Source organism: Lepisosteus oculatus, chromosome 10 (genome assembly GCF_040954835.1).
Source record: "Lepisosteus oculatus isolate fLepOcu1 chromosome 10, fLepOcu1.hap2, whole genome shotgun sequence".
Lineage (NCBI taxonomy): Eukaryota > Metazoa > Chordata > Actinopteri > Semionotiformes > Lepisosteidae > Lepisosteus > Lepisosteus oculatus.
In genome coordinates this window covers 29,602,951-29,747,129 of record NC_090705.1, presented here as the reverse complement: position 1 = coordinate 29,747,129, position 144,179 = coordinate 29,602,951, and the positions used below count along the sequence as shown (strand labels likewise).

General features: G+C 35.3%; 1 protein-coding gene across 6 annotated transcripts; it reads left to right on the top strand.

The window, feature by feature from the left end:
* The first annotated feature begins 46,601 nt into the window (after positions 1-46,601).
* On the top strand, positions 46,602-101,223 carry satb1a (SATB homeobox 1a). Of its 6 annotated transcripts, none has more exons than XM_015357520.2 (13): positions 46,602-46,807; positions 65,242-65,480; positions 67,371-67,547; positions 68,246-68,372; positions 69,160-69,283; positions 72,783-72,894; positions 73,669-73,746; positions 76,274-76,725; positions 81,514-81,726; positions 84,067-84,123; positions 84,783-84,938; positions 97,149-97,352; positions 99,480-101,223. In XM_015357520.2, the coding sequence occupies exons 2-13, from the start codon at positions 65,267-65,269 to the stop codon at positions 99,987-99,989; spliced, it is 2,424 nt and encodes an 807-aa protein (XP_015213006.2). In that variant the 5' UTR covers positions 46,602-46,807; positions 65,242-65,266; the 3' UTR covers positions 99,990-101,223. The 6 variants fall into 6 exon arrangements, with proteins under 6 accessions (XP_015213006.2, XP_015213009.2, XP_015213012.2 ...); XM_015357523.2 differs by lacking the exon at positions 46,602-46,807 and adding an exon at positions 62,003-62,531; XM_015357526.2 differs by lacking the exon at positions 46,602-46,807 and adding an exon at positions 62,003-63,018 and having other exon boundaries at positions 69,160-69,208.
* The last annotated feature ends 42,956 nt before the right edge of the window (positions 101,224-144,179 follow it).

Below are 144,179 nucleotides of genomic sequence, written 5' to 3'. Positions count from 1 at the left end.
GGTATAACATCTTATACCACTAATGGTAATACAGCATATTTTCCTGCACATCTTTTTACTAATAGCTGTTAATGCTTCAGACAAACATTTATGGGAAATCTCCAAATCTTTGTACCCAGTATTGGTACTGTTGGCTCCTGAAGGTGCTAATTTTATATTTCATTTTCAAACTCAAAGCAAGCTACAGAGAGAGAATTGTATGTGATCTTAAGATTTCACAAATTCCAAGAACAACCCCAAACACTGGCAATACTTTTATAGCTGTGTGGTAACATATACATTAATGAATCACACTATGCATTGATTAAAAATCAAATCATATTAAATAACAAGTTAATAACTTTGAGAGGGTCCAGAATTACTAATACATTATTGAAGATTCACATGATTAAATAAAGTCTGTACACTCCAGATTTAACAATTCTAAACTTATTACACAATTAAGATATTTTAAAAGTGTCAATGCAATCCAAAAAAATTTCAGTTTATTACTTAGATGTACAAAATATTTCAAGCAATGATTTTATATCCTATGGAAAAAGGCAACCCACACACATGTAAAAAGAGCCTGTTCTGCACACTCTGATGCTATCTTATCAAGGTTTCACTGTAGTGTTACTTAGCTATATGCATCCATCTTTATAAGCCAGCCCGCAGTATATTTCTCTTCAAGAGAAGAATAGGATTAGATCATCACAAGCTGATCTATTTTTTATCAGAAATCACTTGTCACAGTGGAACAGACTCCAGAGAGGATCATTAGAATTGCACTTTATAACCAGACCTTAGTATGAAAATACAAAATTACAACACAGACATAAGAGCCCAATACAACATACATTCCCTTATAGAATGCAGTTCAGTAAAGCAGAATATAAAAGTAAAATTAAAAATGTGATATGTGAATAAAAAGTAAGAAAGGAAGTTTCACTTTCATTTCAACAGGGTGATTTGCAAAAGTTGTTTCTCCAGTAGCAAAACTAAAGGTGCTAACTTTTCTGTAAATGCAAAAGCTACATATTTAATACATAATAACTACAGAATTAGAGAAGGTAAGCAGAACCCTCCAGAAAGTTGTCTTGATTTTTTTGTAGAGGGATGAAAACATGGTACAGATTTCACACAGGAAAAATTAAATATACAACTTTCTCTCTGTAGAGAACAACTAAACAATGGTCTCTTCATAAAAAATCTTTGGACAGGTTTTTCTAGTTTTCAGCTGTAGCATCACAAAAGATAAGCCTCATAATGTGATGCCACACACCTTTCCTGTGTCAGAATCAACAACTGTGTTACATTTAGTAATGGTTTAAAAACAGACTGAGCAGGGAAATACTCCATCAGGCTATGTTAAATATGACCATCTACTATAATTAAGTTAATAATCTGAATTTAACATAATCATAATTGCTGTTAATAATTCAACTGTTGTATCTCTCAGCCAAACCCATTAATAATGTGCAGCATCCTGAATTGAAAATAGATGTCAGTCTTCCAGAGTGTAGCCTGCCATGCACCAATTGCTTGCTGGGGCAAGCTCCAGCTCCCCCACGACTCTGACTTGGAAGAAACAGTTACAGTAGAAGACGGATGGATATCTTAAGATTTCTTTAAGATTTTTAAAATCCCCAATGTCCAAAATAAGAGCGTAATAGCAAGAACTGATATGACTTTTTTATGGAAAGCCAGGAATACCAAAATACAAGGGGGAAAAACTATATTGCTTACAGGAACCACAGGGTAGAAAACAGTTTGTCATACATTGGGAAGTGAGGCTTTGTATGAACCATCTCCACATGGTTAACAAAAACATCCTGGACAGCTACAGTGTTTGTCTCTACAATGAAGTCTACATTAACACATATTAAGGAGGCAGCATAATCTCATGAAAACCCTATTAAATTCTATGAGAAGCTACATATATTAAAAATGGTTCTGAGAGTCACATTGCTGTAGATTGCCCCCAAAATTTGAAACAAGTAATGTTGTTTAAAAAGAAACAAAAAACAGCACATTTCAAATGATGTCTTCAGCTTGTAACCCTGCATTTGAAAAACTATGTGTGGAACATTTCACACTACCCAGGTTGACTTGTTTCATTTGGCCATCCTGCTCTCATGAGTGATGTTAAAGCCCTCATTGACATGATTTCTCTCTTCCACATTATGTCAAATGACACAACATTTAATCTTGGTGTTTTTACTTATGACTTTTTGTGATTCACAATGTAACTTTGGTTGCAGATCCAGTGTTTCCTGTTGCATTCTTTCTACATGAAAGAAGATTCAAAATATATCATGTAGACTTTAAGGCAGAAAGTTTGCGGCAACTAAATGGTGACAAAATACATGCCATTCCTTTAGTTACAGACAGAGAATGAGGAATACTAGAAAGAATTATCCACAACTTCCAGATGTTTTCTGCTCCAGTCATATACTTTCAGATGTAGGAAATGTAGTCAAAAAGCAAGAATGTGTCAAGGATCACCATTGTGTTTAAATATGATATAAAGCAACTCATCAACAGCTCTTCATTGTTTTCTTTTCAAAAATTGTATGACAGTTTTTCATGGAATATTAACTTTCAACAGAACTTTGACAAACAGCTTAAAAATCAGATAGTTCAACATATTTGTAAAATTTGTTACGAAGAAATTTGTTGACTTCCAAAACAACATAGCAGCTACATATAATATCAGTGACAACGCCCCAAAATCGAAGCATAATGAACTATTGCGGAGTGAACGTTTGGCTTAACCTGCTTGGCTGAGGGCTGACCTCCTGGCCGTAGGACGAGGAGGCCAGGACCCCCCTGCAAGGTAACCAAGGGGGAGCTGCAGAGGTGGACTTGGGGTGGAGGTGGAAATCAAAAGTCACACACGAGGGAGAGAGATATCGCATTTGGTATTTATAGTGTTCAGTGGAGGAAGGATGAAGGGAGTGATTGCTAATCGCTGACGGCTGGGAATGATTGAGCGTGGTTGCTGTCATCCCTCCCGAACTTTAGTTATAGACTCCATAACAACTGGAAGAGCAGACTGTATCTGCTGATAGCATGGTTCTGGCAATGTTTTACATACAGTACAATCATACTGCATCCATGTGTTTAGATGAGCATGGTATAGACATGGAAACTATGAACTGAAAAAGGAGTCGTGTTCATACAGTATGTCTCTTCTAGTATTTCATCCTCTAAAAAAATGTTGAACAAATTAAAAGTAGTACCCTGCCACAGAGGAAAGTGTGGACATAAAGTCAACAGAACGTCACAAACTTCTATTGCAAGGTACAAGGTAGATTCTGGGTATGTTTCACTATGCACACGGATAACCAAGTCAAACTTCTCTGAATGTTATACTTGCTCTTGACCAAATACTGGTAAAATCTACCACGTAATTACTGCTCAAATGGTAACAGGATATAAAGGTGCAGAATATAAGCACACATTTTAACTCTCAATACTATGTAAAAGAAAACGAGAAAGATCTACTTAGTCTCGTAAAAAGAAACCAAAAAAGAAGGAGAGCAATTATGATGTGAAACCAGCTTTCAAAACCTACATAAAAGAGAACTCATTAGAGTGTGGTGTTAGGTGACAGTATTTGTACCAGAAAACTAAGAAAACCAAATATGTCAGAGAAATAGACATACTGTAACACTCTGCTTGAAACATTTGCTGGAAAATAACATAGACCAATGTGATACACTGAATTGTAGTTAAACAGTTGAATGTACAGTACCTTACATTTTACTGATAATAGCATCTTCTGGATTATTCTGGGTACCTAACACCAGAAAAAAAGTTCTACACCAAAGGCAAATAAAAAGAAAATAAGAATCCATGTAACATGCCTAAAATCAAAGGGGGTATCAGACACTTACTCAGATTACATCCAATCATTAGACTGAGGACATTGGCTTGATTCATCAGTGGCTTAAGATCCCATCTCTGTCCTTGTTTGTAATCTGAAGCAAATGAGTATAATATTCCAATATACAACATACGTATATCAGAGTGCAGCAGCTGGAAAACCTGATCATTTCTGTCATTTTTGAAAACAACACTCTCAAAGATACTCTGTGGACTCCATTCAACACTGATGTGCTCGATTATGGATATCACTGATATTTGGATGTAGTAAACTTTGCTACACATGATATAATAATTCTTGGCTCTAAACAAAACAAAATGAGAGCTCAAACACAAAGTCAAGTTTTATTATTCATTGTCACTAATGCAGCCTTCAGATCACTAATGCAGCCACATGTAAATGTGATGTCATGTAGCCATTATATTGGTTTCACTGTCATTTCGTTACAAATTAGCCTGATTTGTTTTAATGTTTTCAAATCAAATGAAGTCCTATTACTGTTTTATTATTTTCTATTTGTTTCTTATTACTAATGTAGATCACCTAACCTTTGGTGAGATTTGGTGTTAAAATTAATTAAATAAATTAAAGAAAAGAAGACATGTGTGTTTTTACTACATAATCAGCTGCTAGGACAGGTTTGTAATAATAAAATTAATAATAATATGAGTATACTTACAATTCTATGTCCAACTAGGAAAAATCAACTATATGTAACTAATATAACATTTTTAACTAAACTGTCTTTATACAATATTTCCTCTAGGATTCACACACATTGTAACTTTGTTTCTCAAACCACGTATATTTACATGCAGAAGAAATAAAACTACCAGGACTATCATTTTTTATTATATATTCTTATTTTCCTTTTAGCCTTATAAATGATTTCACGAGAAAATGACACACACCCAAGAATAAAGCGTCATGGAGGGAAACTGTGGCTTTTCCCGCTTGGCTGAGGCCTGGCCTCCTGGCCATAGGACAACATGCAGGGTGACCAAGGGGCAGCTGCAGAGGTGGAGATGGGGTGGAAGTGGGATGCAAGAGACGTGCAAGAGAGAGATAGGTATCTCATAGGTACTGTATTAATAGCGTTTGGGAGATAAATGGATTGTCAGGACCGATTGCTTATTATTGACAGCTGAGTCCAATTGAGCTTGGTTGTTGTCATCCCTTCCAAACGTTTGTTATAAACTCCAATAAGTCTGTTTTCAGTAATTATTTCTCTGAATATGCTTTTCAGTGGTTCTACAGTATGTCATTTGGTCAAGTTCTTAACAACTACAGGCCTGTCTCAAACATCCCATTACTATCTAAAATTCTTGAGAGAATAGTTCTGGCCAAACTTCAATCGTATCTGGACTCAAATAATATACTTGAGAAATTCCAGTCTGGGGTGCAACCAGGTCACAGCACTGAAACTGCATTAACAAGAGTCGTAAATGATATCCTGTTAGCTACTGACATGGGGAATGCAACAGTGCTTGTGCTTCTAGATCGTAGTGCTGCCTTTGACATGGTTGACCACTCTGTTTTGTTACACAGGCTTGAGTTTGAGGTTGGCTTGTGTGGAACTGTCCTTAAGTGGTTTACTTCATATTTAATTAATTGTTTTCATTATGTTCAAATATCTAAAAATTGTACTGCTTCGTCAATGTCACCAGTTCAATTAGGGGTACCACAGGGATCAGTGCTGGGACCAATACGAAAACAGGATATTACGAAAACATAATATTAACTTTCATTCATATCCTGATGACAATCAAATATACATTTCGTTTACACCTAACAGCTCATCTGTTATCACTTTAGTAAATTGCATTAATGAAGTAAAGACTTGGATGTGTTTGTTACTCAACTCTGATAAAACTGAGGTTCTGTTGTTTGGAGGCAAAAATGCTGATAGGACTACTATAACTTCAGCACTTAACTCAGAAGATTTAAAAATTTGCTTCAAAGACTCAGCATGTAACCTAGGCGTCATATTAGACACAAGGCTCTCGTTTAATTCTCATCTTAAAACAGTATCAAAAACATGATTCCTACCATTAAGAAATATTGCAAAACTACAGTTGTTTCTTTCCACTCAAGATACAGAGAAATTAATACATGCTTTTGTATACAGCAGGTTAGACTACTGCAATGCCCTACTACTTACAGTATAGAACAGTCTTCCACCCCATGTTAGGGATGCCGACTCAATCTCAGTATTCAAGTTCAGACTGAAAACCTATTACTTCAGCCTAGCCTACTCACACCTTACATCATACCCTGCTGCAACAATGGCTGCTGGTGCTGCTGTACATACCATTGTGTGTCTCAGTGTTGGCCCACCAGGTAGATACATCTGTTCTGACCAAACTATCTTATTCTACTCCCCACATGTCTGGATAGCTCCCGGGCTAGGCACCATCTGAGTTGGATGCTGCATCACAACTATAGATCCAAGAGGGACATCATGAATATAGATATCATTTAGGAGGATTTTGCTGGTCTACACGGATCTGCATGGAGTACTGACATACAGAAGACATGATGGATGGATTAATACCCTTATTCATTTATTCTTTTTTTGAATTGTATAATGTTAGCATGCCCAAAGGGGTTGGGCAGCCAGTTGACCCAACTCTTCTCTGTTGTCTTCTGGTCTTTTCTGTTCTGTATTCACAACATGTACTGTATGGTCACTTGCTTTGTTAAGTGCCTTGAGGCAACCTTGTTGTGAAAGGCACTATATAAAAATAAATTGAATTCAATTGAATTGGTCACTTGGTCTAATGCCATATAGAGGAACTATAGCAGTACAAAGTAATATATTGTTCTACAACAGTAATGCATTAATGAAATTTAAATAGCACGTTACTAGCATCAGTATGTGATGTGGATGAATAAGTGTTGTTATGCCATTGTAAATTAAATAAAAGTATATGAAAAAAGTGAATCTACTTTGCCATAATGTTTTTTAGATAATTTTGAAGCATATCTGAGTTACAAAAATTCAACACACCCTCACAGCATTGAGATGTGTGACTCTGAGACCATCTAATTTGCTCATTTTGTAAAACTATTAGAAGGAACATTATACCAAGCCATGCTGTCAAAGCTGATATACCGCCATCTTTCTTTGAACAAAATGAGCTAAATGGCCAAATAGCCTCCTCTCATTTATAATCTGAATTATACTCTTATTATCATTATAATTTTTTGTTAATAGGCAACCCGTTAGTAGAAATGAACAGCACTCACCGTTGTACATTCCAGTATATTCTGAAGTGCTAGTTGGATTATTTGCATATTAGCTTAAAGGGTGTTATCAGTAATAATTAAACAGTGTAAAAGGAAGACTTGATATACCATAGAGACAGACAAAGGTGTTAATATGGGTAATTACCTTGTTACATCTGGTATGTTTGATTATGCAGAAATCATTTTATGTCATCACCTTCAGTTGCATGAGCTGCTGAAAGGGTAGCAAATAATTATTGCTTGATGGTATTTGATATTTTAGTTTAAGTATACATAACAATTCCTTAGACCTCAAGGGGTAAATGTCATGACCACACACTTAAAACTAAAATTACGATGATAAATCTGGAGTAGGAAACAATCAAGAATAGTCATGATATTTATATTTATCCTGTCCAACCAAAATAGTAAAGTAGAGATGTCAAATCCTTTAGTTTTGATGCGTCTGTAGGTTTTCTAGGTTTCTTCAAACCATGTGAAGATTTGGGAGAAATTGTTAAATTTGTCCATGTAAAACAATGAGTTGATTTAAGTCATTGAGTGAATTGGAGTGAAGCCTGATGAGATACCAACTCTTCAACCCTGGATGGAACAACTCTTTATTACAAAATAATTGTACCAGTTGGAGGTGGCACCATGACACAGTGATTAGTATTGTTGCTTTGCAGTCCTGGGGCCCTTGGTTGATTTCCAGATCTGGGGAACTATATGCATAGAATATGTATGTTTTTCCTGTGTTCACATGGGTTTCACCCAGGCAATCTGGTTTCCTCCGACAGTCCAAATACATACTTGTAGGTTAATTGGCCTCTGAGAAAATAGGTCCTGGTGTGAGTGTGTGCTTGACTGTGTATGAGATAAAGTGGTTAGAGAATGGATGGATGTTACAGTAGGTAGGTCCACATTTAACATTTCACAGCATCAGTTCCACAGATACCCATGGAGATAATTCAGTGTTCTTTTTACACAAATGTAAAACCTGCCATCAGTCCCTGTTTTGTTAGTTTGTTGTGTGAATTGTACTTCGTGTTAGGCTTTTTTCATTGTCAGCCATTGGTTGTAGGCCCTAGAGGTTGTGTGAATTTATATAATCGGCATGCCTTCTGTTGTCTTCGTTAATGTGTTCAGATGCTTTTCTACCTTCATCAGAAAAGCCTTGGTCTTCTTCTTCTTCAGGTAGAATGGATTGGATGATTGTCTAATATTTTGGTAGGGCAGTGTTCATATAATGGTAATAAACAAAAAGAAAACTATTTTTTTTATCAGTTTCAGCTGTGTAATTGAAATATATGGTTTAAACTTAATTGAATTCTTCAAAGGCACTGAAAAAGTCATCCCAGCAGATTTCTTCACAATGAACACAGTGAAACACAAACCAGAAAATACATTAAAGTTAATTTAAAACCTGAGAACATTTATGCATTTATTTACATAAAGGGCTGTAGAAGTATGAAATAAGCTAACCAGTGATGTTTTTGAAGCCAATATCCTGGTTTCAGGAAAGGGCTAGTGCCATGCCCAGTACACCTCGGGGGCGCTCTACTTCTGTCCTGTTCCTAATTCCCTGTGTTTATTCATGTCTTTCCAGTGTGTCTCGTTGTATAGCCTATTTACTTCCTCTGTCTGCTCTGCACGTCTCTCAGCATTGAGGGTACGGATGTCCTGAGACCCACCTAGCACCAGGTCACTCCTGTCCACGGCCTGAGGGCATAGGATTCTCTCCGACATCGTCTGACCCCCTGAGCCTGGGCTAACCCCAGTGTTGCCCCTTTCTCAGCTACGCTTAGGGTCTCTACTGCTCTCCTTGTCATTTCACAGCTTGCCCTTCCAACATCTGTGACAGCTAAGAGATCCTAGAATCAAATACTAATTAGCAAACAGGTAGTTTTCTTGTTTTTGCTATGTGTTTATCTGCTTAACTAATGCATGAGCCACACCTGTGTTGAAAGCCTTGCTTGCAATGTAGTTGGTGTCACTTATTTACCCAGTTGATTCCATTTTATGTCAACTACATGAGCATATTTGTACTATTAGTCATAAAACAAAATAGACAAACTGAAAATATGGCAAAGTAACAAAATAATCCCAATCTTTTAAATCAATGGATTTTGTAAATTACAACTTTAAAATTCACTTATCCCTCATTCTGCAGAGGACAGTTTCACTGACATGGAATTTCAGGTTTCAGGTGTGAAGTATCTGAAATGAGATAAGTTGATTTTAAACTTATGCGCTTTAATTCAGTATTTAGAGACAATTTTGAATGATACAGCCACAGCATCATGAGTAATTTCATTCACCATCAGTATCAAAACGTCTTCTCCTTACTCCTCTAGATTTTCAGAAGTAAAATAATTGCATCTAAAATCTTTTTTGCAGAATATCATTTTGATGAAACAGCTACGAGTAAAAGAATAGCGGTGAGCTCATGGAGATTATGTGTTATCTATGTGTTTAGAGCACAAAACAGACATTAATAAAAGTGGAAGGAAAACTTTAGTTGTTGGAATTTCCCCCTTGTTTTAAATACTAAATTCAATATTGTTGATATTCTATACATTATATTCGCACTCTGGGTATTTTTATGAAATATTTCAAATTTCATTTTAAATGCATTGTCTCCAAACCGCAACTGTGTTATCAAAGGTTTGATTCAGTCAAATGGTGTTAGTGCATTGTTAGTCATGGACTAGGAGGCTTTCATCTCTCACTTAATTCAAATCTTTTTCATTCTTACTTGAGTTCAGTACTGAATAATTGTATGAAATAGATACTTAAATGTTTTGATGGATCTGGAATTCATGAAAAAAATTGTAAAGAGAAGGTTTCAGATATTACCATGTGTTTTCTTTAATTTGCTGTTTTTGGTTTTCCCTAGATTGCTATTTATTATACAGAATGTTTCTGCAAAAAGTTTTAGTTTAGCAAGCCTTGTTGATCCTGATAGCCTGGATATTTTCTGGATATTTTAGTTTCAGAATTAGGGACAAGCTTTAATATCTTGTGATTGTCCAGACCACAGAACATCAATTATTATTTTTGTTTTTCTTTACATGAACATTATTAATGGTGGCATTATCCATCCATCTAGTATCAGTAAGACTCTTATCCTGATTACGGTCATGGCAAACCAAAGCCTAATGGTAAGTATAGTGCTCAAGGTATGCTGGAGAGCACACAATATCACATCTTTTGTGCTCTCAAGCACGACTTGAATCATACAGCATACATGTCTACAAGGTTTACAAAAAGAGACTGTGACAGAGTGCTTGTTTTTTCTTTTGATGAATATGAAATACTCCAATATTTTCCTCTACCCTTCTGGTATTTTTGTGAGTCTGTATGTGATACAAATGAAGTATGAATGATACTTACCTTTTTTGTTTCCCTAAAATCACTGCAGTGTTTCCCCCCAGTGGTGTATTGTATTGTGTTGATCAAGTTGGCCACCAGTCACCTTTTCTGTTTGTAATATCCCACAATGCTCCCACAAATGATCTTCAAGGGAAAGGTTACTGGTGCATGTCTCTGTTAAAATGTATACGTTTTTATGGATGGTTCTATACTTTATTTTGATCAAATTGCCCATCTCTGTTAAACTTCTTAAAAAATGTGAGCGAGTCCCATTAAGTGGATGGTCCTCGGAAAGGTGGGGCTATAAAAGGGACTGGGAGAGCTCAGTAGAGAGAGGGTGCCTAAGAGGAAAGGTGTGCAGAGAGTACTCCTGTGAGGGTTTTTTATCCCTATTTTGATGGCAATAAATCCAGTTTTGTTGCATTTGAAGACTGCTGTTTGGGAGTTTCTTTTCTTTTTAGCCAAACCTGGTTGCTTGGCTGGTGACAGAGACACAACTTGGAACAATCAATCAAACCTCGCCAGCATGTCCATGGGAGGTAGAAAGAAAGTGTAACACCTTTTCAAAAACCCTTGTGAACAAAATCCACACAGACTGATGTCAAAAGCCAGGACAAAACTTGGGTCTTTGGTGCTGTGAGGCAATAGCACTGTGGGAGCATTATCTTCCACGTTGCGAGATTGGACCTTTACCTCTGAGGGAGACGGGAAGAAAGTTTTCTGAATTCTGATATTCTAAGGAGAGCTAACAGAACAAAAACAGAAGGAGTGCAGAGGGCCAACATACTGTACATTACATGGTGACTGGAAAAGCCTTGGAGGAGTATGAATGGGTGTTCTATTTATCATACATGTTAAACCATAATTATCCTTATGAAATCTACATAATTTACTCCTCTGCAGAACTCAGCTCTGGAAAAGATTTTGGAAAAGGCATAGGCTATCTTAAGATATTCATAGGTAACTTATTTAATACACACTAATGGAAAAAGGAGTTGCTACTCTGCATAATGAGGAAGAGATGGAAACAATGAACAGCACCATATTTTCCCTGAACCTTCGCAAGTATAATTGCATTGAACTTCTGAGACTTTAAAATGTTGAAACTAATTGAAACCTAAGATATTTTGACCTTTTATATTGTAATTTGTCATGGAATTCTATTTATTTGTAATTCACATTTTAGGCACACATACAGTACCAACAAATGTTGAAAAGTGTGATTTAAAAACTACTCATTTTATTATAAGAAAATATACCCTTATAAACAAGTATGTTTATAAGGGTGTTTAAAAGGAGTTTTTTTCTGATGTTAATATAAGAACTATGAAATTTAGAACTATATATTCAAAATATATTGTGTGAAGAATTGTATTGTGATAGTTTACTTACCGCATTTGTATTATTATTTTGTAAAAAAAAACATTGAATTATTGAATCAAATGTAATTTTAAAGTATATAGTGTCATGGTAATCACCATTTTTATTTAACATTTTCTCATTGATGGTTTTTGATTAAAAGAAAATCCCAATAAAATATTGAAGAAATGTTGAAGACGTACGTGGTACACTGACTTCTGGACTAGAATTTCACAAATTTAAACAAATGTCCCATTATTATGATATTGTGAAAAGGGATACTGTGTTGTAGTAGTTGTCTTACTGATGTTTACTATAGGTCCTTAATACTTGCTCATAGAGCTGATAGCAAGAGCAGATGTGTTAAATTCCACTTTAAGCTTGCACAATGTTTGAATACCTTAAATTTCCTGTTAATTACATTGGCTGCTGTACAGTATGTCAACCAGGTAGGTGCTACAAATCAGTGGTGGATTAATTGAGTACCTTCCTGAATATAAAAGTACTTTGGGGTGCTTAGAGGTGATAAATAGAGTCACATAGAAATTAAGAATAAAAATCTCTGTCAAATTGACAGTGGCAGAATTCAACAAAGAAAATACGAAAAATGTGTGTATGAAAGACTCTAAGAGATGGGTAATTTTATAAATTAACTTAAATATTTACCCATAAAATACTTTTTAAGTATTAGTTTATATCTAGCAGCATCAAAAAGTAAGACATCTTAAGAGTGAATAGCATTGTTATTGACACTTTAATAACATCAGAAACGTTAATACCTGAATGTATTCTTTCGGATGTTTGTGTGCTGGTACAGTATATAGAGCATGCCCATGGACTTCAAAGCACTGATTTTGTGATTGATTTTACAGACTGCTGAACATAATAATAATTATTATTAGTATTAGTAGCAAAAAATAGTGTTAAATGGAAAGTTGGCAATAGCTAGTTATATAACTTCAATTATGTTGAAAAGATTTACAGTAATACATTTACTGCATGTAACAATATTTAAATTTCAATGTCATTCCTGTCTACACTTGGAGTCATAACTGCCACATGCATTATTCTTTTCTGTGATCTTGCCTTTCTCTGTGATATTCTCTGTTTTACTAGTCTATGTGTCGGAACAATACCCTTATCACATTGGTCAAGAATAAACATAATGATGTTAATATCATAGCATTTGAGATTTTTATGATGTTCAGAATTATTGTAGCTAGGCTTCGTCTATTGCAGATGGCAACTAATGCTATGCGGGTTAGAGGGCTTAATACCAAAAAATCAGACCATCAAAGACATTGATTGTTTCACTTAGGCTTGCTCCTCAAATGAGTGGGAGTCGAGTCATTTCCACATGCAAGCCTCCCTCACACAAAAATCTCAGATGGGAATGCAGCCTAACAGTTTCTATATGTTCGCAGCACACATACAGTAACACAATAAATGGATTTACCATGTTCCATACAGCTGTATGCTGCTGTTTCTCATTTAAAAAATAAATTGTAAATTGTTCTATTTTTCTTTGGCTAAGAGAATAACAGGCGATTGTACTCTCTTATAGAAATTTTACAAAAAAGTTAAGCCAGTTTTGGCACTTGTGTAATGCATTTCAAATACAGCAGGATACACTGCAATCACACATATCATGGTGATTGCCTTTCAAACATCTATGCAAGTGACTGATACATGGGAAATGGCCTAGCATTCTTATCGACGCTTATCCAGATGAACAAAAAGACATGCAATCCCAAGATTTCAGGGATACTTGCACCATATCACAGCAATATTAGAAGTCTTTAACTGTGACAGACCTAAGGCAAGGGATCGTGAACTGCCAAAATACAAACAATTAGCTGAATTACCTAAAGCTGCTGGGCCTGCAAATGCACCAACTGTGGTGAGTTGAAGCTGGTCCCAAAGGGAGTCCAGCCAACTGGAATATTTGGCAGGCCTTCAGTGATGGATCCCAGAGCAATGGATGTATATGATATGCTTTCACCAAAGGCTATTTTTGTCATGCTAAATTATAAGGAGAATGAATACATTCGTTTTAGGTGTCTCAACACATTAATGCAAGCTATGGTTTTTGAGGAACATTCCCTTCCAAATATAACATTACATATTGTTACAGATATGTGTTATGAAAATTGTGAATGTCAGATATTACTGGATTAATGAATCAATAAGTTAAATAATGAAAACCTGATTTTGCCGATAATATAGCCGAGCGGTTGGTATAATTAAAGGCACCTGAGTTCTTTGTTTTCTGTTACTGCTTTGGTGAAAAAAATAGTAAGTCAGATACACTGGGTTAAACATGTATTTATTTGTAATGACATAAACACACACTAAACAACACAATATACATCATATAAAACATACAAGTAACTTTATTTACAAACAAGGCATCACCGAGGCCTGTGTACTGACAAACCAGACAACTACCAGGTATTCAGATCTTATATAACACCTAAAGTACACAGGCTATCAAGACAGACAAATCTGTCTACTACAGCAAACAGAATATGACTAACAACTTATCTTTAAATCTGGATGCTACAAAGTATCTATCTGATTGTGCCTTTGTTACTACTACAGTATATATTGATACTATTCTGTATAACATGAAGTGTTTTAGAATGTAAAAGTTTTTTAATATTGTTCAGACACCAATTTGGAATTGCCAATTATTCTTCAAACCAACTTTCTGCAATAATAACCTTGTGAAGACATGGACTGTATACATCGTATTATTCTTAAAAAACATCACCAGTTGACTGACATTGGCCATTTCATTCCTGATATCTGACATCTGTGCTCTACCCTATTTAAATATCTTGTATCTTCTTAGCAGGTGTGTGAAGTAGCTGGGAAAAAGCAAGAAGAGTCTGAGAGAGAGATAGAGAGAGAGAGAAAATGGACCCCAACCGTAAGAGAAAGCTACAAGCATAAGTAAAAAGCCACTCACCAGAGGAAGAGTGGATGAAGACTTTTGTTTTTCTTAAGATCATTTTGGGTTTTTACTGAATTCAAACTACCTCGTGGAGTCATTTTTTGTCTCCAGCCTGTAACAAGTGGGGCCTTATGCTTGGTTTCAGAAAAATTGCTGAAGAATAAGACTGGAGAAAACAGCATTGTAAATCAGTAACTTGTGTTAGCTGCTGTATGTTTTCACACCCAATGTTAGACAATTCTAGAATTCACGAGGAATGACAGCAGCCGAAAGTTTGGGAAAAATTAGAATCGTTTATTGGCATGTGGAGATTTGGCGTAACCCGCTTGGCTGAGGGCCAACCTCCCGGCCGTTGGACGGGGAGGATAGGACCCCCAAGCGACCAATTGGGCAGCTGCAAAGGTGGAGAGGAGGTGGAGGAGGGATGCAGAAAACGAACGGGGAAGAGGAGAGGGTGATGTTTGATATATATGGAGACCGGTTGCTTACGTCAGAATTAGTGGGAATTGCAGCAGCAGTATCAAATGAGCTCGGCTGCCTTCATTCCTCCCGAGCTTTCATTAAAAACTCCATTAGCGTCTGTGACTCTAGAAGGGCGGAGAGACCTGGGGTGGTTGGGGTCAGTTGACAACCCTAAAGCATTCATTGCGATATTCAAGTGGCAGCAGTAGCAGTGGAGTGGCTTGAGGGTAGTTGGCATTTTGACTTGCCCTGCTGTTGCTTGGAGGGGAGCAGGAGGTGGATAATGTCTTACGGACACAGGTGGCCAACAACTACAAAAAGCTGAAGGAGAGCATCATGGATCGGGCGGGGCTGGATGCAGAACGGCACCGCTGAAAGTTCGGGGGTTCAGCTACACCAACATTCCTAGGATGAGTGCCTTTGGCCAGTGTCTACTAGACACCAGAACAGTGCTATGTCTTAAGGAAATTCTACTACAGAAAATGCTGGAAACAGGCATCCTTAAACAGTTCATGGAAGGGCTATGAACCCCACTGGCCCACTTGAAAAGAATGCAGCACGGCATAGGTTCATGTTGGTTATCGTAGACTCAGTGAAATACAGTCCTGTCAGGATTCCCTGTTATCTTAAAAAATGGATACACATAAATTGAAGATGCCCATAGAACTGTATTGTTGCTCAAAGATGGAAGAACAATTAATGAAAAGTAAAAAAAAATGCTAAATGTCTTAGACTTACATAATATAATTTAAAAATTTAAGGTTCAAGTCCTTCCTACAGGCATTTGAATCCTTGTGCCAGGTACCTTATCCGACTTCCACCAGTCTATCTGTAACAGCATTAATATGCTTAATCCCATGATTTTTCCAGGGTAGAGCAAAAGATACTGGGAGACTCTCCCACCTTATGAGCTTCAGGGATCAAATATGGACTTTGTCTATCTTCCTTCTTTTAATCTTTTTCCTTCTGTGCAAGATTTTGTGCTCAATTCGACAAATAAAAAAGAGGAAACCATCTATATAAATACATTAAAAATGTGTTCTTTGTGCTTTAAAGAACTTTGAAATTAAAATGATTTCACACACTTGTATGTTCAGTTGAATGCATTGAAATCACAGCAACAACAATTTGGAAAACAACAAATGCATCAGGCTTGCTATGTTGTTTGAGTTCTAAGATGACTCTGAATTTATATATCACTCTGAAAGATTTATTACTTAAACATAGCAGGGCAATTAATTAGTATATTCTGCAATCAATCAGAATCACTCCATTGTTAAAACACATAAAAGAGTCACTTGAACAACAGAAGTCTCATGTTAACTTAAAGCATTTTAAATACCAGTTTTATTAGGATCATTTTAAATTTTATCCATTCATGTTTAATAATGTGGGATCTTACTGGAGAAAGATTATTGTTTTTCATTTAAATTATGTTTGATGAGGCTTTGTGTACTGGGTAAGCCTTTGAAATGATCATTGACATGCTTATCTATGGAATTCAGGACAATCTCTGACCTGGCCCACTGTTGTCTTGGTATGGTCTTCACCTTTTTGTATTATATGGCAGTCTTGTGTGTGTTATATACTGTACATGCAACTATCATTATAACTATCGTTATACTATGTGCAATGTACAGTAGGTACATGCTCCACTTGTTTAATGTACAGATAGCTAATGTGTCAATCAACTTTAGTAATAAAGTTGTAAACCATGCCTTTGTGAGTGCTGAAGCTTTAATAATGTATTAAGCACATTTGCTTTGTTTGTTGCTTGTGATTAACTTAATACCAATAAATATGTGTTTAATAAACACGTGATATTGTGTGATCACTCACAGTATATCATCTTGTTATATAAGCAAGGCAGGACCTTGTCAGTTTTAGGGCGGGACATCTCCAAAAAAATCCAGGTTCCTGCTGTTAGTGTTCCTGCTGTTAGTGTTGATGGTGGATCAATCCACTCTTTCTTTGTCCACCCATTTTCTAAACTGCCTTATCCAGTACAAGCTCATGCTAGATCCTAGACCAAAACCTGGCAAGCAACCGGCACAAGAGAGGATTCATCCTGGAGGGAACACCGGTACATCTCAGGGACGCACACACAACAGACACAATTTTTAAAGAATCCAATTAACCTACCAGTACTGTGTTTTGGACTGGGAGAAAATTGCAGTATCAGGAGTAAACCCACACAAACAGAGAAAATATACAAACTCCATGCACATAGCATCAATGGAATTGAACCCAGGCCCCCAGTTCTGCAGAGTATTAATGTTAAGCACTGTGCCGCCATACCTCATAAATGCACTCATAATGTAAACCATTTATTATAGGATACACTAAACCAATGCCTTGACTACATGGTCATTCAAGAACCCATGGCACTTTTCCTTAGAGTAACATCCTCAAGTGTCCTGGCTAAAAAGGCCTATTTGGCCTCCCCAAGTTCTTCTATGAATTAAATTGCCAAAGCAATTTCTCCGTTTTCTACCTAATAAGTGGTGTAGTGGGGCTGATGAACCATAATGGATGCTGCATGTTACTCAGGAGGGTGCTGCACTTCAGTGGCAGATGAAAAGGGGTCTCCTTGAATATGTAAAAGTACTTTGGGATCCTTTAGGTTGAAAAGTGATATACTAACTCATTATTAATGATGAATAGTTACTGGCCAGTACTGAGGATCATCTCAAAACCAAGGGCCATAGTCTTCAGAGATCTATCTGAAGAATTAGTGGCAATGCAACTAATTGTTCTTCATATATGTTTCATTTGTTAAATGAGTGTCTAAATGAGACACTGAAGCATGCTGTTCCACACCTAGACTACAAGGCCCTCTAGTTATTAAAGTCAAAAGTCACTTGTAGCCAGTCAATATCTAATTTTCTCCAAAAGGTACTTAATTAATGCCATGTTAGGTCATAAATGTGGGCAGTGATATTGCCAGTTTCTGATATTGTGGCACTCACTAGACATGTGATGATGTGCATTGTCATGATAGAGTGTTTCCATAACTCAATTACACTTTGTCTTTCTATTAACATGGTCTCTAAACATGAGGAAGACATGCTTTCTCCTAAAAGCATGTAATTTCAGTTGTGGACACAATGCAAATGAAGCCTAGCTAAATTAGTATGGTTTGGCTAGGGAAAACCCCCTGACTTTTAGCAGTGCTAATGCAGCCGTTAAATAAGGTGATGACAATAATTTTTAGACAATGCTTCTTTATAGTATTCTATAAATATTTAGCAAAGAATGAACAGAGAACTTAACTTATAAAGGTTTAATGGCTAAAACAACATTTAACATAATGATATATTTCAGTGAGGTGAGTATTCACAGAATTTATTTTTGATAGTTAAGGATGCTCTTTCCAGTTGTAAGGGGTTAAAAAGATTTATTTATGATGTATTACTGTAATTTTTAATTTAGACATGCAAATTTTTTAATTTGCACTGACTGCTTTGCCTTAATGGTTTTGATTAATACTGGGAGGTAGTGTTTGTGAAAGAGATTTATACTGTGATTCATCTGCAAAATAATCAAATCATTACCAGCTAATGACAACACTGTGAAAAATGATATAGATATTGTGTAACTCCCAGCTATTGCAGAGCTTGTAGTGGTATCTGATCCAGCCTGCACATCTGAACCTTGACTAATAATTGCTTCGGAGCCCTTTTCAGATCCACTCTAATTTGGATGAAGAGAAAACGTTGATCTTAATGAAGCTGTCTGATAAAAACGGCAGCAATTACAGCCTCTGCTTTTACCATCATCACTGTAGGCAACAATGGCACTCAGAATCTATCTCTTGAGAACTTGATTCATTCTGACTCACTTTAAGTCTTTCTTCTTTCAATAAACTTTATTATTATTATTATTATTAGTATTATTATTATTATTATTATTATTATTATTATTATTATGATGATGATGATGATGATGATGACTGAAAATTTTAGGAATCTTTGTGCACCATTTAAGCAATTCCTGGTGATGTGTTTTACTAGAGTAAAAGCATTCTAAAACAGAATTCCAGCTTCCTTACTTATGAAAAATCAAGTCTGGGGCTGTGACTTGGGTTTTCTCCTCCTCTAGGGCTTTTCAGTGTATTAATTATCGAGCAAATAGCACTCTAAAATCTAAAGAAGAGCAAAATACCACCTTGTTTTTTGTTGAAATCATTTTTTCTTATATAATTAAGTCTTTTAATTTTGCTTTCCTCTCATTTAACAGATTTTTCCTGTTCAGAATGATACAATCCTGCCAATGTGTCAAGCCCTTCCTCACTAAAATATATGTATGTGTGTACATATATCAGTATATAAAAACTTCAACCTATTAAAAAATGAATTATCTAAATATTTATCCAACTTTGCGTTCACCAGTATTGGGAAAGATCATTAGATTAAGATAATGGACTTGCAATTAGAGATCACTTTTTCACGGAGGACACCATCTGTAGGTGCAGTAGAATACTAATATGAAAGGATCATAAAATTACTGTCACATTCCCTATAATAAAAACAATTAATCTAAGGACAATAAAGGTGGAACAGTGTTATAAGGGCACCACATATGCTCAGTAGAAGTACAATTCTGTACTTTACAATTCATAAAAAGTTACATTAAGGTAACAATAACAGAAAAAAAAACATAATTCAAAGTATAGTACTTGAAAAGTCAAAACAATTGTCCCAAAATTAATTGCAAGAATCATTTAGTTAATTAAGGTGGGTTTCAATTGAAGGAATCAAAACTGATTTGAAATACTCAAATGCAAATGTTACAAAATGCATATAATGAGGGTTTTAGCTTAGCAGAAAATTGAACTTACAGCTCTTACTGTATAAAAATTATAAGAATTTTATGTCAGTTCTGTTTTTTTTTCCATTAATTAATTTAATTCTTGAAAGCACATACACTTTTTAGTGTCAAACATTATTTTTTTATTAAATTGAAACACTGAAAAGTAAAAAAGTATATATATTTGAAATTTATTAAAATGTGGGATAGAATCTGAAAATCTGATATTAGAACAAACAAACCTTATTGTGAGCTCTGGTTCCCTTGGTTAACAATAAAGCAAAATTAAATTAACAAACTGAGGGGAAAAATGAAAGCAATGTATATTTGTGTGAAAGGGTTCTTTTCCAAAACAGAATTGTGTTGCCTTTGAGCTATTAGATATTAGATATAGATATTAAATTCTTTACTTTGAAGAATTGTGATAAACCTAAACAGAATTTAAGGACAAAACATGAAATCTCTTCATGGTAATGCTGGAAAAAGTACAATAAATGCATTTTAATTTTCCTTTATTGAAGATGACAGAAAAAAGATCAAAGGACCATCTGATGGTCATTTTACATCCATTCACAATTTCTAAACAAATATGTTTTCTTAGCTATTTGTTAATTGAATTGAGGCATAAATGCTGATGGAAAGCAGTTTCAAATCTTTGATCAGGCTTATGCTTTGAGAGCAAATTGCAAAGACTGTACTGACTATCCTCAATATCATGTGTAAAGTGAGGGGAAAATAAAGCTTCCATAGTAACAGTATGCTTTCAAGTCTTATTTTTATAATTATATACAAGACCTGGATAAAAACTACTCACAACTGCATATTTGGTTGTTGTTTGTTAATGTTATATGTTGAAGTGCTGAAAGAATTGCTGCATATGCAGTATATAGTTACATTGGTGTTTTCTTATTTTGCAGACTATGTCAGATAGCACAAAATCCATTTTCTTAAAACCGTCTTTCATTTTTTCAATTGTTTTTGATCCAGGCAAGACCAACAGGGCCCTGACAGTTAGGGGTGAGCAGACCATCAATTTGTATTTTAATATTGTTAATCTGGATGAATCGTTACGATGGTGGCACCACCCAGAGGCAATGCAGAATCCAGACACTTACACAACTACAACCACTCACTTTCAGAACAGAGAGAGAATTCCCTAGCTTTCTGCTCTCTTCCTTCCAAGGGTACCAGACACTTTAAACTAAAAGAGAAACATTGTGCATATGGAGATAGTTACAATAAAAGAGCAAAAATTGCAGAAACAGCTGTCTACAGCCAGTTCAGTCCTAAAATGTTCAATCCTGGTCAAGTTCCAGGTCCAGTCAAAAAATATTATAGTGAGAATCCGTAGCATCTTTATTAAAGTCATGCTCACTGTCCACAGTCAATACATCAGACAGGCAATGCTACTGCACTGAGTGTTCAAGCGTCAACTTGAACAATTTTACAAAGATTAACTTAATAATTATTGTCATCTGTGATTACGAAGGTTGGATTACTAATTGTATTTAATGTACTGTATTGTTACGTGAAAAAATAAAAAATATATATCTTTCATTGATGGTTGTTTCTATTAATAACAAAACATTGACTATTTCTTTAGCTTGAAACTAATTTCTAGAGCTAAAGTAAATCACACGTTGTCATAAAATAAATGCTGAGTATATTATGCTGGAACTTCCCAAAATACTTTAATTTAAGTCATTTGTTTTCTATTCTTATTATTTTTTTATCTTAAAGAGCACTTTTACATTTTGTTATGTGGAAATGGGCTATGCAGAGCCAAATTAAATAACAGTAATACATTTTATTTGGTGATGTACAATAAAAATAAACCCCCTTGGAGCCATGTCATAGAGTGCAGAGAAGATATGTTATGAATGAGAGAAGGAAATTCAGCCACTCTAGTCTGTTTGATAGTAGCTAATTGATCGTGGTAAAGAGACTTCTTGGAAGAAGACAGGGTACTCACTTCAGCAATGTGGCTGGGTGGTTTGTTCCACATTCCCACAACCCTTTGTAATAAAATGCCTCTTTTCTATGGTTAAATTGCATAATGCCATAGGTTCTACTTGTATCCTCTGGTTTGTGTTTGTATTAAGTATACATACTGTATGTCCACTGGGTTGACTTACATGTATATTCTGTATACATGTACCAGAAGTGCAAAGAATATTAACTTAACAGCATTTTCAGCAATTACCATAGACAGTGTAAATTGTCACACCATTCATTAGTGAACAAGCAACAGTAGAAAACAGTAAAGTACCTTTAAAGCAAAGCTTGGTACAGAGGATTTGTTGTTGTCTTACTTTACCTCTTCCATCTATCCATTTTCTAACAACTTCTTCCAATTCAGGGTCACATGGGAGCCAGAGCCTATTCTAGGAAGTAATTTTCACAAGCCAGTCCAACAAAGGGCAGACAGACATAAACACACACTATTTTCTCAGAACCCAAATACCTTACCAGAATGTTTTTGGACCGTGGGAGGATCCAAAGCACCTGGAGTAAGCCTATGTGAACATGGGGACAAATATCACCCAAGTTTGGAATTGAACCCAGGGGCCAAACACTGAAAGGCAACAATACTAATCCACTGGACCACCATGATACCCTATTTTTTAACTTTGTTCAATGCTTATTTATTTATCTTTCCTATTTTTTTCTGTAGATGTGTAATGTCTTTTCCAACTGTCTTCATATCTCAGAGAATGACTCTCACTTGTGCTCCAATTAACAATAATAAATCCTGTCCTTATGTCACAGTATGGCCATGGTTCTTGAATTTACACCATCATCTTATTGAGTTTGCTTCTCTTCCCATACTTCTACCCACAGATTTCTGCTTACCCAGCAGATCACATATTTCTTGTTTGAAAACATATGATAGCAACACTTTCAGTCTCTTTTTCATTTCTTTTTTATTGCTGTTGCTTTATTTTAATTCAATCTGAATTAAAGCACACAAGAAGTCCAATCAAAGCAGAAAGATTGTTATTTTTTTCTTCTTGTGTACGTTACATATTTTTCTTCTATCCAACAGATGCTAATGTAATAATGCCTCTTCCCTATGTAATAGATCAAACCCTAGATAGCTTCTACTGTTAGTGGGTTCCCTCTAACACACTGACGTGTTGGACTGTGGATTCATTAGTGTCTACTCATGTTTCTTCATTGACAAACCAGAGCACATTGAAAAATGTAGCCCACAGTTAACACCAGTGAAAAATACTGATAAACAATCAATAACAGTACAAAGACAGGAAACCTCTAATGAGAACCAGGTTGCTGCTGTCAGTTGTGTTGGGTGACCATAGATGACACTCTTCCCTATAGACAGAATGCCCTGAAAAACAGTTCTCCAGGAGCACTATATTGTAGGATGTGCCGTACTTTGTCTGAGGTTATTCTTTAAAGATATAATGGTTTCTGTTTGTAAACGTAGAGGTGTCAACCCAACTGTCTTAGTTAGACTCAACTAGAGGGTTGTGGACAATCTAAAGTTTCCCTTTAAATTGCTGAATACATTTCTCACTTCTGTACATGATCTGCTGTGCAGATCAATGTGTATGGCTGCTTACACACAACAGCTGTCATTTGCTACCCAGATGTGAGCTGTATTAAAGTGGGAGATGAAATGGATCCTGTCCTGTACAGTATGTACAACACTGGAATGAAAATCGTCATATACTGTAGGTTGAATTAATTTAAATTATATTTATTCCTTTTCCACATTGTGTAGATTACAAGAAAAATTATGTCTATTTACTTTAGTAAACACTTACTGTGACATTTTCATAGACAGCTTGTTTTTGTTTTTATTATATATCTGATGTCAAATGGGATTTTATAGGCAAAAATGCCTAAACATGTTCAATGTCTAGTATTTGAGTTACAGTTTCCAAAATGAACCACAATTAACAGCAATTCAAAAGACATGGTAGGAACAGTGATAGATATGACCAGACTCATCTGAAGTAACACACCTTACCTTGTTGCTTTTGGTATGAAGGTGGTCTCTCTGTGAGAGAATTAGAATTTCAGTGTAAGATTTACTGTATTATGCTTCAACAATCGGCACTATTGTAGTTCAGAGAAACCAGAAAACTGGTTCTGTGAGAAACAGTCTTGTTCTGGACTGGTCATGACAATAATTTTTTTACACAATGAGCAAACTACAATGTCTCAGGCACACAAACGTCAATGCTGTGAGTCACTTGAGCACAAATGTGTTAAGACATGTCCATAAAATTAAAAAAAAACAATATGGGAAAGTTTGATTCATTTGTAACCTGCTTTTATTTCATTTGCAATGACATAAACAATACTTATTCATCCACATCACATAATGTTGCTGGGACCTAGTTATTTAAATTCAATGATTGCAGTAGGATCTCCTTATAACATAGTTCTCCTATAGCAGATTTAGGATGTAAATACTTTGGTGAGCTCTGTGAAAACTCAATTCTGGCCCTAGAACTCATCACATATTATGAACAATCAACAGGCCATTGATGGATACAGTAGCTTCAGCATGGTCATTGTGCAGCATCAGAAAACAAAATGACCAAAGAGAAAACTTTAAACTTAACCAAATAATCATCAAGTATACTAATAATATCAAATAACTAATTAAGTGTTTATAAAAGCCTAAACAATAGTTAGACCTGTACTACTGTCTATTTAAATGAGGTCCAGAATCCCTCTGCACTGTAATGATCTATGGTTGAATGAAGCCTTTTGTTCCTAAATTGTTGAGTGGCCTACAATGTTCGGGGCACAAGACCTTCAAGGCCACTCAGATGCAGCTTAGAAGGAAGTCTATCATATTTGCCTGTTCCATCTGCATAATCATGTTCAGATTGCAGTGGTTGGAGAGCTGCAAAATCTAGAACGATTAACAGCATGGGCAGGAGCTCACCATCCCCATGAAAATGATTTTAGAGGCTATTTGGAGAGGAACACTGACAGCTGAGAGATGAAATTTAAATCTTCTGTGGGCCAGAGAACGTGCAATCTGGTTGCAGGGAGAGAGAATTTTACTTATTGGAGAAATATATTGTTTCTTTTTCAGACCTGAAAGAAGACAAAGTGAATGGAGCTGCACAGGAAGAGCTGAGGAACATCTTGTTGCAGTCTGTCCAAAGACTGATCAGGTATCAGTGCTAATAAGATTTTCCAGGGATGATGTGCTTTATACTGATGTTGAATTATTTCTATTTTGAGAGTGTGTCACATTTTAGCTTATAAACTTTCTTTGATCCATAACTGCTTTCACATTTTCTTTTATTTTGTTTTTATGTCAGTCTTTAAAATAATTCTATAAAATATGCATGTTGCTTTTCCTTTGTTTATTGGACTATTTTTAATCCTTAGACTGTCTCTTGAACCACATTGCTCTAGTACACTTGTTCTTGATTTTCTGTACTGTAGTGTACTATTGGGTTTCCTTTCTAGCACTTTGTCTTACATGATTCAGTGCAGGGAGCAAGTTACAGCAGTGATGTCACTGACTTATAAACAGTGTAGGACGCTGTCATGGCAGATGACCTGGTCTTTTGGCGTGATGGAGCTAGTTACTGTGTAAGGAGTAGCATTGTGCATGCTCTGTGAGGCATGCACCTAATGCTAATCATGACTGAAATTGAACATCGGTAGTACACCAGAGATCAAGGTTCTCCCAAACTCAGTTTTTTACCCAAGAGAGGTGATAGAAAGTTACAATATTAAGAATTAAATAGGGAAATATTAGTAGTAAATCTTCATTTGACTCAGGTTCTAAAAGGTGAGCTCTTAAAATTTTGGATGGGCTGCAGTGGTTAGCATTGCTGCCTTGCAGTGCTGGGACCCTAGAGTCAATTCTGAACCTGGGTTGCTATCTGGCTTCCTTCCACTATCCAAAAACATGCTGGCAGGTTAATTGGCTTCTAGAAAAATTGGCTCTGGCGTGACTGATGTGACTGTGTGCTTGTCTGTGTTTTTTTTTGACTGGTGTCCCATCCAGAGTCTACCCTGCCTTGTGCCTGTTGCTTGCCAAATTAGGCTTCAGCTCCCTGCAATGCTGAATTGGATTAAAGTGGAATAAGTGGGTAGAAATCGATGGATCATATTTTGTATTTGAACTGAGAAAAAAATGCTTTGTCATAGTGCCATCAAGCTGGAAGGAAGTAAGGCTTCCCATTATTCCATTTTCTCTTTAATTTCTAAGCAATTGCTAATAACTATTTAATTTTTAACTTGAATTTTTACCTGAAAAAAACATAACTTTGTCTAGTACCACTTTCTACATGAAAACCTATGGGGAATGCCTCATAATAATTCATTTTTCACATTCTTAAATTCATATTTCATGGTAATTAAGATTTTCTTGTGCTGCAGGGATTATAACAAGGCTTACTTTTCCTGCTTTAATTCAAAACCTGGGGATTAATGGTTAACAATTTTGTGTCAGGTTTTAATATGTCACATTCATTTAATTCATAAATAGACATATTATTAACACATCAAATGTCTAGCTCTTTGAGTAGCATGTCTCTTTTTAATAGTTACCTTTAATAATGACTAGTGAAGCGAGACATGCTTTGCTTTGGGCTGGTTTTATAATGGAGATCTAGTCGCACAAATTTTGAGATGAATAATCCTATTTGTCTAATTAGGCAGGGGTAATAGACCACTATGAAAGATGTGATAGCTTGCTGTGACTAGATGGCATTGTTGAGATACATGTCAATAACTGAGGGGTAACTAGTAATTACTAAAGAAATTTATATTTTCATACAGTGCAAAGAACATTTCTGAATACAGCAGATTTTGAGGTTTTATTACTGTCGAGAGAAAAATATTGAAGGAACAAGTTAGTAAATTCTTCATTCGTGGCACTTTTATGCTTGTTGTACATTTTTTATTGCTATTCCAGTGTTCATAAAGAGAAGCAGGTTGAAAAAAGGACTTGTCATGATCATCAAGGAGGCTTTCATCAAAGTATTTTTATGCTGCGCTATTTTATTGCATTAACAAGGCAGGAAGAAGAATGTCTAGTCAGCCCCATATTGATTTATTTAAAATAAGTTTTTAAAAACATTTTTTACTTTCATATAGGTTGTCATTGATGTTTACTTGTTTGATTATGTTTTAAGTTTGATTGAAAATAAAATGAAATGTTTGTTAAGTTCCTGACACATTCATTCTTGACTCACAGTTACATTCCCATGTATAACTAATGACAAATCTTTATTTTCCTGAGTTAAACATTTATTAGTTAAAAAAAACAGCTGGATTTAAAGGCCATTTGTCTGTACGAATGTCTTTCTCTTGACCCTAGGGTCTCATTATATTAATTGTTTCAATTAAATCTTAAACATTTTCATAAACAATAAAGTTGCAATATTCTGTGTTTTATTCATAGGTCTTTAGCAGGCATGCTCTTACACCGAAATGTGTGGGCACAAATCTTCTTCTCTATTAGTTGCTATGTTTATGTAGAGAAGAAAATCTTGGTAATTATGTAAAAGTAATTTAGTACATGAGTTTTTCTATAGACTGATTTCTCATACATTCAAGAAAAGCTTGGAGTGCTGCAAACATGTTGTAGCTGTTACATTTAATTTAAATTAGCAATGTCTTATTAATGTTCCAGCTGTGTATGTACAGTATAGTAATTACATGACACATTCACTGACAGAAATGTATTGGATTTGAAAAGCATGATCCTGTGTCATATAAAAATTGCAATGTTTATTTTAAACTGCATGGGCCTTTTAAATCCCCTGAACTGTCTCCCATGGGTTGAAAAGTGCCAATTAATTAACAATACTTCAAAGAGGTACAGGAAACAATATTAAGGAAATTATCCCCTTATCATTAAAAATGAAAACAGTCTTTCATAGTAATATTGATTTTCTGCAGAAATGTTCATGTTTAATTTATTTTTTAGGTATTATAATTCAGTCTTTTTGATAATAAAATATGTCTACCTACCTATAGAAAGTAGATATCTGACACATTTCTACTATACCTGAACAAAATTAGTATTTCAAGTTCCCATATGCTTAAAAATGAACTAGTCCATTGACATAAGGAAAGTATCTCTTTTTACAGTAAATTCAGTCAAGTTGATTGGTATATCATTAGATATCCTGACAGGCTTGCCTTCGAGAATGATCAATCACACTGAAGCTTATGAGACAGGGTCAATTTATTGCTATATTTTATTCTCGGCTTTAGAATCAGCTATTTGGAATGTATTTCTAATCTCTTCTGACATGGCGCAACATCACACATGAAATGATTAATGGAGATTAACAGTGATTTAACTGTAGTAAGCAGTTGTTTAATATGCCATGACACATCTTGTTAAAAATCAAAATACCGCCTCATAGCCCCGAACATGTTAACATTTATGAAGCACTTACAAAACATACTGGCTGAGGGAAACTATGGGTCTTGTATCTGTTTCTAATGCCACTACTAATCAGTTCTATTGTTGCAGCTAAAGGATATTTGACCTCTGTCAAATCTCAAATATGGACATTCATTGCAATGACAACAAAATGTCATACTATGTTTGGACATATAATGAACTACAATACATATTACTGAGTAGTATAATGGAGGCAGTTTCTGACAGGTGATCTTTTAACCATCATTACAAATGACGGGAATGGTTGAGTTAAGGTACTCTATATTGAAGTTTAAAAATAAAGATACAGATATAGTAAATGCCTCACAATCATGTTTGTAATATATGCTTTTTAACTCCTAGTCATACCCTTCTGTTGAATTTCTATTGATCAGATTTCTAATGAAATATTTTTTTCTTTTCTTTTAAGTCCAGTTATGTGTTATGCAATCTTTAATTAATTTGTGGGAAGCTGAATCATTACTAGAAACTACAGTTTTGTCTCATGAAACTTTAAACATTTTATTACAATCACTTCACTCATTTTATTTGCTCCCAAGGAATGCTGGTCTAGGTTGATGTATTGGAAGTTTCCTTCAAATCTCAAATTCTCAGATGTAGTAGTAGATGGATACTGTAAGGACAGCAGGTTTAGGCAAGATGGCAAAAGGCTGTGGATAATGTCCTTTTACCATCAGTTATCTGACCATGTCCAAACAATAGTCAGGAGATTTAAAAACAGGAACTGGGGGCTTCCTGAGGAGGTGAAAGGAGAAGCACAGCAAGATGGAAGATCAAAGACCCCGTGTGGGACAACTAGTAAGTCAATGTGATGTTAATGTTTTGTGTTTTTGAAGCTGGTAAGCAGCATAGCTGAGGCAACCAGAAGAAGTGGGTTTAGTTAGGAACTCTAAGAATACCTTGACATTTCTTTTGTTTTTGGACATTCGATTTTGTTCCCTGCATTATAAACAAATAATGATGCTTTCCATTTACATTTGAGCCTGTTTTTGTGAGACCCTCTTATAAAAGTATAGTTGTTCTATCACCCTAACCCCCAGGGACACATTACCTTTTGGAATTTAAGCTTCAGTTTTTCATTGATGACCAAGAATACATCAATACAATTACCAAAACAATTTTTGTAAGTCCAAATAATAGTTTCCAGGAATCTTCATTCATCAATCATGAGAAAGGTTCTTATTCCTGGTTAGGGCAAAGGCACTGCAAAGCCCATCATGAAATCAAAGGGAACAGGGTGATACTCTCCCCTACCCCACCCCACCCCCCTCCCCCCGCAGGTGTTGCCAGTCCATCAGAAGTAATACATAGCTTAGATACACCAATTATCAAGGTCAGTTTGTACTTGGAAGTTAGGAGGAAAACAGAGAACCAGGAAAAACATTCACATACATGCCAACAGAACATGCAACTCCAGACAGAAGGTACCTCTGTTAGGAATCAAATTCAAAACATGCGCCCTACAACCATGCCTCAAGTCTGTACATCATCATCTTCACAAGAGTTCAGCTTTCAACCACTATTACTTTTTAGCATTTCAGTCAAATTCTAATTGCAATGAGATGAGAGAACAAATATAATTAGTAGTGCATTTTATATTTTAGTGTTTGCTGTTAACATAACTGGCAGAGGAACTGACTGAAGGTGTGCACAGCAAGTGTTTATACATAAGAGTAAATACAGTATCTCTGTGTATTTATACAAATAAAAAACATTTTTTGTCAAAGACAACAAAATCTAAAGTTATAAAACTCAAAATGTGTTACATTCCCCTGGCAGCATGTGTCAAAAGTCCATTTCCTTTTTCTGTAGCTGAAAGCATTATTTTAATTCCATATCATTTAGCTTCGGGTTTATAATTCATGGGTTTAAAAATGGTGTCTGCATGTTTTAAATTCAGGCTGATCATCTTTATAATTTCAGTTTAAACAGCAACAATCTACAGGCAAAGCAACAAATCCTTCATTTCACAAGTTGAAGCTTGAGGACTAGATAGAGATAAATTCCCCAGATTATGTATAATTTATGTAGAAGAAAAGCAGCAGGATTGTTTAATATAGAAATGTAATTAATTAATATAATATAATGGAAAAAATATTCATTATCATAAGGAAATTTTAATATAACAATATATTCAGGGGGAAACTAACAGCTAACTTGTTTTCACAAATGCCAGATGAATGCTTACACATTGTGTGAAAACACATGTACACAACTTAAATGTAAATACTTAATGGATAAGTAATGAAAATATTTAGATGTGTGGGAAATTACATATAAATCAGAAAAAATAGTTTTTTTTTCAATGAAAAATGTTGGAATTTCAACTTAATTTGAAGCAGGGAAATTGCTTCCATTAGAAACAACGGATTATTGTAGGGATATGGATTTCAAGATTGGATAAGATATTTAACTAATAGCCACCCAAACACACTTAAGTACAGTTACAGTATTAACCTGTTTTATCTAGTATACAGTACGCAACATTATATCAGTTTCTGATTTTAAGGATCTTTAAGTGCATTTTTACTTTTACATGAAATTTAGGTTTTTAGTTGTTTCAAGAGTAATTGAAAACCATCTTCATTACTCAGTGCACAGTTTGATTTGAAAGAAAATCATGAAAAGTGAACAAAACTGCATTTCAAAGAATTCTAAAAGTTTATCATGAACTTATTATAGTCTCATCTCATCAGATGTGAAACGTTAAGCAAAGCTGAATCTGGTCCACAGCTGGGGTAGTGTAATCTTCAAGGAAATCCAAGTGGCTGTTACTAGTGGTTGGTAGACGACTAAGTGGCACTGTTCTCTCTGAGCAAGAATTTCCAAACCAATATCTCATTATCTGCTGTAGAAGGTACTATCCTTTGGATGAGACTTTAAACAGAGATTGGGACCACATGGTCATTAGGTTATTAATGACCTTAAAATAGTAAGGGCATTAATCCCAGTGTTTTAAAGTCAACTCAGGGCTTGTACTGTCTAGAATAAAAGCAAACTATTTCCTGTTAGTTCAATTAATAAAATAATTTCTGACTTCTGTGTCTAATTTTCTGTGTAGTGGGCCTGATGTAACATGATGGCTGCAACCCATCGCCCAGGTTAACGTTGTACTTAGTTGGTGGATGAAGTGGTTCCTTTTCTACAGTATGTATAAAGAGCTTTGGGATACTTTGGGTTGCAAAACCTTATATTAATGTAAGCAACTATTTTATTATTGTTTATTATTGTTTTTGTGTGTGCTGGTGTACCAGGAGATTAACTCCAAACATCAGTATTTCCTATCTTTAAGGCAAAACAATGTGCACTCTTTGAAGTGTTTGGAGGCAGTCTGATTGGAGCCCTATAGATTACCTGAACTGCAGCCAGAACGATCCCATCACCAAGGTAAATGTTGTACTTAAGTGGTGCATGAAGTGGGTCCTTAACTGTCAGAACAGCACCACAAACTGCACTAATCAAAAAGTGGATTGAAATAGATATTGAATGATTTATGCTCAAAGTAGATTTTATTGTACTTAATATAGCATTTATTCATGCTAGGTTCATCCCTGGTTAATGCAATGGCCAGGTTTTAAAATTTCTAAATGTTCAGACAATTGTATTGTGGTCAGCAAGCCAGTATTTTGGGGACAATGCAGTATAAAGATGGAAAGGAACAAGTAAAGGTTTATTCCATGCTGGAAAGAAAAGAGACACAATGTTTCCTTTGCAGCCTACACATGCTGACGCAGCTACCTACTTGAACAGTATAAAGATGGGCCTCATTACTGTATAAATGCAGTTTAGATAGGCTATGTTTAGATGTTACACACCTCTGAAACTCTAACCAAAGAGAAAATACTGTAGCAGCATGAGAGGACCACCAGCTTTACAGATCAGACTACAAAGATCCCTTAAATTTTTGGTAATCTACACTAAGCACAGAAGAGACCAATCTTGAAATTTAGTTATAGCTGTGGTAAATATATTTCCTTTTTGGGGTATCCACAAGGCAAAAAAAATCGCTCTCATGTTATGAAGGAAGGTTCCCCTTTTAGTTAGAATGTGTTTAGGGAGTTATTTTGTCCTGAGTAAGGTCTATCATATTGATATCATATATTGTCCTGCTGGAAAATCAAACCTTCTGGAATGATATACAGTAGAAGGAAAAAACGTTTGTCTTGAGAGTTTCATCAATGACTTTCAGAGTAATACAGCTGTCCTCAAACTCCACCATAGACATTGTTATGATAAAGGGGATTTCCCCCCACAGTGTAGCAGTCGCCATACGATCACCATAATGTCCCCATACACATTGTCTTACATCAGATCTGTTAAAGGCAAAAATCCATTTATCAGTAGATAAAACACACTACTACTCTTTCTGCCAGTGCCTTAGATGTCCTCTGGTGCACAGAAGATGGCGTTTAGCTGTGAACATTACCCTGAATATGCAGGTCTCTGAAAATGCTAAGTCATTTTCATGCAAATGGACTATTCTGGTGATTCAGAAATTATTTTTTCATTGAAGTGTATAGTATTATTCAGTAAGTACTGCTGTCTGAAGATGACTATCTTGAAGATGACTATCAGACAGCAGTCGGTGTCTGAATGATAGTTTAAACAGATGTGACAGGCCCGGGCTGGTGTAGTATCCCTGCCCAGGAAGTGACCTCCCCCACAGTGAATGTTTCTTGATTTCTCTGGACTAGTTTTTAATTGCTGGAGTGGAACATTCAATAACATTATTTTGAAATCACATTCCTTTACATCAGTATTTAGTTATTTCAAGCACCAATACTGTTCATATAATTAAAAAAAAAACATTTTCACTATTTAAAATTTAAATAACATTATGTTTGAGCCCAATGAGCTAATGATGCAAAGCATGGAAGTTTTGCATTTTCATTCTGCATCAAAATAATTTTTCCCAACAAAGGCACTATAAGGATGTTTCCATGGTAACATTTTACTATAATTATGGACTAGTCTTTAGATCTTCAATACAAAAAAAAGTATTTTTTAAGACCATAAAATAGGCTGTCCTATTTTTTCATCTTTTTTCTACTTGACATACTGTAGTAACAAGCATGAGGCTACCTTCAGTATCCTTTTGACCAGTCACCTCTACCTTATCCTGTCCTGGCAAGTTTTCAACAATGGAAAATTCCCCTGGGAACCACAAGTCATTTCAAGCTTGGGAATGAGCAACAGTGTTGAGGTTATGGGACCTATCACATACAGTACTGTACTCAGAGCAAGTGATCTTACCAATAAAACACTAAGACAGGGGCATAGGGAAAACCTTATAAATTGTCAGAATAGCACCATAAAGTACACCAATCCAAAAGTGAACACCTAATGTGATATTGAATGATTTTTGTTCAAAGTATATTTTATTGTACTTTTTATAGCATTTATTCATGCTACATTAATGTCTGTTTATGTTTTAATTACTGAGGTTAATAAAGTGACAACTTAAATGTTTGCATTGTTCTTTATATTCAGAAATACAGTACATCTCTATTGGAATCATTTTTCTAAGAAGGGCAATAAACTCCAAAACAGTTTCACCAGGAAGTAATTAATCTGTTATGTTGGTCTAGAAGACTTAGTGCTTGATAGCAATAACAACAAAATATTTTGGAAAATATATCCTAGAAATGTGGCTGCTTAAGGCACAATTTTCAGACAAATTAGATTTCATATTCCAGTCTGTAATTAAAATTTACCTAAGACAAGAAACCTGACACCTAAGTTATCAATTAAATGTCAAGAAGTATATTCTATATAGTGATTACTGATACCAGTAAACATTAATTCTAAGCTGTCTGTTCTCAGACGTCTATTTCTCCTTCAGTAGTAAAATCAACATCAGCAGACCAAAGTGCTGAAATAATAGTTTTCAGGACCTAACACATATTGGTGAAAAATTACTAGTCTCAGTGACGTTAAAGACTGATCAAGAGCAGTTTCCTTTCAATGTACACCTTTTTTTTTTCATTAGAGGCACCAGAAAAGGGTTCTGTAACAGTTTTGGCAAAAAGAAACCTCTACAGGCTTCTTCACAAGACAGTGTGTGGCAGATTGCTATCAAAAAGATTTACTAAATATCTAAATAAAATATACTGTTAAATTCAAATACAGATGCAAAATAATATCAAATACTAATATTTATTTTTTATATATTATGTTTAATTATTATTATATCTTCTTGAATTATGATCTGTCTCATGGAAAGCGTAATAGGATTTGTGAGAGGAACATTCAGGTAGTGTATATTGTAATATGTTTTCATATGCACTGATATCTTTGGTAAAATAAAAAAAGTTATTAATAAAATCTATTTTCAATTGTGGCATAATTTAACAAATAAATGAGCATACAATGTAATGTAAGGAAATCTTTTTAAAGTTTGTCAGACATTTTTACGTGTATTTCTTATAGTTTTGTCAGTTCTGTCATTTAAATGTTTCTATAAAAATAGAGATTAGGATTAAGAACATACTTCTATATATGCACCATTTGGATTATTTATTTGTTGTTGCTTATGTTGGTCTTTTTGAAATATATCAAAAAATGTAAGAAATCCATGTTATGCACAGTGTACTTTAAACTAAAATTTGAAATGTTAAATTACCATTTTTATTGTTGTTGCTTTTATTGTATATAGCATTTGGAACTGAATGTTGAGCATCTTTTTGAAAGATAAGACTTTGGTATTGTTCCATACCTAAAAAGTCACATAATTTGTTTTTGATGTTATCATTAAGTATTGTGATAGCCTCAAATAGTTTACATTCCCTTGCACACACTTATTATCCCAAAATCAACTGATTACTGTAAAGTAATACTTTCAGAAAAAAGTGTCCCTTGTTGAATGGACAAACAGGCATTTATTACCATTAATGGGTAATTCTATTTTAAAACTAGCAGAGAGGATTAGATTTCATAGGAATTTTTTGCAACTTTCTTCCTTTAGCATTTATAATTATTGCCTGTTGTTTCTGTAATGAGGTCATTAAATCAGAAAGCCATCTTGTGGTATCCTCTGGAATGACATGCATAACTAGGTCTGTACCTTCTATTATCCTTAGTATCATTCATTTAATGTCTGTTACAAAAGGCAGTAGTTTAGTTTATGACCTTACTTCAAGATCAAATTCAGGTCCTGTAACCTTCCCATATCTAATGATTTCTACCTGCAGATAAACATAACAAAACCCATTGTGAGCTTTGCTAAATTATGTTTTTTTGAGTACTGTAATTCTCATACTTGAAAATCAAAAATGTTTTACAAATTCATATATCAAAATGAATATAAACAATTCAAAAAAGACAGTGAATATATTGTTGGTTTCATGGGAATTTTTTTATTTCTGTCAAAGTGACAGAACTATTTTTGCAGAAAACATATTTTTCCTCACTCAAAGTATTCAGGACACTTTGAATACATGGATAGAAGTATTCTAATGTACTAGAGCACAAGTGAAAACAGGAACCATAGTTGTAATGGCATCTTTTACCATTTACCAATGATTTTTCAGTGTTTTTCTTTCTCTTTTACAGTATGATGGCAACATTCAAATATGTGCAAATCAGAGAACAAACCATTTAGAAAATGAGGTATTTAATGGTAAGAATATGACTAAATATGAAACTTTGTGAGCTTTGTGTGGAGTCCCACAACCACAATAAATCTGTACTTTTCGGGGAAAAATTGATTAACTGGCAATTACAAAAACGGAGGCACAGGCCAAGTACATAAGTGGTTTCATTACTCTTCCTATTGCTGTGTTTAAATCTGCATACTTGAGCTAAGTCACACATATTCTTAAAAGGGCACAGAATGCTGATTATCTTGTTATTTTATCTTCAAACTGCACTTTTACCTTGAGTTTCATGATAGCTGTAGGGAACCATAGTGGTTTACTTGAGGATTTCAACAAGAAGTGAAAGGGAGCCTCTTTCATTTAACATTAAATGATAAATAACTCCACAGTGATGGTGTGTCATAAATCACGGAGTAAACTCCATATTTTAGGATTTTTGATTTAGGATTCACAACAAGACCAGAATAGTGTGATCTTATTTGCTGCAACTAAGTACAGGGTGACAGCAGATTAAATAAATAATTAAATGCAAAATGTAATTGGAACTTTGAGAAACTGCTGCTTCACAGCTTTGCTCTTGCTTTACTCTCATTAACTTTGCTGCTGCTTTATTTATACAATTGTGTAAGGGCAATGGGATCGCAGCACTTAGAGTATCAAGGTTGTGCAGGCAAATAGATACTTGGCATCTACAGATTTTGCAAGCAAAACTAAAGTGCAATATCTGATAAGTTCTAAACTGTTGTGGCTTACAGCTTCTAATAAGAACTCATTAGAAGTCTTATGTATCCATATATATAAGTGTGTAGTAATCCACTAGTGTATCTCAGTCTTATCAGTGTAATGTTATAAAAAACATTCTGTGAAGTCATAATACCCTTCTTGACAGGACTGTGGGCAGACCAGCTCTTAGCAAAAGGAGAAGGAATGCATGCTTCCAGGCAACTAGTTGTTAATCCAGGAGTTTGCTGCCAAATCTGCCATTTGCTGAAGTGACGTACAGTATGAGGGCTACTCTGATGGTGACAAAACATTTTATTAAGTATAGAAGAATAAATCAGATTAAAATTTACTTTTATACAGTTCCGTTTGGTACAGGTCCTAGCTCTGAATGTTAAAGTTATTAATGTGGCTCCATTAAATTACTGTATGAAGGGTGCTGTTTATTATTTTAATGACCAAAAAAAGCAAATACTGAAGTTCTGGAAGACTCATGTCAGTCACTTACAGTCATACGGTAAATGAGAGAGGAAGGAGCCTTAAAAGTCAAATGAGGAATAGTAATGACTCATAGTATGAACCACAATGTCCCCCATTCACTAAACTGTTAAATGCAGTTGCTTCTGCATAGTGAGATGAAGATCCTTATGCCAGTCTACCTAATCAAAGCAATGTGGCAGTTGAGAGAGTTGAATTTAGAATTCATTTGAGGACTCACAGTCATTAAACCTGTCTGGATTTAAACTGGCTAACTCTAGGTTATAGTGCTCATTCTATATTATGGTCTAATCCCTTTAAATTATAAATCTTTAGAGAGAACCAGACTTAAAGTATTTTGATTATGAAATATTTTTAATTTCAATGCAGCAGAAAGAATTGTACCAGATGTAACAATGATTATCACAAAGGAGCTTAAGTACACATGGGGACTACATATACCTAATAAAAATTAATTAAGATTTTTTTATATACATAGATTTTATTTTTCAAGCTTTATCTAGAAAAATACTATAAAGATTTGAGATTTGCCTGGGGTTGTAATAAGGAGAAAAGTACAACATTTGGACAAAGTAGAGCTTCGAACTCTGAACTTTCATCACAAGGGCTTTCAATCAGAAAGCATGGAAAATGAACCTCCTGGAGAATATTCTACACACTGTTTTGCCCTAGATATTAGCTTCTGAATAATCTTTAATTTTAATAAAACGGTTTCTCTGAACAGGACGAATTGCAGATTTTAAGGAGCACAAATGTCAGTTCAGCTTCAGCTTTTGCTAAAAAAATTCAAAACTGCACCCCTCAGATTACTTGGTTTCAGTTTGAAAAAGGCAACAGGGGTGCAAATTACAGGAACTATGGGAATGACTTGCATTACACCTCCATTACGTGTGTCATAAACCTTTTGACCTAGCAGACCTACACTTCTAATAATCATTCATTAACTACTAAAACACTAGAAAGTAATAATCTCTTTTAAAAAAAACTGTGGCCTCATACATTATAACAAGGCTCACCATCTAAAGTCTTCTCATGGTATACATTTTTTTTTCATACTGCTGTTTGTAATTTTGGGAAATGTCTAAATTACACTTTTACACATAGCTTGTTATTGTAACTTTGAGACATTTTTATTTTGTTTCAGTTATGAAAAAGCAGTTTAGGAGAAAAAGGTCTGATATAAATGTACTTGAAAACTAACGTTGCAGAAACCATTGCAAAGATGAAGAAGAAGTACTTAACCTCTTGTGGAAATGTATCTGAGGGTTTTGTGGAGGTCACGGACTTCAGATTGGATTGTAAAACAATACAATTCCTGTAATACTATTTTCCTGATTGGTGAGAAAAGACAAAAGTTAACAATAGCTCTATTGTTTGTTTCTTTAACTCTAGCCATCAGGCGTGGTTGGAATTTCAAGACATATTCTACATGCATTTTATTGTGGAAGTGTGTTGTCTGAATACTGGAAGATAATAATAATAATAATAATTGCTTACACTTATATAGCGCTTTTCTGGACACTCCACTCAAAGCGCTTTACAGGTAATGGGGATTCCCCTCCACCACCACCAATGTGCAGCATCCACCTGTATGATGCGACGGCAGCCATAGTGCGCCAGAACGCTCACAAAACATCAGCTATCAATGGGGAGGAGAGCAGAGTAATGAAGTCAATTCATAGATGGGGATTATTAGGAGGCCATAATGGGTAAGGGCCAATGGGAAATTTGGCCAGGACGCCAGGGTTACACCCATACTCTTTTCGAGAAACGCCTTGGGATTTTTAATGACCACAGAGAGTCAGGACCTCGGTTTTACATCTCATCCGAAGGACCGCGCCTGTTTACAGTATAGTGTCCCACATATATCCTAATATAGGGCATTAGGACCCACATGGATCACAGGGTGAGCACCCCCTGCTGGCCCAACTAACACCTCTTCCAGCAGCAACCTTAATTTTTCCCAGGAGGTTTCCCATCCAGGTACTGACCAGTCTCACACCTGCTTAACTTCAGTGGGCTGCCAGTTGTGAGTTGCAGGGTGATATGGCTGCTTGTACTGTAGATGGACATTCTTGTGTCTTGGAAGGTAGTTTGTGCAGTAAGAACTATGCGTTAGTCCTTCTACCTGGAAGGATTTGATTATGTTACTGTTTTTTCTGCAACAGGAACCTGCACAACAAATTCATAACTGTTTAGTTTAAAATAACCCACTATGTCCAAAAATCTGTTTATAGAAGTATACAGTATACTGTGCATAGATATAAATATATTTTTGTGATTTTAAAATATTTACTTTTTATGTGTCTCTGGCATGCATCTTTGATGTGAAAGACGTTTTTGACGCCCACTTCCACTGGACAAAGGGTCATGCATCTTTTCAGTAGAAACCATAGTAACTAGAAGCAATTTGAAGTGTCGACAAATTGGCATCTAATCCATTCAGTTTCCTTCTAAACTTATCTAAACTGCCTATAAAACAATTTGTGGGAAATGACTGATGGTAATGTATAGAAAACAAAGCATTATTTATAAAAAAAATTCTAGCAAGCTTCCTGCAAGCTGAAACATTAAATGATTGATACTGTATATGAAAGGATAATTTGGATTTTTAGCCGAAATACTTTTTTTTTTACTTTTTTTGTTACTGTGGTCGTTCTTACTATAAAACAATAATCGTGCATTGAAAAACCATATGCTTCATATGTCATAAATGTGGATTCTTTTTATTTCAAATCTTAAAACAAATGAACTGATAATTAGCAGAATTAGATTTTTGGAACTATATTATTGAAATACGCCAGGGTGTCAGTTTCTTCAATTTGGCTGAATAGTTTGTTCTTCACTCCTACAACTGCTTGTGGAAAAAAATTGAACACAAGACAAACACACAGTCTCCACACAGATACATTCCAGTTATGGAATTAAACCCAGGCCCTCAGTGCTGTAAGGCAACATCTTCTAACCACTGTACCACTATACTGACTATACACTATACACTATACTATACCACTATGCCAGCAGCCACATCACTCTGCAGCTCACAACTGGCAGCCCACTGAAGTTAAGCAGGTGTGAACCTGGTCAGTACCTGGATGGGAGGCCTCCTGGGAAAAACTAAGGTGGCTGCTGGAAGAGGTGTTAGTGGAGCCAGTAGGGGGCGCTCACCCTGTGATCCATGTGGGTCCTAATGCCCCAGTATAGTGACGGGGACACTATACTGTAAACAGGCGCCGTCCTTCAGATGAGATGTAAAACTGAGGTCCTGATTTTCTGTGGTCATTAAAAATCCCAGGGTTACACCACCTACTCTCGAAAAGAGTAGGTGGTGTAACCCCGGCGTCCTGGCCAAATTTCCCATTGGCCCTTACCAATCATGGCCTCCTAATAATCCCCATCTATGAATTGGCTACATTACTCTGCTCTCCTCCCCACTGATAGCTGATGTGTGGTGAGCGTTCTGGCACACTATGGCTGCCGTCGCATCATCCAGGTGGGTGCTGCACATTGGTGGTGGTGGAGGGGAGTCCCCACTACCTGTAAAGCGCTTTGAGTGGAGTGTCCAGAAAAGCGCTATATAAGTGTAAGCAATTATTATTATACTGCCTGTCACTGTGCTACCATGCCGCCCAAATCAACACTTATATTTTTATATTCTGTTTACCTTTTAACCTCTTTTCCACATTATCTTGAAAATGAACATCATTAACCAAAATGTATTTTCTTATATATTAATTCTTTGCATCCAGTGTTTCCCAGCTTATGTCTTTGCTTAATATTATTTTGCTAGCTGAATGTAACCCATTTCTAGTTCACTAACTAGAAGAGAAAATAGATTATGGACATAGACATGGAAGATCCTAAAACAGACACATGTGGTACTCCAATAAGTATACAATTCTGTGAAAAAGTATTTTCCCCTTTCAGATTCTCTGTATATTAGCATTTTTGTTATTTGTTGAGCTTCATGTGGGCCGTAGTGATACTGTATATAAAGAAATTCTTAGTGAACAAATAATACCAATGTTTGTTGACTGTTTCATTTATTTCATATACTGTATGTAGTCATCCAACATCCAATGTCTCCATGCAAATAAGTAATGGTACCCTAGTGCAATCAATTCAATTAAAAAGATAACAAGAGCCAGCTGTGTGAGTACTTTATTTTTGAGCCAGGCCTGCACTATATAAAACTTACAACATTTGGCTCTCATGAGCAGAGTGATCCAATGGCTACAAGGGATACACCCTCTATTGGATTCCAGGGCACACACAGACAAACATACATACACACAGTCACACCAGGGCCAGTTTTCCCAGACTCCATAGCCTACCAGTATGTATTTGTATTGTGGGAGGAAACCAGAGCATCCGTTGGAAACCCATATGAACAATGAGAGATCATTAAAAATCCACACAGACAGCAATGAAAAAAGAACTGAACCCAAGAATGGTATCATTCCACATTAATTTGGCCCCAGTGTCCTGGCCAATTTTCCCCCTGGCCTTTATCAATAATATCCTCCTAATAATCCCCATCTATGAATTAGCTTTATTACTCTAATAGCTGACAACTGATGTGTGATGAGTGTACTGACACACTTTGGTTACAATTGCATCATCCAGGTGGATGCTGCACATAAGTGGTGTTGGAGGGGAGTCCCCATTACCTGTAAAGCACTTTAAGTGGAATGTCCAGAAAATCACTACATACTGTAAGTGTAATAATAATAACCTACAGGTCAGAAAATGTTTAGACAACCACAGTATATAAAGTAGTCAAGCCCTTGAAACTCCTATAGTCCATAGTTTTTCCTCTCTAATTTGGCTTACCAGCTCTCTGTTTATATATCTATCTGAAGTATTATTTATGAAAGCTATATTGTGACATCTCAGTCATTCATACTTTCAGGATGTTGTTTTTTACTCTGATCTACTATTGTAATTTTCCCCAAATGCACATACTATTTCTTATTTTTTAGTCTTTTTGTGCTCTATCTTTTAGAATAAATAAAAACTAGCTTTGGGTGGTTATTACAAAAATTATTTAATTGCTTTTAAACACACTTACTGGCTAATTACCTTTTTTGTGTTTATTCCTTATATTGAACTTCATTTTGTAAGTAATTATATTCCTTAATGTTTACATTTTAACAAACTTTAGTATGATCCCCTTGTAAATGTCTTTCATAAATGGATTTTTATTATCATTTAAAGGTTTAATAAATATAGTTTTAAAAAGTACTTTTTTAAAATCGTTGAACTAGTATCCTTCTCCCTTATATTTACAGACACTATAGTTTTCCACTTATTATACCACCTCAATAGAAAATGTCACCCCTTGTCTATAATTTGTGTTAACTATCTACTGTAACTAGTTTGTAATCCAAATATGCACATTATCATTCATCATTGCTTACACTTATATAGCACTTTTCTGGACACTCCACTCAAGTCGCTTTACAGGTAATGGAGACTCCCCTCCACCACCACCAATGTGCAGCATCCACCTGCAGCCATAGTGTGCCAGAACGCTCACCACACATTAGCTATCGGCGGGGAGGAGAGCAGAGTAATGAAGCCAATTCATAGATGGGGCCAATGGGAAATTTGGCCAGGACGGAGGGGTTACACCCCTACTCTTTTCAAGAAACACCCTGGGACATTTCATGACCACAGAGAGTCAGGAACTCAGTTTTACATCTCATCCGAAGGATGTTTACAGTATAGTGTCCCCATCACTATATTGGGGCATTAGGACCCACATGGACTGCAGGGTTAGCGCCCCCTGCTGGCCCCACTAACACCTCTTTTAGCAGCAACGTTAGTTTTTTCCCCAGGAGGTCTCACATCCAGGTACTGATCAGGCTCACACCTGCTTAGCTCCAGTGGGTTGCCAGTTGTGAGTTGCAGAGCGATATAGCTGCTGGCTTTTACCTTAAATGTCTGTTTTCTTCAATTTGGAAAACATATTTAAATTCTTCAATCCTGCCAGGTTTCATTCCAATTTAGCATATTGGCTTAACTGGGCTAGTTTAACAACTTTTCTCAGGTCCAGGTCAAGGATCAGTGACCATTATACTAAAGTGTAAAGCATATACAGTAGATGTTCCTGTGAGTTAGAAAATAAAACATAGTATAAGACTAAAGGTGTGGAAAAGGATTTTTGTTGCTGTTGCACTTAATTTGCTTTATAATGGTGCAAGTGTGCATAAGAGCAAATCATAACAGCACATGCAATCTGTATTTTAGTAATCCCACGGCTGAGAAAATACATGATAAAGTGGACAACATTAAGGTTGTACTGTATGTATTGTTTCTGAAAACTGTAAAAGAATTCACTCTAAATAACAGCTGCTTTCTGGCTTAAAAAGCCTTAAGCATTCATTGTCTAATCATTGAATGAGGCTTTTTCCTAGTTCTTGAAGAAAGCTGTTCACTATCATTTTTTTTCTAAACCCTTTTGACTTTTACCATTTATATTTCATCTAACATCACTGCTAAGATCATCTTGATACCATCTTCAACACATTCTTCCATTTCACAGACCTCATTTAAACATGAAACAACCTACACTATCATATCAGTAGAGGATTCAAACATTAAAGTATTTGCTGCCACCTACATGTATATACGATATCTTCTTCACAAATAGTAGTGCCTGCATGCACAAAGGGGATTATAAAGTAACTGCTTGATTTAACAAGTGTTCATTCCCCCTATACTGTAAACCAGAGGAAAATAGATAACATACAGTGGTAATCCTGTGCGCAATAAAAATAGGCTGCTGTTATGCTTATTGTGCCACAACTCTAATTGAGAGTTCTCTTGTCTAAAGCACATAGGTTTCAGCTTTGGGAAAATCCTCTAATCCACTTGTTAGGAACATGGCCTTTGTTTGGGGATTTGTAGGTGACATGTATGTAATGTGTGATACTGGTTAAACAAAAGAGTGGTTTTGAAAGTCTGAGCCTATACAAATCATAATTTGCACAGCTTCACTTGAGAACTGCTTATCTATTGAGATCTCATAACAAATTTCGCGTTTTTCAGCTGAAATAATTTAAAATTCTGCATAGGAAAAGCCTGATACCAATGCAAAATAAATTGACTATACAGAATTTTAGGTTTTCTCTCAATGATTTGGGAAAAAATGGCAAAAAAGTGCAGAATTTTTGAAAAGACAAAAATTCAAATCAAAGATGATTACTGAGTTGGTCTGATATTATTTCAGGACAGTCCTTACATTTTTGTGAAGCATTAATTATGGATTTTAACTTTATTTAATACTGAAATTGAAAAACGACGGTTCCGGCGACATTATTACACTGATTTTTATAAAGTAGTGTACTGTATGTGAGATGAAATGGAAAGACTTTAGGGAGAGAGGGTCATAGATACGGTATAAGCGTTATCATATCACGTAATTCAAAACATCGCTCTCTGATGTTTTATGTTAGGAAGAGAGGAAACTCACAGGTTTAACGCCAGTATCTGTCCATAAAGAAAAAACAAAACTTAAATAATCACCATGCGTTATCCTACTGAAGTAGTGTGTATAGCAAATAATTTGTCTCATTTGTCATATAGCTGCATTTTAACTGTGTAGTGTCACATCAATCTGCGGGTCACCAGATGTTTAGTAGAAGTCTAAATTGATAGGAATTCTTAGTTATATGAGATTAAATATACCAGGCTCAAAGAAAAAACGTCTTCGACATACTTAGTAATGGGAAGCATACTATACACTTCCTATACTTAATTAAAAGTTAAAAATAAACTTAAAATATTATCTCTACATTGAATGGAATTACAGTAAAACACATTATCTTTACAAGAACAGTAGAGCACGGTGTACTTTATATACAGTATACATATTGCTGTGAACAACGTGCTTTTTAAAATGATACACGCTACTCTAATCTGAATTATATAGAACTATTAACTATACATTAACGATGCTATATATAAAACATGACAGTATTTTGTTTTGAAATGGTTAAAAGACATACCTTTGTCCAAAAGTTTGATTTTCATTTGAAATAAAATTGGTCACATTACAGGTATTAAAAGAATATGTATCGATAAAATAATGTATTCATAGCTTTTATTATTACTTATTAGCTACTTCTTCGCAGCTGGTAATCACAGAAAATGAATCCATAAAATCTTCAGAATAAAAGTTTTACCAAAGGTACGATGCATTATTGATTCATTTTTGACCATTTTTGCGATCGCTTTCCCTTGTCTCTTCTCCGTTTTATTGTTTTGGATTTTCCGGACACTGAAATTATAAAGAAAATAAAATGCAAAATTTAGAAATGCCACGAAGAACATTTAAATATATAAAAAATACAAATACATTACATTATTTCAAAGTTAGGCAGAGTTTTGCAACGTTTTTGTTTTCCTGGTGCTCAATATTTGAAAACACCTCGCATCGAGTGTTTATCAATGATACTTACTGTAAATATAATAAGAAATAAAACTTTTTAAAGAGTCTCTTCTGGACTGATGGTGATGATGATGATCATTATCATCATCATTCCAACTCTACTACTAAAAATATAGAATTCAGGATATTTTAGGGGTTTTGAAGTTCTTCAACTATTAAGAAACACTGCTAATAATTTCGCTCGTCTTGTCTGAGTTTAGGAGGGGAAAGGTTTTATTAGGATGGTAAAGGATGTCTATGTTATTGCAATACAGTATCTGAAAATGAAACATTTTGTGGTGGCACTACGCGATACGCCTGTTTTATGGTTAACCAGGAATTAATATTTAATTCCGAAGTCTAGATGCGCTGTTTAATCTGCGTGATAATTCAAGGCACGTATAGGTTATTCTCATTTGACTTTGTTCATATTACCTTACATTTTTCATAGCAAAATTATGCATTTTCTATTAATGTAGACAATTTTATTTTTTAGACACGAAAGTACAACAAAAACAATGTGTGTTTTTCTTTAGAAATAAACCACATAAAAAAGTCCAAAATATTATTAATGTATTTTAATAATATTCAGTTTCTTGTCAAGTAAGCATGTGGGGTACAAACATGAACACAGATAAGTGAGACAGGGGGCAAAAACATCCTCGCAGTCTTCACTTCTCCCCGGTTACTGTGAAGCTGTCTCCCCAGGGAGCCAGCTTTGAAAACCGCTATAAAACAGCTCAAGGCTTCAGAAATGCTACGCCACAGCTGGCAAATCACCGATTTGAACATCAGAAACTGGGAGGGGTCGAGTCGTTTACCTGACTTCCTTTCGGAAAACCCTCCTCCCCTTACTCTACCCCATTCCTTAACCCGCGCTGATCTCACTTGCATTCATTCGATTGACTCAAAACTGCAGCGGAGGAACAGTAGCACAGAAACACTGTCGCTGCAAGCTTTGATCTGAGGACTTTTTCTTTATTGGATCTCTCAGGCGGGGAACAACTCAACTGACTTCGTAACTTTTGATGGAAAACGGGAAATTTGACATCGTCTGCTAACTTTGGCATCTTTAAAGGTATCGTTTTTTATTTTCCCAACTACGGTTACTAACACCTGCTATGATCTGCCTATGTGCGTTCTCTATCAAACCCAAAAGTTTACCTTTGCTCTTATCTCATTTACTTTTACTAGAACTCTTACTAGTTATATTTAGAAAAAATAATTGACGATCTGTGAAGAGCTAAATTACGTAATGTTGATATAGTCAGTTTAAAGTTATTTTTCTTAAATAATATTTAATTTAATAATCATTGTATATATGATTTATGATTACAGAGAAAGTAAGGTGATGGAAATATGTCTCTATATACTTTTGCCCAACCCATACGTTGTTTTTCCTTATAAAATAAAGCCACAAACGTGTTTTGGAAACGGGAAGCTGGGACGATGATAGGCAAGAAACACCGACTACGTACAGTGCAATAATTTCGTTTAGCTTTAGTAATTTGCTCTGTGATTTCGGGGAGGGGTGAGAGGGACAAGGGGGAGACTACAGTAGGATTTCACAACTATAACGGTGACTGCCATTACCAGTCATTTTAGAAGGGTTTTAGGTGGATTACAAATCCCCGTACTGAAGAGATTGTAAAGCACTGTTAAAGTTTTGTTTTGCATCTAATTAACTATGATGAAAGTAGAGACCCATTCAGTGAATCTGAATTGCACCGCTGCGACTTTCACCTACAGTACAGCGCACCTGAAGTACATACTGTAGATAATGTAGTTGACGTTAAGGGAAGGATGTAGTGTAACGTAATGGATACTGTCTTGTACCGTTTAGAGAGACTAGTACTGTCTTAAATCTATAAGTTTAGTGACTTATGTGGTCTGTAAAAAAAACAGACTTTTAATCTGAAGTAAGGGTGTAAATATAATTCCCGTGAAAATAAGATTACATAAAAACATGAATAGAATATACGATGAATTAATTCCGTTACGAGATCGTAAATAATTTAAATTAAGACGTTGACACTCAATGTACTGTCAAACAGCTTCAGATGCTTCTTGGAATTTATGAGGAGTACCTGAGATGCATAATTAATTGCATTTTTTCATTATTTGTTTTTTAATTAAAAAACTTTTCTCTTCGTCGTTACATTTTCTAAGATTGCTCTGTCTTTACTATTTGAAATATTGCTCCATCATATATAAGGTAAATCTGGTGGAAAACGCAGGATTGCTTGAGGAAGTGAGGAAGATGTCATCATTCAAAAAGCTCTCTAAATCCGTGAGTTATCTAATGAGTACCTTTCATCACTAGAGTTTATTTTAATGGAAAAGATTGTTCCCATCCATACATTTATTACTGTAAGTTTATATTATCACTACATTTTACTTTCCATCGGTAAATGATAGGCTGTTTAGCAGTTTCCTAAACCTTGGCACATAGTATTCATGTGCTTGAGTTGTCTGGCTAAGTTTGCACCAGATATTTCATTTTAGACTGTAATCTTTCCTGAAATACAGGTAGAGGCTTTTAAGACTCCTTTTATAAAACGGCAGTTACCAAGGATACTGGCGTTAAGTATAAAATTTGGATAAAATTAAAAAAAACTTTTATCCCCAGTGGATCAAATTTACATGAAATTGGCAAATGTATGTCTGTTGAGTACTTAGTGGTAATAAATGTAGTTGATCTGTAAAAAAAAATAACTGAATTGCATACCGAAGCTTAAAATGCTTCTGGTTACAGGAAAAAAAGAACATCTTACCAGACAAGATAATCAGAAGTATCTTTGAAAGCTTTAGTGCAATTATAGTTTGTACCTTATATTTTGAAAACTGACCCAGAAGTTATCTGAAGTTGTGAAAAGTGGCAAATGTATACGGTATCTGTTGATTACTTTGTGGTTATAAATGTAGTTGATCTGCAAAGAAATAACTGAATCACCTTTTCTCTTATACAATTTTTACATTGTATGCCAAATTATACTCATACCTGTCAGAGAAGAATTGGTATGACCTCGGCTTAATTTCCACTAGGTACAGTAATCCATTAATTAGACTTACAGTTATGCATCTTTTAAAAAAGTCATTTTGCAATTAAAGGCCAGGCTTTTGAGTTTGAAGTGTATATATTTGAAAATAAACACTTTAAGTCCTTTGGAATCTAATGAAATTACCAGATGGGCTTGGTTAATTGGGGTGCAAAGGTGAATTTTGAAACACTGCGAGTGGCTGACTCTAAAATGTATAAATCTGTAACACTTTTCTCAGGAAGTGAAAAGCAGCATATCTGCTTAAAGAAAAAAAAAATATTTGGTTGAGTACCTCAACACCCTTTCCAACTGGGAATGGAGATTTTTGCATGTGTGAGGTCAAAATTAATTATGAGCCTTTTCTGTGGTTTTGCTGTTGATGCATGATATTTTGACGTAAACGAATTGTTTTTTGAGTAAGAATGGTAAATGCATATGAGATCACTAATGGGAAGTTGTACTGTATCATTCAAGCAGTGCGTGGGTGTCTGTAAATTAGCTCCATTGTATTTTTTAGCTTTATGGTCCATTGTTGCACACTGAAGTTCACATCAGCAAAATTTTGTTTTTTAATCTTCGTTCTGTCATCTGTTCTAACAACTTTAATAGTGGAAAAATATTGTAAAACAAATTACCTCAAAAATATTTCTTCTACAGTATAATCCGCTGCAACTATTTAACATGCATGTCGTGACAATCATGTTGATAAAACTGACATACTTTTGTTTTGCATCATTAAAATAGACCCATTTAGTCAAAAATACACTTAAAGTGTAGATTGATCTTAATTTAAAAATTTCCATGGAAAAACACTTTGTATTGCAGACACAAACAGAAATGTATGTAAACTTTTCAGTATAATGGAGAGAGGTCCTCTATAATGTATTTACTCAGCACTGGGAAAGAATTGATTATTAAAATGGATTTTAATTTAGCTCCTTCTAGCTTTATATTATTCTTCAAGACTCCATTTTCATTTTGTTTATGGATTTTGGATCCTTTTAATAAAATATGTTATGAATCAATGTTTTCAGGGTTTGGAATTACTCCTCAGTAGAACTATCTACTAGGTTTAAGCACTGTGCATCACCATTATTTGCAATGTTATTGACATACATTTGGAAGTAGCAAAAACAAGTCAGCTTCTGTGGAAATCCAGTGAAGATATATTTGTTTATTATCTACACAGTTGTTATTGATAAAAATAATAGAAATACATACAGTACAAATAATGTAAACCTTATTCATTCTTCTATAAAGATAATATACAATTAAAAGGGGGATAAATTATTAGAGTGGGTCCTGGACATCATGCACAAATAAGCTATAGCCTTGTGCTAGAGTTGTTAGAAATCATGTCAATTCTTGTAAGTCCTTTTAGACTTCTAAGGCAATTTATAAATTGTGAACGTTATTAGCAACATTCTCAGTCTTACTGTATACTTTCATAGATGACTAAAAAGTGTATTATGCATTCAGCAGGTGTGCAAGTGTTGAGCACTCTTCTGATCTTTATGCGAATGTGTTAACCCCGCTTGTTGGCATGACATAACTTCATTACATACTGTAAGCTCTGAGAAATTGTGCCGATAAAGAGATCCTTAAACCATAACCTGATATAGATTAAATGCAGATGCAGAACTGTACGCTCCTTAAGTACTATACTAATGCTCTAGGGAAATGCTGTTTATCAACTGTCAGTGTTTTGTTATTAATAAAAAACACAATTTACTTTTCACTTCTTAGGTTTCCCTCTTCTTTGATAAAAACAAAACACGTTCAGACATTGTGATAAAATGGTGTTACAGCAGAACCAAAAATATGTGATTTCTTTAGAAAAGAAACGTTTCCATTAAGTGTCTGGTTTGAAGAATACAAAAGGGGCTGCTAGTGATACTGGAAATTCAATATATTCTTTAAACTAGGACAGTCTCCTTATGAAGTATTTAATGGATGGCTTGTAAAATTAATCATTTTTTCAGTCAATTTTTCCCAGGACAAGAAATCTAGCAAATACGGTATGCGTTCTTTTAAGAATTTCAGAATGATGAAGTATGTATTGTTTGCTACCAGCACTGGCAGGAAGTCATACCATTTTTGTTTTCTGGTTTTTGTGTTGTGATATGAACCCTGATGATCCCTGCCCAGATTCAGCTTGGCCTGAAGTTTACATCATATTCAGAGCTAATTGGTACTTAATTTGTCAGTTTTATCTCAGAGGAGGTAAGGGGGAAACACATTGTGAATGTGATCTTGATATAGTAATGTTTTTTTCTCACACATAGAAGGTTGGTGAATGTCATTGTTCAAAACAAGACATTGTAAATTTGAATGAGGTTTTATGGCTTAATTGAAAAAGGTTTGAAATGTGTATGCAGAAATATATGTTTTACAAAGAAGAAAACAACATTCTCCTGCACTGAACCTCTGAGACCAATTAGTCTATACATCAATTATTTTATGTGAAAGAGCTCAGTGAAGTGAAATGCTGCGAGATACAGGAAAACAGATATGTGTTTGTGTGTGATTTCTCCTGAATTTACTTGCATGCTTTCTATGACAAAGTAAAATCTCATAAAATAATCCATCTTTTCGTAGTCTGATATTTTAAAGACAATTCTAAAAAACACAAAATGGTTTGCAACGTTTTGCATTTTCAACTGCTTACCATTTTAAGAGATTATATTGTTAGTCGATCACTGGAGGCTGTGATGTCACCAAACAACATAAACTGGGATTGAAGAAATCTTCTTCCAAATCTGGTTTCCAAATGCTTACTTTCGAGACACTGGTTCAAAATGTGTTCACAAAATTCGAACAAAGGTTGTTAAAAATCCAAAACCAATGTATAATTACAAGAATGGATATAAACCCCTATAGTATGATAAGCAGCAAGCTGTATTGTTTATGTGTATTTCATTATTTTTATTTATGAAAAGTATTTATTAGACTTATATAAAATCTGCTAGTCAAGAGAGTCACAAGAGATTTAAAACCTTAATAATTTCTATTAAAGGGCTGAGAAGGGGTTTACACAAAAGAACCCCCCCACCTCACCCCCTCACTGGTATAGTGAATGGCAGAGGACTGCTACTTTGGCTATTGTGGGTTTCTGTAATCTGTCCCACTTAAGGGATGAGGCCTGATTTCCCACCTGAGACGATTAACACCCCCCCAGCTCACACCCCCCCTCCCTATGTAATTAACAATGTAGTGAAATAACAGCTCAGCAAACAGAGGGAAATTATACCTGCGGTAACAGGAGAGTAAATACCTGTTTAGCTGCCAGTGCATGTATTTATTTTCCTGTCGCCAGTAAATAAGGGCTCTGTCTCTCTTTTAATGTGTAGCTGTGTTGTGACTCCTCCTTGTTTGAAAGGCCTCTGTTATGGTTCCAAATGAGGGGAAAAAACAAAAACTTAACAATGATTCAGATACTTTTTGTGGCAAGCAACAACCTGGATTTAAAGAGGCAGTATCTTTACATGGATTGTTTCTGAATTCCTTGGAACTGAGGCAAAAATGTAACTAAAAATTACGCACATACCTAAGAACATACATATTCATAACAACTGCAGACAGTTTTATTAGAGCTAATTTATGTTTTTAATTAGGAAACAATTTTGTAAGCACTTCTTGCTTCACAATGCAAGTATCTTACAATTCATCCAGGGGAGCAGAATATGAAGTGTGTTTGTTACCTTAGCGTAATCTTAAATCTTTTAAGAACAATGGCGTAGCCTCATTTTCTGTTTATTAAGTTCTTCTCTTGTTTTCAAAAAGAGTTGTAAATGCTGAAACTATATAATGTTAATTGTGCCATGGTTAATCACCAGTGCAGCTGTATAGCATTTGAAAACAAAACATATGGAGGGTTTTGAGGACTACCAATGTTTTACCGTATTTATTGAAGCTTTTAACTTAGGTTTTTCATCTCTTTTTAAGACTATACATTTTTATTTCTTTATTTTTTATGCTTGTCAATATCAGATCTGCGTGGGTTTCCCAAATTCTTTGTTCTTGTACTGCAACAAATGTAAAATACCGTGCAATGGATGAAGCCAAAAATGACATCCTGGATTTTACGTTGTAAGGAAGCAGTTGTAATTCCCACCCACAGACCCCAATAAAATGATTTAAAACAGCATTTGATTCTGTTGTTCGTAGTGTGACAATGATATTCTATGTCCGTCATAGCTGGGTGCCAAACCTGAACACCTCACTAAAAGTGGGTGACCAACAATAAGCACTGGTACAGAACACACACATGCACAAAAACAATGTTTTATTAAGGAGGTGTTGTACTTTATAACAAATATTTCCTACACCATTTTGTTTCTAAAATTTATTGGGATTATACAAGAAAACAATAATCAGTTACATCCCTGATAATGTGAACAGCACTCAATTTAAAACCCTTAAAGGTTTCTTAATGGCAGTGTACCAGTATATTCTTTGGGGAGGTGAGTGCAATTGTTAGCAGTAGTTCTGTATCTAAAATAAAGAACAGTTCAATGTTTGCAGTGCTATAAAACTAATTTTATCATTAACTGTATGTCAGATATAATATTCCCTTGTTTGATTAATCTATGTGAATTCAGAATGGCAAAGACTAAGGAACACTCTGTAGAAAGGAATTGCATATCTTTAGAACCTTACCGTATGTCCATCTATACATTTAGATATACAACATATGTTTTTTGGTTAAGAATCATTGCAAAATATTTTTTTACTAAAGATAACCTTGACTACATATTCAGATTTTCTTTATGTGCATATAAAAATGTAAAAAAAACAGCTATACTGTGTATATTAGGGACATATTTATATTGTTACATAATATACAGGGAGCAAACTATTTGACAACTGTCTTAGCACTAACAGAATAAACAATTGTTTGTAACAGCTTTTCATGACAGATGAGGCTTTAATTAAGGTGTATTAAGTTGCACTTAAATACATATGGTTAACTACTTTTCAGGTAAATTGTTGGTCATTCTTGTAGATGATCATATATAAGAAGTCAGTGAGTGAATTATTATTACTAATTTTGCAAAACATCCTTTAGCTCCTTTATCTTATAGATTAGCAGTTTTTGTATGATGCAAAAAAGTATTTTTGACCTGAAAACTAGTAGTTACCAATACAACAACCTATATTATCTTTAGTTGATTTTCTATTATTTATTACACTGTCATACACCATAATCGTATATACATATCATCTCATATGCTCACATCAATTATTACCATATTGCTATTTTCAGCAGTTATGCACAATCAAGATTAGAAGCCCAGGAACTTCTAAAATTCAAACAGTTCACTGAAAACATCTGATGACAAAGTGATTTATATGCAGTTCTTACAGATTCCATTCCTGACATTAAACCTTGCAGTCAGGGAGCTAAAAAATGCTGTAGATTTCATGCATTCTGCAAGACGGCTGGACACATCAGTACCGTGAGAACAGTGCTCGACTCACATTTTACATAGAAAAAAGATCGTAGCACCCCCTACTGTAACTACACCCTCCATTCGGTATACGCGTTATTACTATTGTATGTAAGATGTATCTTGCTATTTTCTAGTTTTGTAGGCCAATTTTTAACATTCATAAATTGATATCCCGGCCTGCAGAAAAAAATTGGAAAGAGTCACACAAAGTTACACTAAGGGATAATTTAAACATTTAGGTGGTTTTGAACAATAAAATATTTAAAACATTGTCATATAGTATATGGAATTTAAATAGCTGATTTTTAAAAACTCTAAATCTGTGTTTCTCCACCTTTTTAATACCAGTGACCAGCTACCAAAGGATCTCCTTGTTAAAGGACCGCTTAAACTAAAAACAAAACAATAGAAGAAAAATATTGAATTCATCCATTACAACTGTGTCTCTCTGGCTCTGTAATTTCCCAGCAGAGATAGGTCAGCATTGCTCCAGGGACTGGTGCCAGTCCACGGGATGAAGGCTTGGGAAATTTATTCTAAAACATTTCTGTTATTTAATCCAGCACTTTCAGATTTTCATAAGAATCAGCACAGCAGAAGCAATGTATCTCTTTTCTATTTCCTTTTTAATTTTTATGGTTCTTAGAATCTGATGGTTCTTATGCGTCTTAGAATCTCATTGACTTTTTAAAGTGCATTTATCGTAGTAGTCGGAATACTATCTTTGTATTACTTTTTGAAACTCAAAATTCCTGTGTTGTTAGATCATCCCAACGTGCTGGACAATAGCGAGATTATTCATTTTTGCCCTCATTAGAATAACGCTTAAGGAGTATATTTTTTCCCTGGCAGTGTCATTTGTTGCCAAAGTATTTCATCACTGCAGGATCAGAAGAGTATCATTTCCCAATATTTACAGATCTCCTACCTTTAAAAAAAAACAAAAACCCTGTTTCACCATTCATCAGGAATACAGAGCCCTGTCTCTTTAACATATCTTGTTTAACTCTATTAATTGTTGATATGTTGCAATCCACGAGGCAAAAATTAGACCTCTAATTATTTAATCATGTGATGCTCCTCTGTACCAGTGACAGAAAAGTAATTTTCAGGGCCCTCAAACTGAGATGTTTGTTGATTGTTATATGACTAATATATTTTATAATTTAATAAAAGCTGGAGGAATAAACAACCAGGCAAGCTGATAAAGAATATTCTCAACACAACAAACCACATCTGTGATGAAATAATTGGTTTTAAATCATTAATACTGCACTTACACTGAGGGTTAGCTAAAAATGAATGCCGAGCGTCTCTCTCCTAACCAGTTAATTGGAATATTTTTTACAAGGTTTATGGATTTTGTGAAGTACGAGGCTGAGGAAAAAGCCTAGAAAACTTGGAGGAAAATAAAGTATTCGGATTACCTTTTAGAAATGCATTGCTTCAGTGTTCAGGCTTGAATAAACCGCAGAAGTCTGCTCTTATGCGTAACATTCATCTGCTGACAGTCACTGTCAGGATCCGTTGTTTAAAAAAATACCCACAGTAACATGCATCTGCAAACCGACCCTTCGTGTTTCCGTCTTGTGTTTTGGTCACATTCTTGCAACGTGCAACAAAATGTGTTAGAAGAGAACTCTTTTTCCAAAAACTAAATTGTTGTCAAGATGTTACAGATTTATGGTCATTGCATGTACTCCAGTTTTATTTTCTTTTTTTTTTTCCCACAAAAAAGTTATTTTAATATTGCAATTCACACAAAGTACATTACTTCTACCGTCTTGAAATGTAATTCATTCTTTATGTACCAAGAGAGTCATGAAATGATTGAGATGAAGTTTTGAAATGTTCAAGGAAATTTTTATTTCTAAATGTTTAAGGAATTTTAAGTCATAATCAGATCACATTGCCTGATGGGTAAGTCACAGAAACTTGTGCTGTTTCAATTGTATATCACTCAGGATTCTAATGAAACATAGAGATGACAGTTCAAAAGAGAAAATATTTGAGGCTTAGGGAAACAGCAGGATTAAAATAATGAGGAAAATAAGTAAAATAATGACTTACAACTAACAGGATTCCAGCAATTGTATAGACTTGAAACATATAGGACAGCATTGCATTTTTCAGATAATGTACTATAAAATCATCACTAGCTGTAAACTGTAATGCTACTGTATGTATATTGTAATTGACTTTCAAACCAGTTATTGTACAGCATGATACTTTGTTCTGGTATCTTATGTCTATGGAACAGTAGGTTGAACAATTATGTATGTTTAGATGATGTTTCAGTTTTTTTAACCAGATTAGTTAATTAAGTATTCTCTTGGGGTCTATATGTTCTGTGTATGAGAAAATTGGTGTCTCAAATTGATATTTCATACAGAATCCAAATTGACACATAGACTTTTTTTAGAGTTCATATTTGAAACCCCTCAAGCAATCTGTCCTTTTACTTGACTTATATTCTAAAACGACAAGATACTGTAATTGCAACCATTACAACATTTCAGTGGTTTTGCTGAGTTTTTTGAGAAATAAGATTTATGTTGTTTTACAGCTCAGGATACAAACGTTCAGAAAAAAATTCTTTTATGTCCGTTTCACAATTAGGAACTAGAAGTTTCATGTCTTTTAGATATTTTAGTTGTTCGGAAGTATTGAAGTAAAATAGTATATAGTATAAAGAATGTTTAAAATAATACCGGAATACAACAATACAAGACTCTTTGATCACACATTTCTTCAAATGTCATTATCTTAATATGAATTGTAAGGTAACATATATTTAACATCAATATGATAAAATAACAAATAACTATATTGTCCCAGACTAATGCAACTAAGCATGGAAAACTAGTCTGTGTTTTCCTTATTTTATATTCATACTATATGTTGGTCTTTTAAGGAAAAAATATGTTGATGTAAGAGGCTTTATGCTTTTCATCTAAGGTTTTTTGTGTGAGTATTTCACTGGAAAAGTTCTTAGCAGCTCGAGTATTACCTACATAAGAAGACATTATTTTCATTATGCAAATTCAAAATGTCTTAAATCAAGGGTATGAGGTTACAAAAGTGCATAAAGTTTGCTTTATAAACGCTATCATTATTTTCAAAGATGAACTTATTCTTTACTGCCTGCAAGGGATCATATATAATTTCTTTACATTTTCAGTATGATGAGGTTCATTATAAGCAACAGAGACCAGTGACATATTTTGCCTGTCCAGTTTAGCCATTTACTCCTGCTGTTTTCTCTTGCATTTAGTCTGCACCACTGTACTGACATGAAGGTAAGTTATACAAAACCAAACCATTTATTAAAAATGCAAACAAATACTTCAGTGTTACATGACATAATACTGTTCTGAAAAGAGTGTTTGAGCCCCCTTTAAATGTGTATATTAATATTTAATTAATTCAATGAATTTGATGTATTTCTGCTGATAAATAGAAAGTTTATGAAAGATTACCAAGTTCAAAACTGGTGTTTTTTACTTCACAATTTTGACATTGACATCTTGCATCTTTTCTTTTCTAAAACTTTTAGTTACAATTTTAATACTCCCCCTTACCGTTGAATATTAGATCTGTATAGTGTTTATGTTAAGCTATGTAATGCTGACTTCAATGTTAGAAGATGTATTGTACACTACATCTACTTTCACCATGATTGTATGTAATCAAGGAGTGATTAATAACACTTAGTGTCTTATTTGAAATTTAAAATGTCGCTGGTCTTATGTGAACTTATGTGAACTTTCTTATGTGAAAAAGAAAGTTTTTTACAGTTGTCCTAATACCCTGCACAGTCATTTTCTCGGCTACAGCTAAAGCAGCACTGATACTGTAGCTCTACCCCATGCTGTTTTTATCCACAAACTGTTTAAATGCATGGAAACAATTTGTAATAGCAATCCAAATAATCGTGTTAATGCACATTAGACATTGTGACTGACAAACAAAGAAACATCATAAGAACATTTTATTACACCTACATACAGTAGATGCATATTGTGCATATGTAGGGGATTATAAATTGATCACTTTTAAAGCCACAGTCATTGTAGTTTTCAGCTATGGAATACCTAATAAAATAATTTCGTGAAATATTGTATTATCTGTTTCAACACAAAGCAAAGTCATTAAAAAAAAAACATTTTTTATCAAAGATGACGGGTAAAAAAGTGTGATGTTCCTTTGTTAAATTTGCTCCGTTTCATTTTATAGTACAATATATCAGTCATCATTTCCCAATTGATTAGGCTCATACATTATTTAAAATAAAAACAAATTAGCAAAAAAACAATGAGCCATCAAAGCAGATTAATCCAACAGACATTATATGCTTTAATGCATATGCAAAGCAAGGGTGATGTCAATTACAATTTATCTCACTGACCACATCTTCTGTAGTTAATAAGCATTTCAGGTAAAGGTGGTAGTTATTATTGACAGCGATTCTTTTTATGTAGGAAAAATGATATCTGTTAATTATACACTATCCACAGGCTCTGGTTTTCAAGAGACAAAAGGAAATACTGGAAAAATGATAACTGGAGGTAATGCTTTGTGGTCCTGTCCTTTGTTTTTGCTAAGGTAGCACTGACTTCTGCGTGGCCACTATGTGGACAAGGCCAAGAATCCTGACCTTCAGGTTTGCATCCTAGTGGTGGCACTATATCTGTAGCTGTAAAGGGACACTTGAAAAATCAGTTAAGGATAAGTAACACCTGATACACTGCGTTCATGTCAGGGGATTTGACAGGGCATAGCAGAGCAGCCTTGTCTGTGTTTTGATCTTTGTGTTACACTACAGGTATGAGCAAGGAAAACATTTTCCCTAAAGATGGTGCTTCCTGCAGACTCTGTCACACAATGCCCACTCCACCAAAGACGGTCAGCTCTTCACAACTCTCACAACTCTTGGCACATCAGGTGGTAGACATGAATCTCTTTGTACACGAGTAGGCTATACTCAGTCAAAACCTGTAGAGTTGTTATAGGAAAATACATTTCTCACGATGCTGTCATACTGATTCTGTGCCACAATCAATAAGATAGTCTTGAGAATCCATCTGCAATCCTGTGACTATGCTTATTAGCCTTGTCCATACTAAGTTTTGTATAGCACTGCCTTCTATAAGGGATGCACCACGGAGTATTAAGCCCAATCAAACAGTATTTTGACTTCATGCAAGTGCCCACCATTTGTTTAATGCGCACTCTTATACGCTGAGAACTGAAAGACCTAAAGCATAAGGGTGTTTTGAAACACTCCCGATACTTTCTTTATAATCTTATTTTCATATGCTAGTTTACAATCCTGAAATTTCTTAAACAACCATAGCTGCCGAGGTGACATCCTTCTGAAACTTCTTACATTTGTGAATTACATACTGCTTAATAAAGCATTATTCAAAGTCCAGATATGTGTGATTCCTGGGTGCATAGCATAGCACTTCCTATGAGAGGCATTTCCTTGAGATGCATAACCCACTGCTGTCAGCTGTCATTTACATGCACTGTAATTATAAGATAGTATTTCCTTTGGCATTGTGTCTGGCAATTATTATGTCGCCAAAATGTGGTTTATGTACAGTTATGTGAAGAATGGTGTCTATGTTTTTGTGGTATTGCAGACAAAACAGGTATGCTTGCTTTTTCTAAGTCAATTTGAATCCTAGATTCCTACAGTAACCTCCAGGAAGAACTCTCCAAAGACATAACTGCATACAAAGAAAACCATACCAAGCATTTCATTTACCTTATTTTCTGAAACCTGTTTAATGTAACAATAAAGCTGTTGGTTGTATATTGAGTAAACTAAATCTATTAAATTTAAATATCTGTATATACCTTAGAGACTATTATACAAAAAGAAACAATACTGCATTCTATATTTACTTAAATTTTAAAGTACTCACTTATACGGATTAAGAAAATCTCAATCTGCAAACCTCAACTGTTATAATGAATTCATTTTTTGTAATTGCCTATATACTATCATGTATATTTCATTTTTGATGTATTAATTTTCAGTTATTTAACATTTTGTTTGTGCCATTTGTGTGACCCGAATACCTACAGTACTGTATGTGTTAGTTTATTTTATTTGCCTTGTGTTTTCTGCCACTGAATTCATTTAATGCATGTGCTCCTCCCCCAGAAACCCCATATTTAATATTTAATTTGAATTTTGAGGTTTGCACATTAATATATGACTTTCACCTTTGTATCACCATCTAAACTGAGCAATACTGGGACAGTTACTTAGAAGGCATTTCTGATATCTGATCAGTCACATACTGTGTCTTTTCTAATTATGTTTTCATCCACACTGCCTTATTTCCCGTTGGCTTTTTTATGTTTCCTGTTTTGAAGTTCATGTTAATTGTTTTGAAGTGTTTTGGGGTTTTACATTTATTACACAGTTATTGTTTTTAAAGACTTTTGTGTCTTGCCTTTATTCCAAAAGTATTTTCTATTGTTGTTATGCTTCTGACAAGGTATGTTCTCATATTTTCCAGCCTTTATCTCTGAATTTGTAAATGCTGCATGTTGCTTATGTCTTTAATGTTTGAATCTGTGCAGCAGTTGATGTTCTAGGTACTTTGATTAAGCAAGCATATGTTTAATATCTCACATTTTCCTACATATTCTGCCTTCTCTATAAAAATAATTGTTTAGACTTCCATATTTAAAGAGTGTTGAACTGCATTTGCATCATTCTTTATGCTAGAGGAAATCTAGCAAATCAGTAACTACAAGATTATGATAAAATAAACACCTTGTGCCTATTTTGACTGAATTTGCACTGAATTTGTGAAGTGGTGATGGAGACAATAATTAAATCTAGTTTCAGGCAATTTTGTGCAGGATTTATTTTTTTCCTAGATAAATGTAACTTGAAACGGCTGTTTGGTGAGGGTACATGAGTTTTCTTCCCACTTCACTTTTTTTTCCTACCCAGCCTCTACCCCCTCTCCTATTGTGTGTATGGATAATGCAAGTGTCATTTGTGTTATGGTCAGGCTCTGCTAGTTCTGAAATTTGATCTGTTCAGCGCAGCTAATAATCTCTCTTTTCCTCAGCACTGTGCGCTGTGTCACCTGTGAATGCTGTATCCTGCCTGTGTGCAGCATGTGTTATTAATTCAGATATTCAGTCTATTCTGTGATGCTAATAATTCCCTTGCTCCTAGTGCTTCGCCTGTTCAGTGCCATATGGCGGGTGCTTTTGTGCTGTGTAAAATTCTGCAATATTTTTTGACGTTTTCCCAATACTTTTTGATATACCGAGTATAATCCATACAGCATGCGCGCATAATATATTTTCATTGGTAAAGTTATATTCCCAAAATATTGCAACGCTTTTTCGACTGAAAAATACATTTAGTTGTCACGTATTAAAAGAAGGTATATTTTTTATTTTAAGAGAAATAGATATTATGTTGTTTGCAGGATATCCTTTTAATAATACATGAACACAGTGCCCGTTCTGTTTTGCTTTTGCTTATAATGATCAGCTGGCTACCGGAGATGCAACTGACGTATGGAGCACATAACTATAATATAGTTCTAATAGGTAGTTTATATAATGTATTTATCTGAATATATTCCTTTATAGTTACGATGCCTGTAATCTCCTTTCCTTGTTTCGCATTGTGTGTTACCAGACGTATTTGTGTGTGTGCTAGTGTGTGTGTGTTATTCTGTAATAAATGCAGAGCCGCCTCACTCTAATCAAGCTGATTAAAAATTCCTGCGCGCACAGCCGGAAATCGCACCCTCCTCTGTTTTCTTTCCACTTTTTAGTTTATTTTTCAGGTCCTAATTTCGCTAGGACATCGGATGACACGGCGTGATGTTTTGAGTGGTTCCGTACGCTCTTTAATACCCGATCGTTTCGGCGTTATTTTCTACTGAAATGAGGAGAAAGAGGAGAGGCAGTAGCAGCACCAGCGAGGGGAGTGATGAGTCAATACAACTAATAATTTAATGGGGACACAGAGAGAGGGAGAGAGAGAGAAAGAGAAGCTCCGTCCGGGCACAAAAAACGACCAGAAAACATCACAACACAGGGATCAGACTTTAATTTTTAGCACGTTTAATCCGTATTTTCGATTGGAAGCTATAACGCACTTTTATACCTGTTAGTGACTGCAAAACCGCACATCGTCTTTTAAATGGGAAGACAGGTCGTTTTCGCATTTTCTCCTGGACAGTAGAGGCAAAACTAACGCACTGTTGGGGATCTTTTTACATATATTCCCTACCCAGTTTATAACAAGAGAACATAAGTATGTGTTTATCCTTATTCCGATCGTTGCTTTTTCGGTGCACACTTGGTATTTTTTGTGCTGAATAGTGGTAACTCCGCAGGAGAACTCTATGCACTTGTAACCGGTATTGTACTTTTCAGGAATACGTTTCAGGTGTACCAATGTCTAGCTTAATGTGATAAGAATTTATCTCCGCGTCAGCGTTAATTAGTTGTTTGAAATATATAAGAAATCGACCGAGTTAATTTCTCATCCATGTTATCGTTTTTTATACAAGATAAAGTTCTCGGTTTTGTACATTTCGTCTGCTGCTCTTGGAAAATCGCCTTTTTTCGCCTATTGGGGAGAGCGTATACAATCCGTTTAAAGAAGAGTATTAATGTCTGCTGTCATACAGACCTAGAAAGCGTCAAACTTTCAAGTGTTCCTTCCTTTGAAAGAACTTAAGTAAAAGAAGGCGCTATTCACCCAGGCTGCTGTGTATATGCTTTCAAGTTTTGAAGTGGTGAGTTTCAGGTTGGTTTTCCTAATTTGAGTTCAGCTGCACTGTTTCTGTTTCTAGATAGTACTCTTGCCTCTTTGTCTTTTTAAAAGGTCATCTCAAAATCCTGACCTGGAACACCACCAAATACGGAATCTGGACTGTATTTTGGCTTGAATTTGAAAATTAGATAACACCGAATGCTAGGAATTTAGAAGTTTGCCAATAACTAGAATGATCTTTTATGCATGCATAAGAAAATGTCTTCAAATATATGAATATCGAAACAGCTATATTTGGGATTAGTCCTTACTGTTTTAAAATATCTTAATATGAATGTTGTTGCCTTATAATGCAGTATGAATGTTGTGATATTTTAAACAAGTAAAACCTATTTAGCATGCTCCGATATTGATGATATGAGGTTAAGTTTGGAAAACTAAAAAAAGTATCTCATAACCCAGGTATTTTGAAAGCAATGAAGACACTAGATGTCTTAAAAGAGGCGGTGTTCTAAATTTGTTATTCGTAAAAGCTTGATTTTTCCATGTTTTAATCTTTTGTTTATTCGTTATATTCTTTGTGGTAGGAAAACTTTTAAAACTATAGATTAATGTAAAAATCCAGAAATGAGGTAGGAATAACCATTTCTGTTCATCGGACCTCTGTAGATTGTCTCCCTGTAGTTTATTGTACTCCTGTAACCTCCAGTATGAGTTACCAGCTGTTCTGTGTAATACTATACTGTACCTTTTTGACATTGAAAAACAGCGGCAAAGAGAACAAACGGGCAGTGCTTTTTTTGTTTTATTCTGCTTGAGTAAACATTTCCCATTGTGAAAGGTTGCTCTATGTACAATATTATCAAGAATATGCAAATGAAAGTTGTGAAAGTTTAAAAAAAAATTCACGGCAGAGAACTTGGGGGTCCTGGTGGTGAATTAAGAATTTAATTGGTGGTGTCATGTAAGATCTTGCATAATATATTTGCTTAAGGCGTTTATAAAAGTTCACATGTGATTCTTAATATTTAGTCTTTTTCACATCCAAGTACATGGACTGTTTAATGCAGAAATCAATTTAATGTTTTTGTATAATACTGTGCCTTGTTTTCTTTTCCTCGTGGGAATACAGAGAGATAGGCATACATAATATATAGTTTTTAAAAGGGGATCTGTGATGTCATAAACTATACAATGATTGCTTATTAAGATAAAAGGGGAAATGTGTGAAAAAATAAACTACAGAATTATACAGTTTCATATAGGGTTCCAAAATCTGTTTATTTGCTTTAGCACCCTTTGTAACAGTTTGTCACAGAACGCTTTTGCACTGCGTGATTTAATGGGTATAAAAGTAATGTCACTTTGCACTCTATGAATATAAGATATGAAGGAGTTCTAAATGTATCTCAAAATCATTTTGTGAAAACAATTAGCATTGTTATAACCTTCACCTTTCCTTCCAACGAAGAGTCTACAGACTGAGCTGGTGTATGAAAACCCATTACAAGTCTACAAATGGTTAACTGGGCAACTTGTTTGGAATACCAGACATAAGAGCTTCAGTAATTTCAGGCTCATTAAATTATTTAAAAAAAATCAGTAAATATGTTATTAAAAAATAAGAGCTAATTTTGTCTTATAAAATGAATATGCAGTTTCTCTAGTAGCTTGTTCTCTTTTTGCAAGGACATGATCATTCCATACATATTACTTCCCATGCAGTGTGCAATAAAAGGCCTCTTCAAATGTCACTTGAAAGGGTCTGTTTGTACCAATTGCTATCTTATTAAGGTTCTTACTGAAGAGACTGTTGTACTATTACATTAATAATGAACCAGATGTACATGAGATTAAAAATGGAGTCAGATAAGTCCCTTGTTGAAGCTGGAAAGACTTTTTGTGTAATTCAGTATCAATATTTAGAAATGACTCTAATCAACTTCTTACAGTCTAAATAGTTTAAGACCTAGGTTCATATGGACTTATTTTAAGGCACTAGTATAGTTCTTTGTTAACATGTTACTGTCTTTGTGGACATTACTGAGTGGGCTTTTTATGAATGAGTTGTCACGTTTTTAACTCTTCAAAAAAACGTCATTTCCATAACCTGTAGACAGCCAAGGTTGTGGGTGGAGAGACAAGGTTTGAGCATTGCTCTGTTTTCTGTTATGTAAACCTGACCGTCAGTGGCGCTGAAGTGTTTTGTGTCTGCTCATTGCGCAATTCAATCTTTTTCTCACAGGTGACTTTGAAAGGTGGCGCTGAAGATGATGGATCATCTCAGCGATCCTTGCCATGGGAAGGAGAACTGCGAGCTTCCCAATAGCATTGGAGATCCCAAGGCACCACCGACCAAGATCGCACGTCTGGAGCAGAATGGAAGCCCTCTTGGAAGGAGCCGTTTAGGAAGCACGGGGGCCAAGCTTGCCGGGGTGTCTTTGAAACCTGGTGGACACTTGATGAAAACATGTCATAAGAGAGGTAACTCTTCCATTTTTTTTTTTAGCACTTCAGGTCAGCTGGTGGTTGGTAATTATGACTTCACTGAACAGGTGATCATCTGGAATAAAAAGACTTTCATAGTGAAACGTTGCTTTCCTTAATGAGATGGATGGTTTTTCGTTTTATGCTGTTTTGTAGCAATGGCTTATTTGAAATCATTTTGGGAAGATGTTTGGTGAAATAAGATTAGGTTTCAGAAAGTTTTCATGTTATGGTCTATATGTATGCTGTATCCCTAGAAACATTTGAGACTTTTATAATTTAATATAATAATTTACAAAATAGTGTTGTCTGTCAATATATCTTTTAATATGTGTAAATGTACTGCTTTTGCAGTGTTATGGGGAACATAGCTTTTATTGAAAGAGTGGCTATTTTATGTGGCTACTGCAACAGTTTATAGAAACTCCAGCTGAGTTTTTGTGTCTTAATGTTTTCAGAAAATTCTCTGAACTGAGCTATAGCTCCCAGCACACTTGTTCTTTAAATGTAATATTCAAAAACTTCTGAAAGGTTGCAAAACATTTGCAAAGTTTTGAAGCAGCATAATTTATTGTTAGCTGAATAACATTTACCATACAGTCGTTTATTTTTTTCTGTGTTCCCTGAAAACAAAGCACATATTGATCCTGAAATGAACCTACACAGCAGTCCTTATTGTTAGATCTTTATCTATTAAAAATGGAAAAGCGGCACTTCAGCAAATTCTTTGGCCTCTGCTCATGATTACCCTATTTATTGATTGTTTGCCAGGAATGTATGCATCTTAAGAAAGCCAGGGTAAGAGCATTAAAAATATAATTTATTATGGCTTCTCAAACAGAGTGCATTAATATTATGCCACGAATCACTGGGGCTATATAAAAAAAGACTCTCTGACGCCTGAAAAGTTATAAGTTCCATAAATTCCTGAATAGAAGATTTCAGCTGTCTGGTATTATGTGATATTTGCACAGCAAACTGTAATGCCAGGACAGTTTTAGACAAGGATTCTACAGACTTGATTTCTTCTTATGGCAGCATGCTGTTTACCCAGACTCGTAAACCTTATGCAAAAGTTTAACACTGCCTTTAGCTTTAAATCATACTGTATTTTTAGCTCCTACTGGTCACCAGCATTCTCTAGTTTTTATGTTGGAGGTTACTGAAAGTTGCCTCTGCTGCAGAAGGGAGAGTTCTAGGAACTGTAAAGTAATTGTGAAAAGCCAGCTGGCAGGAAGTCTATGTAATGCTGCTCCTTTTCATAGAAAGGTGGTCAAATGTAGTATGCACACCTTTGCAATGTTTCCTTATATTTGTAAGGCCAAGGGGAAAAAGGCACATTTTGATTATTTGGTTGTGAAATAATTTTCTGTTAATTCTGATTTGAATTGACCCAGGTTTTAAGTGCATCCAGTGTGTATCTATATTTGGGAGCAAAATACTGACAGAAAGAACAAATGTTAAACCACCTTATTTAGAGATGCAGGTTTCTGGATGGACTGTAAACCTTATTTTTCTATACATTTTTTAACTATTGTAAAATAGTGACAATTATGACTCTGTGCTTACTATGTATGAGTGTTTGGTAAGTTTTATTATTTAAACGTTCTCTCTATTTTGCAGTGATTTACTAAGAAAATGCATGTCTTAAATAGACATTTCTATTGGCTGATAAAACTTGGGTTGTGCTTTTTGCTTTATAGTAAAAGTTAAATAGTACAAATCTTTTTTGGGTATTTCTGTTAGAAAGGCATGTTGATTTGGTGTCCTAACACATTTTCTGTTAATGTTTAAAGCATTAAAGCTTTCTGATTTTGTAATGGAAAGATCAAGATACATGTTTTCTACTACTACTTTCACATGATAGTGCTATCTTTCTCTTTGTAGGGAACATGCTTCCAGTGTTTTGTGTTGTTGAGCATTATGAGAGTCCTATTGAATTCGACAGCAAAGAGGAGCATGCAGAGTTTGTGTTAGTGAGAAAGGACATGCTCTTCAACCAGCTCATTGAAATGGCACTGCTTTCTCTCGGATATTCCCACAGTTCTGCAGCTCAGGCAAAAGGTAGGCATTAATTAAAATGTATAATAATTACAAGTTGCTGTGGGTGTTTATTGAAAATCTACTTTACTGCACAAATATATAACAAGGTGACATCTAATTAAAAGAAGGCACTACATTAAAGCTAAGGTGAATCATTTCTGCTTCAGAGTGAACCCTGAACAGATTTTCACTTTTCTTGATTCTAATAATACATTTTCCAGGTGGGACTGAAGGTAGACTTGGCTTTGATGAGTTTATGGTAATTATACTCCTGTAGCACCAGCTATTTTAAGATGTTAAACTTTTTCCCTCTGTAATCTTTAACTTTTTTTAAAATTGTTGTGTAAAGCAATGAAATACCAGCAAGTTTGCCAATTTCACTTTTAGTCAAGGAAAATATCATGCTTAGCAAAAGTATTATAAAATATGCATTTATCTAATGTTCTTCAGCATGTTGTGTACAGTCATACATGCCTATTTTAAATGCTGTCAGAATAAGATTTGATATTTTAAAAATGCAGCAATCTTCTGTAGCAAGCAAACTGTTGATGGATTTTATTAGGCATTTCAAGAATAATTATGTTGGGCATAGTTATGTCCACAAACAGTCTGTAATTTATTGGCAGTATTGTTTTTGTTCTTACACTTGATTGATTTGTGGTGTATTGTACCATAGGATTTAAGACCGAGTCCTCTTCTTTTCTCTCTCTCTGTGACAGGCCTAATCCAGGTTGGCAAGTGGAATCCAGTCCCCCTCTCCTATGTAACAGATGCACCGGACGCCACAGTGGCAGACATGCTGCAGGATGTGTATCATGTGGTCACACTGAAAATTCAGTTACACAGGTTAGTCACAACACACCAGTCGTGGGGAATAAATGACTGTTTATCAGGATTGTTGTTCTTTTTTTTTTTCATCTCTGTAAGCTTGCAGGCTTCTTAGCACTTTTAAGGTGTTCCTAAACATTTCTGTTTCCTTCATTTTTACACCAATTGTGTTCAGAGGTTGTCTGATGAAAAAGGTTGTATTGAATACTTCAATCAGACGCATGTTTTGAGCAGCATCTGTTTCATGTCTTGCTGTCTGTGATGGACATTGTGTATGTGATGTAAGAGGTTTGAGTATGTGATGACATTTATGGAAGACATGCACAATTGTAGAACATTGCTTGCGATTTCTTAATGTAATTGAAAGCATGTTTTTCCCGCATAGCAACGTGTCTTATAAATGCATTTATTTTAGGGTAAGGCAAAAACAGACTTCATAATTGTGCTGCAAGTACAGTATGTATTATACTGTATGAAATTTAAGTTCTCGTGTTCATGTACATTATAGGTTAAAACTGAATCTAGGCAGTAACACCTTAAATTGTTTCACCAAGCACATCAGAGCAGGAAGGTAGAAGTAACATGAAATAATAGTCGCCACATGCAGCTGATGTATAATTCATGCATCAATACAGCAGATGTGTTGTATAAAGTAATTAACTAATCAGAACAATCAGGAGACTGAGAGCAATCTCCAGATGCATCTGCTTGATGCGCCAAATGAAATCTGTCTGTCTTAAAGGAATGCTTGCAGCAGGATGCAGCCTTGTATTAATCCTCTCTTTAATCTATCCCCTCCATGCAGTTGCCCTAAACTGGAAGACTTGCCTCCTGAACAGTGGACACATTCCACAGTAAGAAATGCCCTCAAGGAGTTACTGAAAGACATGAACCAGAGCTCATTGGCTAAAGAATGTCCCTTGTCACAGGTGCTGAAGCTTTAAACAAACAAAATACAGTAACAGCAACTGCAGTGTCCCTTTTCAAATGCCAAATGCCTGACGGAGTGTAAAGCAGTTTTCTGAACCAGACAAAGCACTTCAAATCTGTGGCAAATGTAAATGGTAAAATCGTGAATATTTAACAATTGGTGTATGCATTTGTGAGGTTTAGTGTTGGAAAACATTGGACAACCTGAATTTTTAGTATAATATTTCTTTGAAGCCCTATTTATTTAGCAATTATCAGGCTTGTGTCATGTTTTTTGCACCCTCATTTATCTGCTTTAGACAAAACAAAAGCTCCAAAATATTGTATCATATAAAATAAATATTTGGCATTCCTGCATTAAGTGCAAATTTATAATTCATTTTTTTCCTTGCTGCCTTCATGAAAGAGAGCAGTATATTTATTGCATCTAGCACAGGAACAATCTAAGGTGGAAATAAATTTATGTTCATATTTCCTGTATAGAATTGCCTTCCCAGAACAACAATAATAATTTATGCTTCAGGCAACTGTGAGTTTGAAAAGAATATAGAATTGCAATGTTGTAAATAGTCCCTCAGTGTCATTAAGCCTGAAATGAGGTCCAATCCTAGCAGATCTATATAATGTGGTGTGCTTAATGTTTGCATGTCAAGAATTCCCTTAAGTAGATTTGACTGCCTTCAGAGTTCACACCCTTGTGGATGCAAATATAAAATCCTACTCTACTGGCCAAACCAGTCACTGTACATTATTCTGTTAATGTCAGAATGAGACACATTTAACAGCAGGTGAGCTAGCTTTATACTTCATGAGTGACTAGAAAAGGGGGGAATAAAGAGAAGACTGTTTGACTAGCAAGAATTGATTGACATCTGTTTTAGGATTAGTGTTTGCCAGACATTCAGCACAGGAATCCAATGAAGAAAGGTTAACAAAGTGGAATTCATTGATGGAACTACCCTTCATTTGATCAAATCTTGAAAGTGGAATTTTTTTTATATGACTGTTTTTTCGTAGTCTTCTGGTACAGTAATGTTTTTATTGCTTCATGTAGATCAGAGACTGTAGTCATGGTTTGGGCATTGGAATAAACTGCACACAACATTCATTTTGTATATTTATATTGGAAAGACTTGTAAATAGAAAATTAAATCAATAGAATTGCTGCTTGGTTTATGTTGATGTATAGTCTCTTTAGCTTTGAAAGGACATTTTGTTTTAAAGATAAATGTACTTATTTGCTTATAAATTTACTTATTTTACAATTTCTTAATTTTATGAATTTGCTCTCATGCATCAGCAGTCTTTCAAGAGATATTTTCCAGTGATCAGGCTTAACCCCTGTCCTCTTTGAAACTAGAGCAACAAAAGAATTCCCCACCCACCCCCTGCCCCTGAAAGAGCAGCTGTTTAGTTGCATAGCAGCAAATAGCCATCAAAAGCCATCTTTGTGGACTGCTTTCTAGAGCTGTCAGAATCTGAAGTAATAGATTTTTTTATTTTGCCTGAACTGGTGTCAAAAGAGGTTGTGATTAAGATGTTTTAAAAGAAGGGGAGAGGTGCCGTCTTTCTAGTACAATAGGGATTAAAAATTTGGTTAATAAGAAACTTAACTAAGAGTTGAAAGGGAGTCACATTTGTAGATCTACTCATCTTTGTGTCTCTCCCATCACGGAAAGTAAAATAGATCGTTTTACCTGATAACGTCTTCTGTGACTTCCTGGGCATTCTGATCAGGTTGTAGATAATCGTAATTTAAAGGGGCCATGTGTTATCCTGTACCTGTTGAAAACTGCTAATGTAATGGAAACTGTATGTGTGTATGTATTTGCTTGCTGTTCTTGCTGTGAATACACCAAGACAGTATCTCAGGAGACAGTTTTGATGCATTGCAAGAGATGCATGATTAATGAATTACATTTATTAAAACATCTGTGTCAAGACACTGGTATTCTGGAGTCATCAGTAGACCCTGCTGAGAATCATTACATCAATATTTTAACGATAATAATGATAATGATAGATGCAGTTTTTTTTCCCAAAAGAGAAAAGTGTTTAAAACTTTGACAATAAAATAATTTGGTTATTGTTTCAGTAATTTCAGCAATAAATGCTTCTGAAAGGATTGACATCAGCCATTTTTTCTTTCAGTTTCACAACATTTAGAAGTCAGTGAGATTAAGGCAAAGGCTTCTCTCCTGCTTGATTTCTTTTGTATTAGAATTCTGTTTGAAGTACTGTAATGTCTGAAAGGGTTGACCTGTTTGGACCATATGTAATCACAAATCTTTCAGACTGAAACTTGAGTGTATTCCTTAGGAGTAAAATTAATACTACACAAGACATTTAAGGTTTTAAATATTAGTGTGTAATGGCAAATTAACTGAAAATATCATGCAAACCTTAGGTAATATACCAATTGGAATGTCTTCTGGCTTAAAAAAAACGCAATTATTTTTTTTGTATTCAGAAATGTAATTTTTGAGAATACGGTGAGTCATAAATTACATTTACAGTTCCCCTAGTATGTTCCATCAATACCAAGGTTATGGAGAAGAGATAAACTGTTCAGAAAGAAGTTGTTTTGCACTGCCTCTGCACTCTGAAGCTGATTTTGTTTTGTACTTAAATGCATATCGCATTTTCTTTAACATCATGTCATGAAAAAAATCTTTGCTTCCTGCTGAAGAGTTAAGTCACTGTTATGTCTTTTAGACAAAGCCAGAGGGCTAATAATGCCCCAAAATATTCAGATTTTTATAGAAATAGTAAAGATGGCATACCTGTAATTTGAAAACAGATGGTTTCGTCTTTTGAATATTTATAACAATCAAAACAATCTCTATGCTATTCACCCTCAGGCCTATAAGGTGTTAGAAACAGCTTCAATTTAATAAAAAAGAAATCTCTCTTGTTTTTGAAGAATGCATAAAAAAGTTGAATAAAATTTAAAGACAACACCAACTTGTCATTTATATGTACATACAGATAGTTAAGGTGTTCAATAATTTGGTATAGACTGTCATTTGGAAACCCAGCAGTTTTGATATGCACTTTTCTAGTGGAATAAAGCAGATTGTACTGAACACTTCAAAGTTAACGTGGAAAAACAAAGTGGCAGTTTTAAATGGCTATTTCTAGAGGCTAAAATTTAATAAGATTGATTTCTTTAAAAAAACAGTTATATTTAATCTAAGTGCACCAAATAAAACTACCATTGCTTCAGAATTCAGCTTAGCTTAAATAACCCTACTGAAAATTTCTTTATGCTCTCTCAGGCTTGTTGGCATTTGTTGTAAAGGGATATTTTTTAGACAACAAAAAGATAGAAATGCATGTGGCTCTTAAACTGAAATATTCCTGTTATTTTGTAAAAAGGAAATGCTCAATTTCTTTAATAGATATAGGATGCATGTGAACAAAACAGAATTTTAATACATTACGTTCAATTTGAACCTGGCAGCTTTTTTTTGTACAACACTCTTTTCTCTGTTGCAGAGTATGATTTCTTCCATTGTGAACAGCACTTACTATGCAAATGTCTCGGCAGCAAAATGTCAGGAATTCGGGCGGTGGTATAAACATTTCAAGAAGACAAAAGATATGATGGGTAAGCAAAATGTCTTAAAATTGTAATCCTAGTAATCATCCCACCTTGAGTCCAGTTTTCAATTCCAACTACAATTCAGCTGTCAACCTGGTGTTCTTACTAAATTCTTCAATGATTGTTTAATTTGTAATACAACAATTATGATTCTTGGGATTTGTTGTGTAGATTCATTGTGTTCTGCTTTATCATGTGTAAATTTTAAAGAATTAATTTAAACGATACTTAAAACAATGCATAAATATACCTTATGGATCATTTGTATGGATTCCCATACCAAATGTATTCCTGTGACGCCATATGACTTTAATACAAATAGACAACAGATCAAACAAGTAAAATTGCACTTGAGGAAACAAGTAACAGAACACATTCTCATTTCCAAATACCAACTCATTTAATTCCAGAAACTTTGTCTTAATGTAACGTATGTGTTGTATCAAACGGTAAAGTTTAGCCCTCTTTTCATTTTTATATTTCACATTTAGCTCCAGGAAAGTGACCTGTGACATATGAACAAGACCAAAGTGTAGCCTATGTTTTGTTCCTTCGTTATTTGCGACAGCCTGATTAATTTAAGTTTCAATGTTTTAAAAAATAGGAAAATAATGTCTAAAGTGTAAAGTCTTTCAACACCAGCTAGCCATCAAGTATATGGCCTCACTTCCTAATACCAGGTTGTGTGTCTTGGGACTGTTAAGTGGCAGGCAATATTTAATACATAATGAGTAGCTTAATGAATTTTTCCCATATTTTTGTACGTGTGTATTTGCACAGTAGCGTGCCAGCCCTCCCAGCTGGAGGGATACCTGGAAACATGCATTCTCCACGACAGTCCAAGATCCACTGCAGTAGGTATGTGAGAAAATAGAAACTTTAGAGGCTTCAAAACTGGCAGAGTCTGATGCCTATGGCCTAAGCCTTTCTCTGCTTTTTTTGTACTCTGAAAATCAATACTGTTGTTCTTATAGTGAAAGGGTGATAAAGTAAATAGTTCTGTTTTAATGTTAAGTCATGTCCAATATTCTATAGGACAAGATGTGCTGCTAGTCCATTTTACTACTTGCTGTCTGACATTTCTTCATTTAGAAAATGCAGTCTGAACACACTGTGTTTATCCGCAGCTTAATAAAAAGATGATTTCATGGTTTTAAAGTTTTGTCATTTTTTATTTTCACATAAACCTCTGTGCATTGTGTTGTTACTTTGCAGATTTCAGATTACTTCTGAGAGGATCATGAAGGTCTAGAGCACACATTAGGTTTTGCACATACAGAGCATGCAGAGGAGCATTTGGTTTTTTTATCCTACATATTTGTTTTAGGAGAATTGTTAGGATTTAGGAAGAGGGACTACATTGAAGAGAAACTCCTACTGTGAATCTAAACATGACTGTTTTACTTTTTGATGGTCCAGAACAGTGACATTTCTCAAAAATTGCTAGGGGCTTCTTGTAAAACTTGAAATCCATGAAGAGCAGTGGCTTTTCCACACTGAGCTATTCCAAAGAAAAAAAAAGGTTTCCTGTTGTTTTACGCTTCAGGAGGTCTGCTCCTTCATGGAACAAGTATTTGTCCCATAGCTGTATTTTTTTTCATTGTTGGTGATGACCCCTTCTCATTATTATTTTGCTGTATGGCTTTGGCTTTTTGTGCGAAGCAAACATAGGGACATCTCTTAAGGTTTGCCATCCCTTTCATTTTTGATTAATTTTCAGACCACATGAAGAAGTTTGCTTCCTAGCTGTTTATAGATTGGTGAAGACAAACCACGTTGTCAGTGTTTGTGCGAGAGGAAAAAATAATATGCGCAATAGGCTTTTGCGTTGTTCCCCCCCTAGAGATGGAAGAAACATTGGAAACATGTGTTCATGTGATCTTGTGGTTTTCTTCCTCCACTGAAATCCTTTCTGCAGTGCACTGTAGGGTGATGTCCATTTCTATGATATTTTCTTTAGAATTTGTCTCCAGAGACATTCCTTTCTTTTGGCCTTTTTCTAGTTTTCTTTTTAGTATTGTGCACTGCCAGGGAACTGTAACTCTTAATGATTTTCATTTTGGAGTGGTAGCACATGGAATTCATTATTCAGAAAAAAGATGCGGACTACCTGTTTATTCCTCTGCATATTGTTCTGTCAAACGCTGAGAAATAGAGAAATTAATTGGTTCTGGAAGTAATGGTGAATATTGTAAAAATATTTTCTGTTTTTTACATTTCAGTGCACGCTAAAGTGTTTTGTGGCAAACCATTTTCCTTTTTCAGCTACATAATATTTTACAATCCTTTCATCTATCCTTCAGATATTGTTTTGGTAGTTTTCTGTAGATCCATTTTTTTTCTTTCCAGTCATGTCATAGGGAAAAAAAATATCAACTGTTCTAGTTATAATATCGGTAATGGTACAGTGTCTCACTTAAAGCTTAACTGAAATGTCAAGTTGCTGCAAGTTTCCTAATGTATAGTTGGGATATTTAATTATATAAAATAAAGCAGCAGACATAACAATTAGATAAGTGTAAATTAAGAATATTAACATTCTCAGGTTGAACTATATAGCTATTAAATAAAATTGCAGAACAAAAACCAACCTTATGCTTTTCTACACGTGGTTCAGTTCTTGGTAGCTTAGGTTTCTCGTGTTTGTAGTGCTTTGCTAACTTTGACAGGTTATATTTAGATTGTTCCATATTACATTATTTTAGTTAAAAGTGTACAAAATGATTTATGCTTATCAGTTATTGTTTGGATATATTTTTAGTAACACTTTTGCTTAAAATTGTCAATGTAGTTCTGTCTGGCCAAGGTTTTTTTTTTGCTCACATGATACTGTCATGGTGTTTATAAACTAATTACCACATCTACTAAGTAATGCATCTCTGTGTTCATACAGTGCACTCCATTATGTGCAAGAAAAATGTGAATGTGAAGTGTCCTCCTAAAATGGTGTTTGTTTCAGTCTGTACCTTTTTGTTGGAGCTATGCGTTACTTTAGTATTTAATTTTTAACATTTTTAAAATTTGTATCTTTAGTTTGGCTTTTCAAGAGGCATTAGAATTTGGCTGTTGGTACAATGTTTCTTTGCTGTTGTTAAAGAATATTGATGGCTTTCAGTATGTTATGAATCAAAGTATAGAATATAATGTAATGGGTGACTGCTTTCAGAAAGCATCCTCCTTAAATAGAAATCTGATGGCATGTACAGTAACTGTTGCATTATTGGGAACATCTATTATTTTGTTTAAACTGGCTACACTTTGGGTTGTTGGTGTCTGCCTTGATCACCTCAGTTATCCAGCAGTATTGGAGCACTCTTTTATATCGTGACTAGCTATGTTCCAGAAATATTTTGCAATTTCACGTTTCCTTTTCTTCTCATTGCAGCTGAAATGGAAAGCCTGTCTGACCTGTCTCCACCAGGCGCTAACCATGTGAATTTCAGTCAGCAGCCTATTCCTGGAAGCACTGCTGAACAGCCACCTTCCCCTGTACAGCTTCCTCATGGAGGGCAGACATCAGTTCGATCCCAGATGCCTAGCTTGCACCCTGGTCTTGTGTCCACACCCATCAGCCCTCAGCTGGTCAACCAGCAGATAGTGATGGCTCAGATCTTAAACCAGCAGTATGCGGTGAACAGAATCTTAGCACAGCAGTCTCTCAGCCAGCAGTACCTGAACCACCCACCAGTCAGCCGTTCCCTCAATAAGCCACTCGAACAGCAGGTCTCCTCCAACACTGAGGTGTCTTCCGAAATTTACCAGTGGGTGCGTGATGAACTCAAGAGAGCTGGAATCTCCCAGGCGGTATTTGCCCGTGTGGCTTTTAACAGGACTCAGGTAAGACTGTGTAAGATATTTTTCATTATATTCTTGTCATATTTGTCCTTGCTGTGTGGGTCCAGACTGAAACCTATCCTTTAATACAGTGTCTAAAGTTTGTAATTAAAACCTGTAGATGTAATAGGATGCCTGTATGGTTTCAGCACTTCGAAAGCCTTGACATTTGTTAGTGTTTTTCTGATTCATTCATTTCACTATTCATAGTTATTTTTAATATGCTCTGTTTGACACATAGATGGGATTATTGTTAAAGTGTTGCAACACCTATCAAGGTGGTAGTGTGACTATTAGCACTGCTGCCTCACAGCTGGGGTACTGGGTGTCCCAGACTGGAATTCTTCTGTGTAGGGTTCTCCTAGTATTTGTGTGGGTTTTCTGAGTGTTCTGATTTCATCCCATATTCCAAAGGTGAGCTAGATCGGTTCAATGGATATCCCTGCATGTTTGGTGTGCAGTGGATTGGCATCCCATCCTGGGTGTAATGTTACCTTGCACTATCTGTTGTGGGGATAGGCTGTGGGTTGCCACAACCCATCGGAGGCAACCATTGGAAGTTTTGTATTTTAGTTTTTCAACACATTTTTTTAAGCCTAGACTTAGTTTAGTCTCTATATGATGAGGAACACAATTAGGTTCAGAATTAAAAAAAAAAATCTAATAAAATGTTACTTGTGGACCAGAAATGTTTACATTTGAATTTGCATTAAAGATAAATGGTTAATGTTTTAATGCTGTATTAAGTTATATTTATGTTCTTGGATCTAGCTCTGTTTTGAGAATCTGTGCCACCTACTTTACTACACAAAACACACTTTTTATAGGCACACGTAGTCCTGTCCTGTAATCGTAATTTAGCATACTTATTAGGATTGTCCCAAATGCTGAGGATGAATGATTTTCATGTGGAACAAGATTGCAGTAGCACACTTAAGAGCTGTTCTTGGCAATCCTTGTCATACCACATGCTGAAGTTCTAAGGAGGAGAATCAGGGTGATGGAGAAGAATAGCTCCTTAAGACTTCTTGGTAGAGGAATTCACTGTCTAGAAATAGGAAGGTCTTATCTTGAAGTAGTGGAGACACTGATCCAACTCTGCTGAGATGAGTCCTTAAACCATCTGTGGCTGAACTCTCCACTGCAACAAACTGGCCTCTCCCAGCGTGCTGTGATTAGGAATTTACATTTGAGAGAGCCCTTAAATGAAAAGCGGTTTCATAAAACTGGGAAAAATGACAAATCATTTCTTTGTGTACAGTTCTCTTTGCACTGCACTATTTGTGTACAGGATGCTTATTCCAGTGCTTTCTTAATTGCTTAATTTTGTTTAGTTTAAAAGGTAAAATACTAAGTAGAACAGGAATGTGACTGTTATTTGCACTACTGTACATTACATCTGCATGTAGCTCAACATACAACACAGCCACTCAGAAGGATCTTGGTATCTTTCTTGGCATCCTGCTAAAAGCTCTTTGTTTGCTTTGAGCATCAGTGCCTGTTTTGACCTCATGATTACTGAAAACAGTAACTGACCAGAATTCAGGGTTCCAGTGGGCCAAAAATTATACAAGGGTTCTCTGTAGGAGAGAAGGGGTATATGGTGCACTCTGCTCACAATGTCTGTTTCAAAGCAATGCAAGACTACATAGTAAACCAGAGAGCCAAATGTCTTTGCTCATGCCTTTAGTTCAATATCATTGTTTTCAAATGGCTGGTTTTGTGATGGACTGGTCATTGCCCCTTCACTCCTCATCAAAAATTTTAAAAATAAGGTTAACATATTCCGAATCTCTTCTTGAAACTAGACCAGAAGGCAACTTGTCACTTTTCAAATTAAGTACAATTAATTTAGTAGATTTTTTTGTTAGGTTAATGCCTGGGTTTTTCACAGCTTGGGCATCTCTATAAAAGAAGATCGAAGTACTCAGAATCTCTCTGAAGCTTTTTGTTTGCATGCGTGATGTGTACTTTGTCTGATTGCTGGAACTCTTAATTGTGGCAAAAGTAAAATATTACCATCTGAATTTTGGTCTACAGTCTAAAGATATAGATCTTTTTGAAGATTAATGTATTAGTTTTAAAAAACGCATTGTGATGTGACAGTTGTACACATTAAAGGCAAAGTGGAAGGGGTTGTAACTGTTAAGTTTAAGTGTAATTGACTGCTTAATGAATGTGCTGTTGCTTCTCTTTATAGAGCTTGATTTCCTGTTTATCACACTTTTTTCTTGTCACTAGTTTGATATTGGTTACTCCACGTATCTTCATTCATTTCTGTCATTTATCACATCATGTCATTGTAAGGAATGTTTTTCTACATTCAACATATGTTTGCTTCAGTGTTTTTTTTTACTGAATTAACCATTTGCAATAATACAAATGCATTCGTTTCCTAATTATCACAAGAAAGGTTATAGAAGATAGATGTATTCTGTTGGTGAATTAAGAGGGAATGAACACTCATCTACATTTTATTAAAGCACATTATTAGAACCGTTTAATCTGAATTCTTTAAAAGACTGACTGCCATGACAACTCTGTTTGCTGTCAGGTAAGACAGAAAAATGTCTGTGCACTAATACATCTGGCAAACAGCCAGGCTTCTGGGCGGAGTCTGGTCACGGACCACCACTAAAACATGTGATTTCAGTTTATGGCAAGAAAAAGATAATGTCTAAAGATGTTCTGCATATTTTTGGGAGGTTGCAGCAAACCACATTTCTTTTCAGGAGCTTTGAAGTTCTGTGAGGCTGATAAAATCTATTGGAATCAGTGATTACGTTCAAAGAGGAGACTAAGTGGAGACCAGACAGGCGATGTTTTGTGCAAATTGGCAGACTCTTTAATTTATCTACAGTTTAAAGAATTCATAATGAGCTTTTGAAAGCTCTGATAATATTTATTGTACATTTTTCTGCAGTGTCCTAATGAACATTGCTTGTAATGACATGTAATCTTCTGTTGGAGGGGGAAAAAGTATACCAAGATCTGTTTGTGAAACAAACTAGTCATGCCAGTTTTCTGAATCTTTATTTTTTCTTAATAAAACAAGGTAGACATGTGCATGCCCTTCAGTTTATGTAGACGGTTTAACCCTCAGGATTATTTGGTTTCATTGTATGTAATGGGTCAAACCAACATACAGTGAAACACACTAAAATTACTGTATTCCAGTGCATGCCCTTGGGCTTCTCAGGTTAAGTGGTTAACCATTAAGAAGCATGTCTCCGAACAGACCTGTAGAGCAAGAGCCAGGTTCAATGAGATCTGTCCCCACTCCTTGCTTCCTTAGTGTTATCTGGTAGTTGTTTATAACTCTGCCTTCAGAGTTGTCTGGTGCAATTTTATTATTTCTAACTTGAAAGGTTGAGTTAAGAGAATCTTGAGTTTGTGTGAAGCTGAAAGAACTAATCTTGCACATTCTAAGTTTAGACATCTGAAATGCTGTTTTATTGAATTTGTCATTGCTTTTAAAATTTGCTGAAAATTGCTGAATGTATTAATAACCTCTTGTCCTGGTAAACCAGGGTTAAAATGGTCTTCCAGTTTTTGTTCCACTTGAGCCCTATTACACTAATGGTCATATTCTCTGAATTGCTGTACTACTTTTAACCAGGCTCTTTAATGTGGTGGATATGCTTCTTTCTCGTAAAACACCTAAAGAATAATCCTATAAATGTCACACTAAGAAGAAATTAAGTTGTTTAATTGCTCACTCAGGCTGGACTAAAAACTAGGAAACAGGAGACCCTCCAAAGAATTGAGTTGTAAACCACTATCCTAAACTGTGAGCAACTCTGGAAATACTTTTCCCCCCTAAGAGCAAAGCCTTGGTAATTTGAAGCACTCCTTCCCGTCTTTATTAAAGCAACTTCTCCTCACCTTTAGTAAATTTGAAGAAACATTGTTGTGGTCAGGCCAGGTAGTGTGGAGGGACAAGAACACCACATAGCCTATAACTTTAATTATGGTGAGTTGGTTTAATTAATTAAAATTTCTAAGTGGAAGGTGTCCAGATCAAAAGATGGATCTTTTATTACGGGGCAGTCTGCCTTAAAGAAGTGCTCTTGCAAATTGTTCATGTTAGGAGTCCATCATTATTGCAGCATATTTTGGAACACATTGAATTGCAGTTAACTGGAAAGGTCCTCTAAACTGATAATCATTTCCCTACCCCTTTTTTGATAAAAGGATTCAATATTGACATTTGTTTTTAAATGGGATCTGTTTTAGTCTATAGCCAGGTTGCAGAGAAGAATGCATTAGGCTGCTGTGCATCACAGGAGCATAATCTTTAAGAATGTCATTACATCATATACACTGTTAGAAGACGGGTTTTTATGTTGCTTACAGACTATTCTGTATATAAGTGTAGTTTCTGTAGAAGCCAATTCTTTGTTTTTATATAGCTCTGTGTATTTTGTCCAGATATTGTATTGTAAACTATTTACAAAATGCACAATGAGTACTCATATCCAAAATGTTTTTTTTTTTGGGTGTTTCTAAAATGACACGTTTCTGCTTTTGAAGGGAAAAGATTAACATTTAGTACAGGTTTAACAATTTTAACTCCCAGCAAAATAGTGTAAGAATTTCTGCTATTATAAGTGCAAAACTCAGGCTTTTATCCATGCGACCTAAGTAATACCTAATGTTCTTCCACAGGACTGACTATTCAGCTTTGAGATTTAGAGGAAAGACAGTGTCATGAGCAAGTTAACCTAACAGTTCATGTTTTGGGAAATCGTGCTGTTTTTTTATTGAAATGGGGTATTTATTTCACACAAGGGCTTACTCTCAGAAATCCTGCGAAAGGAAGAGGACCCCAAGACTGCCTCTCAGTCTCTGCTGGTCAACCTGAGGGCAATGCAGAATTTCCTGCAGCTGCCTGAGGCAGAAAGGGACCGAATCTACCAAGATGAGAGGGAGAGAAGCCTGACTGCTGCGTCAGCAATGGGACCTACACCCCTTATAAGCACTCCTCCTAACCGCCCTGTGCAGGTATGTGACAATGGACCCATGTTTCTAAAGTAACTCAAAGTTAAAGCAATCATTTAGGCATGGAGTACAGGAATGTATCCACAGCCCAAGACAACACTACTTAGAATTTCAGTTAAAACTAAAATGGGCAATTGAATGCATTTCCAAAATTCCGACTTGCGCTTCATTTTTATGGAAAAAGTAGAAGGATGTTCAATTATTTGTGCTGAATCAGTTTAGACACTGCTTGTGCATCTCCCAGCAGTTCACATAGAAGTGTCTTTAAAGGGGCATACTTATTTCCACTTTAATAAGTTTTTAAAGTGGTTGTCTGTGTCTTTGTTGGGGGTGAGAATAAAATGGGACAAAGCCAGTCCCCGTTCAGCCTGTTGAAGCACAACTTTTACAAAAGGATAAAAAGCGCCTTCGTCGTGCTGCTTTAGTAGTTGAGGCCGTGGCCGATGCGGTCGGTGATCTTTTATACAGAGTGCTTGTTAGTGCTGTGGGCCAGTATGGCGTGTGCATAAACAGTAGCACAACCCGGCATTTTGATCTTGTCAAGATGCCAGCTTTTCGAACATCAGATAGCATTATGAGATTACTGGTTGGTTTGAAGACTTATGACAAAAGCCCTAGTTTTCAGTCTCATTTTGCACCAGGTGTTATTCTTGGAGGTTAACAAGGATTTCACTGTAGGTTTGACCCCTGCATCCGCACTGTGAGTGACCTTTTTTTTTAAATTTATTTTGTAGATTTCAGATCTCCAGCTGTTTGCATTGCATGTACAAAGCACTTGACAACTTCCACTCTATTTTTCTTATTGTTAACCCTGAACATGACGCTTTCTAAGCTACACTCGCTATGATTAGCTTTGGCAGGAAAGGCTGAGTAAAATTGTTTAAAAAAACTGGAAACATATTTTAAGCTACAAATGATCTTCATCCTTCACAGAAAATGGTTTATGGAAAAGACAGAATTTTGTTCTTGAAAAACAAATGATTGTATTTATCCTTTCACCAAAGCACTTTCCTTAGCATGCTACATAAACCCCACTGTAAGATACATATGTAGGAACAGGCATTTCATTGGTTGGCTACTGCCAAGTCCTTTTAGCATCAGAGGCTCAGACAGAGCATGCTCACTTTCATCAACCAAGGCCCTTTGTGGTTTAATAATTTGATTATGTGTGGAGGCAGTCCCACCTCCCAGGTTATTATTTTCCAGTACATCAGACATACACAGATAGTCTGCCAGCTGGTCAACAGTTAATATGGGCCTGCAGTGTTATCAGTATCAAATATCCTGCAATACAAAAGACGGTTATTTCATGGGGAAGGAGTAGGCTGTAGCTCAAGTTATTTATTTTTTTTTGCTAAAGAAATATGCACAGACGGAGCAGTTGGGTGTTTATTTTTCATTTCACTGTCAATAAAACTTTTGTTACATTTTACTCAACTTTAAATACTGTTTCGAGTTCATACTGAAGGTTTATCTTTGCATTACTGGGCTATAATGTGAATACGTCTATATTGGAGAGACAGTATAATGTTTTACAGGTGTTTTGAAAGCTGATTATTAGGGGTTCTTTAAAAACAGTAATAACATTGACCTAAATGAATTGACTGCATTATTCTTATCAATATTACTGTTGAGTGATTTTATTTTTTGTCTTTAGCAACTGGATACAGACATTATCAAAGTTCATAGTTACAGTAATAGTCCGTTAGGCTTCATTCACATTTACTAAAAACATTTTATAGCAGCATTCTGTATAATATGTAGCAGTATAATTTGTTGAATGTTTTATTTTTTAGTTAAATATGTGGCATGATATGAGAAATTACAGTATTTGTTGATACATTGTTTTACTATTTGCCTTTTTATTTAGAAGTATTCAGAGCTTTGTCTGAAGCCTCGTGTGAAGTTTTAGCCTTTTATTCTCCTAGGGATGATCCTGTTATAATGTCACAAGTGTGGAGAGTATTAGAGTAGCAGAGGCGATGTTGTAGTCTGGTGAGAACATGAGAAGTCTGTCTACCTGCTAGTTGATTTAAAATATCCATGGCAGCCAAACACAAATGGATTCACAGCAGCTCTTTCAAACGTTTTAAGGAAGAGGAGGGAACAGAATAAATCCAATTTCAACAAGATTTAATTTTGTGATTTAAAAAAAATAATACTTTGGCCATAATGATTTGATGTCTTACTCTAATACAGTTAATTTCGGTAATCTCTGTTGCCCTATTTTTAAATGATGTATTGTAAGAATCGATACATCATGTAAAAGGCATGTAAATGCTTTTTCCCCTTTTTTTATTGGTTTTGTCATAATGTACTAACTCTGTTGTTTTAAAACCCTAGCCAAGAAGAGAAGAGTGTAATAATTCTAGACCTGAAGATTGGAATTCAAGGATTCAAGTATGTATAGTTTTGATAAACATTAAAACATTAAAATCTTTCTGTACAAATGCACATATCTAAAAAGAGGGAGTAATCAGTAGGCATGAAAATTAAGTTTATTACACTTACAAAAAGTTTGCCAGTTGACAAAGCTCATTAGGGCTGTATGTCTTCGATAAATAAGTTTGAATAGAGAATTACATTAATGCATGACATGTATATCATGGTTTATTAGCCACAGCACTATTACAATATTTCCAGTTTGAAAACAGTTGGGTGTGGCAGTTTTTAATGTATAAGATGGTCATTTCTCTGTCATGACTTGGAAAAAATCCAATTACATGTGATCTTTGTAGCTAGTCTTAATCTTGAGTATTCAGATTACTTAAGTCATTATTGATCAATCAATTTTTTATCATTCAGAAGCAATGAAAGATTATAGTATAATGACTTTTCAGGATAACACACACTGCAAAAGATAAAATTTGCTGCAGTGCAGCTTGCGTAATTATTGTCAAAGTTAGGGTTCTGAGAATAGGAATCCACTTTGTTTGGGTAACTCAAAAAAGTCTCTTTGGTGCTGTGTAATCCAATTATAAATATGGTTTAATTGACATTTTTTGTGAGGTGGGTTTTCCCTGGTGTATCTGAATAATCCCATTATTTTCTTTATCTAGGTGAAACCATCTCCTATCCCCATAGAAAGGAATGGAAAACCGGACAGTTGTGTCTTGAATATTAATGCTTCCATCTATGATGAGATACAGCAGGAAATGAAGAGGGCTAAAGTATCTCAAGCCCTGTTCGCGAAGGTTGCAGCATCAAAAAGCCAAGTAAGATGTGATAAATGCATTAAAACAAAAAACTGGGTTAAGCAGCTATGTTCTTTCTCACAACACTTATTCTAATTTTCTTTCAGTTTAATTAATTTAATTATATCTTTGTGTGTATTTTAACCATAATCTCCATTTAAAAAGTTTCTCTTTTGTACTTGTGTGAAGTGTGGAAAAAATGACATCAGATTAGATTTTAATTGAATATTTTTTTAGGCAGTGAGCTTTATGAGGGTCTTACGGTTTAAAATTTGGTATGTATTCAGGCATGCTTGAAAAGCTTCACATGTTGGAACTTGCAGTATACTAACATCAATCAGTTTTAATCTTTCGGCCACTGTCCATTAAATTTGACAAGGACTATTTTAGAGCCTTTTTTCACCTGAATGTGAAAATAATCAGAATGGACAACAGTTTGAGAGTTTTTAGAGAGGAAAAATAAGGGAATCTATACTTTGGCCTAAAGAAAATTAAAGGAATACAAGGCCGCATAGTTTCAAAACCCACAATCACTTTCAAAGTAATAATTTCCACAATGACACATCTCCTTTATTGTGGGTTTGAGAACACCAGAAGATGTTTTATGTTTAAACAAGTGTGTTTACATTAGCATAGCTCTGAATATGTCATACATCAGGCGCTGTAATCTATCTCAGAGAGCAACCCAACCATGAATCATGGGTTTTGCAAGTAAAATTACTGTCATTTAAATCTGTAATAATGGGGTTGCTGGAATTTTTTTTAATTGCAGTTTTAATAAAGGTTTTGTATATCTGTATGTGTGCAGGTTAACATTATTCAGAACCTTACTCAGCGTAAAATTCAATTTGATTAAGGCCCAAATTATCTCAAAGTATCAGTATGTTTTGCTGATTGAGCTGATTATAGCTTAAGATATCTTTGTTTTATCAAATTGCAGTTTGATGCATAAACCAGTGTTTTTGTCAGGGGGTTCAAAGATGGGGAAAATAAAGGCCACCCCATTCATTTTGTGAGGGTTTTGTTGCAGCAAATACATTGAATTGTCTTCAGAAAATTATTTTTCAAGAGATTTGGGTGGTTGACAGGCACTTTTTATATTTCAACACTGTGCTTCCACATAGTCTTTCTATTCATCTCTGGTTTGAATTCAGCTCAAGATAAGAACAGTGCTAATTATGTAGCTAAAAGGGTGCCTGGGAGAGTCATTATCAGAAGCTCCATCTCGTAATATAGACTCTGTGGGCAGCTGGGGCACTTCCTAATACTTAAGGGGACTGGCTTGCAATCCTAGCAGAAGGCAGCATATGCATATCTGATTGCCATGCTTGCTGTATACAGTATAGGAATTCTCAGTCATGGCACGCAAAATGGAGTCTTGGCATTCTGGTGAAGAGGCTGGCATGAGCATTGTTGTGTGGCACACTTGGTACAACCTTCAGAGATGGAGGGAAGGCTTTAGTGTTGCTGCTGCTGTTGTCCCTCAGGACCAGAAAGACCTGGGGGGGGGGAACTGGAAGGGGGGAGGGGATTTTGATTCCACCCACATCAGCCATATGGTTTCCACTGAGGATTAATAAAAAGATTAGGCCTCACCATACCGAGGTGTGTCCAGGTCCGGTTGTCAGATTTGTATATATAGACATTTTGACACAATTTTAATTGTAAGTTTCTATGGAATATTCTATTTTTTTGTACCTTGTTAGTTAAAATTTTTATTTTATGTTTAAAAAATGTGCTTTTTCATCATTTGTTGAGTATATTTCATTCTGATGTCAATGTTACTTGTTGCTTATAACGGTGGAAGGTCAAGCTTCCTGAACATCTTTTCATGTCTCCTTCATCTACACTGCAGACATTTTGTTTGGAAGCCTTCTTTTATTTAGAATTAAATTCAGGTATAGGATTTTAAGAGACTCCATTGAGGCCCGGAGAACAGCGAAGGCTACAAATAACTGACAGCTGTTTCCATTGTCACCCTTTCAGAGCAGTCATTCACACAGGATACAAGTCCATAGTAGACAAGGTTGTGACATTTTGGCAACAAACTACAGCACACCAATTATAAACACTGTTCCCAGTGGAATAATGAAAAATAACGTTAAAGCCAAGTCATTCAGCTGCTGCTGTCATTTTAGAAAATTTACTACTAGGGAAAACAATGTTCTTGCTGTTCTGATGCTTATTAAACTGAAATCTTATCAAAGTAGTTTTGTTTTTATATTCCTGTAATGGGATAATAATCAAAATGCACCTGCTCTGTCAGTATTATATTACACAATATATATCATATGTAAATCTGCAATGCATAAGTCTGCAAGTTATTTAACCTGCTGTTAGCAAACCTCATTTTTGTCTACCTGTCTTTTAGCAGATTTTGAGCCAGTTTCCTTATTAAAACTGAAGAGAAGCACATTACATGTACTCTTGTAGTTCAGTTGCTTTTTGCACCACAGCTTGAATGAGCCTTTTGTAGTGATAATACACAATAATCATTTATAAACTGTTTAAAAGGTCAAGTTCTTTTTTCTGTTTCATCAACATCTTAACATATTTCACAAATCAGCTATACAGAAGATTATTAACCCTTGATAGCTTTTAGTATGGATAATACTTGTATACATACAAAGTATTTATCCAATTCTATTTTACAATGCAAGTCATACAAGCACTTTTTAACTTCAAAAATGTTTAGGGGGGGTGAAAATTATTTCCTGGTTTATAAAAGCTGCTTTCGAACAGGTGGCTCTATAGAGAGAGATGATTGGCTATAGTTCTAGAATTTGCTATAGTTTATCCTGATGAGCAGAGCATCCTCCTAAACTGTTGCCTGTGTGTTGACTAGGAGGGTCATACAGTGCAGTTAGACAGGAACAGCTGTTGCTCCATTGTTTGGTTGGCCAGGTTTTAAAGATGCATTTAAGATTCTGATGTAATTTGGCCCTTTGTTTTTATGGTTAGGCTTCTTTGCCTTTTTATTTTGTGCCTCAGTTGTTAAAGTGATCATATTTGTAGTCTTGTTCTTAACTAAGAAGAAATTCCAGTTAGTACTCATTTGAATGTACTGTTTTTTTGCATTTTTTCTTCCCCATTTTGCAGTTAGATGTGCAATACAAGCAGCAAATAGTGACCAAAGGTAAAATGACAAAGGGAAGACATTAAGAAATGGATTTGTTTTGCATGAATCAAATTCTAAGTTCTAAAGTGTTTTATCATATTTCGATGATCTCTCTTGAGAAGGAACGGCACTTCCTTCTCTGACCCCTAGTGCCAAATCATGTTTGATTAGAAAGAACTGATAACCTTTACAGTCCTACAGCTAGCTGGATACCCATAAAGAGCAAAGCCTTGGTAATATAGCCATTGGTTTCACTGAACACTATTAAGAAATGTCAGTTGTATTCATTAATACAAATTGTTTTCATGTTAGCATGCCCCGATTCATCCTGAGTGTTTCTGATTCCATAAATCAGATCACAGGCAGCCTGCTGTCACATAATAAGGAGCATGGTCCTTATTACCAGTTTGTTGATGCACAAACTCCTTCAAATTGACCATTGCAACACATGGTTTCCCCTGAAACTAGCTGTGATAATTAGCATGGCTCTAATGAGACAGAATGTCACTGATCTTGTGCAGAACTGTAGAGTATCGATGCCACGGATGGGAGCTGTCAAAGTCTACCATCTGTGACAGAGCTTGGCATGTTACGATTTTGGGTAGGGAGCATGCTCACCGAAGCCTTGGGGGAATCGATGGCCAGTTCCCTTGCATCTAAAATAGATTTTCACTTATAACAATGCACTAGCTACTCTCAGTTTTCTGATTAGCTTTAATCTGTGCCCTCTCTGTGTTACTGTGACTTTACCTCATCTGCCTGCTCATGTCCCATTAAAAACAGATTGCCCCTTCTTGCTCAGAGAGTTAATGAGAGGTCATCTTACACAGGTACTGCAGTATACAGGGATTTGTCATAGAGTTTGGAATTGAGGTTGACAGCAAGAACCAAGTCTAATAACCTGGCCTAATGTTTCCTTTTCCATAATGGCAATACTACATTAATCGGGCGGACTTGATAATCAAAAGAGGATTTAACAAGTGACGCAGGTGGTAGTGGGTGTAAGGGCTGTATCAGATGGGTAATGATGAGTATTCTGTATCGCGAAGAAATTCAAAATGAAGTTGTATCCAGTTTACTGATTTTCATACTAGATCTGGTAGCAACTCCTGAAAGTATAAAAGAATCACACAGTTTTTACAATGGCTAAAACACCAATAACAAAGCTGTAACGGAAGCTTTATGATGGAAACATACATACAAATATTTATTTTCTGGGAACAGTTCAGAAGCCATAAACAGATGGGTTGGCCTTAAATCATGTTTGTTTATTGGGCTTTCCTTAATTTGTGATTGGGTTGACTTCAAATAAGCTTTTTTTTCCGTTGGGGAAGAGATGAAGATGAACATAAAGTGGGGAGGAGGGGTAGGATGTGCATATCCAGAAAGGAAAATGGCCATTGCTGTTTATTTATTGATTGATTTATTTATTTTGTTGCTTGGGTATTGAGTTTCCAGGGTAACGGAAACAGAGGTCGCTCTGTATTATTAAAGAGACAGTTTCTTGAACTAGGGACTTACTTGTAAATTAATAATTCATCCTATAAATTATAGCCAAAAAATACAATCCTACCTAGAAAGGAGCTCTCTTTGTCTTCCCTTATTGGGCAGGACAGTTTTTCTTTTCCTTTTCCAGATAAAACCCAATCCCAGACTATATGACCAGTGGTTCATAGATGTCCAAAATCTTCAACAGCATGTCAGTATTATCATTTTTGCCTTATTTCCCTTTTTTATTCCAGAAAGATTCTTATATCTGAGCCACTGAAATGCAGACCCATCTCTGCTTATCGTTCCAAAAATATGCTTTGTTGCTTTTTTATTTCCTTCTCCTTTGGCAGACCACACAGGGCTTGTTCTGAAGAACATTTTCGCTAATCTGATCAGGCAGCCAAATACGCCGGGAAAACTGCTTTAATGATCCCACTAATTACCTCAAGTCAATATGAACTGTATTATTAGACTCAGGGAAAATATTCCATTAGGGTCCCCCCCTTGGGAGTTCCTCTGCTTTGTGATGTCACTGAAGCTTTCGCCCCCTTGCTTGTAATTAATTTTATTTACACACGCAGGCACGCACAAGGTCACACCTGCACAACCGGAGCCGGCCGGGGAGCTGGTGGCACTCAGGCTTAATCAGATCTGTCATAATTACCATTCTGCATGTTTCTGACACACGCTGTGAAATATTTCAATTTAACTGCCGCTACCAGCAGAACCAGATGTAGTGTGAGTGCTGCTGCATTGGAAATATTAGTCCTTGCTATAAGCTTTCCCCCTCCTTCCCTTTTCCCCTCCCTCTCTCCCTCCCTTGCCTGCTTGCTCTCTCTTGCTCTCTCTCTTTAGCTAATGTGCCACAGAAGCTGAAATATCCTGTAAATCTTGAACGCACTGCAAGGCTGATAACAGCCGATTAGACAGTTTAACCACAAACAGCTTGTTCATTTTTCTCAAATGAAAACCACATGTTGAGAAAAAAAATCAGCCATTCTTTGTTCACTTACTTATTCAAAATAGATCATGTCTTCTTGTTATTGCAGTTTTAATTGTCCTTAATTTAGCCCTTTTCACCTTTAATACAGGGTCCATTGGTAGTTTAGGAAATTTAACCCTCTACTTACTGTTTTAGCATGAGTTTCTAATCTAAAATGCCTGTCTGTATGTATTTTGTTTAGGTATGGTAAATTAGCACAAACTATTTACCTACAAGCACAGACTGAACCAGCTGAGATTTGAACAGATAATTTAAATTTATAATATATTTCTATAATATGTAAGATGCCTACAAGATGGATTATTGCACAACATGACTTTTCCATTTGTGTAGTTTGTTTTTTTGTTGTGAAATCTGCATAAAATAGGTCTGGTGAAATATTTTTGGAAAAGAAGTATTGTATATTATCAAGGTGCATACCTGGGACAGTTCTAGAAAGAAAGTTCAACAAGAGCCTAAAATACATACTTTCTAGAAGAGACCCATTTAGGTCTTTAAAGTTCACCATTGTTTGGTGTATTTACTTGAGGTTAGCATTTAGTACATGTAAATATCATGGAGGAACAATGTTATGAGACTGAGTGTCTGAAATTCACCATTTTGTCCCTTCTAAAGCATGAAAATGCCAAGGGTGCTGGTGTTTAAACTATTAACAGTTAAGCCATTATAATTGCATCATTATGCTAGTAAAATAAGAACAATCGCATTTATATAGTGCTTTTGATCCCAAAGAGCTTTATGTTTAATAAAGGAGGGCACAAGCTTCATCTCCCACTGAAGTACTGAACCCACCTTGTTGACACGGTGCAGCCATTAAACACCAGCAGCTCCAATACATAACAGTTCAGGTGGAAAAGTGAGAAATTGCTTTCCAGTTGAATTAAGAGAAACTTTAGGTAGGCTAGATTACATAAACCTGGAGTGGAATTCAGCTATGACACCAGGCTTAACTCCGTTATTCTAGTGATCATTAGAGTCCTGTAATAGTTGGTATTTTTATCCGTATTTATTTAGAAAGCCAAATATATGGTTTAACAATAAATGAAGACCCTAAAATCATATTTCACTAAGTTTTCTTTTTAAAAAAACCTTTTAATGAAAGCTGACAGGGACCTTCCAAATGACAAAGAAATGTTATCTTATGAACATCTACTTAAAGCTCAGTACCTAATAAACACCCAGGAGTATTTCTAGATTAAACAGTTGACTTTAATTTAAGTGTCTTAAATTTATCTAAAAGTTGCTAGTTTGTATATAAGCCTGAAATCCAAATTAACTCCTGGTTTGTATACTGTATATGCTACACCTTACTTATGAGCTATAAAGGTTATGAACATTATAGCACCACAGAGAATAAGGAACAGTCTTACTCCTGGACATGACAGGCTATTGTCCTTATTAAATTAACAAATGATACCACTGGAAAAAAGTGTAATATTTCTTATACTCAACTTTAATGCCTTTAATCAAATAACTCTCTATGAGAAATAGTTAATTTTAAGCATTTACTGAGATCAATACCACTTTACCAACAAAAATGGCTTAGATGATGAAATCTGATGTATTTAAAGCATCAGCTCACCCTTTTAACCTAGTAAATAATTTAAAATGCTTTCACATCTACTTTGGAGCCTTTGTGAATTCCATTGTACCAAGATCTGGGATTGTTTTTCAGGGGCAACAATTGTTTTGGGGTAAGTTTCTGTTTTATCAGACTGCATGCAGATTTGAAAACCTGCAAACTAAGCTGATCGAAGTGAAAATGACAGGATGTCCTGCGAATAGAAAATGCCAAACATAAACAAAAATAACATTGTCTGTGTGGAAATGGAGGATTATTTTCCCAGCATGTTTGCATTGTGCATGAGAAACATTTGGCACTCCCATCTGCGTGTTAACGGAGGGCTTTTAAAAATTTATGCTCCACATAAGGAGTTTCACTTGCTGTGTCTAGACCCCTACTGTTATGTAACGGAAGACCTTTAACCTGCTTAGGAACACTTTACTTTAGACTTCAAATGAACACAGGCTGACAAGTGCTATACTGTAGGTAGTCAGAGGTTACAACCTTACACAGATCTTAGTGCATGTTGCAAAATTTCAGACAGTAGGTGTTGAGGCTTTACAGATGAGACGCATTTCTTCGCCAGAACAGATGTTCATAAATGTATCTCCACAAAGCTAGTATCCCATTGTACTCCTGTTGGTTTTGTTCCTGTTATCCAAAACCAGGCCTTGGTTAAGACCTGATGTTAAGAAATGTATTAATTTTAAGTGTTTTGCCTTCTTAATCATTAAGTGTTTTTGGCACAATCGTAGTTAACGATTTTAGAATCTTATTTTAGTTTTTAGTTTTAGAAGATATTGACTACACATTGTTTGCAGGGAAATCTACAAAAACGTTTCTTGGAATCAATAAATAATCAGGTTTTATTTTTAAATGGGTTTTTGTTTGAAATGATATAGGTTTGCATAGGTAGGTGTGCTTTAATTTAAAGTATTAATGTTATTCAATTCTACTTGGAGACAACACAATGTGCTAGCTAACACAATCTTTTTGCTTAAGACAAAAGTAGAAGCAGATCTACTACATATGCAGTGCAGCTAATTTAAACATACCGTTGTGTGGTGTGGGGTATGAAGTAAATAAGAATATTCATTAACTTTGTTCTTCTTGTCACTGACGATGAGTTAGCAACCCTGCTTGTCAGTAACTATTTGTATAAGGCAGTGTTAAAACCTATGTTGAATCTGAGTTCTTAAGAGAGCTTAGTAAAATGCAGACTTGATGTGTTATAAAATGCTTTGAATGCTTTGGATTTTAATCTAGTGCATAGATAGCAGAAATTAGTAGGGGCTACTGTCATCAATGAAGCTGTTTACAGTTGATTGTAAGTTCATCAGGGGCATTGGCCCATTTTCCCTCTCCATGTTTGCTGTTCGCCAAGAAAATTTGAATAACTGCTTAGAGCTGTTATATTTGCATAATAAGATTCCCTCAAAATGCGTCCGTTCAGATTCTATTTTCAGCATGTGTTTGCTTATTGTTGCAAGAGATTCACATATGCTGTTAGAACATAGGCAAGTGCACATTAATATTTCTTCTGTGGCAGATGGATGTGGAGTTCAGTGTTATTTAGTTGTGTATTTACAATACAGTGCATAACTTTGCAGAGTTGTTTGCTGTGAATAACAGGTTTCAACATATTATCTTTGAATTTATCTGCATAACATTTTCGTGCTGGGCTTGTGCCAATATAAAAAAACAACAACAGTGCATTGTCTTTAACAAGAATTTTCTTCCCTTGTCTGAAATGTTACTGGGTTTCACTTTGAATACAATATATTTGTATAAAGTAGATTTAGCTCTTAACAATGAACCTAATCTTGTCATTTGGAGCAAATATGTTTCACGATTGTTCCCCCTTTTTGTAAAGTGACTTTATTTTCTATACTTTTCTAGTTCTAGGGAACCCTTAAATCCATTTCCTGTAAGCTTTTTGTATCAAGAGGAGGTAAACACTATCTGTGAGAAAAGCTACCTGCACAATTAACACAAGTCAATTTACTTTACATTTGTTCTTTATTCAAATGTTCTATATAGTGCTACATTTATATAGCAAATCCTACTTCTGCATTATTTGTAGCGAGGTTCTATAGAATTGAAATTTCCCTCAGCCATGTGCAGCATGTTGGGAGCAAAAACAGCAGAGCTGTTTTGCAGGTCGAGGGCTGTCTCACTGGCCACCTTATAAAGTGGCTGACAGTTGGTGAGAATTATACCAGTTAAGTTGTTTTAAGTGGATAACCTGTTAAAATGATCAAATATGTTAAACATTTGGCACCTTAGCTGAGGTGACTACTGGGTTTGCTGAAACTCTGGTATATATTAACTGATATGAGCTGATGATAAAAGCTTTATATGATATTAAATATTCATTTCCACCTGCATTGCTCATGAATCATCGGCAAATTGAACTATCTTGGTCGTTGAAGCTCCAGCCAAACGCACCTCAACAATTCTGCCTCTTTAAAGGCCCATCATAATTATAGACAACCGAGGCTATCCAGCATTTCTGTACATGTCACTAAGCATGCTGGGATGTTATTTGTTTAATGTATGAACCACACCTGTGAGAAAGCCCTTTCTTACAATATATGTGCTATCCACAGAACACGTGTGATTGCCCAATGACGTGATGAGCATGACAGTGATGCTACCCTCATGTCATTGCTTTCTCAGTCGCCAGATCCGAATCCATTCAAGCAATTATAGGACACACCGGAACAGCACCTCAAATATTCTTGTGGAAGAATAATGCTACATTTCTCGTGCAGAATTCCAGACTCTGGTAGACTCAATGGCTCGTTAGAGCTATACTTGCCACATATGGTGGCCTAACAACCTATGAGGGTGTCTTCATTGGTTTTTCTATTTTTTTCCCCGTTTGTACCTAAACATTAAGTGCCATCTGCTAGGAACACTGAAACCAATGTTTTTTAAAAAAAAGCTTTTTCTTCATGTTTAACTAGAATGCTTTAAAATGCTGTAAAAGACTCTGATTCTACTGTGGAAAATGATTTGATTAAGCTTTATTAGCCTGTTTGTATTGTTTTCACTGGTTAATCCCGAAAAAGGCCAATAAACCAGTATTCGGCAGTGCTTTCTTTTCAGACCACAAAGAGGATAAGAAGGCTCAGTATCAGTGACTTATTAATATCTAGGTTTTAGTGTTGACAATGGTGTCTGTTGGTTGTGAAAGCTTAAATTGTATTCAATTGAATACTAGAAATGTCTTTCTGTTCTAATTAATAAAAAAAAGATGGTAAAAGATTAAATGTATTAGTGTAGACATTTCCTTGGATTTCACTACATAATTCTAATTTAGTGTATTTAAGTTTCATGTGTATACTTTAAACAGAATGTTAAAACTTTGACACTTGTATGCATCAAAGTGTATGCAAGTGAAATTCATTTAGATACTATTATTGTCTGCTAGCAACTTCTTACCTTGATTGAATAAAGCTTACTCTTTTAGGCATTATAAAATGTGTTTTATGACTGCTTAATTAGTGAGTGATAAAATAAATGGTCAGTTAGCCCTGTTGTACCATCCAAACTAACACTCTCTGCATCTTTTTTTGGTAATATAAGACACTGGAAACTGAAAGAATATAATAATGGAATATAAGGAAAATGCTTCTATTTAACTCAGCCCAAAGATGCTTCTGCAGGAAGTTGCTGTCCACAAAGTGAGGGTGTACTTTTTTGCTAAGTATGCCTTGTTTAAGAATATTTTGCTCTCTCAAAACCTCAATTGTGAATTTTGCATTGACCTCATCACCTCATTTACAGTGAGGTTGTTAAAATAGAGGACTAAAGGTCTCATTAAAGTGTACTATTCTGGATCTCTTTTATCGGACTATGTTGTATGGTTTACATTTTAATCTAATTTGGATATACGAGTGTATATTGTGTTGGATTGCTTCATTCCTTGTGGTTTTGGACTTTGGAGTGAGTGTTCCTTATTCTGCCACATTTAAATAAATTCCAAACCCAAATCCCAAAGAGCACAATTTAAAAAAAAAAAAACATGGCTGCAGAACAAGGTGGGCTCTTCTTTGTTTTCTTGCATGTTTTGATGTCCCTTCCTTGGGAGGAGTTAGAAGCTAAGTAAAGAGTCCAATACTTATCTCAGCTTTGCAGCGGAGCATCATCTTTCTGTGTGGTGAACAAACTGGTTCATAGTTTAAACTAAGAAAGCCGTTTCCTGAAATGCCTTTTATAATCCTGCACAATTGAAAGGTGCTGCTGCGTACTGTTGTAGATTATTGCTGTCGGCCTGACACTGTGCCAGGCCCAGTGCTGTCCAAACAGCTTCACTCCAGCTTTCTTTGAGGCTTCCAAGTGCTAAACTGACAAAACAGAGCGACTAAACAGATTGCGATGGAACGAAAAAGAAACAGGCTTAATTTTCTGACAGAGCGCTAAACTATATATGTATGTTTCAACAAAGGCTGTCCAAGCTGTTTCCCCAGAACAGTCATTAAATGAACAGTGCACCTTCATAAATGAAGTATTGTTTTATCTAAAGATTTACAGGTTTTTCTTTTAATGTTTTATTTAGGTTCCCTAGCTTCCCTTACACTAAAATAAATGTATACACTTTAAAATGTATAAAAAGCGTATTTAAGCACCAATCTCTTTCTGTAAAGCTGTGTATTTTCAAAGTGTGAAAGCATTTACCTAGTTCAAATATAAAGCTTTTCTTTATTTTCTTTATTTTTTTTTAAACCCTTCTTCATGTAGATTGGTTTGGATATTCGAATTCTGACACTCCTGTGGTTATGCAATACCTGTTCTTTTTATTTGTCTAAACTTCTTTTTTCTTGCTAGTTTCAAAATGTGAGATTCTAGTACTATTCTGACTTGAAAAAAAGAACTCTTCATTTTTGAGAAGTTTTTATCGGTCATCATTGACACTAACAAAAACTTTTAAATCTACTGGAATTGTTTTTAAGTGGTGACTTCTCTTTGATTGTTGAAGACTGAAGAAAACCTGAAGGCAGCAGAGCAGAGTCCTTTATTGATGCATAAGACTTTCTCCTTTCTTCTTAGGGTTGGTTGTGTGAGCTGCTTCGCTGGAAAGAGGATCCCTCCCCTGAAAACAGGACTTTGTGGGAGAACCTGTCCATGATCCGCCGCTTTTTGAGTCTTCCTCAGGCAGAAAGAGATGCCATCTATGAACAGGAGAGCAATGGAAGTCAGCACCATGTGGACCGACCACCCCATATGATGCACGTACCAACTGATCCTCTGCAGGTCAGTGTAACTATAAGGCTATGATTATGTTTTTCTGTATTTTGTTGTTCAGATGTGGGAAAACTTGCAATGGGTCGTGGTTGGGCTAAAGATTGTGAAGGAGTTGCTACATCTTGTATATTAATTATTATTTATCGGTGGATTAAGCATTGCAGACACATTGTACAGGTATATTGTCTGAAGACAAATATAATTTGGACCCATGAGTAGCATGTGTAGAATGACAGTAAAACCTCATTAGAAGCATGAGATTCTCATGAATCTCATGAATGCCAGAAAAACAGTATTCCCTTACTTTGACCACATATTGCTGCAGGACCTATGGGAGTTATATTGCTGCAGGTCATGTATGTCCTTCCCCTTCAGCCTCCTGCTTTAGTTTCTTTGTATACTATACAACTATGTGCTATTCCCTGTTTTTTCCAACTCTTAAAGATAGCATCCTAGTACACCCTTAACCTCTTGTAATTATTATGGTATGTATTTTTTTTAAAATAGGTACATGTACAGTATGTAAACTTTATCAATCATGGTCATACTAAAAAACATTACATTCTTCTCCTTATTGTCATTACAAAACAAAATCCCTTAATTGTAGTTTTCTTGTATGCAAATAGCTATAAAAGATGTCCGGTTAGCCTGTAATCTTAGATATTGAACATTTAAGAAACCTCTTAATAATTTGCCAGTGGATTATACCTGAGCTAGTGTTAAGGGATTCTGGTGTATGCAACCTTTTGTTTCTGTGTTATAAAGCTGCCATCTAGAATAATGTTCTCCTACCAATGCAATACCCCTGTCCTATCTTTTTACTGCAATCAAATTTGATTCATATATTTATGGGGGGAAAAAGGTTGCCTGGAATCTCTTTGCTTAACCGTGTTATATCAATACATCTCACCTCCCTCAACCTTACAATTTAAAGTCACTCCAATTATCGTTTCGCTGCCTGAAAAAGCAAGATTGCCTAAGAAAGAATAAGTTTAATGCTATTGAATGGCAATGACTGGTGTTTGAATGTGTTTTTTCAAAAATCGTGGTCCCGATATGGTGTGTGTGTTTTGTGTGAAACGTACAAACTACCAGGCTGAATCAACAGTTAAAGTTTCCCAGTTTTCAGCATGTTGAATAAGTGAACGGAAGTTGACACATGCATTTAAAAAAAAAAAAAACGATTACGCCCTTAGATTAAGATAAGGTATTTTTAAAAAAATGTACAATGAACACAAATAAAAAGTAGAGTGTGTGAAGTTGGGAAGTAAATCTGGCACAGGCTTTTTCTTTCCCCTCACAAACTTTAGATACAGAACCTCCAGCTCAGTAATGGTTTCTGGTTTCTAGCTGAGTTGGGTGTGAAACCTATACACAGAGCTATTGGGCCTCTGCTACAAGTTATTAGCTAAGTGCTTCCTATTTGGAATGTTCAATATTGCATCAACATAGGCGCCGATTTAATCAAGAACGCTGGGGGTGGTCATGTCTTAACTTTAGTTATGCCTTTAGTAAATTCAAAATTATCATCTACATTTTTATGTTATCAATTACAATTAATACTTTTCTGTATAATTGTTCTAATAACCCCTCTCTTAAGATCTAACATCTTAAATATAATTAAATATTAATAATGTACTATGAAGAATTTTACTTAGAGTAGTGATATTTTAATGGTGTAATATCCAATTGACAGCCATGAAATATACTCAGGAATGTTAATTGAAATAAAATGTTTAAAGCAGTAAAAATTACTTTTTAATTGTTGACAACATGGGGCTTCACTAAAAGTGACCTCGTGATTTGTCCTCAGGTAGGGTTTTTTGATAGAATTGCGCAATTAATTCTATCAAACAAATGTGTACACTTTGTTGTGTACGTTTACATAAGTTAATAGAATTGCCCTGTTGATACAACAATGATTACTGTACAGTGTACTACTGTACTACTTTATTACAGTACATTTACTGTACATTGTTTGCTTTGAGAGGGACATACTTGCTGGGATTTTTTAACTGTTTTCTTGTTACAAAAATAAAAAAAACACTTGTAAAAGGCTGTGGAGCAGGAATTATAAATATCCTCCCAAAGAAACCCAAATGATGTTTTGCTCTGTTGTTGTCTCCTTAACCATAGTCGCAGCAGCACCAACAGCAGCAGCAACATCCACAGCAGCATCAACCTATGCAGCAGCAATCGCAGCAACAGCCACAGCCAGCAGGGCCACGGCTGCCCCCCAGACAACCTTCCACTGCGTCGCCAGCTGAGTCAGAGGACGAGAGTCGTCAGAAAACTAGGCCTCGAACCAAAATCTCCATCGAAGCTCTAGGAATCCTGCAGAGCTTCATACAAGATGTAGGCCTGTACCCTGATGAGGAAGCCATTCAGACTCTCTCTGCACAGCTGGACTTGCCCAAGTACACCATTATCAAGTTCTTTCAGAACCAGCGTTTCTATGTAAATCATCATGGGAAGCTAAAAGACAATTCTGGCTTTGAGGTGGATGTGGCAGAATATAAAGATGACGAGCTGCTCAAGGACTTGGAAGAAAGCACCCAGACTAACAGTACAATCTTTTCCATTAAAATAGAGGAGCATTTGTCAGGGGAAGGCAATTCAGAATCAGATTCTGAATCTAAAGATTAGTATTTTTATTTCCTTCATTTAAACTTTTTACAGTGCCACTGAAAATACTATTTAAATAGACTTTTTTGAGTGTTTTTATTTTTTGGGGGGAGGGGGGGGACTGTTTTTTTTGGTAATCCCGTATTATTCACTGTAAAGACTGATGCTTCTTATAAGAACTTGCACAAAACTTATTAATATGTACCCATGGATATCGCAGACTGCACTTGACGTCCTTTGATCTGTTTATACACTGATATTGAGCTACTGATGAAGTCATTGGAATTAATAGACTGTTTACTTGTTGTTCGCTGGATTTTAAATGCAGATATTCGGAACACAGTTGACAAGTCCTTAGGTACTGAATATGAAGCCTGCTGGCAAGCATTAAGTTATTCTTTCAAACCTAAACTTGATTATAAACCACTTGAGCTCTGGAAATTAACGCAGTAAATGTGCGTTTGAGAGTATGGCTTACTCTTTAGATATTATTTGTTAGGAGAAATATATAAATTATATATATTGACTGTAAAAAAGATACAGTTTTAAAAACTATGCCAACAAATGCCTTGTATTATATGGCACTGCCGATATTCAATTTTTTTGCAAAAACTTTGTCACTGTAACTTTCTGAATCTCATCTTAAAGGTTTAAAATGTGAAACACAACTTTTATTTGTCTCGTCTTAACATTATTTATTTGCAGATCCTGCAGCATCCTGATGTAATTAATTTTTTGGAAGTTTTGGTTATGTAACGCTTATTTTTTTATTTTATTGTACTGATATTTTTTCTATTTATAAATGTATTTTGATGGGCAGTAAAACAAAAGTGTCTTAAAAGTTTTAAATGGAAAATGTGCTTTAAAGGTTGCCTATAAAAGTGCTATATGTTAAGCAACTCATGCTAAAAGCTTCACAATAAATGTTGTATGCAATTTTTACTATCATGCAAATAAGCTTAGGTAAATTACTAACAGATAGAACACCTTAGAAAAAAACATATGCAATTTATGTGAAATTCGATGTTTGCAATGTGTCTTCCTTTGGTTTACAATCCAATTTGAAGCTATTCCTGTATAAATATTCTGTATAAAAAGTGCATTTCTTTTTTATGAGTTTTCTTGCAATGAGAACACCGGTTATTTTGTTACAACTGGCTGTTTTATAAGTGTTTCTCAGTTTCTTTATGCAGAAATGTTCTAACTAGGAGTGGTTATTGATTGTTAATGACACAATTAAAATGTTTGTATGGTACAGCAGATTTCTTGGTATTTATATAAGCCAAAAATTTGCAGCTTGAAGGACTTAAGACCATGTGAAGGTAATTGTTTCATATAATAGTTCTGAGTGAAATGTGGAATAACGTGTTATGCATAGGGATGGGAGTCATACCATAAATTAACAGGGCGTCATGGTGCATTTTCAAAATGTTGGAGACCAGAGGATACGAGATCATGACGGAACAGATAATTTTTAGAAACTCACAAATTCTAAATCTCGAACAAATAGTTGCTTGAGTCTGAAATCAGGAATATCAGAATGTCACACCATTTACAGTTTTAATTAGAAAGCTTCTTGGAGCATCTACTTAAAATCACTCTAGATAAATTGACAGATCTCAGGACTTCAGTGCTATTGTTCCAACAGTCACTTTTTGGACACAGAGGCATCTTGATCTATGAACATAAACCCTTCCTTTATTTACTGGGACTACAGCATTACAGGACAGAAAGCTGTCAATTTTACCTTAACCTTTACATTGCTTTGGGAGAAAATTGTGGTTCTACGTATTTTAAAAGACTATAATACAGTGTAATACACATTAATACACCTTTTTAATGCCACTCCTTCTGAAATACATGTGTATTGTGTAGATTATGCAAAATACAAATTTTGCTCATTTTAAATGTTTGCTTTGTAGCCAAGGGAGACACTTTGTTGCTTAACTCAGGAGTTCCATTCCCCAGAGTTCCAGGGCCCTGGGGACTCTCATACCTGCTGCTTTTCACTCCAGCCAAGCTCTTTACTCCTCTTCAGTCGCTGTTTTTTTTTTCTTCATTCAAAATTTAGAGACCTTAAGTTGTGTGAAATGAAGGTGAGTGATTTAGTTAAAAGGCACCTTCCACCATGAGGAAGAACTGAAAATGGAGTTAAAATTGATATAATTATGGGGGTGAGGTGGCCAATTATTGTTTGTAACCAAAATGAAAACCAGCAGGTCTTGGACCCCAGAACAAAGGTTGTGAACCCCCTGATTTAACTGACTACCTCAATGTCATTTGTGCATATTTGCATACTTAAAAAGTTGAGGTTCAATGTATGCTACCAAAATTAACAAAACACACCATAAACACCACCACAAAAGAAAATCCATGCCACTCATGAACAACTTGACTCTTATCACTAGCCTTAATAGTATTATAAATCATTGAATTTGGCAGGCTGAGACTAAATGGTTAATCATAAAGGTATTAGTTTTTAATGTTTTTAATTAAATAAAACTGCATTTAACATTCTATTAGAAAATGTAATGAACCTATAATTGGGAAAAGGCAAGTCTTTTCAGATTACTTTGGCCTTTGCTTAATTAGTGCTCCTCACTAGGCACTTTAAAGTTAACATTTTACCAGCAGGAAAACCTATGATCAAAAACATCTGTTACAGCTAAAGTACTTTTCACACGTGAATATGTGCCTGATGCCTTGGGATGAACATACATTTTCAATGATGATAAAATATGTAAGTCACAAGAGGTGATATCTTAAGTGCTTTAGACATTAGAACACTAGACCGTAAATATTATTTTTGGAGACCGTGATTTACAATCAATTTCAAAGGTAATGTTCTGAAGTCCTTCTGCAACTTCTGAGAAAAGTTTCAGTGTCTATAAAATTCCAGCAAATGTGGTAGTCTGAATTAGTTATTTCTCAATGCAAAAATAGAATGGATATTTCTCGGATATTGTAGAATTTACAAACTCTTTTTAAGCAAATACCCTATCGTTGCTTTTATCATCCACTTAGCAGTATTTCTAAAAAATTCTAAGTTGCTTTGATATTTCTTGACATGCATCATCATCATAATGCTTAATGTCATGTGAGCTTGGCTGGTTCCATCTTACTGTAGGCTAGCTTGGTTTCTGAAATTGAAATAGTGGGTATTCATTTACAGGCAATGGGAAAAGGACACCTTCAAGGAAAATATAAATACCAATTTCAGTGTTGACAAACCACTCTTTTGAATGAACCTTGTATTGCTTATTGTAGTCAATGCTTATGCTTATGATCAGTGATGACAAGACAGGGCAGGTGGGACCACTAGTGTAATGGGTATAAATACAACCATGATGTCCCAGGACCACAGATTTCCCACAGTGAGTAAGCCAGACAGCTCAGCAGATACATAATATATATAATGAAGTATATAATGGGAAAATGAGGATCTAAAGGTGGCATGGTGGTGTTGTGGTTAACATTGATACTGTACCTCACTGCGCAAGGGCCCTGTGATTCCCATTCATTCCCATTCCCATTCAAACTTCTTCACTCAAGCCTGCCAGTTTTAAAAATCAGACATTCAATTCTAGACCTGGGGTGCTACCTGTGTGGAGTTTGCATGGGTTTCCTCCGGGGGCTCTGGTTTCCTCCCACAGTCCAGCGACATACTGGTTAGGCTTCTGAGAAAATTGGCCCTGGTATGAATGTGTCTGCCTGTTTGTGTCTTGTGATGGACTGGCATCCCATCCAAGGTGGACCCTGCCTCGCACCCCTTGCTTGTCAGGATAAGCTATAGTATGGCTCCCCACAACCCTGAATTAGATAAAGCAATTAAAAAATCTGAAGATTGTATAGCTGGTAGTTGTGACCTGTAACTAAAGCCTTGTAGCATTCAAATTATGTTAATTAAAATTGAATATGTTTATTTTCTCTTTATACCTTAAAATTCTAAATCTCATATGAAATTATATCATTATAATCCATATTATAAAATAAAGATACTTTTGTGTTCAAAGGGAAATATTCTTACAGTTGTATACACTGTTTGGAGTTGCTGGTTTCATGAGCCAAAATATGAGCCTTTTAGATTTCTTCATCAGCACTAAAGAATATCTTTCCATATAACTCAGAAGTACTTAACACAGATGTAGAATTGTATTTACTGTAAAGCATTAAATTTCTATTTACAAAACTCGCTAGAAACTAAATCAAAAGCCTAGCTCTGTTTTGGGAGAACTAACTAAACTTATTTTAAGTCTCTTGCTACCAGCAAGACAGCTGTCCTGTTTTGTGACTCAAAAACACTTCCTATAAACTAGTCCACACTTATTTCATATACTGTAAATAATAACTATAAAGAAAAAACATAAAGCAAAAAATTGGTAAAGGTTAAAATAGAATGATTTACAAAATATTTTAGTTTGTAATCTTAGCATAAAACAGCATAACCAAGAACTTCAACACACTAGGTTTAACTACTCATATTATCACAGGAGTAGAGGTTAACATGAATGTAACAAATTCTCCTCATACTACCTCAGATACATTGTTTTTTTTTAAGTTATAATTTTTTTTTCCAGTGACACATAGGTGGTAATTTCTCTTGACCACATTGAGGAGCTTAATGGTACACTACTTTTCTAGTTTAGAGCAATACATTTATTAGCAGTAATTCATGCCATTTTAATAATAATGGTATCCGCACTGTGTGCACTGACATCCTCCCACAAGACCAGCCTAGGATCTATTGGAATTTCCTTTCCAGTAACTATCTTTATAATCTCTTGCACCTCTCTCCTGTCTCCAAGTGAGAGGAGGACCCAGAGAGAATCAATTTCTACTTTAGATCTTGGACACAATTCAGAGTACCCAGAATACATTTTTTTAAGTCTTTGCAGTGTGAAGTAGATCCCAATGAATTAGATTCCATTGAAACAAATTAAAAATATTAAACTCTACTATTAAAAGTCAATGACATTTTTCACAAATCTTCATCCTTTCATCCTCATCAAAAACAGTTCAAATCAAACTCCTACTTGATTTTCACCTTTTAATAAGTCCTACAAGTGCCTGATAAATAGATGAAACATAACCCTTTACAAGTCCAGAAGATCATATCTAGTTCTACTGGATTAAGGGGTGAAAATAGTCCACTTTGTTGCACCCTAAAGTAATTCTTGACCTTTAAGAAATGTTTAGTGTATGAGTTATTTTTAACTTCTGTTGATCAAAGGTCATTAATGAAGATTCCCTATAAAGATGCTCAAATGATTACATTCCACTGTTCCACATTTGTGTAATTCCATCTCTTGACACCTCAGGAAATGCAGGATTGTTGTGCAAGGATCTGGCTATAAATAGGTAGCTGGGTTTTAAGCCTTTTACAAATATCTGACCATTTATGGAAGTTATTAACTGAACTTCAGGTGGGATAACAATGACACGTCAATCTCACACAGTTATACCTATTCAATATGGTGTGAAATGAAGGGATAAAAGGGTGCTTTGAGGCATTGTTCCATCCTCAGGATCAAGGATTGCGAAGTTTTGCTCGTCATGTCCATAAAACCATAGATTGTGGTGTCCAAGAGTACAATTGGAAATCAGGTAAAGCTAGCCCTCCTTGACTTGAGTCATAACAACATAACACTTTAAGTGTAATTCTGACTACTTTCCCTCTCCAAAGGAAAGTCAAAATTCTACTATTCAAATGTTTAAAAAAATATTGGGATACTTGTATCAGGAGAGTGTAGAAATGATAACTCAAACCTTTAGCCTGTAAAATAAGAGCATCAGTCCAGATAAAAGGTATAGGTGTTCATATAAATGTTAATAAGATTGCTCTATATGCTCATGATGTTATACTGTTTTTAACAGAGGTGCACAAATCAATCTCAGCAGCAGCAGCAGATGTCATTGAAAGTTTTGGTAAGATGTCAGGTTATAAGTTCAACTGGAGCAAAACGGAGCTTATGTATCTCAATTCATTATCATTGAATCATAAGATTGCTCACCCAGTACGAGTTACAACAGAGATATTGTGTCTGGGGCTGCAAATAAAGTCTAGCTTGAAAGCTACCAGAGATGTTAATTTAAGAGACTTGTTAAATAAAATAAATGGGGACATACTCAGATGGAGATGTTTACCTATTTCCATGTGGGGTAGAATTAATATAGCCAGATTTCAATACTACCTAAAGTAAATTATACACTGAGAAATGGTTTGAGGCGCTGCATAAAATGATTACATCTTTGGTCTGGAAAGGGAAAAAAAAATGTTCTTTTGAAAGACTTAGTGCAACAAAAAATAAAGGTGGGTTAGACCTACCTAATTTTTACAATTATTACTTGACATTTGGCTCAGCTCAAGCAAAGGAGTGGTTTAAAGCAGAAATAGAAAAGGACTGGGTACAAATTGAGCATGATACAGCATCCGAGCTAGGTATCTCCTTTGAAAGTTTTTATTATAGCAAGGTATGTCCTAAATCTTTAATTGAAACACCAATTGGGTCTTGTTTTAAAATATAAAAATAGCTGGAATAAAAAATTATCTTACGACGCTTCACTATCTGTTCATCAACTGTCATTTAGATCACCAAGACTAACTATATTGTCAAGACCAATTAATTGGTCAGTATGGATCAAGTAGGTATTAGTAAATTCAGTCATATGGTTAGAGATAACAAATTGTTGTCCTTTTCTGAATTATCTTATCAAACATCTCTTCCAGCATAATAATGTTTAAATTACTCAAAATGTAAAACGTTTACTGTCTAAAACATTTCCTTTAATTGAATTAAAACAGGAACTGGATAATTACAGCAATAAACTATTGCAGACTAGCATACAAGTCAAGGCTCAGACATTTTACAACCTTCTCAATGCAAGGTCAGTCTTTGATAGGTGTGCATCTCAGTGGACAGCTGATCTCTGTGTAGGGTCAGAGGACTGGGATACAGTGTGGCATAATGTTAGTTATCCATTTAGAACTATGTATACATAACAAACTGCTTCAGTACAAAATTTAAAACAGACTCTTTTATACCCCAGAAAAATTGAAAAAGATGAAGTGGCATAATACAGGAATTTGTTCCAAATGTAACACACATAAAGGATCACTATTGCACTTATTATGGTATTGTCAGCACATACTGTACAGTCAGTTGGGAAAGGTCTCAGGCACCTAAATATCTCAATTCCACTTACTCCCATTGCATGTATCCTTGGTGATTAAAGGTTAAAGTAGCAATTCAATATAAAAATACTTTTCTGACTGTATTATTGCTAAAAAATAATATTGCAAAAATGGGTGGGCAGTACAGGATTGTCGTACAAACAATGGATTAAAGAGGCTGTATCACAAGTTAATTTGAAAACATTTCATAAAATTTACAGGGGAAATTTAATGAGTATAAGAATGTTTGGGGCCCAGTAGAGACACACTTGAATGGAACTGGATAGTAGGAATATTAGTAGGAAGTTTTTGAATTAATATTTATTTGTGAATGAAATTTTTTTGTGTTATTGTCTAATAAGAACAAAAATGAGAGAGTGAAAAAAATAAAAATAAAAATCCTCCAAAGTTGTGGGGGGTGGAGGTGGGTTAAAAAAGTATATTTGTAATCATCGCAGCTATACTAAGTGATAACCGCAGCTATAGTAAGTATAATTACACTTTTAGTTAAGTTCACTTTGTTACTAGATATTTCTTTTTACATCTCTAGTAGTTCAACATGGTTTCTAAGATATTTTTAAGGTCTTGTGAGATACAGCATGCTGTTGTCTGCAGTGAAATGGTGTAAGTAAAAGCTCCCACTTGTACTCCCAGTATCAATGGATGAGAACAAATGGTGATGGCCAGTGGATCAATTGCCAAACAATAGTAGAGAAAGGGGACATCCCTCTCTTGTCCCTCTCATTGAAAAGAGTAGTGAAAATATTCCCATGTTTGTCTGAATGGCAGCTACAGGATCTTGTCCATTCTTTCTGGTTGTTACAGTTTATATTCTCTTCCAGTGTTACTCTTTCTCCACACTTAACTTCCACACTCTTGGTATGATCTCCCACCCCCAGGAAAGACACACTGCCTTTCTCAGCCTCACATTCTTAAACCAGTCAGCTGTGATAAGCCTCCTTTGGGAGACCAAAGGGCTTTGTTTCTCTTCCTGGTTTATATCTATCCTACTGTATGTATGTGAGAAGAGTGAGAGAGTCATAGCTGCTTAAAGGTTCACTCTCCCCAGATACTCTGTCAAATGACAGGCCATGCCTCCACCCTTCATGCTGTCTCTATAGGCTCCAGCAAAATTCTCTGTAGAATGAAATATAGTATACTTTCTTTAACACAATAATGTCAATATGCATGCTGTATGTCAGTAGTTTTGGAATTGTGAGGCTGTTTTCAGAGTCTATGGATCAGTCTATGGCTCATCTTTATAATGCAACACAGGAGAAATAACTCATTCTTGTCATTTGACAGTGCTTATAGATTTAACATGTTTTGTCCTTTAATGAGCAATGTCCTGTATAAGACATGAAAACGGGTAACCATCTTTTGACCACTGACACATTTGAAGTTAACTTAAATCTTAAGATTTAAGATGTTCCTCAATATTGCAATTTTCTCAATTTTTTAATGTGCTAAGAATACCAATAAAAATGCTAGCATGCAACTAGGACCACGAATTTCTTTCCATAAATTTGGTGATAAGGATGGCACCCTAGGGCTGCATCACCAGGAAGATGCATCTTTGCAACTGCTTCTGGAGTGCTCAGCAAACTTCAAGTGAAATAGAACTAATTTATCTTTTACTCCCACGGCTATTAACCTGCTTTTTTTTTTACAAGTGATTGTATATTTTACTTTATTAATATATTTTTCTTTCTCGTCATACATGTACTGTATGTTTCTTATTTTTTAATACAGTAGGTACATGTTGTGTTAAATGTATTATGCAGTGTGTGACATCTGTTTTTTACCTGCCTATAAAGCAAATTTCCCATCTGGGACAATAAAAAGAAAGAAAATAAATATGGAAGGAATTAAGGAAATTCATAACATTTCCTGTATGCTATGTAATGTATGCTTTAACTGGTCAAAGCATGTACAACTACATGAATGAGGATATCTGTACTGTACTATATACAGTATATAAGCTGTACATAGCCATACAGTGTAATAATATATTTCCTGCACTTTACTGTTTATATGAATACATTTTATTGTTACAAATTTATTTAAGTACAAAAAAGGAAAACGAGTGTCCAGTCAAATAAACACACTCAATATGAGAAAAAATATATGTCAGAAGTAAACAAAACTTTTCTGGAATGTATATAGACTACTGGAAGCTTGTTCATTATATCCTCGAGGACTCTCCATCTCAATGACTTGCTGACAACTAAAATGACAGGTGTCAATCTGTGTAAGCCATCAGCTTTTGCATGTAGTAATGATACTGTATGTCTTTTCCTTGCTAATTTTATATCCTGACATAAACATCTTGTGCTTGTATTCCTGGGTATTTTCTGAGAGCAAATACCAGAAAAGACCAATATCATTGTCATTGAACAGTTTAGATAATATAATGCCTTCATCTTGGATTAATTTATTCAGTTTCTTACGAAACAGTCCTATCTACTCAGTGGATGCACTCATCGCTTCTTTTATTCATTCTTCTGTGACATTTACTTAATTGACAGTCATAAATCACTGTATTTGAGATTTAATGTCATGTGTTTGGCCAGTGTATGGCTGCCGATTACAATTTAACACCTTGAACGTCCCTTTTGTGGACAAATGCTGCCTTCACCAGAGGTTGTCCATTAAATTTGAAGTCTGTTAAAGAAAAGCTGTAATGTAGATCTAAGTCTTGTAAAAGATTCAGTATCTATGTTTTGTTTCCTGTCTAGCTGGAGGGTTGATCAGTGAAATAAAATAACACGTTAGCCATTTATTCTCACTAAATACATAATAAGATGCTGTTATGGAACACAGTGCCATTCATTTACAGTGAATTCAGATTATAATTCAAGAATTAAATGTAAAGAGTAGCTTCTTTAAAAATTGAAAGGTAATTACAAAGAGCACAAAACTTAAGGGTAGTTCATAACAAATGGCTTAGAAGACAATTAAATTTGGATTTGAGTTATTCAACTTAAATAATGGGTTGTTGTGCAGTGAAACAATGACATGTCCATACTTTTATGCCCTACCCCTAACATTTGGTGGATGTTAACACTTCAGCACCGCCATCTTTATCCCTTCTTTTAATTACATAACTTCATAACAATGTTTGCAACTCCCTTACAATACCGTATAACAGCACCACTTACTGTAGTTTGATCTACAGTAAGATCATGCGCAGACAAAACAAATACACAACACAAACAGTACTGTACTAAAAACTCATTTACAAAAACCTTGAATCTGGGATTTGAACATATGAATGGGTTAATAAATCTGAGGGTATTTACCTTTGTTAAAAGCTGCGGAAAAACAATACGAAATAGTATCAATCTTAGCTTCACAGACTTACAGTATACGTAACAACTTAATATTGTCTTATTTAATAATTAAAGTAGTGTTAGTCTAAACTTTGTCTTTCACTGGCATATTAATCTTACTAGGAATACTTTATTAATATTTTTAAGCATCACCCTGAGGCAATTTTAACATGACAAGATAAAAATTTAGATCCTTTTGCTTAATTATAAAGAATCTCTGCTCTCACTGCTCTAGTTGATTACAAATATTGTATTTGCTTTAACTTTCAATACTCATAATGAATTAAGAGCTAAAGTCTTGAGTTGGTCACAAAAATATTATTTTACACATTTTTCTACAGTACAGTAGATATGTGGTGGTGGTTGAGTGCCGTCAAGTCGGTATCAACTCATGGCGACCCTATGGACAGTTCCACTTTCACTATCCATAGAGTTTTCATGGCAAGATATGGAAATAGATTTGCACAGATTCTGCCAACACATACTGCTGCTGCCCATAATGGGTTATTAAAGAACCGTGCGCCCGACATTACCCTGAGATTATGAGTCTTGTGCACTACCAACAGAGCCAGTCGGGGCTATTCTTCTACATATGCACTAGTACAAATGTACTGTACATGTTGGACTTTGGTGCTATTGTTTGCAGAATGACTTCTAAAATTCAGAAAGACTTCTAAAAAATCCTATCAAATCCATAAAATAATACTTTCTGTCTCCCGTTTAGCATATAAATTATTGTGATATTTATTTTCTGACAGATTTTATTGACTTTTTAAAATTTTGTTTAAGTTGTGAAGGGATGGCATATTCAGGCAAGATGACAGCTCTGGGCAGAACTACGTTCCCTCTAAAGCTGTGGGGAATGTCCTACCGTCCTTAGTTACCTGAGCAGTCGCATAAAACAATTAGTCTTCTGAGAGCATAAAAATCAAGTCGAGGCTTCCAGGAGAAAAGTGAAAAGGAGAAAGCACAGCAGAAAGAGGTTCCTTGCTGGTTTGCGGAGAAGTCTTATGTGCAACAGTGAGTCTTTGTGATGTGGAAGTGTGTTTTGAAGTTGGTGAGCAGTTTAGCTGCCCCTTTATTATTAGAGAAGGGATGTTGAAGCTGTTTAGTTAGTAGCTCAAAGAAGAGTTTAGGTTTGTTTTGTCTATGTGGTTTTCTTCTCACTGTTTAAATAAAGACCACTGATTTTGAACCATACAAAAATGTTTTCCTCAGACCCACCTATTAAAAGATTGCGTGCTACAGCACCCTAAGGCCTGGGTGTGCCACTAAGTTAATTTACAGATCCTTATGTAGGAAAAACTCCTATGTTTAAATTTTATTGCAGTCTTCTTTGCCCTCCAACAATTTCAAGAAGCACTTTAATCAAACTATATCTCCTAAAAAGCCATGGCCAGTGACTAGAACAATCTGTAGAGTGAATCATTTACCTTTTTATATGAGGGTGTCTATAGTTGTCAATCTTTTCTGCCTGAGACTTGCACAAGTCAGCTCTGCCATATCCGGTTATGCTACATCCTGTTATGTTATTTACATTCAATTGATAGTTCTTTACTCTTGAAACATTGAAATACTACTTTTTTTTCTGTGCAATAATCGTGTAAGCCTTTTGGCTAGGCCATCATTGTAAATTAAAATGTAATGAAATGATCGTTCCATGTTGTTTTATTAATAATAATTAATAATTGCTTACACTTATATAGTGCTTTTCTGGGCACTCCACTCGTCCACCACCAATGTGCAGCACCCACCTGGATGATGATAGTGCAGATAGTGCACCAGTACGCTCACCACACACCAGGTATCAGCGGGGAGGAGAATAGAGTGATGGAGCCAATTTATAGATGTGGATTATTAGGAGGCCATGATTGGTAAAGGCCAATGGGAAATTTTGCCAGGACACCGGGGTTACCCGGTGCCCTGGAATTTTTAATGACCACAGAGAGTCTTTTTTACAGTATATTGTCCCCATTATTACACAATCAAACATTCTTAAATCCCCCCCTTACTTTGATACTAGTCTGCTAGTCACAGGAACCACACTTGAAAACAAAACACCTCGTTCATAGAGCTCAATACACACACCCATGCACCTTTACTCAGTCAGTCATAGAAACCCTAAATCATTATTATAGTGCTGTTGCAGTTTAACTTGAGAGGGTGTTTAAAAGTTTTGGATTGATATAGACAGTCTCCTGATTTTATTCACTGTAAAAAGTTTACATTTACTTGTTAAGAATTACTGTATGGAAATGTGAACCAAATAAAAATTACAGTATATGATATTATTAGTTTTGTCTTAACAATTTCTGATGGTTCATTCATTATTGTTCTATTAATACAACTCTTCTTGTAGAAAACATATTCTGGGAGAAAATATGAAACATATGAGTATTGAAACCAATAGAATGTTTTTATTTTTAAATACAGTATTGTAGATAGGTATCATAATGTGGCTGTCAGTTTGTACAGAGCACAAAGTAAAGATTAAATGTTTTTTAGCATTTCATCTTATTATCAGTGTTAATAAAAACATTTTAAGGGAAGAGAAAAATACCGAACTAGAGGCCAGTAGGGCCACATTTGTAAAGTTTCTTATTTTTTAAACCAAGAATTTAATCAGGTCATTTCTTGGACAAATCTAGAGATCCCCCAATATATATTTGCAACTTATTTTATACATCTTCAGCTGTTTCATGACTTATGAATGTAAAATTACTTAATTTCCATTTATGTCATCTAATCCTGTAATTTGAGCCACTCCCAGTCTATGCAGTAATTATGAGGAAGATGTATAATTTCAAATTCCTGTAAAGCCTCTTTTCCTCATTTGGAAAAGAGGCTTTGAGAAGAGCATGGTATTTTTATTTTAATTGAACAATAAAGTATCCAAAGCATTACTTTACTAATAAAGGTATATCTAAAGAAAACACAATGAAACCTTGATGGTTTCTTCTTGACAGTTCTTGTCTCTAGGTCTTGTCTCTAATATTGCTTTCTATTTATGGCAATGATGCATTTGGCAACTTTTCTTGAGGAAGCATTGCTAATTTGAATATCATCCCCATTTTTTGCCTGATGTAAGAATACTGGATATTTCTGGGACAAATGAAAGGTTTTGCATGGAAACACTGTGGAGCAAACATTTAGCTCAACTAAACGTTTCAAAGGCTATTATAGGGCTTGTTGAAGACCAGATTAGAAGCAAATTGTCTTCTAAACAACATATATTAAACTCTTCCTCTGTCACACATTATTATAGATTATGTAGGAGTGTGGTATGTTCAAACAAAATTTCAGGAAGGAGACGGGGATGGAATAATAATAATTAATTAATAATTTCTTACACTTACAGTATATAGCGCTTTTCTGGACACTCCACTCAAAGCGCTTTACAGGTAATGGGGACTCCCCTCCACCACCACCAATGTCCAGCATCCACCTGGAATGCCATCCTCCATCTCTTGACCAGGCAATGGGTTAGTGCCATTTAAAACTAGGGAGGTTTCCAGTGCTGGTCAATACATGTGTCTGGAAAATATGTCAGATCATCTTTTATTTATCTATACCAAGTGGAGAAAGGGAAGGAAGTGTCCTTCTCTTTGAATGACTGTGGTTTTGTGTAACTTGTGAAAGTTTTGGCAAGTCTGAGTTTTTGGAAGAATGTGAAATTTAAAAAAAAGATTACTTTGGGTTTTTGGAGCTGGTAAACAGCTTATCTGTCAGGTTATCTGGCTATTTACAGCAAGGGACAGTGTAGATCTGACCTCAAACAAGAGCTTACAGTTTTGTTTTGGAGTTTTCCCACACTGTATAATAAAAGAGCATTGTCTATTTGTTTACCTTAGTAATGCGATGCAAATAGAGGAGATGCATCTATTACTGCTATGGTTTCCCATATCTGAGTGAACCACAGTTTTAATTACATAAGCAGATGGTAATGAAAGGAATGTTGTTGTTTTTCAGAGATTTTACAGCTATTTTAATATTTACTTTTTGGTTTGTGTACTTGACACAAAAATCAGAAGTTGTTGCTCAAATAAATGTAATTTTAAACAATTTAAGATCCAGAAAAAGTTATTCAAGTCAAATCCATAAGTACTGAAGAGAATTAATCTCTAGCAGTCCTTGATTAGATACATCAGTCAGGTTTTTCATAGTTACATCAATTCTCTTCATTCTATGATTCGTGTTTTTAAATAAAGCTCCATCTCTATTCAGTTTAACGCTTTCTTGTCTACATCGTCTCAATATCTTCCAGTTTTGTCCTCCAATGTCTTCTAAGTTTTCTCTGAAATTTGAAGAAAGCATTTTCACAGCCTTACATATCCTTTAAATCTCTTTGACTCCTAAAAGGATACAGCTAGTTTATGTCCTTATGTCATTCCAGTATATTAGTCCTAAAATAAATCTAGGTGTTCAATAAATTGATAAATAGGTTTTCAGTAATCACTAAAGATTATTTAGATATAGCAGTACAAGGTTACAAAATTATAATTGACATCTGGCACTTGCTCTCTCCTGTGATCTTTCCAAGGCTTTCCAGCTTTCTTATTGGACAGGGTCAGCACTGCATACAGTACATTACTCTGTGTGGTTGCACTGACATACAAGTTCAGTGTAGTGAAATGTGAAACCAAATATTTATGTACCGTAGGTTAATGGTTAAATTGCTTTAAAAGAAAATTACACGGAATCCATATTTTTATTTGCCCTGTCAACGTGGTGTTACCACATGTTAATCAATTGGCATTGCTGTTTACAGCCATGGATTGGAGGAGCTGAGCTGAAAATATACCAAATATATTTTCTTCCAAAACAAGTATCTGTGACAGCTATTCCCACTCATTCTCTCCTTTGCCATTTCAACAGTACTTACAGGGATTTACAGTAGAGTGCATCTCTGAATGTGAGAGCTGGAAATGATGGGTGTGCAGCAAGTCACAGGACTCACTACTGAAAAGCAAGACAAGGAAATCCTGTTTGACTCAAAACAACCAATGATCAGTTGTGCACACATGCTTATTCAATTAAAGGTAACACAAAAAGTTGTGTTTAAAAGCTTGTACCCAAACGTTGCGTATTCTCATGTATTTTCTTTTATTTTATTAAACTACACTTTTCAGTGATGTATAAATGCTTTAGTACAGTACATGCTCAAATCTCCTAATAAGGTTATATTTAAAAATTCTTAGAAGAGTGAAGAGACTGAATTATTTTTTCAAAGAATAGTAAAATTGCTTGAGAGCATGTACTGTATGCAGTTAATATCATTATAGTTTAAGGTTTCTTACTACAGGAAATAGTTACTATTGTATAGTTTGGCCTATTATGAATATAACTGTGTATATTTATACAGTATGTTAAATATGTGGTAAATGTATCGGTACAAGTTAATTATTACAACTATTATATTAATAGTGAGACTGAACATACACATCTGGTATTCAAATTAAGGTTTACTAATATTTTAACAGAAAAATGCCACTTGCTGTAACTGGCAGATTAACTTGAATTCATACATATTTATTCAAAATATAATACTATGCTTTTTAAAATGATGACAAGGTGGTAATACAGGGGCGTTTCTTTTGCACCTCTGTGGTTGCCAGCATGACAAGTTTACACTTAGCAGTGTAGCTGTGTCTCTTACATTTTATTTTATTGATGTCTTGCATGTTCATAGTGAATTTTAAAATGCACAGGGAATAGAGAGAACTAAAGGCATGTGACATTGAATTCAGCATATCTGACAATTAAAACACCTTAAAAGATATAAAAGCAGATCCAATTTTTGTAGTGCATGAGGTTCCATTTTTCACATTTTGCTTGGTAGTAATTCTCCCCTTATTTCACACAGTACATCATCACATGACAACTGGCAAGAGAATCTGTCTATATTAATGCACTGTAAACTTATGAATGTTAAATTATTCCCTAAATTCACAATCAAATATTTCAAAAAATATACTCTCAACCTTTGTGAGGTCTGTAAATGTTTAATGTTGCAAGATTTTGTAAAAGTGTTAAAATTAACCAAAGGAATTTTCGCATATACAGTGTAAAAGATGATTTCATACTTCTCCTGTAGTAGAAAGCAATACAATCTTCTTTCAAAAATTATGGTAACATTTTTTAAATGATTTTCTATATGATCTCAGTTTTAGATCTTTAAATGTGGTGAAATACTACTGTAGATTTAGCTATAATCTAATGCAGATATACTGTAGTTGTTTTTGAAGAAAACATGAACGGCCAGTTGAATTAATTATTATTATTAATTATTACTTAACTAATGGCTAGCACTTTTATTTTGGAAATCACTAACACTTCTCTACACAATCAGGTATAAATAACCATCAAATCCCAATGCAATAATGGGCTTATTGCCAAAATATGCACAGAACGTGAGATAAATACTGGACATTTCTACTGAGTGAGAAAGAATTAGATCAGACCACGTGGTTGCTCTCTCGCCATTTGTCATGTAAAGAACTCTCGATTCAGAACGCATTGTAGCTCATGTGGATACTCAAAACTGGAGGTTCACATACGGTAAAATGCTACAGAAAATTCCGCGTAACCGTAATTTCTCCTTTAGAAAGGTATTACTGCAGTTTGGTCAATTTTCTTCGAAGTATCAAATGTATTTTAGGTGTACATTGTGTAACTTGCCAGACTGAGAGAATGGCAGTTTGCCAAGGAGGACAAGGCTAACAGGATTTTCTTTCTCTTCAGGACCAACTTCAAGGGTGAAGATGGAATGGAGGAAGGGTTGTGAGAAAGAAAGGGGGAGTTCAGGAGACAAGGTTTATTTATGCATAGTGTAAGGGGGCATGATTAGAATTTTCCCTCCTGCTCCAACTGTCACGGACGTCCAAAGGGACTAACCGTGGGGAGCAGGAGAGCGGAAAAAGATCCATATGTGTAGCGGCGAGACGGGAAAAAGGACCGGGCTCATTAGTTCAAAGAGTTCAGGAATGCCGTATAGAAACCTATGCCCTCAGGGAGTGGACGTGGGGCGCCCTGGTGCTAGGCGGGTCTCAGGACATCCAAACATCAATGCTGAGCGAGCACAGAGTGCAAGACCCAGAAATATATAGCCCAAGGGAAAGAGAGGGACCGGAAGGACAGCAGACCGGAAACTAGGGACATGACAGAGAAGGAGCGCCCTCTGGCTGCAGAGGGCGTGACACCAACCTCTTTATAAAAATGCTGTTTTGTATAAATAAATACAGTTCCAAGAAAAAGTATATATAATTACGGGAAATACAGTTTCTCACCATGATATATTTTTTATCCAGACTGGTCTTTTTATGAATTACCAATCCACTTCTTCCAATTCAGGTTCACAGGGGAGTCCAAGCCAAATCAAGCAAGCAATGGACACAAGGCAGGATACACTCTGAATGGGACACCACAAAGCAATTAATCTACCAGTATGTTTCTGGACAGTGGGGAAAAAGCAGAGCACCCAAAGGAAACTCACATGAACATTGGGAGAACACAAGAACTCAACCCAGGAATTGACCCCAGGGTCCCAGTGCTGCAAGGCAGCAATACTATCCACTACACCACCATGCCACTCCTCTTAAAGTCTCTCACTGTCTTTGAAAGTTTGGGAAAATGCTCCTTCTGCCTCTGGCAAGGCACCCAGACAGCAGATCAACCAACAGTTGGAAATCTTTGCTTCCTGCTTATTAAACTGTCTCCTGCTCAATTGTATTTCAGGAACTGGTCAAATGACTGAGGGCTGCAATTCATTCCCCACAGCTTTATGGGAAATGTAATCCAGAGAAGGACTACCATTTTGTCCCAACCTGATCATCTCTAACAAGATGTAAGATTTTGCCAAAACAGATCCCTAAGTCTTTTTCATTCAAGATCAGTTTCCCTTCTGATTTTGACATTTATGTTTTCTAACATATATATATAGTATAATAGCAACTGTTTACTTTATACACTATCTGCCAAATATCTTACCGGTGTGTCTAAATCTCTTTGAATGTTCTATGTAGCTACGCTTTCTATTTTGGTGGCACCTGTGAACCTAACTAGGTTATTAACAGAATCTTAGTATATACACTATGTTATTGTATATTTTGTACATCTGGATATATCTATATATCAAGAAGACCAATGGTACTAGATCTCAATGATGTGCTCCTAATTGTAACCCCCAACATGAGCATGCATCTCTTATCTGTACTCCTTTTTCAATCTATCAACCCATACTCAATACAATTGCATTTTCTAGTTCCTACTGTCTGCAACTTCAGGAAGAGTTTATATATAGAAGTGTTTTATAGGAAACTGTATCAAAAGTTTTCTGAAACTCTCTACCTTGCAGAAGTCACTTATATCTATAGATCACTATAGGTGTCCATAATGTGGGATTAAAAATTATGCCTGCACAGTAAAAAGTAAAGATAAAATAATATGTTGAAATAATTTTTCAGACCCATGAACTAAATATTAGGTGAAAGTATCTTTAGTAGCAATTACTGTACACCTGCAAGTGTTTTGGGTAAGTCTCAGAGGTTACACTACTTGATGCCATTGTTGCCAATTGATTTTTGCAGATTTGCTCAGGTACTCTTATGTTATTTGGAGATTAGTTATGGACAGCAGTTTTTAAGTCATTCCACAGATCCTTAATGTAATTCAAGTCAGGACTTTGGGAGGGGCCACTGAAGTACATTCACTTTTTTAATGTCACTCCATTATAGCTTTGGTCTTGTGCTATGGATCTTTGTCCTGTTGAAAGGTACATTTTTCTCCAAGTTTTAAGTCTGAAGCTTGTTTCCCTGTAATAATTCCAGGAATCCATTATCCTTTTTTTTCATTTATATTACCATCATTTTTGACAAACTTGATGATGAGAATAACTGAATGCTCCCAGCACCTTTCTTGACATTATTGACTGACTGATGCACTATGTAGCATCTGAGCCGGATATAATACTGTACTTTGCATTTAGACCAAAAAGTTTAGATTTTGTTTCATTTGATCACGAAAGCTTTGGCCACATGTTTGCAGCATCACTTAAGTGCTTTATTTCAAATCTCACATGGGATTTAAGATTTTATTTTTAGCTCCATACAAGCCCCCTTTGTGACGTGTCTGGCATATTGTTGACCCATGTACATTTTGTCCCATCTCATCTTGAACTCTGTAGCTCTTTCAAAGTACAGTAGCTGTTGCCCCACGGTGGCATCCCACATGAGATTCTCATTCCCTGCCTGTTCAGTTTGGAGTATAAGCCTAATCTAGGCAGTATCTGGGTGGTATGGTACACATTCCACTTCTTAATGATAGACTTCACACTGCTTAAAGGGATATTCAGTGTTTTGGAATTTTCTTTTATATCTTTCTCCTAATGTTTGCTTTTCTGTATTATCCTAAGTTGTTTTGAAATTTCCTTAGTCTTCACTGCTGAATCTTTGTTTGAAATTCATTACCTGACTGTGGGACCTTACAGTTATAGGTGTATTAATTGTGAAATCATGTGAACCACTTTTACTGCACACAGACAAATGCCACTCAACTAATTGTGTGGCTAATTAATATAATTTGGTGAATTAATTTAGGTTTGTCACAGCAAAATGTTTGAATACTTATGCAACATAATTTTTCCATTTCTATTCTATATTAATACTTATTTACTTATTTCTTTTCTTTATTTTTGCCTTGAATGTGCAGATTAGGTTGTGAATAAAACAAATATATATTGCTTTTTTGAAGTTCCATGATGGGATGTTTTAAAGCAACAAAATTTGAAAACTGCAAGCATAGGAATACTTTTACAAGGTACTGTCATATCATAACCTCTGTTTTATACTGTAGTACATTTGTACTGATTAACTGTTGCAAAAGTTTTGTTAATTACCTTATTTATGTACAATTATGTTGTAATGCTGGAAAATCTTTTAGAATAATAAACTTTATTTTAAACATCACCTTTAAAAGTATCTTCTCAAAGCACATCAATAAAAGATCATACAGTTTAATGAATAAAAGAAAACAGTTACAGAGGTAGGCAATAACAAAATTAGCATGATATCCTTGGGGGCAAAGTTCCAGAGCTCTGGGGCTTAAGAGGAGAAGGCCCTGCCACCCACCGCGTGTAAGCAAACTTGGAGGACAGACAGGAGACCAGAATCAGATAAACGAAGGTTGCAAGGTGGGGAGTAGGAGGATAAGTCGGATCAGTACTGAGGTGCCAAGCCATGTAGAGACTTAATAGGTGAGCATGAGGATTTTGAAGTTGCCACGAAGCCAAAACAAGGACTCCAGGACAAAGAGTTCTAAAAGGATCCTACTCTTTTTGAATTATTTTTTAAAATGCTTATTTTCTACAAAAAGATTTGTTAATTGATTAATTTGCTTTGTAGACTTTTATTTGTAGACTAGGTGGATGAATCATGCCCTTTCAGTCTTTCATCTTTAAAAGGTTAAAATAAAAACACAATATAGCATTAATTTTAGGAGATATTAATAGCAGAAAGGAGAGTAATGACGTATAAAGAAGAACAGTAGCCTTCAATTGCATGCAAGTAGTGTTTGTGGAAAGCAGAGGAGCAGCATAGGAGAATAGCATAAGAGCATAGGAGAAAGTAAGCAAACAGATTAAAAAACATCCATTGTCACAGGCATTCTCTTTGAAGTAAAAAAACCTTTGGCCACTAACTATGACCGTGTAGTGGTAGCATTTCCTTACCACAACACAGAAAGTCAGAAAGTTCATTCAAGAGCGGTTGAAAATGTCTAAACCCGAAATGTAAGGCTATATTAGGAACTACTGCAGTTAATGATACTTATAGTACAAGCTGAGTACACTCAAACAGTTTTGTTGCAATATTAAATATTGTTTTTTTATTTATATAATGTCTTTTGAACCATAAATCAACCATATTATATGAAAAATAAAAATAAACAAGCACTGTGCTTCTCCTATCATCATATACTAATTAAAATGAACATTGTTAAAAAAGTTGGAAGTGTTGTGAAAGTGTAAAACATATTTTACCTTAATCCATTATGTTTACTCTACTAATATATATATATAAATCCTTTAGTATAATCATAGCTTCTAAGTAAGATGTTCTTTTTCACTCATTTGCTACTTTGCATTTTTCTCACCCTTTGTTTTTGCTGTCACCTACATTAGATTCCATAAAACAAACAGTGGGGAAAAGCCCCCGAAGGAAAAAAAAAACTTCAATGCTAAATTCTCCTACTTTTCTTGCTGTTTTTGCAGTTCACCTATATCAACGGTGCTTTCAAGTGTTCAGGAGATTTGACAAACAAAATATTGTTGTGGTTAGAAAGAACCACTGCTGTTTTTAAACCCGCAAGTAAAGCTCTTGTGGTTTTAAAATTAAAAAGCTCCTTGAGTCATTACTCTAACATAAGCTAACCCTTTTTCTATTCGCAGCTATTTAGAACAGATCTCTTTCTCTATTTTAACTGTTGTTGACTGAGAGCTTTGAATGCTTGGTTCAGCATCAAAGTTTGTTTGTTTTCTATTATGGTAACGCTATATGCAGATTTATAATACTGTACACTAAAAAGACAGCAGGGGATCATGAGCTGTCTTCCAGTGTAGACCGAAAAATTAAATGTCATAAACAATCAGTTTAAACAACAGCACATTCTTTTACTAGTACCTAATAAGAAAGTGAGCCAGAATACATAGATGCAAAGATATAACTTAACTGTTAAATTCAGTTCGGTTCATCATGTGTGCCAAACTCACATGATGTAGGGTTACTATATTTTGGGTTTTTAAACAAAGGACTTTATCCATATCTCTGTCATAGTTTTCACTAAGGCCAACTCTCCTAATGTGTAGGTGGGAGTTTTAATTTCATTCACTAGTTAACAGAACACAAAGAAGGATGAAACATAAGTACATGATGGAACAATTAAGGTTTTATGTTATTCTCATATTAAATGTATATATCTTAATTATTTTTGTTTCATGTATTAAAGTAGTCAATTTAAAATGCAAAGCTTCTCGGCACGGTTCATAAGTACTTACTGTATGATCTGTCCATTGCTCTTAGTTTCCTCAAATACAGTAGATAAAAAGCACAAAAATACAAAGAATGACTTTCATGATTCTAGTGTATTTTTGAGGGAATAAATTAATGTATAAATGCAAAAATGTGAGATTAGATATCTCTTTAGATTATTCTACTCCCTCAGTGTTGTGAGACAGCAAGAACTAATTAATATTCATTTCCTTGATAGAAAGTTTGTAGAGTAGGTTAAACTGCAGTGTACAAATAAATAACTGAAATTTTTAAAAACATATTTTGTGCATAAGGTTTAAATTATTACAACAAAATTTGTTTCAGCAAAAAAGTATTTATTCAGACAAGTAGATGACAAGATTCCCTGTCTTCAAATGGTTAGGGTTCACCTCTAATGTAGTTTTTTATTTGTTAAATGATGGCTGAAATAGCAGTAGCATATGAACTTTGAACTATGAAGTAGTAATTGGTGCCATGTGATGAATCCACCAATATTCGTTTTCCTTTTGACCTTACATGTGATGCATATTAGGATTAATTGAAAAGATGATTTATTAAAAACAGTTTGTTAATGTTTCTGTCATATTTGCTTGCAGATCCATAGCGTTATATTTTCAGGTTGATGAACAAAAATAGAAGGTCTGTCTTACACCATGTCTTCTGTGCTTGCACAGCAACCCTAGAGACCTCACTGTAAATCTGACAGGAAATGCAGCAGAACACTAATAAAGTTATTATAATGATAGTAATCTCAATGGAATAATTCCCTGAAAGCCAGACAGTTCTTGTGGTGTTTGGCAACTTAAACACTTAAACTGTTTCCATATCTGGATGAAAGTGCTTCAATTCAATTGAAATATGAAGAAATATAAAATTGATAATATTAATGGCTATGCCGCTCCCTTATTTTCCCTGTTCCTCATAATTCTGAAAAACAACAATAAAATAAAATTGACTCAAGGGTATTAACTCATCATTCTAAACATATAATTTTAGAAATATCAAATATACATGAATATGTATGCAATATTTTTGAAAAGTAGAACAGTGCTTTTTATTATATCTTATTTTATTGTCATGCTTTAATGTTAATTTATATTCAATACTAAAATAAATAAAATGTATTTATTGCCCTATGATTATGGTGCAGTTAATTATTCCACAAGCTGCTGTAGTAAACAAATATTTAAAGGTACACATCTGAAGATTATATATAGTGATTCTGTATTATGTTGCCCAGCAGAATAGTGAAATAAATGGCCAACTTTTCCATCTTTTTGTGGTTGCTAAACCTAGCAAAAGAAAAATGATTTATGGTCTTACCAGTTCAGTTACAATATATGAATATATATTTTCCAAGTTTATTCCTGACCTTTATCCAGGTTTTTTAGGATTTGAATTTCTACAAATATTGTCTCTGTTAAATAACAGCTGTCTTTTAATGTGCTTTGAAAATTGAAAGAGAAAATATCAAGAATGTATACTTTAGTTCCATGCCCACATTTCTTCACTGAACATGAAACAAGTAAATATACTGTACAGCAGTTGTTTTTCATATCTTGGGCGTATTTGATATGAACACAATTTTACTGTTCTTGAATATGTGCATCATCAGACAGTTACTAGCAGGAGATTAGGTCTTATCAGGGGAAGGGAGGTTCCTCAGTTCTCAATGAGTTCTCATTAAAGTGGTGTCTCCGTCTCCAAACACAACCTTACCTTCTGGAGCCATAACAATATCCCTGTCTCCAGTTAACCCACATAAATAAAGCCTTTAATTTCTACCCTTAATTTTTTAATGTGCTCTCAATATGTGTATTTTATATACAGAGATTGCCTGTACTCTCACAGAGTCAATCCAAAACATTGAGTATGGCACAACACATTTGGTAGGGAACATTGCTTTGTCAAGCTTCTTTCCATGTCACTGTTGCAAAAATACTGTAAAAGTGCTAAATGAATTTCAATATTAAGTTTTAATAAAGAAAATTAAAATAAGTTTTAATAAGAATAAAGAGCTTTTCCCCTTAATTAAAACAACTAATGCTTTAGCTTCTTATATACAACAGATGAAAAAAAACAGCCATTGTATCATTGAAATGCCTCTGAGCTGTGTACATAAAAAATGTAGTCATTTGAATATATTACAAATGAGTTTAGTTTTTTATTATTATTATTTTATATGGAGTATCTGTCATGCCGTGATTCCAGATGCCAATGATATGATCATTTTTTAAATTCTTGTATTGTAACAATTAATCAAGCAATGGGGGTTAGATGGTATGATTCAATTCTAAAGAGATTTTGAAAAAAAAAACATGCATGAATACATTTATTATTAGTATAAGTATTAGTATTAGTATTAGTATTAGTATTATTATACATAGTAGTTGTACTGAAGTGGTCTCATACCAAAACATTAATTAGCAAAAGATTGCTAAAATGTAATGTAAAAAGTTGAAGAAAGTTGAGAAGTAAGCATCATTAATGGGTTAAATGGAAACACTAGGTCCTTCATGTGGGAAAATAGCCATCAATTCTAGACCAGCAGAAGAGCACTTCAGGAAAAAGAACAATTAATCAATCATAGTCTATTGGAAGGGGAGAATACAGTGGCCATATGGACAACTGTTTTAATAAAATACATATTAATGGTCTAATTAAGCAATATATGTCTCGTATAATTAAGCTACATTCAAAAAATTACCTTCCTGCAGACATTTTTCCAAGAAAAGCATAGTCAATCTTAGAATTATAAACATCATAAAAGATTGTATAGTATTTTTTAGAATTATGCCAGTATAATCAAGAGAAGACATCTGACTGTAACTTGTAACATAGAGAAGAGCTGGAAGAAAGCAATTATACATTTAAATGAAGTTAATTTGTAAGTGAGGTCTTTAGGTCTGTGAAGATACTGCACCTCTCAGTACACAGCATCTGAAAGAAAAATATATTTATGTCTTGTATAATAACTTTTGTTTACTTGAACTAGACATACTTCTCGATAATACCGCTGTGACTGGCCATCTGCCTTTAAGAACCCACATTTTTAGGAAGTTGGTGTTTTGATCAAATCAAATCAAAGTTTATTTATCAAATGCACAACAATACGGCGTGCAGCAGTAGTTGCTGGCAATGAAATGTCTTTTCCGCGAGCTCACAAAAATCACAAGAATCACAGAAATCACAAAAATCACAAAAACACAAAAATCACAAAATTGAGGTTATGAAAATAAGGTTACATAATAATAGATGTAATAGAAATTGAATAAAACTCAATATAAGTAGAGCTGCTATGTGTATGCAATATATACAAGTAGGGCGGTTATGCTGAATACAGAGAAAACTGTGTGTCCACGTAGCCATTACAGGTGATTTGCTAAAGGAGCTGCAGGTTGGCTATTTAGCAGTCTTATTGCCTGGAGGTAGAAGCTGTTCCCTAGTCTGTTGGACTTGGACCGAACGCTTTGGTACCGTTTACCGGACGGTAGAAGGGAAAACAGTTTGTGACTGGGATGACTGGGGTCCTTGAGAATGGACCTGGCCTTCTTCAGACATCTAGCTGAGTAGATCTCCTGGATGTTCGGTAGCTCACAGCCGGTAATGAGCTGCGCTGACTTCACCACCCTCTGCAGTACATTGTGATCCCGGGCGGAGCAGTTCCCATTCCAGGCAGGATCCTCTCAACCAGCTCTCAATAGTGCACCTGTAGAGGTTGGCCTGGATATGTGATGGCATGCCAAACCTCTTTAGCCTACGGAGAAAGAATAGGCGCTGCCGTGCTGTTTTGACCACGGTGTTGGTGGTGTTGGTGATGCGCTACAGCTGTGAGTGGTGTTACTTAAATTGCCTGTCTTACACCTCTGACTGGGGCTGCAGTATCTCTCTGGTATAGGACATGGAGAGAGAGGGAAAATCAATTCTCCCTAGCGATATGGCAGTTGAGCGTGCTCTGTATGTGCTGTCTGTAAATGTGTTCACCTGGCACATACAGGAGCTAGGCAACAGGTCTAACAGGCCCTGAGCTACTGAGGTGCAGGTGTGTGTAAGTAGTGAGTGCTATGTGTGGCCACAACTCCTGGGAAGCAGCCAGTCAGTAAATGCAATGGAGCAGTATTTATACAGCTGGATGGAGTTCACACAGTCCATCAGGGCTCTTGGAGAGAGACTGATGTCCATGGACTTGTATCCAGCAAAGCCTGTTGGCTGCATTTTTCCTGAAATACAGTACATAAGAGGTGGACAGCAGGGTCTTTGAGCTTTGCAAAGGATAAAGGTTCATAGGGCACAATATAGGATCAAAAGGCACCCTGCTTCTGTACCAGGAGAGGAGCAGAGGCTGCCTGTCCAATCCAGGCTTTCTGGCAGCACAGTGTGTCCAAGACACAGGCTGACCGGGCGCATGACCAAGGTATAAGCAGCTGCGGAGTGTTTGAGATGCAGACTGGCCGGGTGTGAGAGAGAAGTACCAGCAGCTGCAGACTAAAAGTGTGATTTTACAAAGAAGAAAATGAACGTGTGAATTGTCTTGAGGCTGTAAGGGTGTGACAGTGTAAGAGAAAACGGAAGCTGTGAGGAATACAGTGAAAACTTAAAAGTACTTGAACAGCAAGTACGGGACAGTCAAGAGTTTATATACAGAGCATGACTGCAACAAGCTCACCCAGTGGGGTGGGGCCAAGATCTGTGTCAACCACAAAAGTATATTGAACACATATTTGTGCTCCAAGTAATGAAAGATGAAGGATGCCAAGGGTGTCTTACTGCTGTAGTCATATTTTGAAATGAGTTCATATCACATTTGAGTTTTTACCACAGTCTGAAAATAAAAACAGAGAACAATTATGGCAATATGGTACTGAGTAAGATAAATGATACATAAATGTTAAAATAATGTTATAAAATAGGAGGATACAGAAAATAGAGAGCAGGAAACAAAGTAACTATATATGAGTAGCATATATAGTCAGAGAAATAGCACATACTATACTCTGGTGGAAGAGTAGTAAAATCAGAGTAACACATAAACAACAAATAAAACAACCCAAAAATAAATATTACAAAACATTATACAACATGCAACATACAACATTATATGCAAAAGTACACAATACAGAGGCCTACATTTTGTAGACCCAGAAATCCTGAATTCTGCTCCAATCTAAAAATCTCTGAAATGCAAACTATAGATTTTATGACACACTCATGGATACTTTAACTGTAACAATGACTTTAAAAAAGTTATACATGAGTGGAGGCCATTCAGCCTATCTATTCCATTTAGTAGTTAGTTGTAAACGACCCAACCATCTTATCAAGTATTTTTTCAGATGCAGCTATTTTAGGCTGTTTCAACCACATGGCTGTGGAGCTTGTTCCATACTTCCACAACCTTTTCGGTAAAGCAATACTTCTGTTATTGCATTTAATTGCACTTTCATGTAGTTTCCACTTGAGCCCTTCTGTGGTTTGTTTCACTGTTCGTTCTGAAGAAATCTGCACAGTTTACTTAATCAATTACTGTGAGAATTTTGAAATACTTGTATTAGGTCCCCTTGTAATCTTAACTTCTCAGTGCTAAGAAGGTTCAGTTCCTTCAGCCTTCAGCAGTCAGTGTAGGAAATTCCCTTAAGTACCAGAATTTATCTTGTTGCTTTTCTCTGCACTGATTCCAAAGGAGCAATATCTTTTTTTATAATGTGGTGAGCAAAAACCACAGTATTCAAATTGGGGCCTTACTAGTTATCCAATTTTAACATTAATTCTTTGATTTAAATTGTGTGCTTTAAATTATATTTTAATTTAAATTGTGTGCTTTAAACTACATTTAACTAGCATTTCTTTTGCATTTTTAGTTGCTTCCCAACATTCTCTAGAAGATTCAAATGATGTGTCAGCATAATATAATAACCAATTCTCAATCCAAAAACCAATTTTCAGTCCAAACATTCTAACAAGCTGGTTTTGTAACACCTAAACTTTCTAAATACTTGCTGACTATTTCTAGGATATTATTTCCATATACTGTAAATGATCCAATAGGTTATTTCCTATTGTCATTTCCATTATTTAAAAACCTAGATAAGATTAAAGAAGTCTCAGTTTAGTCTTCTCATCCTTTTTATGGATTGGTAATACATTAACATTTCTCCTGTCCCAGGAGACTGGAACTGTAGTTTAGTTTAACATAACATCACTTTATTAGCCCTATACAATTTCTTGCATTAGGAATTCTTTTCACATGCCCCAGCTTGCTCTCCATGAGACACACAGACAGGGAGAGAAACCTGGGGTCAGAGCACAGGGTCAGCCATTTATACAGTGCCCCCAGAGCAGTTGGGGGGCCTTGCTCAGGGGCCCAACAGAGTAGGATTCCTCTGCCAGCTGCACCTTTCAGCCGTTTAGTTGTTTTAGGTCTTCCAGGATACTCAACATTTATCATGCAAACTGCACATTACTGGTTTAAATATAACTTTTGAAGCATTTAATGTGTAGTCTCCTTAATGCAGAGAACTGTATTTTAGAGATTTGAAACAGCTATACTATTTTGTCTACTCCAACGTAAATATCATAACCATCCTTTGTAGCCATCCTGCCAACAGTTAACACTTTATCAGCTTCTCCTGCAACACTACCTTGCAAGCTAGTCACAGTCAAATAAAAGGTAATTTACTTTTGTTTAAGGATAAACAAAAGCAAATTACTAGTTATAACAACTACTGTCTGTCAACTAAATTCTTACTGAAATAGAAAAGGATTTCATCTGGCTTGGTTATTCCCTCTCATTGCATGATGAGAGTCTTAATAACTTAGATAATAGCAAGTAATTTGTAATCATAAATACAGATAGCATTTAAGAAGACACATAGGAAAACGTGTTTATTATCTTTTTGATATCTTTTCACCTATGCACCTAAAACCAGAAGAGACCAAGAAAGATTAATGGTTTCACAGATCAATTTATAAATACTACTTTCTGCTATATGAGTATTTTTACCAAATATAAAAATGACAATAGGACTCCAGTCAACACATTTTTAATAATAATGGATATAATTAAACAGAATAGATTTAAATAGAAAACTACAGTATGCAGACCAAGCAGTTTTCAACATTTCATAATAGTCATTTTACTTTTATTTGTAATGTGTTGGATTAAATTTGTTTCTGTACATTTAATTATTTTGTATAACGTATTTCGCCTTTTGAAGCTGCCAGAAAAAAATGTGAGCTTTAATGTACTTTTCAACAGTTGTCTTGTTTCAACTGTTTCAAAGTTGTTTTGAATTTAAGGTAATCTCACACATAGACCATGAAGGGAATTTTGGAACTTTTCATGTGTGTAATATCTGGAGTTGTCTCCATAGTTTTAATGCATATTACTTACAAGTACTTTTTCTTTAGCATGGAATTTCAATTTTCATTAAAACTGTCTGTTCATGTTTTGTTTATAGTTTCTTAAAATGTTACACCACATTAGTAACACAGATTAAAAAGACAAATGATGAATAACTTCACACTTTTGGCCTATAAATGGAAAGTAAGGCTATGTTCAAAGGACAAACATTTCAAGTAAGATTATCTAAAAACAAGATAATGATAATGACAAAAATCATAATAATACAATGCACACTCTGTACTGTAATTTATTAAATGTCTAGTCACTCTACTTAAATAAAACTGAGGCATCATGACTTCATGAACTGGCGACGCAATTGTCTGGGAAGGATCTGCCCTCAGGGTACTTTACCTACACTACAATATTCACACCAAAGACATATTGCTAGGGTGTTCAGTATATGTCCCCATGCTTTTGTTTAATAAATGAATTAGAATAGCAATTGTTATAATATTTTCAGAGAACAGTGGTATTACCATATACTGGTAATGAGAAGATTTAGAATTGTTTGTTCTGACTGATTTCAAAATATGTACATATAGACATACACACCATCACATATGCGATATTTGGCAATGGGATAGTAGGTGATAATCAGCAATGGGTTAAGAAAAAGTACTGAAGATCTATTTTATCTTACTTCTTAGGAGTTCTTTGAACAAGCAACAACAGTAATGGATTCAAACAGAGCACATGAAATGGCATATTTAGATTTTCTGAAGAATTTTAATAAAGCTCTCATAAAAGATTTGTTTCCAAATTACTGTTGGAAGGCATTCAATATACTGGATATATTTGCAAAGAAAACTGGTTCATACCTAGAAAAGAGAGAGCACAGATAAGGGGTAAATACTCAAACTGGAGAGAGTGCCACACAGCACCACACTGAGTATCATAAGACATTTGCTATGCACAGTACTTCTGTGATAAATTCACAAAGCCAGCAGGAAAATAACAGAATCTTTTTTGTAGCTGTTAATATTTTATTGAACATTTATGACATAGAAAATGTCACCATAGTGGTATTTAATATGTTACCGGAAATAACATTTTTAAAATGTGAAAGTCTTAAGTTAGTGTGTCACTGTTGGAAACAATATGGGTTAGATATCTGTGATGCATGCTGTACATCAAAGTGAAGATTCTGTCTTGTGGGATTTGGTACCATTTTCCTCATACAGCCTGATTAAGTATGGTCCCGGTCACCGATCTCTGAGCCCTATCATTTGTCATCCCAGTTTATCCCACAAATTCTCAAATCTGATGGAGGCATCCACATTAAAATTGTCACATATTCATCTTTGAAGAAAGCCTGTTCTAACACAAGAAGCATGAGGATGTGTGTTTTCCTGTTGAATTGTGTCATATCATGTTAAGCCTACAGGAAGGGCAGCAGGTGAGGTTCCAGGACCTGATCAAGTAGTATCCTGTGAAGTCACATTGCTATCAAACACTACAAATAAAGCTCTGTATTAACCCATCATTGAAGAGTACTTGTCTGTACTGTTGGGAAGACCAGCTGAGTAGTTGTTCCAACATACTGATGACACAAAGGTGTTCTTATTTTGAGTGGGGCAAACTGGTTCTTTCCTGTGTTGTTTTTTTTCACTTGATTTTCACCAGACATGAACATGTTAAATTATCTTATCATCAGTGCCATGTCACTAATAAGGAGATTCAGTTCTTCTGCCACTGTTAAAGTCATTTGAATGTTTCGCAGTCAGGCATGAATGATCAATTTAGCAAAATGACACCAGAAACTAGATTTTGGATTTAATTTAATCAATATTCAGTAACCCAAAATTATTTTAACCTGATGCTCAATACATACTGTATTGTTAAACTCTGATGTACACTAGTGTTGCAGACTCCAGAGCTTCAAGAATGCAAGAATAAAAGCTGCTTACTATCACAGTGGCTATGAACAGAAATTTACTAACAGCCTGTATAAGTGTGTCATAAGAACCTAAATAAGGTTACAAATGAGAGGAGGCCATTTGGCCCTAATGGCATGTTGGGAGTTAAAAGGTTATAAATCCATGGATCTTTTCCAGTTGTTTCTTGAAGGTAGCCAAAGAATTAGCTTATCTAGCTCCCACAATCTTTTGGGTAAAGAACAGCCCCCTATTCTGAGTTTTAAATACACTTTCACATAGATTCCAGTTGCGTCCTCTGGTTTGCATTTCTGAGCAAACATCTGGCAGCTGATATTTCATGGAGACAAGTACCAAGTGTGTATAAGAAAAAACAAAGTAGACACATAAGCTTGAAGCTCAGAAAAAAGACTGTGTCTGTGTCTATCTGATCTTTGGCAATCAAACAGATAGAATGTTTGGATATGTAGTTAAAAGTGTACAGCTTTTGTATTAGTACAATGTGAGTAGAACAAAAGTGTAGAACAGTGCCAGCTGCCAAATCACCCTGCAACTTTCCACTGGCAACCCACTGAAGTTAATTAGGTGTGAGTCTGATCAGTTCCTGGATGGGAGACCTCTTGGGAAAGTTAAGGTTGCTGCTGGAAATGGTGTTAGTTGGTCCAGTAGGGTTGCTCATCCTGTGGTCTGTGTGAGTTCTAATGTCCCAGTATGGTGATGGGGACACTATACTGTAAAAAAAGTTGTCATTCTTTGGATGAGACGTAAAACAGAGGTACCGAACTTTGTGGTCATAACAAATCCCATGGAATTTCTGGATAAGAGTAGGGTGCTACCTTGGTGTCATGGCCAAATTTGCTGGCCTGTTGTGTCCAGGACTTTACCAATCATTCCCACTTAATAACCCCCAGTTATGAACTGTCTTCATCACTCTGTTCTCCTCCCCACTGATAACTGATGTGTGGTCAGTGTACTGGAGCACAATGGCTGCAGTCACGTCATCCAAGTGGATGCTGCACATTGGTGATGGGGTGGAGGGGAGTTCCCATTATCTTTAAAACCCTTTCAGTGGAGTGTCCAGAAAAGCGTTTATTTGAGAGCAAGGAATTATTATTGTTATACAATGCACTAGTAAAAGACATCATTCAAAATAAATGTAGCGCCCTTGCTAGGTGTTGAGGAGGAAGCGCACCCAGTCGCTGAGGGTACCGCAAAGCAGGTTGGGAGTTGTAGCCGGGGGGAGTCCAAAGGTACATAGGATGAAAAGCAACTGACCCTGCTTATGTAAATAGACCTGTTAGCTAAAGTTTTCTCTGAAGCTTAGTGTCCCATAAGTTAAATGTGTAGAGTCTGTTAGAGAGTTACCACCTTAAACCTGTGTACCTGTTCAGTTTATCCCCTAATGTGTGTGCAAATCCTGTGGTTGGTGATCTTGTAAAAAAGAACAAAAGAAGGTTCTTGTGTGCCTAAACAATCTTCTCGTGTCCTTTCCTGAATTAACCTATAGTCATTACAATATTATGCACAACTACCCAGTCAAGTTGGTTGAAAATGATATCTTTCAAAATTTGTCAGGACGTGATCCTGGGATTGATTAGCTGCAAAAGGAGATACATGGGAAATGTCCGCTTCTTGTCTGTAACCTTTCTTATGTCCCGTCTACAGTATATCATCAAAACAAAAACAACAGTATACAGTAAATAAAACTACTCTGGAGTTAGCAGAATTTAAACCCTTACAAGGACTATAATCCTTATTCAATCCAGGTCCTAATTGATTGTATTTGTGTTATGTGAACACCCTTCAGATCCAGAGTTCAATGTCCTAGGTACTGTACTGTACACAGTACAGGTGTTAACAGTCTATACTGTATATAAGGTTACAAGGCATATGCATCTCTGACACAAAGATCATTTTAATTTGAAAGTTCATATACTGTATGAAGTATTAATATATCTCACTGTGCTTTGCAAAGAGATTTATTGAAGTGGTCAAAGCAAATGTTTCCTGGGACCTGTGATTTGTGGGTTTAAATATTAAGCTGTAAAGCACAGGGATAAAAGGAACCTGTCTTGTATTGTTTTGTGGTTGCTGAACTCTTAAGAGCTGTTCCTTAATAGAATACAGTACAATGTTAAAGAGTCTGGAATACATATTTGTAATTTTTACTTCATATTTTTAAATTGTGCTATTTAAAGAGAGTTTGAACATTCAGTGTGCCTACAGATGAAAGACATGATTTATTATGCCCTTTATATATATGACCAATTTCTTATATTAGTATTTCACCTTTTATGTTGAAGGAGTTACTTTTTTTCAAGACTTGCCAACTTCTTTTCCTGCTGTTTATTTACTGTAAGTAGAACTTCTAGGACACAAATCTACCGGCGCCGAGAACACCACCTTTAGTGACTTGAGGGTATAAAATTTCCCAGTGTAACTATTATATTTAATTGTAAAAATATTTGTGGTTTTGGCTTTGGTGTGCACTAATTTGTTATTAAGACACCAAACAACAGCAGAAACGTACATAAAGCAGTACTAAAAAGATCCACTTTGAGGAGGTTTAAAAAGATGAAACATGTTAAAATGTATGGAGTCACTCAAGTGATTACCTAGTAATTTGAAGAAATTTCAGAAGATGCATAAATAGCCATGTACAGTATGACATTGTACTTTTACATCTTTCATATCTGATTAAATATCTAAGATGAAATATCTAAGGCATACCTTTCAAATCCTGGCCCTGTGATGCCATTTTCCTAGTTTTCTAGCTGTCCTCAGTGTAAAAGCATCTGAAGAGCTGGGAGAACATGTTAAATTGATCAATTTAATCAAGCAACTAGATTATATAGCTAATTTAGAACTGAGTTGGAATGAAAGCCTGCAGATACACTGACTCTTCAGGAACAGGATTACACAGACCTGGTCTATGGGTTATAGGGAAATGTTAAAGCCACTGAACTTTTTCTCTGGTGCCAGCAAAAGTTAGAATTCAGCAGAATATCTCTTAGTTTTCAATTTGCCATGTAAACATTCATAGCATCACACTAGTATGCCCAGAATAAAACTTATTATACACTAGTATAATAGTGTTTACACTAGTTTACACTAGTGCTATACTTTATTCTATGATGGCTGAAATAAAGCATTAAATTTTTCAGTTGTAATTGTGAATAATCTTTTCTTTATAAGTTCAGATCAAGATAAATGTATTTTAATGGAATCTTATTTCAAGTAAAGGGAAATTCCTCAACCCTCATATACACACAACAAGTGACTCAGTGGACTGTTTCAGTAAATTCAGATCAAAAGCCAGATGACAAAATTGTTTTTTTTTTATTTGTCAAACTATCTATTTGGATAATTTGCATTTTTAATTAATAGTTGTATCTGAGTTTTTAATTAACGGTTTATCAATGTGCCTGATTAACTTTTTCAAGTTTACAAAGGGTCTTGAGATAGCAAGATGAGTTGCTGGAACTGGCTTTACTTGTTTAATACTCTTTTGTTTTTTGCTGATGATTAACATCTAAGTAAAGTACAATCCTCATGCAAATGAGATCTCAGCTTCAGGGTCATTAACAGTGGAATCAGTCACATTAGAAAGGAACATTATGGTTTTTTCAAACAACATTCTATAGTACAGTAAACCAGAATGAGATAATTACCCACACAGTGTTATCTACACCTTGTTAAATATCTGTTTGAAGCCAGGTGTGGTGCTGGATGAACTCATCACAAAGCTCTATTAATGCACCTTAATACTGACTTAATAGACCCACCCGTGCTGTTCAGCTGTGGGTCTGAGATGTCTCTTATGAGACCATGTGGTGGGTCCTGTGATATACGTACCATTCCATCAGAGATAAAGGAGAGACCACTGAAATGATATTTTTTCTACAACTCACAGCAACAGAAGGTATGTGCATTAATCACCTTTATTATGCAGTCTCTTGAGCTTAATGTCACAAAAATGACAGAGGTTCTTTCCTTGCTTACCCTTAATTTGAGTCGATTCGGATTTTTTTGCGGATATATGCTTTTTTCTTATTATGAATGTATATAGGCATTGCTGTCATTTAGTTTGGGATGTTATTATCGTCATAAACAAAATCTACTGTATTTTCTCTGTCCCCATTTACTTGAAAAAAAAAATCATGTAAATTCCAAAGTGGATTAATTCAGTCAGCTGTGTTTCGATTTAGTGATCTAGTATTTAGCTCATCGGGTGTCCATATTAAACTTGTAGGTCAAATGAGTAAAAAATATGTATTCTTTTCATTCATTCTAATTGTTCCTGTAGCGTATATACTGTACCTGTTTGAATGCGAATTTGGAACAGTTCTTCTAACCCTAAACCTCCTTCCTGTTAAATTACAGAAAATGAAATCCTTGTATCCTTTCATCACAAAACAGATTATTTTGACTATGCAACCAAAATTCAATCTGGAAGAAAAGACAATACATTACACTCTACTCCACAGCAAAGCAGTCTTCAGTGTCCATTTCTTAATCTTCAGAGAAGTGAATTTGCAGCAGATATCCAAGCCCAGGCCATTTGAACATTAACCTTCTACATGGTATGAAGCATTTGTATTACACCACTGGGATAAATACAGTACAGTGAGGAAGGAGAAGATTATGGTGAAAAATAACAAATGGTATCCGTGGAATCTGTAGGTTATAATTATATTTCTGGGAATCTATTTGAAGCACCCTCTTCTCATTTAAAGTACTAATTGAACCTATTTTCCTTTTGTACAAATGCCTCTGTGTTTTCATTTTAAAGCAATAACTCACCGTTCAATTCCATCACTTCATTGTCAGCACTTCTTACAATTGCTCTGCTTACATGAGCACCAAAACAGGGAGAAAATACTTCCATTACAATTTAAATTAATTTAGCTAACAGTTAATAGTAACTTTTAAATGTCTAGACTTAAATGTCTAAATGAAGCCAGACATGTACCACACCTGGATTTGTTTTTTTGCACAATTTATCTCTCTTATTCACACTGTCTGGAATTTGTTGTTTAGTATTAGTAACCAATAGAAACTTAATAATAACAAAATACAGCAATTGATCCAATTGGTTTGTTCTGTTCCTTCCAGTCAAAGTGTTTCCGAAAAACAGATTTTCACATGATCACATCAAATTACTTTCAATAACTGCCTGTCCAATTCAGGGTCACAGTGGCCCGAAGCCTATCACAGGAAGCATGGGTCCTAAGGCAAGATACCTGGACAGGATGCCAATCCATGGCAGAGCACACACACACATTCACACCAGGGCCAATTTTTTACAGAAGCCAGTTAACCAACCGGTATGTCTTTGGAGTGCAAGAGGAAAACAGAGCACCCAGAGGAAACCCACACAAACACAGTAATAACATAACAGATTTTCATTATACTGTATATAATGAGATATTGTGCAGGAATTTACAACCCCATACAATCGTTGTTGCTCTCAATTACCAAAACTGTTGTTTATTTTTACAGGCAACCTTAAATTAATGGAACCTTGTTTTGTGCTGTCCAGCTGCACAACAAATTTGTGTTACATGTGTTACACTTTTGTGTTGGTGTTTTTTAACAGCATAGCACTGTCAGTGAGCTGTGGCCTCAACCTCCCACTCTAAAAAACTTGGACTGACATATCCTATCATTTTCTTTTTTGTTGGCAAATTGTACACTTTGCTGGTGTGTTTGAGTTTGTTAATTAACTAGATGATTATCAAGATTATTAAAAAAAATCGTATTCAGAAAGCTTTAATCAGGTCCATTTTTCCTATTCTAAGATCCCCTTTTTAATTTTTAAGCACTTTTATCCACTTGTCCAATCCAAAGTAATAAGAAACCTGACTTTATCTCTATATAAAAATAGTACAAATTAATTTTTATTAAGCTAATTGTAAGGCACCAAACTTATTAAAAGATCACTGAAACTACAGAAAGTATTCCACTGTATTATTGTACTCTCTTCAGAATCTTGTTCTACGTATTACTTAAAAGGTTTAACATAACCTGCTGTTTTTGTTGCAGGTACTGTGTAGTTTGAGGAGCTGTACATAAATCAATAAGCACCATTTACAAACATGGAATTTCTCCTTAGAATTCTATCCACTGGAACAAGAACTATATGCCATATAAGGAATCACCACACACTATACTGTAACTGCATATACAGTACTTAATGGAAACTTGAAACAGCACATGAAAGAAAGCATATGAACATTGCAATACCCAGACATCTCAAACAGTACCTTCAACCAAAAAATGGTCACCTCTAACTTTAATGTAATGGAGAAGGATTTTGGACAGAATGCAATCTCATGTAATCACACCTGATTCTGCACTTATTAAAATGGGCATCCAAAATGTTAATGAGCATTTTAAAATGTCTGCAATGATTTCAATAGATACAATGTATCTCTTCTCACAAACATAGAGAACTTAATTCTTTAATGGATACTTCTAAGCACCATAACAAAGACTTGAAGATTACTGGAGTCTGCCTGTTGAAAAATCAGAGAAAGCAACCACTTTTGTTTATAATAATAATTATTATTATAATAATAATTCCTTATACTTACATAACGCTTTTATGGACACTACACTCAAAGTGCTTTACAGGTAATGGGGACTCCAGCGCCACCAATGTGTAGCATCCACCTGGATGATGCAACAGCAGCCCTAGTGCGCCAGTCCGCTCACCACACATCAGCTATCAGTGGGGGGTGAACAGAGTGATCCAATTCAATTAAGTTTTATTTGTATAGCATTTTTTAAAATGGACATTGTCACAAAGCACCTTTACAGATTTCCGGGCCTACACCCCCAGTGAGCAAGCCTAAGGTGACAGTGGCAAGGAAAAACTCCAAAGAGTCTAGACTAAAGTAGGAAGAAACCTTGAGTGTCATGCCCAGTACACCTAGAGGGCGCTCTACTTCTCTCCTGTTCCTTGTTCCCTGTGATTATTCATGTCTTTCTGGTGTGTCTTGTTGTGTAGCCTATTCACTACCTGCTTCTGCTCTGCTCCTTGCTCAGCATTGAGGTTCAGATGTCTAGCACCAGGTCACTCCTGTCCATGGCCCGAGGGCATACAGATGCAGCCATTCAAAATGCGCTGTACAAACCCACGGTACGGTAATCTACCCACAAGCCACCGCGGGGCACCGTAGGGCACCGCGGTAAGTGATTGGCTGGCCAAAATGACCGACAGGGGCACTCGTGGTGCATTGGTTGGTAGTGAAAAGATTTAATCATTTTATGTCTTTACTGTGCACATTTTAATCCGCTTAGTTTTGAATATTTATATGGAATTTTACCACTAAAGGGAAATTTTAGTAGCTGAGCATAAAAAGAAGAGGAGCATAACGCATCTGAAGGTCATAAACGATATTAATTTATGAACATAAACATTACTGTATGTACGTAAACTGTACTGTGTATGGCTGGTCTTGGTAGTTTAAAAAAAATACACACAAGTCTTCCATTTCTCCCTAAACATTTTAAGCATGAAAGTTTTATGATACGGTACCCAAATATGCGATTGCTGTATAGAATGAATTTTAATTTTAAAAAAATATTTAACACGAAAATTAAGCTGTTTACATCTTCCGCCTGAGAACAGTCACCCGTTGCTACCCAACGCAGAAACACAGCCACTTACTAGCAAAGAGAGGACATTAGCTAGCCAATATGATAAAGAAATAAATGATTATTTTGTTTATTTTTTTTGCACATTTATTTGAACATTTCCATCGATTGTACAAGCACTTGGAAACTGTCCAATCCCTAGTTCATCAGGCATTTTCTTTTATGCTGCGGGCATTCTCCCGGTCTGGCGCCGGTCTGTGTCTTCTAGGATATAATGCCAGCGAACTCTTGTTTTTATGTCCACTATAACAGACAATCTCCTTTGCTTTTAACCGAGCGTCTAACCGCTCTGATTGGAGAAAAAAGACGTGCTGGTTTGCTATACATACTGTACCAGGAAGATGATTTCTTTCTATTCGAAACGTGTATCTTAAAAGTTTAAGAAGTAAAAACCTTACAGCGTACACAGATTTCTAAACTGATCAGGATCGTTATCTTTGTCTTATCCATAATAATGTTCACCGCTCTGTCCAGCAAATTAATAATAAACTTTATTTTATATAGCGTTTTAAACGAATAAGTAATTAGATTGCTCATAAACCTAATCACTTTTTCTACATAAACACAGCGTAATTACTCTCTGAAAATGCTTTTTCTTTTTATTTAGGCTCAGATTTCAACTATAGATCATATTATTACAAACTTCCTTGGAAAAATGTATTTTATGTAAACCATGTTTGCTATTAATTCATTTAGGGTTAGAATATGTTCATTGTCTTCCAATCGAGTCGAGTTGACATTAGAAGCTTGCCACAATTAAAAGAAGCAATTAAACACAGCGTAATTGCTCTCTGAAAATGCTTTTTCTTTTTATTTAGGCTCAGATTTCAACTATAGATCAAATTATTATAAACTTTCTTGGAAAAATGTATGTTATGTAAACCATGTTTGCTATTAATTCATTTAGGGCTAGAATATGTTGATTGTCTTCCAATCGAGTCGAGTTGACATTAGAAGCTTGCCACTCCCGGACTGTTACACCAACACATTAGCATGTTAAAGCGATTTCATTGAGGAGCCTAGCTTTCTTAACTAGTAAGTACTGTACTTCCTTGGTTTTGGAGGGAGAGGTGTCTTTTGCTGGAAATTTCGCCCCCTTCTACTTTGAAAATACCTGTGAAACCGGTTTAATTCGTCACAGCCAGCACTCCCGCAGAGAGGGGGGTTGTACTCGTTAATGTCTTAGCCGGAACACATCATTATATCTCATTTTGTATTTCTATAAAAAAATCGTTTGCCCAGCCTAACACTATTGTTGTTATTGTTTTTATCCTGTAAAGCGCTTTGAGGAGCACAGCTTTCTCACCACTTACTTACTTTTTGATACCATCCTTACATAAAGCAGAAACTTCTTGTATTTTCCGATGACAAGTGGAAAGATTACAGATTTTAATAGTCTTTTTTCTGAACCAGGGAAAATCTGATCATGTTTCCCTATAACAATAATAAAAAAACTTTATTTTACATATCACCTTTAAAAGTGGCATCTCAAAGCAATGCAGTAGATGTAAACCACAGATTACAAAGTAAATACCCAGACAAACGCAAACACGTTTTTAATAAAATGCTTTTATTCATTCAGCAGAGAGAGAGCGTAAAACCTGGGCGTAACAGCTGTTCCTTTTTCTGATCACTCGCTCTCTGGATAAACGTCTCACCTGTCCTGTTCTTTGTTTTCCTAATTTGCTGATTATGCCTTCTGCGATCCACTCCTGCCCTCACACCTAAAGAAGACTATTTTAAATTTCTTTGCGCGGTCCATTGTGCAATTAACCCTTGTATGTGCTGTCCTTAAGGTGATATCACATAAAGGTGATATGTAAAATAATGTTTTTTATTATTGTTATAGAGAAACATGATCAGATATTCCCCGGTTCAGAAAAAAAAATCTAAAGTATACTAGTTTGTCACTTTTTTGTATCTTTTTTGCCTGTCTGTCCTGGGTCTCTCGCTCCCCCTCCCCCCCTCTCTTCCTCAATTCAATTCAATTCAAGGTGCTTTATTAGCATGACAGATGGGTACAATCAGTGTTGGGTATTTACTTTGCTTTGAGATGCCACTTTTAAAGGTGATATATAAAATCAAGGCTTTAACTTGCTTTAACTCCGCAAGTCTGAGTTCTTGTGTCTGTCCTCTCCGACCTCGAAAGTATTACAATATGTATCTTTATAGCAGGTGGTGTACAGCTTTTTAGTATAGATTAGTATAGATACACTTTTCTAAAATGTATTTAAAAAATAAAAACGATTACAATCTAATCTTTCCACGTTTGATCCCAAGATCCCAAGAAAAATAAATCTAAACGGGGAGAAAGCTATGCTTAAAGTTTATTAAGATACTTAGAAGACAAAGATATCAATTTATGTTGCATTTGTCTGATTGTGAATCAAAAACCACATATATTTAAACCCGCGTTTGTGATTTTAATCAAAACGCGATTTAAATCAATATAAATGTTTATATTGTAACGCCTAGGTGACTATTCATTGTTATTAAAATGACTTAAATTTGATCATGTTGTGATATTTAGAAATATAAATTTGTTTGGTGCGAGTGAGGTTTTATTTAATCTCTGACTCAGGGAAACGTTTCATTTTTTCAAAGAAATGTTTGTTAAAGGAAGTTCATGGCTCCAGCGGGATTCGATCACAGACTGTGTGACATGGGAGTCAGGAACCTAACCCACTGCGACACCAGCAAGGTCACATGCAGGGTGCTGAAAAAGCACTACAGAAACATTATCAACAGACAATGTACAGCGTGTACTATTCTTGTGTTGCGGTACATGAATATAATTATATCGTTATTAATTTCTTTAGATACGCGATTCCATATTATATTCCCTTTTAATCAAATTCTAAAAGTATGCTTGTTGACTCCGGTATCACGTTAGTTAAAGACTTCGATGCATAAAATGTTTAGGGAGAAATGGAATACTGGTGTGTATGTTTTCTTTAAAGTACCGAGACCAGCCATATACTGTATGTTTAAGTTCCAAAATTAATATTGTTTATGGCCTTCACACGCGTTACAGTATGCTCCTATTCTTTTTATGCTCAGGTACTAAGATTTCCCTTCAGTGGTAAAGTTCCTTAATACTTAAACGGGCACAGTTAAGACATTAAATATACAGATACATAATGTATACAGTACAGTTTGCATATGGTAATATGTTTATGTTCCTAAATCAATCTCTTTTATGAGCATGTGAAAGGCATGGTGAATCGATTCTCAAAAATTACTGTACTGTGCATGATTGGAAACAAATGCGTGATTGTGAAATGCTGTGGTGTTACTTTTACAAAGACGGTCAATGAAAAAAATGATGTGGACCAGGGCAATACTTTGAGTTTACAGCTTGTCCAAGGTCATTCATTATTAATACTATTAGTAATAACTTCGTTAAAGACTTTGATGGCGACAGCACAAACATGAGAGGTTGAGCTTTATTAGCTCCACCTTGCGGAAATTCCGGATACTATTATTTTGCTTGCGGTATTATAGGAGAATTTACGGTAACTCGCGGTAGACTGCGTAAAGCGCACCGCAAAATAATGCGGTATCGCCCGTGCATTTTGAATGGCTGCATCTGTAGGTTTCTATACGGCATTGCCGGGGCTAACCCCCATCTCGCAGCTACGCATAGGGTCTACTTCCTGCCATTCCATGGTTCGTCCTTTCCGACATCCGTGACATCCGTGGCTCAAAAGGGAGAGCCTATTCTCCTCTGGCCGGCACTGGGTTAAATTACAATTAACACATATGAGAGTCGTCTGTATTCTGTTACATGGTGGGAAAAGAACAATCATGTATGGTAATGTCCGACAGTGTCCGGAATATTACATTGGTTTCCTTCAGTTGAGATTTCTTTGGAAAGGGCTTTGTAGAGAATCGGCTGTTGATTTTATTACTGGTAAAAGGAGCTGGATACTGGATTCTGGACCTGGGCCTCCACCTCAGAATCGATGGATAGAAAAGAGATAACAAAGTATTAGTGAATGACAATGAAAACAGAAATTGATAAAGCCAGTTCATACAGTAGATGAGGATTATAAGAAGGCTATGATTGGTGAAGGCCAATGGGACTTTTAGCCAGGATGCCGGAGTAACCTACTCTTTTTGAAAAACACCCTGGGATTTTTAATGACCACAACAAGTCAGGACCTCGGTTTTTACATCTCATCGTAGTGTCCCCATCACTATGCTGAGGAATTACGACCAATCCTCTAAGGTCACAAGAATGAAGATTGTATGCTATTGCAATGAAAACAATATAAATGGAAAATGTCAGGAATATGACACACTACTATATATACACACACAGAAGTAGGATATCCCATTGAAGCTGCCCTTTCACTGACAATCCAAGTTCATGTGTAGAACAAATTAAATAATGTCACTTCTGTTCAATCACTTACATTTAAAGCAAGGGACACAAACAGCTGAATGTTTCTAGAACAATTCTTTCTGTCAAATTCTATTTTTTCAACAAATATGATGTCATCCAGGCAACAAAGACACAATGTAAAAAACTAAAATAGAAAATTATCTTATAATATGCAACTTCCTAGGGTGAGAATAATTTGCAACGTACTAAATATGCTACCTGAATCAATTAGGAATTCAAACCTCAGTTATTAGACTGAAAGACAAGGTGGTAAGAACTGATGTAATAAAATATTCAAATGAAAGTAACAGTTAAACCAGATAAATGGAAAATTAAACATAT

Excerpts from the sequence above, each read along its gene's own strand:
- satb1a (XM_015357520.2), top strand. The coding sequence starts at position 65,267 with ATGATGGATCATCTCAGCGATCCTTGCCATGGGAAGGAGAACTGCGAG. Across the intron at positions 73,747-76,273 it reads TCCAAGATCCACTGCAGTAG|CTGAAATGGAAAGCCTGTCT; the intron begins GTATGTGAGAAA and ends TTCTCATTGCAG. Across the intron at positions 84,939-97,148 it reads TTGCAGCATCAAAAAGCCAA|GGTTGGTTGTGTGAGCTGCT; the intron begins GTAAGATGTGAT and ends CTTTCTTCTTAG.